The 144179-nt window shown below is 39.5% G+C and overlaps 1 protein-coding gene across 6 annotated transcripts; it reads left to right on the top strand.

Annotated features, from left to right (window-relative positions):
- The first annotated feature begins 50198 nt into the window (after nt 1-50198).
- On the top strand, nt 50199-140055 carry LRRC3B (leucine rich repeat containing 3B). Of its 6 annotated transcripts, none has more exons than XM_015132267.3 (3): nt 50199-50628; nt 59515-59671; nt 138793-140055. In XM_015132267.3, exon 3 carries the CDS (start codon nt 138953-138955, stop codon nt 139730-139732), a length of 780 nt encoding a protein of 259 aa, XP_014987753.1. In that variant the 5' UTR covers nt 50199-50628; nt 59515-59671; nt 138793-138952; the 3' UTR covers nt 139733-140055.
- The last annotated feature ends 4124 nt before the right edge of the window (nt 140056-144179 follow it).

Below are 144179 nucleotides of genomic sequence, written 5' to 3'. Positions count from 1 at the left end.
AAAGATTTGCACATGAATCTTTGTCTCAGATTTTGATTCTGGAAAATCTGACCTAAGAGAAACTATATGCTTATAGCCACAAGGAATGGAAAATTCAACTCAAACAGGTTTAAACAATAAGGGAGGTTTATTGGCCCAGATAGCTAGATATTTTTGTGACAGGGAAAGTCTCAATGATCAGTGATGACGTGAAGTACACGTTGTCTTTATGTCTTTCTTCCCTCCCTAATGTTTCATCTTTAAGCTGCCTTCCCACATGGTGGAAAAATGGCTGCAGTACTACCAGCCTTTACATCAGCAAAACATCATCCCTAAGAGGAGAAGCCATCTCTTAGGATAGCTTCTTTACAAAAGCAAGAATGATTTTTCCCAGTTTTCTGAAAAAAAAAAAAAAAAAAAAAAACCACCTTGTATCTTTTTTTGTCTTGATTTGGGTCATGTGTCTAATACTTTACCAGTCTCTGTGAACCAACGGATGACCTGGTCTGGGTGGTCACTATGACAAAGGAAATAGAGATAAATGATTGGATTGGTCCCACCAGCGCCCACTTCTGACTTAAGGGTAGGGTCATCTTATCCACAAAAACAGACGACTGAATGTCAACCTGGGTTCTGTTAGAAAGTCAGAATTGGGGGCTAGATGCTAAACAGGCAAGAAATAAATATTCTATCTACTCCACTCTGGTAGAGTCTTAGGAAGAGTTTCATGACATTGGCTTTGGAATGGAAAGAAAAACCAAGACCTCAACTCTCTGGAAGAGCACATGGACCCTGTATTAGACCGTTCTGACACTGCAATAAGGCACTACCTGAGCCTGGGTAATTTATGAAGAAAAGGTGTTTAATTGACTCACAGTTCCACAGGCTGTGGAGGAAGTATGGCTACAGAAGTGTCAGGAAAATTACAATCATGGCAAAAGGCGAAGGAGAAGCAGGCACATCTTCACATGGCAGAGCAGGAGAGAGAGAGAGAGTGCAGTGGGGAGTGCTACACACTTTTAAACAACCAGATCTCCTGAGAACTGACTCACTATCACAAGAGAAGCAATGGAGAAGTTTACTCCCATGATCCAGTCACCTCTCACCAGGCCCCTCCTTCAACACTGAGAATCACAATTGGCATGAGATTTGGGTGGGAACACAGAACCAAACGACATCAGACCCTCTTTCTAAAGTTCTACCGCCTTAACATTTCTCAGGACCAATCAGTTTTGCTCTCGGTTTCTTCATCCAAATATTAAAATTCCTCAGAGCACAACTTTGATTGGCACAGCTTTGTTCAATCATTATGACCAAAGGGATAGGATCATCCAGTAAAGGCATTGCTACCTCAGGTCCACTCTTACATGCTGAGGCCATTCCCAGAAAAGGAAACATGGCTGTTGGAAAGGCATCTCCTCCTGGAGGTGGTTATAACCATGCAATGCCCTTAGGGATAGGAAGCTAATTAGCCTCTGATTGGATTCATCTTCTTTCTCAGGACTACATTAACACCATTGGAAGCCCTGAGGTCTGATTACCACACCTCCCAAATCACCACTTATAATTCAAAGTGGAAACAATTCTTACCATAACATCAATGTGGAGATTTGATAAAATTGTGTGATTTTGCATGTTCAGAGTTTCAATGCTTTTTTTTCTTATTTTCTTAAAGCGCCATTAGTACTCTAAGCCTTAGTTTACTGTTCTTTTTTAGTGATCCAACATGGATTGCTCTCATAAAGTATGCTAAATAATTCAGAATCAAACTCAATGAATACAGTAAGTACATAGTGAAGCATGAGTAGGGGTACAGGAAATGCAAGAGTGCTGTCTCTTATGCTGCCATTATTAAAGAACACTGTACCAGGCCCTGCTGATGACCCTCCCAATTTTGTCAGTGCTCACTATGTCCAACACTCCAAGGGTTTCCTCCTGCTTGCACCTGCAACTTGACATCTGAGTATTTTCTCTGACCAAAGAAGTATGCTTAGCCTAGGCAGAGTCCTGTGGAGTTAATGTCCCTGGAAACAATTTTTGGCCAATAAGGAATGTGATGAAAGTTAAATAGTCTACTTCTCACGTGGGACAACTGTGGCAATTCACAACCATCTCCCAGAGTCTCCCGGCAACACTGAGCCTCATTTGATTACATTGGATTTTTCCCTTCCTGGACTCCCTTCTATTCTTTTTGGGTGATCCTCAGGATTATCTTTCAAATAAACTTCTTGTAGTCAAATCATTAAGTCAGAAGTCTGTGGGAACTCGACCAAAGACAGACTCCAGGGAGAGGCTATAACCAAGGGATGGCTGTGGCCTGGCCACTTAGAACTCACTTAAGTTCTATTTTCTAGATGAGGTGATAAATTCAGACTAGGACACAACCTCACAGGAAGAGAAACTAGACTCTCTCCATACACTGTCATGATCAGTGTTTTAGTGTTAAACTCTTATCTAAGTATACATTACTACTGATATGCCAGAAATTCAATGAGTCATTTTATAGTGAGACAGGGTTTGTTCTAGGACGCAGTATACTTTTCTGTCTATGGTGCCCCATCAAAGTGCCTGAAGCCCAGTGAGTAATCGTGAAGTTGCTACACTGACATTGATATAGAACAAAAGGAAATAGGTATTTGTAACATCATTTATCTGGGCCATGATGATGTCTGATGAACCTCCCCTGCCCTGCAGTAGAGACCTCTCTTGGCGAAATTCTTGTGATCCCCAGGTTTCGAGGCTCTCTCTGCAACAACGGTAAACTGTTGAGTTGGTATCTCAGAGTACAGCAGATTACCGCTTTTAACCGAAATATTCCTTCTCCACGTGGAACAACCAATCTATAATCATATTCCCTGGCATGCAGTCTCCTCTGCATAGTGTGGGCTCTTTCTCATTTTCACTCCTTAAGGACAAGTATTTTCATTCCATCTTTCCAAGTATTGAGTAGAGACCTCACTATTGCCTACGTACTATTTTTTTAAAACGTTTTCATACTTCATTCTCTTCCAAAAATAACTTAAGATAGCTCAAAATAATGCATGCAACACCATGAGAAAACATAAATTAGAAAAAGGTGATGGAAAATATAGGTAAAATCAAGGGATATGTCAAAAAATGGTGCTAAAATGATATCAAACCAATATGACAGGGCATTTTTGACTCTTAAGTTTTCTTAACACTGTTTAAGAGATTAAATCTACAAATATAAACTCACTTGTAGAAGTTCCAGTGTTCCTATCTCCTGGAAACCAACGTTTGTTCTCTATCTGGGACACAAGATCTTTTGCTCATCCACACAGGAGCCTCCACTGAATTGAAGGTAGTGTATGTCCAAAGCACTTACAAGTGTCCTTGCCACCTTCAATCAAAACAGTCATAACCAAAGTTATTGTTCTCCTCCCCTTTTTGGATCCTCTCCACCAAGAAGAAACAGAATCAGAGAAGTGCCATGAAAGTAAATAGAGCTAGTGTTATGTATTTATTTCCAAGGCCTTTACTTCTGACAAACAGTAGCTGAAGCCTTTTATCATTTGAAGATAATTAAGCTGAAATTATGAATGGCTTTGCTATTATTCAAATAATGCAGGCACTTTCACCTCCCTCCCTTTCTATACCCTCTTCCCCATTTATATTCATGGTGACAATTTCTAGAGCTTTTCTCTTTGATTTCCTTACAATGAAATTCACTAAGAGGAGAGCAGAGAGGTTTTTAAGGGGAACTGGAAGCTTGACAGATTACGATGATTTAAACTATTTTAATTAAGTCCTAAATGCTTTCAGAGTACACAGCAAACCAACAATAATAACAAAGAAACAGGAAAAGGGCCTCAGCTTTATGGTCAGCAAAATAAATAAAATGAAGTAAACCTATTCTGTTTAATACAATGTTTTTTTTTCTCATGCTGTGCTCACATGAACGTGTCCTGGAATTTTTGTTCTTGTTGTTATGTGTACTGCAATAGAGCTGTCCAAGCAGCAGCCTTCTCTTCAAATCTTGTCTCTCAGATATGAGGTCGTGGCACGCTGAAATGCCTATCTTCAGCTTTCATTTGTTGTAAGAAAAGATAACTGCATTTCAGAGATGCATACAAATCTCACCTTTCAGGCCAAGCTGAAAGCTGCCTGAGTCCATCTGATTTCCACACACAACCTGATCACAAACTGAAGTGACCAAGGAGCTACTCTTTGACATTTCATTTTAACAATTTTTCTGTTAACATAGCAGTTATCAAAACGGTATCAATCTCCGAGGCATTTTTTTTAAGTAAAGGAATACATGCCATTCTGAATCATTTATTTAAAAGTGCCAAAGCCATTCTGAGGGGTTTTAAGATATAGAAAAGTGTTTCCAAAAATAAACCAAAACTTCCTTAATAATTCTCAGTTTCCTACCTCTCTATAATGGTGGTAAGGCCAATAGCTACCACGTAAGACTGATGTGAGAATTAAAAAAGAAAATAAACATAAAGTGCTTTGTACAGGATCTGACAAATAGTAACGACTCATCTAATTAGTTATTTTTATTAGCAGCATCTTCTTTTTTATAATGACCATATGTTGAGCACACATTCTGTCATGTGCTATAAAAGCACTTTTTTGTATTAATATAACTATCTATTACCTTTACAAGAGCCCTGGAAAACAAGTTCTATAAAATTTGCCTTTTTCTGATTATGGAATAGTATATACCCTTTGTAGAAAATATAGAAAATGGAAAAAAAAAACTGTGCATAAGAAAATAAAATAATCTATTATCCAGAATTAATCACTTTTAATCTCTTAGTATATTTTTTCCCAATTATAGCCTTTACATATATATTTATACATATACTTCACATAATTGGAGCCATGCTGCAAACAAATGTGATCTCTCTTACTGACTTCCTTTATAGCATGAGACATTTCCTAGAACACTGCATATTTTAAAATAATATTAGCTATTACCCACGCCATTGAAATAATGCATAATAATGTATTTAACGTGCTGCAAGGTAGCTACTGTTGTTCCCAATTGGCAGCTGGAGATACTGAAGCTAAGAAAGCTGAGTGATGTGCTGAGACAGAATAGCTTATGGGGAGGAGACCCAGGATTCAAAACCAAGTCTGTCTGACTCTAAAACAGATGCTCGGATGCCCTTTTTAAATGTCATTGACCTATCCTGGAGGTCACCAGCAGACATTTCTGTACATCCCCATGGCTTTTTGTCACTCTACAGGAAGCTTGCTTGGCTCCTATACGTCACAGCCTGGAAGTGCCTAGGAGCTAAGGTTCTAGGAGTACCCCTCCCAGGATGCAATGGAAGTTGGTACCTAAGTACCTAACATTCCTCACCCCCTAGTGGAAAATTTCAAGGAGTGTCCCAAATAGTACCCAGTGGGATGGAGCATCTGCTGCTCACAGTAGTAACCTCATTTGTACACGCTTTATGGTTCTACTCCCTCCCTGTTTTCCTTTCTCACTCCCTTACAGTGCTTCCCAAGTAAACAATGTGAGCAAAAATCCTTGCCTGAGTGCTTCCTTTTGAGGGATAGTCAAAATAAGAGAATCTCAGTAACACTCTCACTCAGAATCCCTCAGAGTTGCTTGGGATCTGCCCCACAAACACTCCTTTGCTTATCTTACCATTTCACTATTAGATGAATCTTTTTCTGGTGACCACAGCATTTGCAATATAATGATTTTCATGCTTATCGGCTTCATGGCTTAGAAAGTATATTAGTCCATTCTCATGCTGCTATAAAGGACTGCCTGAGACTGGGTAATTTATAAAGAAAAGAGGTTCAATTGACTCACAGTTCCACGTGGCTGGGGAGGCCTCAGGAAACTTAGAATCATGGCAGAATGGGGAAGCAAACATGTCCTTCTTCACAGGATGGCAGGAAGGAGAAAAATGAGTGAAGGGGAGAAAAGCTCCTAATAAAACCATGAGATCTCATGAGAACTCACTATCACAATAATAGGATAGGAGAAACTGCCCCCATGATTCAACTCTCTCAACCTGGTTCCTCCCATGACACGTGGGGATTATGGGAACTACAATTCAAGATGAGATTTGGGTGGGGACATAGTGAAACCATATGAGGAAGTTATTCCATTTTTTTAGTTTTATTCTTCATAGCAAACCTATTAGGTGAGCATGCTAGTTCTTATTAGGCCCATTTTATAGATGAGGTAAAATTGGCCCAGATAGGTTAGTGATATCATTTAAAGTCTAAAAGAAAGTTTGTGACTATTTTCTGTTGAATCCCATTACATAGATTCTCTATTATGCACCTTGGCTTGCTCTATATTTCACAGTCTGGAATAATATGGAGAACTATGACTGAATGATAATCAGAGAATGAATAATGATCTATTGATTAAAAATAAATAAGATTGTTATAGTGCTTAATACTGTTAAGTTTTAATGTTTTTCCCACAAATTCAATAAATTAGTAATACAGTTGGAACAGCAAGGTGTTTAACCTTATCTGCTAAAAAAAAGATAAATAAAATATGAAAAATAAAGGTCACAGTTTAAAAATGTAACTGCCTCTCCCCTTTTTGTATACATTTCTCCCCTTTAGAAAACTTCCTGTTAGAGCTAATTAATTGGTCAACATAAGATCATGTGCAAAAGGTACTGTATTCTCTGTGGAAAATTTTGAATTGATAGCATAAGATGGAGTTGCTTTGGGCAAAAGTCTGAGATTTCAATCACACCAAAACTACAGAGGAGTTATTAACATGTATAAATAACAACCAGCACATCTCTCACGAACATGCAAAACTTATTGATTATCTCTTCTCTTGAGGCTGTTCCCCAGATTGCAACTCTGTGTTCTGTTTTACTTAGGTTCTCAATCTTAAAGAATCCCATCAGTCCTCCCATTTCAGACTATACTCCTTGTGGATCTTTCTTAATCTAAAACTGAAGATCTCTTATTTTGTTTGGACTCCAGCCTCTTATCTGTAACTACCAGCTGGAAATTTTAATTTAAATATCCTAGTATGGCTTAAAACTCAGTATGTGTAAAAGCAGACTTTTGAGTTCTTTCCCAACATGACTGTCTATATCTATACACTCATGTACTCTAAAAATCTTGTGTCTCCTTTGACTCATTCTTCTTTGTTCTCCCCTCCCAAAGACTAATTCTATCATTTTTTCCTATTCAAAATGGAATACCATTGCCACAACATCATATAATTACCTCTGCCTGAGTCACATCAACAGCCTTCCTTACCCACTGAGCCCTTCCCTGTCCTCCAGTTTCATGCTCCTTCGTGTATCATTGGGGCATTGGACCAAATCCCCCACTGACTCCATGCAGCAAGTGTAACTTCTTCTGTTGGATTCTCAAGATCCTTTCTAATATGTCCCCATTTTGGTCCAACTCTATTCTTTTCATTCTGCTATATGTACTTTCAGATTTGATCAGTGTCCAAAGTCCCAGAGATCTCTGGTCACTGATCAGAGTTCCGCTCACTTTTTTTTCCATTATTTTACACAGGTGCATAATATAGAGGTTCCCTGAAGTCGGGGTTTAATTCCTATTCTCTGTTCATAAATGTGCCTATCACAGTGTTAAGCACAAGTAGAAGTTCAATAATTATTCATTATCTCATTAAGTTAATGTCTACAACATGATTTTTGAGAGTTAAGGAGTGCATATTTCAGGTGCCAATAAAAAAAAATCCACTATACTGGATATGCATTACAGTTGGTGCAATGCTTCAGGGTTTATAGGCTGGGAGGGACTCTGTGGCCCACTCCTCAGGCAGAAGTACATTGTTGCTCAAGCCAATGATTTGGTTGTCAGAAGGCACAAAGTCCAGGCTCAGGATCTAGTGGGTCAACTCTCTAGTTTCTGATCATATTCCATATCAAGATGTTACTGATTTACCCTGGAACAGAGAGGGAAAGGATAGTATTGGGGGTGTCTTGCCTCTTATCCTCTCTGTCCACTCAACCAAGACCTCATTCTTGCTGAGTCCAATTCTGTTCTCCTAGCTGTAGAAAAAAGAACAAAAAATCATCTTGTACCTGAAAACAGGAAAACAAATACTGCATATGGGCTCATATTATAAGTTGTATCTTTTATATATGAGTCGCATTGCTTGAACCTGACTACTTAGAAACAGGGTTGAATTCAGAGTCAGTGGTCCCCAATCCTGGCTGTTGATCAGTGTCTTGGAGGGAGAGAGGTTGGATTCAAAAACACTGATGCCTGGGCTCCAACAACCACAGATAAGGATTTGGTAGCTCAGCAGTGGAGCCCAGGCATATCCAATTTTTAAAAGCTCCCCTGGTAATTGTGAGCATCTGGAGTTGGAAACTGTTGTTCTAGATGTAGCAGCATGAGGTGAGTGAACATTAAAATTCCTCTTCTGTGTTAAGAGCCTACAATTTGAATGAAGAAACCCATTGCTGTATCAAAGAAAGTGCTTCTGGGCTAGGAAACATGGCTTGATGGAGGAAGATTATGTTCTATATCCCATATCACTCATTTTGATTATCCAACATCGTAGGCTGTAATACAGCTATATGCTTAAACTACTCTCCTTTAGAAAGTTAAAGGAAATAGACCTGTTGGCTTATATTGACTGAGGATTTTGAATGACTATAACTTGCAAAACCTATTGACCTCATACATTGTAGCTAAGAAGTATTTTAAGCCTAATCAGAAACATCCTTTTAAATCTTTTCAAGTCAATAAGGTTCAACATTAAATCAACAAGTAGAAGAGGTTCAAGTAGAAATTTGTCAAACAAGGACAAATTCAAATGATGTTCACTTAAAGGAAATTGATGTACAAAGAGGGAAAGAGAAAACTCTACTTTCTCAAAATAGTGAACGTCATAATTTCCCTATAATTCCTGGAATGCCTATCATCTTCTCCTGTGTTCCCTTCCATTTTCCTATTCAGATAATATGTTTGTATTTCCATATGAAATGTCAGATTACATCACTCGGCCACCCATTACGGAAGTTACCTGGAAATATTTTGATCTTCCACAGAAAGTCTTTATGCATTCTTGCCACCACCATTAGTGTGTTCTCAACTTAAAGTATCATCAAATGAGTTTTCACTTTGAAATAAACATAATCGTTCTTAGAAATGGAAGAAAGTGTTGTTTCAGAAAAGAGCTGACTCTGTGGCTGGGCTCCTGGGAGTGTCCTTTATAGACCATTGGTACTTACCCAATCAAAGGACTTCACAACCGTGGAGACTGTTCATTTCAAGGAGCCTTATGGGAAAGTTCATTTTCCACTTCAAAATAAAGCCCAAAGGATTTGAAACTTTACTAGGTATTCATTCATTTGGGTTAATTTATTGCTAGATTTTATTTAGTTAACCTGTTCACAGTCATTTGTACCATAGTCTGAGCTAGTTCATTAACCACTTTCTGCTGTGACCTCCAGCTGTTATTTTCGTCTGGATCAGGGAGAATAAGATGGGTGGAGTCATTTCAGGATGTATCAAATTGATGTGATAACTATGGGACCCTCAATAAAAGGGCAGGAATTCTACTATAGCAATTGAAGATATCTGTCTGAGCAGTGAAGTAGGACCACGTGAGGTCAAGAAAATTGTTTCTCCAGGAGGTCTAACACATTATATAATGTGCAAATACATACACTTAGCCTCTAACTTTCTCTACCTCACTTAGTCACAGACTGGAAAAAGAAAACTGATAAGCTCTTGGACTCTACATGCCTCCATCTGGATTCTTGGGGATTTTCTGAGTGAATTGTGAAGGTCTTGTTTACCATGTATTTGACCATCCTTTCAAAAGTTTTCAACTGGAGCCCAGCATGGTGGCTCACGTCTGAAATCCCAGCACTTTGGGAGGTCAAGGAGGGTGGATCATTTGATGTCAGGAGTTCAAGACCAGTCTGGCCAACATGGTGAAATCCCATCTCTACTAAAAATACAACAATTAGCCAGGTGTAGTTGTGGACGCCTGTAATTTCAGTTACTTGGGAGGCTGAGACACAAGAATCTCTTGAACCCAGGAGGCAGAGGTTGCAGTAAGCTGAGATCACACCACTGCACTCCAACCTGGGTGACAGAGCAAGACACCATCTCAAAAAAAAAAAGAAAAGAAAAAGAAAAGAAAAGAAGAAGAAAAACGTTTTCCACTGTACAATAGCACTAAAATGGAGAGAGAGAAATGTAGTGTGATTTTTCTTCAGCCTTCCCCCCTACCTTGAGATAGTCCTAGGCAGGATGACGGGTCTGCAGTGTGAACTCTTCCCCAGGTCTGACTGGGCAACCCAGAGGTCTGACCAACTCGAAACAGCAGAAGGGATGTAGAAGCCTAGGAGAAGGTTACAAGACAAGTTTGCAGAAAAGTTGGAATATCACCTGCCGTGTTCTCCAGCTCACTAGGGCATCATTATCTTTCAACTCATCCAAGGTGACCCCTTGGACATATTAGATCCTTTACACAGTCAATCATCAAGCACAATCCATGTTCCACTAATGTTCCATCAATGACTTCTCTCCTCCATACACTATAGCACTTCCACTTATTCAGACCTTCATTGTCCCTGGGATACAGCAGCTTCATTCTACCTGATCTCTCTGTGACCAGTCTCCATCCCTATAAATCCACACCCCACAATATGGCCAAAAATATGTCCTAAGAACATAAATTTTCTTTCCTGAAACTTCAAAGATTTTCTCATCACCCCAGGAGGATTTTCCTAATAATGGGACACTTGGCACTGGTAGCTCTGAGAATGCTTTTAGAGGCCCATGATGACAGCGTTACCTCATGTTAAATCCACAGCAGCAACTTCTCAGATCCCTCTCCATTCTTCTATGGGAAAATTTCACTGTAGGAGTGCTTTATGACTGTCATACTCTTCAAAAACCTGCTCATTTCCCTTTTTAGCCAAGAGATAGTAGGCTTGGGCTCAGAGTTGTCTTTAGGCAAAAGTATCTAGAAAGAGCGTAATAATATAGTTTGGTTTTACTTTATGGGTTTCATTTTCTTATATTTATGACAAATGGTATGGGTTATTATTTACAATGGTAGTAGAATTTTCTTATAGAGTAAGTTTATTTAGTTTAAAAGAAGGTGAGTCCATTTAAAGACCAATTAAGTAAATGGTTAAAGAAGAGATACTGCAGTACTCAGATCTGGCAAAAATTGTGAAGTTGATACTGAATGACTGACGTTTGGAAAGCCCTGACTTTAGGGGTTACAGTCTATGCTACTCAACATGGTATTTGAGGACTTCAGCGTACGTTCCCACTTCTCCCTCTGGTGACATTGATGACCACCTTGTCCTCTCACTGTATCGTGTCACTGTGCTGAGTGGCACATGCTAGAGGGAATGACTAGAGTCCTTCCCTCCTCTTCACCTACCTGTGACTTCCAATTCTTCGAGTCTCAATTTTTTGTCATTGTTGTTGCTCGAAGAAATCTCCTGACATCCCATCTCCATTGCCTATGACAGTTGGCTTTTCTGGATTCACTTATTCTTACTCTACTATATGTCAAATCCACCCACAGCTCTCACCGTGCTCCCATGGAGCATTTAGTTTAGTATGGCTGCAACCCCTGTAAAGGAATGATGTGCCATTCTCCACATATATAATATCTAAGTAATCTCCATAATAATAATACTAGAAAGGAGAACTGTGATGCTAATATCACAGATATGAGAATACCAAGACACAGAGATTAACTTTCTCAAGGTCATAGAACTACAAATGGATAGTACCCAACTATGCCAAGGGAGAAGACAGGGGAGCAGGATACTTTTTGGATAGGTGCTGTTGGTTCAAGGCACACTCAAATGTAAATACATCTGGATATCACCATCTTGACTATTTGCCACCATAGAGAGGAATGCAAAGGCATCAGAGACTGTGCCTGCAGCCAGTAGTGCCGAAACTCTTCTCCCTTCTGCCTGTGAGGCAGAGATGAAACAGTCTCTGAGTGCACATGGTCCCAGTCCCTGAAAGGAAGCAACTGTGATACTGTGGGAGACTCAACAGCAAAGACATTGACTAGTGCCTATGAACATTGCTGCTGGATACTGTAGGAGGCAGGATGGGAGAAGCAGATTACATTTCCTTCATACTTTAAAATAATTTAATTTTTTCTCATGCAGTCTAAATGCTCACTGCTTTAGACTAGCAGTGTGTTTTCATTTCATTTCATTTGCACTATCTAATTTCTGCTCACATCCACCCTGAGATAGCTAGCCTTTTCATATAAAGTCAGGCATGCTTTCTTAGTCTACAGTTAAGAAAACTGAAGTTCAGAGAAGCTAAATTTTGTCCAAGATCGCACAACTGCTTAATTCTGAGAGCTGAGGGTTGAATCTGAACTGCTGGTCCCGAAACCAATGCTTTTTCTATAATGCCATGTGTGTTCCCATAAGGAAGAGGTCAGAGTTGTGTTGTTTTGTATTCACATTACCTCTGAAAGTGTCATACCAGCTGGCTGGGGATTATTTCTAGTCTAAAATGGTATGGGAAAAGAAAAGGATCACTTACAACAAATCCTAGACTTGATGTCTTCATGAACCACAGTTCAGCAAAACATTCTGCAGAATGGTTGTGTCCAGATTGGCATTGCTGTGAGAAATCATCAGTGCTGCCACTGGGAGCCAGAAAAAAAATCCTTCCTGGTATGGCCAGACACCCTCTCTGCTTTGTGACCCATCAGTAGGGTCTAAAGTTCAACTCCTTCCTAATTTCTCTTCTGCTGCTCATTTCCCACTAACAAATTCAATCTCAACAGCTAGGGCACTAGCAATCTCGAGTCTCAGCAGCTGGGCTCTGTGCCACTTTCTTCAGACAGTGATGCAGAAACTAAGCATCAACCATGGCAAAAGGCTGGTAGAGATATAATATCTACTGTTTATGATGAAGTGTAGAACATGGAGCCATTCCCTCAGCCCCTTCTGCCCTCTGCCTCAAAGATGGACTTCCATTTCCATTTGATTGAGGGAACAGATTACCTTCCTTGAATGTGTCCATATCCAACTTTATCTTCTACCACACACCCATGCTTTACTCTCACCAGACTCTTCTACATTCTTCCAGGGGGCTCACGACACTCATGCCCTCATGACCTTTAACAATTTCTTCATCTAGAACGACCTGCCCTATCTTTTCCATGTCTAAAAACTCTGCTTATCTTTAACACTCAACTCAAATACCACCTCTCTGGGGACATTCTCACTGTTTCCTCCTCTATTCCTCTTCTGAAACTCTATAACTCCTTAGTTCTTACACCTCATATCATAGAAGTTACGAGCACTTGCTTTAGAGTCATAGAGTTAGGCTCAAAACCAGTACCTCCAATTACTGATAATAACACTAAGAAGCCCATCAATTGCTCAGAATACTTCTTCACTCATCTTAGAATAGGAATAATAATAAGATCCTCTTCAGGAGACTGGTTAGGAGCTAAATGGCATGGAATAATAATATACATTTATCATAATGCCACAATGTAGATAAAACACTATAATAATTCGTTTTACTTCTTTTGCTACAAATAAGATTTCCCACTCCATACTTTGCAGAGCAGTTACTTGGATACATGCCATACACTCATTGCAGTGGGTTCAGTCTCTAGGCCTCCCAAAAGGATTGAGTGGGGAAGGGAAGAAATGATAAGGATATGAAGATTGAAGCAAGTACAGATTTTTATTTGCCATTTTCTGCACATCAGAAAACTACTGTAGACTCAACAATGTGCTCCTGCTCTTCCAGTTGCAGTCATTTAAGCCAGAATATCTATGAGTTTATGAGTACAACCGCTTCCTCCTCAAGGTCCCTGATACTGTGAAGAATCTGGAATTCCTGATTCTTGCCAAAAAAAGAATACTGCCTGCCAAAGAGGTTGCAACTCTGGATTTTCCCAGTGGGAAGCCATAAAGATTCCTCACCTCATTTCTTAGAGCACTCTCAAGACTAGCGTCTTAAGGCTTTCCTGTTCATAGGTCCTAATTTTAATTCCCAAGACCCAGAAACATACCTGAGAAGTGTTGTCTAGGAGACATTCCAGTGGAAAATGTTAGTCTCTCTGTGAAGATAGCTAATACTTACACAGAACTCACTCTGTACTAGGTACTTTTTTTTTTTAAAGGGCTTTAAAGAGTCTAACTCATTTAATTCTCATAGTGATCATAAAGGGTAATCACTATTATTATCCTCATTTTACAAATGAGGAAACTGAGGCATGAAGAAGCTAACTTACAAAGACTGCACAGCTAAAAAGCAGTCGAGCTGGGACTCAAACTATAATCGCACCTCCAAGCCATGCCCCATTAAAAAAATAGGCAGACAGCTGGAAAGTCACTTATACAGATGCAAATTTAAATACTGATTTAAACTCTCTCCTTGAGACTCTGATACACTACCACTTTCCCTAGTACCTGTTCCACCCTCTTCCCCAAACTACCTTAGGTGCCACTTATTTATTTTTCTCTTATCATTCTGCATCCACCTCAATCCTGGATCTCCCCACCCCTACCCAAGACTGTGGACCCTGAAGAACAGATAACATTTTTATTCATCTTTGCCACACCATTGTCTAGCAAAATGCCTGACACAGCAATATTTCGTGAATAAATGAATAAATGATGGAGGCTATATATCTGTCTATTAAATCTATGGGAATCAATCTATGCTATTTCATTTCTAGAGAGTAGGGACGGTCCTTTTTATATCTTCATACCCCCCTAAATGATTAGTAGCTATCTCATAATAAAGGCTCCTTGACTGCTAGTTGAAAGAATAAATGAATAAACAACCCTTTTCTGGAAGTCCTGGTAAATCTTGCCCCTGCCTCTTTCTCTGTTCTGTGTCTCTCTAATGCTTTAGCCCTCACAGGCTTCATCTGTGTAGCTTATTCATGTTTAAAAATTAAGATGACACTCTACGGTCTTAGAAATATTCTAGACTCCAACTGCTATTTTTAAAAGGGACAAGTGCAATTGTGGTTACAGATCTATGTGAGGAACAGCAGGAGTTTATCATTTGTTGGTGCTGTGGAATAATTCCAACATTTATGGTTCATTTCTCCCTTTCTCCTTCATCGTGTTTTCTCAGTTCCCAAGCTTGATAATGTCCTGCCATGTTACGAGAAAAATAGTACTAAATCTGATGGCAAGTCTGTGTTTAGGGAGTCCGGAAACACATTCTCTCTCTCTCTCTCTCTCTCTCTGTGTGTGTGTGTGTATGTCTCTCTTTCTCTCTCCTCTCCTCTCTCTCTGTCTTCTCATCAAAAATGGCAGAGGTGGGGGCCAGGGTGTCCTGAGAGTAGTTAACTACCCTCACCATATTGTATCATTAGGGACACTGTAGAGGATCTAAAAATAAATAATTTAATGTAGCTTTTCTCTTCCTCTTTTTCCTGGTCTCTGAATTGAGGAGAAGATGACTAGAAATGTCATCCTCTACACTCTACATGCCAATATTTAGCTGGTAGGGAAACCTGGAGCCAAGGGGTCTATTGAGTCCCTTTTAAGTGATAGTATAAAATTCTAATAGGTAATAGTAGCCAACCTGCAAGGTGGCCCACAGTCATCTCTGCCTCCTGGTATGCATGCCTTCATACAGTTCCCTCCCATATCATACTAGGGTTGGTCTCTGTGACCAATAACCCAATAACACATGACAGGAGTGATGACATGTCACTTCCAAGGTTAAATTCTATATCTGCTGTGACTGTGACTTCCATGTGGGTCTTGCTCTTTCTCTCTCTCAGGTCATTCACTGTGGTGAAGCTAGCTCTGTGTCTGTAAGCAGCCCTATGAGCATGCCTGCATGGTGAAAAACTGAAGTTAATTACCAACATCCACGTGAGTGGACTTGGCTCTTTGAGCTCATCAAAGCATTGGGATGACTGTAGCCCTAGTAAACATCTTGACTGTAATTTCACAAGAGATTGTCAACCAGAACTATCCATCTAAAATGTTCTGATTCCTGATCTCAGAAGCTGGGTAAGATCATCAATATTTATTGTTATAAGCTGTTAAGTTTTGGAATAACTTGTTTTGCAGCAATAGTCAACTAATGCAGCCTTGTGGTTAATGTAAGGAATTGAAATCAGACTGGGGTTGACATTGCCACATTTCAGCTGTGTGAATTCTGTGGGTTCCTTATTTCTCTGAATTCTGAATTTATCATTTAAAAACAGCAACCTCATCTCATAATACCTACCTCATACAGATATGATTCAATGGGGAAAATACATGTAAACACACTTAGCACTGTGATTGCCACATAGTTCAGTGCTCATCAACTCAACAGTAATTTAAAGAAACTCTCAAAATAAATATAAATATTTCAAAACCCTCTTTTATTGCCATTTGGAGTACAGCTAGTTCTAATGTAAAGCAGTGGAGAAAACATATTTACTAGTAAGAATTCAATGAGCAGTACAGATGAGATGGGCAGGAAGTAGGTGAAAATGTTGGTTGTCTGGTAGTCTAGAAGGGAGCTCAAAGCTTGATTCATTTGCATATTAATGTAAATTCCCACAGAGAGATTTTTAGCTATCCAGTAGGACCTGAACACTGTTTGCACAAAGGCCCAAACCCTGATGAGATGTCCTGCTTGTATAGATTTGAATCTTTTCTCCTTTATTTATGGTTTAGCCTCAGGAAAATCCCCATTAAACATGAAGACATAGTTTCTCATTACACAAATGGAGACACGGAAATGCAGAGAATTTAGCCTCTTGCATCAGGTTCCCAGATAGACGTGCATAGGATTAGAACCCTGGTCTTGTGCTCTGCCTCCGAGTCTCCTACGTCATCTGTGAGTTGCAAGGAGCCATCCCAGAGCAGCTGAGACACATTCAATCCCTTATGCTTGCTTTGCTAAAAGGAGAGTGACTATGAAGCCAAGCATAGCAACTTATGTCTAACACATGTTAAGTACGACTCAGGCCAAATGTATTGCCTGGGAATTCTGTTCAGTGCTCTGATTCTCACTCTCTACATGTCAAAAGTAGTTTCTGCAGAGCATTAGCAGTGACAAACCCTTTAAATCTAATTGCTCCTCAGGTGGTCTGGATGTGGTCTGAGGCTACCGTTAGGCTCATTTCATCATACTGGGGTCACCACTGACCTTTTAATGCTTCGATGCTATTGGAGATACTGTGATTTTGGTGCTGGGATGCTGCTGACCTCTTCACAGTTCTGTGATGCTGAGGTTGCTGCTGAATGTGTCAAGGTTTGGTTCTACAGGGCCAGGAATGTTACTGATTTTCTCATGGTCAGAGGCAGCTTGCTGAAAAGAAAAGCTTTCCTGTGCAGATATTAATGGGAAGGATTTGCCAGCTCCATACTCACCTTGCATGTGAAGGCTCTCTCATGATTACAGCCCAAATTGAAACTCAAGAGTCTGCAATGGTTGCTGGCTTTGTAGAATAATTCTCCCAAGCTGATGGTTTTACACAAACTTTTTGGGCTATTTTCCCAGGTTTCTCAAACTGGAGCTCCAGATACAAGAATTTGTTAGATACACATAGTTTACAACAGCATGCTCAGAATGAGGACCAGCTAAAGTCACTTTTCTCTGTGCTGATTTGGGGCATGCTCTGCTTGTTTCAAAGGCCATAGCCATGGAATGCTAGAGAGTGTGGTAAGATTGGCTAGTCACCAGGGTAGTGCTTACCAAAGTGTCTCAGACATGTTTATGTTATTCCTTTATGATCTGCATGCTCACCACTTTAAGTCTTTCCCCCTCCCAACTTTATTGAGGTGTGATTGGCAAGCACTGTATGTATGTAAGATGTACAACATGATGTTTTGATATGTGAATACATTGTACAATGATTCCTCCAATCAAGTTAACCTGTCCATCACCTCACACACTTTAGTGAGAACACTTAAGATCTATTCTTTTAGAAAATTCTAGTATATAATACATTATTATTAACTAGTCACCATGCTGTATATTGTATCTCCAGAACATACTCATTTAACAATTCTGACACATAGTCCCCAATTTCCCCACCTCCTGCCCCTGGTAACCACTGTTATACTCTCTATTTCTAATGATCAACTTCTGTAGATTCCACACATAAGTAAGATCATGGGGTATTTGTCTTTCTGTGTCTGCCTTATTTCACCTAGCATAATGTTCTCCAGGTTCATCCATGTTGTCACAAATGGCAGAATTCGCCTTCTTTTTAAGCCAAAATAATATTTCCTGTAATGCATCCACACATATACATACACATACATTTTATCTATCCTTGCACCTATTGACAGACACTAAGGATGTTTCCATATCTTGCCCATTGTGAATAATGCTGCAATGAATATGGAGTGCAAATATCTTTTGGACATGCTGCTTTTATTTCTTTTAAGTGCCTACTCAGCAGAGGGATTACTGAATCATATGGTGGTTCTATTTTTAATTTTTTAGGAACCTCTATACTATTCTATATAAGGCTTGTACTAATTTACATTTCCTCCAACAGTGTACAGCGATTCTCTTTTATCCACATCCTCACCAACACTTGTTATTTTTTGCCTTTTTGATAACAGCTATCCTAACAAGTGTGAGATAATATCTTGTTGTGGTTTTCATTTGCATTTCCCTGATGGTTAGTGATGGCAAGCACCACTTCATGTACCTATTGGTCATTTGTATGCATTCTTTGGAAAAACATCTGTTCAGATCCTTTCCTGATTTTTTAATTGGGTTATTTGATTGACTGGTTGGTTTTGCTGTTGAGTTGTGTGAGTTCCTTACAGATCTTGAATATCAGCCCCCTATCAGATATACAGTTTCCCAATATTTTTTCCCATTCAGTTGGTTGCCTTTTCATTTACTGATTGTTTTATTTCCTGCAGAAGAACTTTTCTGGTTTGATGTGGTGCCACTTATTTATCTTTCCTTTTGTTGCCTGTACTTTTGGTGTCAATATTCATTACCAAAACTAATGTCAAGGACCATTCCCCTTATGTTCTCTTTTAAGATTTTTACAGTTTCAGGTCTTATGTTTTAGTATTTAATCTATTTTGAGTTTATCATCTCTCTTTCCAAATGTTGCTTACTTAATGAGACCTTTCCTGGACCACTCTATGTGAAAGTGCAGCTCTTCCTCCAATACTTCCTCTGCCCTTCCTTGCTGATCTGTTACTCTTCGGACTTATCACCTTCTAACAAACTAAATAGTTTATTTTGTTTACACTAAAATGTGTGGCAAAATATTTCATTTGTTTATTTACTCTGGGTTCTCAGAACCTAGAGCAGTGTCTGAGAACTCAAATATACTAAGTAAATAGTGATTACATTAATTAATATTGACAAAATTAAGAGAAGGAACACATACTTTGCTTTGCAATCTTTTAACATCACTAGTATATTATATCTTCTTAATATCCATGCCTTCTTAATATTCCCTATGCCTTGCCCCATTTTGATCCTCACCTCAGATTGGCATAGTCAGCACTATTATTATTCTCACTTTGATAGAAGTCAGGCTCGGAGTGGTGACATAATTTTGCTAAATTCACACAGCTAAGAAGTGACATAGCTCTGGTGTGAACAGGCATCTGACTGCAATGAGCTGTGACTCTCGAGTGTTTTCTTCTTACTGATGTCATTAGTGACTTAGAGGTGATCCACAGAAGAATTCTGGAAATCAAAGTCTTAGATGCTTTGATGCCCAAACCTTAGTCGTTTTCCCCTTTCTTTTGAAGAACAATACATTAATCAAGTACTAACCATTTTACTAGAAAGAAAGATCAGGAGCACATAGAGAACAAAATCTTCTTTGCTTTTCTTATTAAGCAATTTCACATCTTGGAAAACATCCAGGTGGAAGCATTGGGTAACTTCAGGCTACTTGGTGGCTTGTGGGGATCCCTCCTACAGTACCCCAGCTGGCTTTGTTTCCCTCTCAGCACAATAATGTGGGGTGTAGTGAGCCAGGCTACCACTGGATGGGGCTCCACATGTCCAGGCCTGTTGCTCCAGAGAACCAGAGATCCATTCAGGGACCTCGGGAAAATGTTTGTTAATAACAGCAGGGAAAGTTCATTGACTCAGACAGATATGGGTTCTGATCTCAGTCTTGTTGCTTGTCATCATGGGACCTTTGTCAAGTTAATTAATGTTTCTAAGTCTTGGTTCCTTAAATAAAAAATAGGGTCAATTCTGGTGCCAGACTGCCTGACCTAGAACTCTGGCTCCTCTACTAGCCAGTTGTGCAACTATAGGCCATACTGTTAATGCTTTGTGCCTTGCTGTCCTCATCATACACAGGTATAATTTATTATGGCGATGTGAGAATTAAACTAGTTAACATGTGTAAAGTACTTGGAAGAGTGAGTAGGCGTTACCATTATTATATTATCTGACTCCATTGTTTATTATTAGCACCAAATGAGATACATATGTTGTCTTATGTTTTGGCCTCCTCCCGAAGTAGGCCCTGTGATAAAGATTTGAATGCAAGTGGTTTGTCTGGGAGAAGGTCTCAGGAAGCACTGATAGGGGGCTCAAGAAGGAAGAGAGAAAAGAGGAGGCAGGTCACAAAGTATGCTAATGGTCAGGGTCCTATTGCGGACATTAGAGACTCTATTCTGCCGGGGACCCCTGGGAAATAGGGAATCTGTGCCTGAGAGCTACCTCTCCCAAGCGGTGAGGAACGTGCTTATTCACCTAGTCATTGCCATCCATCACTGATTGAGAGTTGCCTTAGCAATATTCATTCCACCTCAGTTCTGAGTTCAGTTTGCAGACAGAGTATGTGCTTGAGGCCAGAAAGGCTATGTGGTGAGCAGCTTCAATATGCACAGATGAGTGCTGAGGGGAGGTGGGGGGACTACAGTCCTGCTACAGGACAAGTGTCAGATAGAGAACCTGGCTTACAATCGGTTTTCAATAAATGTCTGTAACATTCAATCTAGTCTTTTTAAAAAAATCTCCTGTGTCCAGGTTCTATTCTTTATGTCTTTTCTGGCTATACAAGGTGATTCCTCCAAAAGGGGTGAGTCAGAGATTTGAGGGCAAGTGGTTTATTTGGGAGATGACACCAGAAGGCAACAATTGGTAAGGGGGAAGTGAGGCAGGGAAGAAGAGGCAGCCAGTAGAAGGTATGTTATAGATCAGAGTTCTGCTGTGGGTGACTGAGGCTCAATCCCTCAGGGGGACCCTGGGACAGTGCAGGGCATACCTCAGAATCAATCATCTGTGCAAAGGAGCAAGGATGCTGTAGGATGTTTGTCCACCAAGTCCCTGTCAGTCACCGGATGACGGCTGCTTCGAAGCATTATCTCTCCAGTGTGAGGAAGAAACTCTGCTAATCTCTCTCCTTGCCATCATGTTTCAGTGCGTGCTTAACCCAAATTGAGAGCTGTTAAAGCCCTGGTCTACCCAGATTAGGAATTAGAAGTTAGTGATTTTTGCCCAGCTCCTAAGTACATATTCTCTTGTATCAGAAAGCAATGTAATCAAGTTCTGGAAAAGCACAATACATCTGAGCTATTACTGCTCCACCTTTGGCCTCCTCTTCCCCGTTAAGACACCACAACACTAGGCCTGTCCTTCCTGATCTGCCAAAGGCGACATGTTTGCCAGACCCTGCCTGACTATGCAGACACCTATGTCATCCCGACAGAGCCTCCAGCAGACTCTCAGGATGAAAACCCTGTTCATCTCAGTATAAATATCCTCTGCCATGTGTTGTTCACAAGCCACATCCACAGGGCAAGCACATCCCAGAGAACTGAAATTCTAGTTGCTGATGCCAAATGCATTTTCAGGAATGCTTTAAAGTTGAACCATATTGAATCAAACTCAGGGCTCACATTTCTGGTGAGCTCACCCCATCCTGGTTGGGTTATGTTAACTTTGTAGTAGTGTAAACACATGGAACCAAGATGAAACAGAGACGGCTCTGCCAGCAGCAGGCTGCTTTAGAGGTGGGGGCGCACTCACTGGGAAAAGGTTAGTTGCCTGTGGGATCAGTCCAATGCCATCACCTTCTGGGAACTCGTTATCACAGAATAGCCCTAATGCAATTGGCTTGGGAAGAGGTATGTATGACATCACCTTTGCATGTGCTCTTCCTTCTAAGAACATGTAAAATATGTTTTAAATTAATTCCTATTCTCAGCTATTCTTTTTCTACGTCTGCACCCTTTGCTCAAGCCACTCTAGTTTATAGGCTATTCACAGAGTCATCAGCACATTCACACCACAGAATTTTGGCCCGTACCATTCTTCCAAATGGAATGCCTTGTCCCCAGGCAATGCTGCACATCCTGCCCATGGTCCCAACTCAGTTGAGTTTCTAATCTTTTTCACTTCTGATGAAATCAGTTGATCTTTCATTCATGGTCTCATTGCAGTCAGCACAAACTTATGTACTAGCGCTTTAATTATTACGTTTGATATATGCACTTGCTTTTCCTAGGTGAATCATGGAATACCTGAGTGCAAAGACTGTACCATTCTCATCTTTATATGCCACAGAACACAGCACACTCTAGGCACACAATAAATATGTGTTGAATTGAGGACAATTCACACAATGAAATTGAAAGAATATTAATTATCTTAAAAATAACCAGAGAGCACACAAGAAACTTCTGGGGGCACCTCAGACCTATAAGAGACATGGCAAGAACCACAGGGCATAGGTCATACATGACATTCTTAAAATATTCAGAAGTCTTTTTGGAAAGATAAATTTAGACAGATGGAAAAATACCAAGTAACTCTTTGCAGCATATGATTAGTGCCAAAAACAACATAAATAATATTTATTTAAAAGCCAAGGATGCAAAGGAGAGAAAAAGAGAGAGTATTTACAGACGTGACCAAGGATAATCACTGTTGTAAGGTGGAGCCTGAGTTGAGCCATGACGAACGAGTGGAGACTTAGGTAGGTGGAGAAGAAGCTGAGAAGGAGGAGAAAACACATCCACTCACAAAATCTCTACTGTCACAGAGAAAAACCTAAATTCCGCAGTCTGTCATTCAGGGCCTTTCCTATCCAACTGTATAGCTGTACCTACCTATAGTCATGTGTCCATTGAACCAGAACTTCTCAGCACTTAATATGCAAAGGCATGGTTTTATGCACTACAGATACAATGTTGAGCCAGAACAGTTACTGAGCTTGTGTCTTGGTGGAATTGATAGGTGATAAATAAATAATATGTCATCTATGGTGATGCTATAGAGAGTGACAAGGGTGGTCTATTTTGAATAGGATTGTTAAGAAAGTTTTCTCTGAAGAAGAGATACTTGTGCTGAAACTTGAATGGTGAGAATAAGTTAGTCATCCAAAGAAAAGGGGAAGAACTTCAGGTAGAGGAGCAGGAAGAGTCAAAGTCTGAAGATGGTAACAGACCTGTCTTCTTCAAGGGTCATAAGAAAACCATCATGACTGAGATAAGGGGTGTGGTGAATGCAGGTGTATTATAGCAAAATCAAGACAGCACAAAGCTCTGCAGGCCAGAGAAAGGGATTTGGATAGGAAAGCTCTGCAGTATTCCATGTGAGTAAAGGCCATGTCCTGGGTTAGAGCCACAATAGTGGGGATGAAGATGAATGAATGGATTCAGAGTTCACTTCAAAGTAGAATGAACCAGACCTGCTGAACCCTCACCTTGACCCAGTTCATCAGTAACCCATGTTTCATTCCAGCTCCTTTCATCCTGCATACCACACTCCAGCCACAATAGACATAGTTGTCATTTTTTAAACTCTCCTTCTTCCACCCACATACAAACCACATCATGTTTCTAAGATAGAGATTATCATTCATAGATGGTTCTCAGGGCCATCCAATCTTTTTGACCATTGAAATATTATTTTCTCCCCAAAGGCCTCCAAAATCCTCCATTAGAATTTATCTCCTTTCCTATACTCCCTTTTTACTTTATTTATAGCCATCATGACAATCTGCTTTAAGGTGGAAATATTAATACATAATTTTTGTCAGTCTTGGTAGTTAGATTCAACTGAGTGTCTCCCTTGGTACTGCTTTGGATGCAGTAAGCATTCAATATGTGACATATATATATTGAATTTAAATAAATGAAATAAAAGCTAAAAAGTCTGGTTTTTCAGCTTGAAGAACTTAATTCCAGCTTTCCTAGAATAATGATATCCTTATGGTAACAATGATATGATGATGACAATGTTAATCATAATCATAATAATGATACTGGTTATAACTGTTATTCATTTAACACATATGCTGGACACTGTGTTAAGCTGTTTAAAGGTCTCATCCCCACAACAAACCTGTGACACAAGATTTATTATTATTTCCTTTTTCTCAATGAGGAAGCCGAGGTATAAAGAGGTTAAGTAAATTACCTAAAATCATACAGATAATAGGGCAGGACATGGAGTTAAACTCAGTGCCTTTACTCTCAGAAAACTTGCTCTGAGAAAGATCATCATGATGGCTGTTTAAAATGTCAGGTGTTGGGAGATAAAAATTGAGCCAGAAAACAAAGTAGGAGGCTCTTGCAAGAGCTCTGGCAAGAGATGGTAAGTTTGAATCAGTACAATTCCCACAATGGAGAAGAGAAGATGAACTTTAGACGCATTTATGAGGTGGAATTGACAGTAGTTGATGACTAATTGGATGTAATGAGTGACAGAGAGGTAGATGAAGACCATGTCAAGGTTTCTGTTTAAGGCAGTTGGCTATTTGTTGATGGCATCAACAGACTTTGTGGAGGAAGAAAGACACTGCAGAAAAAAAAAATAGTTGGACATATCATGATTTGATGTGTTGAGACTGAGATACCTGGGAGGCATCAGTTCTGGCATAACACTTGTAAAACCTTGAATGTGTTGCAATGATATTAATATATTAGGAGATAATTTGAGCATAACAAGAATTTTGCATTTGCTTATGTGTGATTTCATCCACAAAAAAACACTAGGTGAATGCAGAAAACTGCCCACCAGTGAATCAAACTACACAGGAATACCAAAACTTGCACACATGCCTACCTCAAACATCTACCCACTATCCCAGTTTGCAGCATTTGTTTGTTATGAGCCACACCCATCCATATCTGGTTTCACAACTTTCCAACTGATTTTACATAGCCCTCTTTCTACCACTTCAGGGTAACACAGAGTACAATGATTTCAAATCACATTTCTACAAGCAAACTTCAAGCCCTCTTTAAGGTAAAGTGCCATATTTGTGATAGTATTTGTGCATTTATTAACCATTTAATATGTGCAAAATTGTGACATTGCTTTTCTTAGGTTTCTGTCTTTTTCTCTGTGTCATTGTCTTAAGTGTATTCGGCTGCTGTAACAAAATACCATAAATCCGGTGGCTGGCTTATAAACAACAGAAACATATTTCTCATAGTTCTAGAGGCTGGTAAGTTCAAGATCAAGGCATCAGCAGATTCAGAGTCAGGTGAGGATTCACTGCCTCATAGATAACCATCTTCTTATTTGTAACTCCCATGGTGGAAGGGGCAAGAGACCTCTCTGGGGTCTCTTTTATAATCCCATGTATGAGAGCTCTAGCCTCATGATTCAATCACTTCCCAAAGGCTTCACCTCAGAATACCACCACGTTAGGGGCTAGGATTTCAAGATAAAAATTGGGGGGAAGATACAAACATTCAGTCCACTAGAGTTACTGGCTGACTGTTCTTCTAACTCTGATTTTCCACAAGTCCTACTGTTTTTGTTGCATGATTTTGCATAATGTTGGAATTCATAAGTCACGTTATAGCAGAACTGACTGTGTTTGGTTGAAAATGGAAATATGGATCTCAGAAAAGGAACAAGATATAGATTTTGCAAGATTTAGCAGGTCAACGGTAGTCAAGGACATGGAAATGGATAAGAGATCTCTGAGAGAATTACGGAAAAATAAAAAGACTGAGGGCAAGACTGTGGAGAACACTAGCATTTACATGGACAAAGAGCCAGTAAAAGAAATTTAAAATGAAGTACTGTGAGAGGAAAAAGAACCTTGAGAAACAATGCTGGGAAACCATAAGGGAAGGAAATTTCTAGAAAGAAAATACAGTTGTGAAAAGAAAAGTTTGTGCAAATCGAAACTACAATAAGATACCATCTCACATCAGTTAGAATGGCAATCATTAAAAAGTCAGGAAACAACAGGTGCTGGAGAGGATGTGGAGAAATAGGAACACTTTTACACTGTTGGTGGGACTGTAAACTACTTCAACCATTATGGAAAACAGTGTGGCAATTCCTTATGGATCTAGAACTAGAAATACCATTTGACCCAGCCATCCCATTACTGGGTATATATCCAAAGGATTATAAATCATGCTACTATAAAGGCACATGTACACGTATGTTTATTGCGGCACTATTCACAATAGCAAAGACTTGGAATCAACCCAAATGGCCATCAATGAGAGACTGGATTAAGAAAATGTGACACATATATACCATGGAATACTATGCAGCCATAAAAAAGGATGAGTTTGTGTCCTTTGTAGGGACATGGATGCAGCTGGAAACCACCATTCTCAGCAAACTATTGCAAGAACAGAAAACCAAAAACCGCATGTTCTCACTCATAGGTGGGAACTGAACAATGGATCACTTGGACACAGGAAGGGGAACATCACACACTGGGTCCTATTGTGGGGTGGGGGGAGAGGGGAGGTATAGCATTAGGAGATACACCTAATGTAAATGACAAGTTAATGGGTGCAACACACCAACATGGCACATGTATACATATGTAACAAACCTGCACATTGTGTACATGTACCCTAGAACATAAAGTATAATAATAAAATAAAATAAAAAAGAAAAGGTCAAATGAAGTATGTTGGTCAAGGAGAGTGAGAGTTAAGAAATAGCCACTGGACTTTGTCACTCAATCATTGGTTCCCCTTTTTAGCCACAACCAGGTGAAGAGAACCTTTACCTAAAAGAGCATAGACATCAGAGCCCTTTAACATTAAATTCAGAGACATAGAGTAGATGAGAAGTGTTTTTTTCAAAAAACAGGGTAAGCAGGATTGGAGGAAAGACGTAAAACGTACCAGACTGAGGCTCAGGAGCTCTGCTCTACTCTTGCATCTGTCACTTACTAGTGGCACGATTGCAAGCATTTCCTCTAGGCAACATTCTCCAGAAATACTTCCTTTAATTATGATGTATCTGTATTAATGGTGTAATTTATAAATCTATCTGGAGCATTTATTGTATTTTTTCCATTTTTATAAAGAGTTGTTTATTTAGCATAAATGATGGGGTAACCACTTCTAGGGAAACCAGGTCTTCTGGATCATAAGGCCAAAAGTGAATCATCACCTACTTGGCAGCAATATAATATAATTGTAGGCAAAACACTGCATTGAAAGCATGAAGAATTGATGGGTAAGGAAGTATACACAGAAAACAGGACCCTTGATCAGAGGTTGGCATACTGTGGCTCGCAGGCCAAATCTTGCCTGCTGCTTGTTTTTGTAAATAAAATATTATTGAACACAGCTATATCAATTTATTCATATATTGTCAATAACTGCTTTGAACTACAATGGCAGAATTGAGTGGCTGCAGCAGAGACCCCAAGATTCACAAAGCCTGAGGCATTTACTATCTGGCCCTTTACAGAAAAAGTCTGCTGGTGTTTGCCCTAGATCAAAATGAACATGAGAGCTAAATGAGGCTGTCCAACCAAGGTTAGATGAGTGAACCAAGTTTACCAATCCAAAGTCATGAACTCTTCATTCCACAGCCAAGGTCAAGATCATAAATTCCATAGCCATAGGTTTGCAGGAGCATGAAGAAACTCTGAGTTATTAGTACTGAATATCCAATAAACAAGCTAAACATCATAAAATATTTTTAAAATTCAATATTCAATGTTTCAAAAAGCATTAATATATTCATCATAGGAAAAAATAAAACTTTATTGGAATTTCAAAAATTTATTTTATTTTTTATTGCTTTAATTTAAACTGCATATGACAGGTGAGGGCAGAGACAGGCAACTCCAATTTTTCCATGCTTAGGGCCTCTAAGGTCTTAAATCAATGCAAGGTCTTAATTGTGTCTCGAGGACTAGATGTTAGAGGCAGACCAACAAAATGCCATCAGCAGTCATTGTAGCTACTTTTCTTGTTGTATTTCTATTCCCAAACCACCAACTGTCTTTTAAGGTTTTGTCATAGCTCTTCCACTTTCCAATAGGCTACCTCAGTATAAATTCAAACTCTATTGTATTTGTCTGTTTTCATGCTGCTATTTAAAAAAAAAAAAAAAAAAGAGGTTTAGTGGACTCACGGTTCCACATGGCTGGGCCTCACAGTCATGGTGAAGGTAAAAGTCACGTCTTACATGGCAGCAGACAAGACAGAATTGAGAACCAAGCAAAAGGGATTTCTCCTTATAAAACCATCAGATCTCATCATTCACTATGATGAGAAAAGTATGGGGGAAACTGCCCCCATGATTCAATTATCTCCCACCAGGTCATTCCCACAACACATGTAAATTATGGGAGCTACAACTCAAAATGAGATTTGGGTGGGGACACAGTCAACCCATATCATTCTGCCCCTGGCCCCTCCCAAATCTCATGTCCTCACATTTCAAAACCAATCATGCCTTCCCAACAGTCCCCCAAAGTCTTAAATCGTTTCAGGATTAACTCAGAAGTCCACAGTCCAAAGCCTCATCTGAGACAAGTAAAGTCCCTTCCACCTATAAGCCTGTAAAATCAAAAGCAAGTTAGTTACTTCCTAGATACAATGGGGGTACAGACATTGGGTAAATACACCCATTCCAAATGGGAGAAATTGGCCAAAATGAAGAGACTACAGGCCTCATGTAAGCCCAAAATCCAGCAGGACAGTCAAATCTTAAAGCTCCAAAAGGATCTCCTTTGACTCTATATCTCACATCCAGGTTACACTGATGTAAGAGGTGCGTTCCCATGGACTTGGGCAGCTCCAACCCTGTGGCTTTACAGGGTACACCCTCCCTCCCAGCTGCTTTCACGGGCTGGCATTGAATGCCTGTGGCTTTTCCAGATGCACAGTGCAAGCTGTCAATGGATCTACCATTCTGGGGTCTGGAAAATGGTGGCCCTCTTCTCATAGCTCTACTAGGCAGTACCCCAGTGGGGACTTTGCTCTATGTGGGGGCTTCAACCCCACGTTTCCTTTCTGCACTGCCCTAGCAGAGACTCTCCAGGAGGGCCTTGCCCTTGCAGCAAATTTCTGCCTGGACATCTAGGCATTTCCATACGTCATCTGACATCTAGGCAGAGATTCCCAAACCTCAATTCTTGACTTCTATGCACTGGCAGGCTCAATACCACATGGAAGCTGCCAAGGCTTGAGGCTTGCACCCTCTGAAGCCATGACCCGAGCTATACGTTTGGCCCCTTTTAGCCATGGCTAGAACAACTGGGATACAGGGCACCAAGTCCCTAGGCTGCACACAGCAGAGGGGCTCTGGGCCTAGCTCATGGAACCATTTTTTTCCTCCTAGGCCTCCAGGCCTGTGATAAGAGGGGCTGGCATAAAGATCTCTGACATGCCCTGGGGACATTTTCCCTACTGTTTTGGCAATTAACATTTGGCTCATTAATTATGCAAATTTCTGCAGCCAGCTTGAATTTCTTCTCAGAAAATGAGATTTTCTTTTCTATGGTATCATCGGTCTGCAAATTTTCTGAACTTTTATGTCTGTTTCCTTTTTAAAACTGAAAGTCACCTCTTGAATGCTTTGCTGCTTAGAAATTTCTTCTACCAGATACCCTAAATCATCTCCCTCAAGTTCAAAGTTCCACAAATCTCTAGGGCAGGGGCAAAATACCACCAGTCTCTTTGCTAAAACATAGCAAGAGTCACCTTTACATCAGTTCCCAACAAGTTCCTCATCTCCATCTGAGACCACCCCAGCCTGGATTTCATTGTCTATATCATTATCAGCATTTTTGTCAAAGTCATTCAATAAGTCTCAAGGAAGTTCCAAACTTTTCCACATCTTCCTGTCTTCTTCTCAGCCCTCAAAACTGTTCCAGCCTTTCCCTGTTACCCAGTTCCAAAGTCACTTCCAGATTTTTGTGTATCTTTTCAGCAGCACCCTACTCTACTGGTACCAATTTACTGTATTAGTCTGTTTTCACACTGCTGATAAACACATACTCAAGACTGGGAAGAGAAATGATTTTAATGGACTTAAGAGTTCCACGTGGCTGAGGAGGCCTCACAATCATGGCAGGTGAAAGGCACATCTTACATAGCAGCAGACAAGAGAATTGAGAGCCAAGCAAAAGGTGTTTCCCCTTATAAAACCATCAGATCTCGAGACATTCACTATAATGAGAACAGTATGGGAGAAACCACCCCCACGATACAGTTGTCTCCCATTCGGTCCCTCCCACAACACATGAGAATTATGGGAGCTACAATTCAAGATGATATTTGGGTGGGGACACAGCCAAACCATATCAGTCATCATTTTCTGTTACTTTGGGTGAAAAACTTAACCTGTTTCTGCCTTCTGTTTATCATCTATAAAATGGGGATAGTTGTATTTACTCAGGAGATAATCAATTAAAGTGCTTAGAACAGAATCTGGCACTTATCCAAGCATTCAGAAAATGTTAGTTGTTATAAATGCCTATTTAAATTCCCAATATACTTTCTTCAAAGAATATTTAATAAAAACTGAAAAGGGACAGTTGGGATAAATTAGTTTTTTTCTCTATCAATGTTGGATCTTTGTAGTAAAACCATGTATCATGTTCTAATTTGTATAAAATGGTCTTTTATATCCACTATTCTGTTCATAAGAATACAAACCACTTTTGAAAATATTTCAGTCCAGAAGGAAAGGAAGAGAAGAAACACTGACTAATATTTCAAGTGGTATGCTATATAATATTATCTACTTACATCATTAGAATAAGCCTGTATTATTCCCATTTCACAAATGAGAAAACCAAGGCTTAGAGTTACTTTTTAGCTTGCTCAAAACACATAGTGGATAGCCCTGCCATGACTTCAAAGATTGTCCTGGTTTCCTTTGGCTTTATCAATGTTACTCAACAAGGAATCATTTTACCTTCCAGAGGACATTTGGCACTATGAGGTTGAAGAGGTGGAGCAGGCATGCCGTTGACATCTAGTAGGTAGAGGCCAGGGTGCTGCTAAATACAGGTATTTAACCTGCATTCGTTTGTTCTCACACTGCTAACAAAGACATACCCGAGACTGGGTAATTTATAAAGGAAAGAGGTTTAATGGACTCACAGTTTTATGTGGCTGGGGAAGCCTCACAATCATGGCAGAAGGCAAAGGCACATCTTACATGGCAGCAGGCAAGAGAGCATGTGCAGGGGAACTCCCCTTTGTAAAACCATCAGATCTCATAAGACTTATTCACTATCACGAGAACAGCACAGAAAAACCCGCCCCTTTGATTGAATTACCTCCCACTGGGTCCCTCCCACAACATGTGGGGATTATTACAATTCAAGGTGAGACACAGCCAAACTGTATCAGTACCCTACAATGCACAGGACGGCTCCAAATTATCTGGCCCAAAATGTGCGTAGTGCTGAGGCTGGGAAACCTTAAGCTGCATTAGAGAATTATTTTAAAAAGAACATTAGTAAAACAAAATACCTGCAAATAAGATTTCTAAAGGACTTGCTGAAATGGTTTCAGTTGATCGTTATTCAAAGTTATTGGTAAATAGACTCTTTTTAACTTTTAAATTTGATGTTTAACATCTTTTCTTAGTTTTGTCCACTATTCTCTGAGACTTGTTAGTACCACTCTTTGTAAAAGGCTTGGAGAATTTCAAGGAGAGAAGAAGATGTTATTTGGCTTTACAAATACCATGTGGACATTGCCCTATATTAGCAGAATTCCCTCAGAAAACCCTCAGGATGCCAGACATGATTCCCAAGGCCACTGTGAATAATGCTGTGCCAAGCAGTGATACTTAGGGTAATTTGGGGTATTTTTTTTCTAACTAATTGTATTTGTGATTCACGTCTCTTTGAGCCACTGGCAGACAGGCAAATGCTGTTGCTCCCTCATCCAAGTGCCCTTCAAAGTATAGGGGCACTTCTTCCCCAACAGCTGTCATGATTGTTGGTTGCTCCAGTCTCATAGCTGCCTCCTTCTTAGAGAATTGTCTTCCATGGAATGGGAGCTCTTCACCAGGGAGGTGACATCCCATCCTATTGAGCAGCCAAAGGCCAAGGACTGCCAAAGGGCATGAAAGGCTGGTTTCCTTGCTTTTAGGAGGACCAATTCTGCAGTATACTTCATATTCCAGAGCTCTGCATAAGGTCAGACTAAGGCTAGATTCCTGTTAAGACTACATCCTAGTTTAGATTCTTCTTCTGACCCTATTCTGCTTTCTCTCCTCCCCTTCTCTGGACAGTAGCTCCTAATAAAACACTTTCACCAAAATACCCACCACAGGCTCTCATATTATGGAACCTGACCCAAAACACACGGGGTCCCTATATCCAAATGATGAGTATTACAGGTGCTTCTTTCTCCATAACAACATTCTCCTTGCTCTGCTACACCTCTGTGGTTCTTTAGCCAGGGGCTTAAAGATGATGTATGGGGACAATCAGAGCTAAGAAAAGTTTGATTAGAGATGACAGCATATTTTGCTTGCTAATCAGAGGACTTCTGGGAGCCAGTCTCTCCAAACTCAAACTTTCCTCTGAAAGAAGTTTGTCTCCTTGGCCTGAAACCAGACCCCAAGGCAATTGCAGTTTTGTCAGACTCCCAGCTCCCATCAAAGTTAATGAAGAGGAATTTTCCTTACTTCACCATTCCTACCGAGTTTACACATTTAATATTGTCAGCACAAAATAGTCCATAAAATTTGGTATCCCTTAATAAGGGTATTAATTATATCTTCTGTGAATAGATCAAATTGAATGTTTCCCCTTTTGTCCATGATACCTGAAGTATTAGAAAAATATCCTGACCTATTTGTAATACTCAGTCCACAAAGGTATGTTCACCAAATAATAAACAGAACAATTAGTACTATTTCTTAAGTATAATTTTGAAAGCAATACTTGATGAGTGTGGGATTTTCTTTTTGGTAATGTTAGGCTTTTAAAATGCACCACCACCAGGGTAAGAGGAAATTTATGATTTTTCTCTCCACTCTGACCACACGCACATTTCTAGCGGGATTTTCTTTTGTCTAAGTGAAAGTATGCATTCATTTGTTCACTCCTTGCACATTATTCTAATTTTTCTGTCCAGGCACTGTTTTAGGCACAAAGAGACAAAGATGAGTAGACAAAACCCCTGCCCTCTTGGAGCTCACTTTCTCATAGGAAAACAGATAATAAACAGAATACACGAACAAAATAATATTAGCTATTGATAAGTGAAATGAAGGAACATTCAGCAGACTAACCCCTCACTTTAATGAAGGGGATAATAATTTAATAATTTAGTTAAATTCTTAACTAATATTTAACACTTTGGTTAAGATTGTGACTTAATGTTTCTCTAATGAGATGACAATTTAAGTGAGATACGTGAATGAAGAGAGGAAGTAAGATATTTGGGTAATTGGGGAAGAGGTTTTTAGGTAGGCATCAACTAGTATCAACGCCTTGATATTAAAACATAATTGGCAGGTCCAAGGACCATGGGAGAAGGTCAATGGCTGGAGCACAGAGAGCAACATGGAGAGTGGGGTAGGCAATGAACTACTGCATCCTACCAGAGGTGCTAACAAGCTTGGTCAAGTCAGTTCTCCATAACCTCCCCCATGGCAGGAAAATTAGCTTTCTTTGGCCCCAGGTACTAAATGCCAGTAGCACCGAGCTTATCATGACAGCCAAAAATATGCCCCACATATTTGCAATAGTACACTGGGATATAGTGTTAGTCTGAGTGGAGAACTAAGCTTTATAACAAGGAAGTGACATGATCAGGTTTTCATTGTTAAAGTTATTGTGGCTGCTGAGTTGAAAACTGGCTGAATAGGTACAGAGCTGAAGAAGATATACCACTTAGGATGCTAATGCATCGGTCCATACTAAAGATAATGATGACCAGAGCTAGGAGTCATCAGTGAAGGTGACGAGAAGCAGCTGATTTGGGGATCTAGTTTGAAAGTAGAGATGACAAGATATGCTGACATTGGAAGTCAAGTATGAGTGAAAGAGAAGAGTCATAGAAAACTCTAAGGCTTGCTGTTGTTATTACTATTCTTGATTTTGCTTATAAACAAGTGTTAGAAATAATTTAGATAGCTATTTTATCCTCTTTTTGTCATCTTTGCATTTATTGGCACGTTTGTGTGTGTATGTGTGCACACATGCGTGCACATACTTTTACATTTGAAAGTGACTCTATCGCTGGGTTTCTCAGCCTTGGCACCACTTTGTTGGACAGCTATTTTGTGTGTTTTAGGATGTTTAGCAGCATCCCTGACCTCTACCTGCTAGAAACAATTAGTGCCTTCCTGCTTGTTGTGACAATGAAAAATATGTGCAGACATTGCCCAATGTTCCCTGGGGGACAAAATTGCCACTAGTTGAGAATCACAGCTCTAAGCAAAAGTGACAATGAGTCTGTGGCCCTGGTTCTGCCTCTAACTGTGTGTGCTTGGGCAAGCCACTGCACCTCTTGGGGCTCTCTTGCTTCCTGTGTGTTTATCATAAATCTCAGTAAGACGTCTGTTAATCCAAGTTAGAAGCTCTATAAATTGGTTAACCAAGTTCTTTCTGGGGAATTAACTTTCAATGAATTTCAAATGAATAGAACCTCAAAACTATCTTATTAATATAAACATAAAATTAGTTCCTTCTGTGAGAAAAAAAAAATGCCCTTACCAATTAGAGGATTGATTTTGTCAATTTAAACTGTAATCTAAACAGATATAATTTGCTATTGGGCATTCTCAGATCCTTAAATAGCTTCTGTAATTTGCCTATTTTCAAAGGACAGTTGAGGACTTATAGCCACAGCTGTCCGTGTGTGTGTGTGTGTGTGTGTGTCTGTGTGTTTTGTGGGCTTTATCAGGCACTTTGGTGCAATAAAGTTTAGCTTTTGGTTGAAAATGTTGATTATAGGCACTGCTGAGAATTATTTTGCTACATCACATTTGTTTCTTTGCCCAATTAGAGCTGTCCATAAATGGACAGATAAAATTGTCAAAACAGACAGAAAGATTTAGTGACAACCTCTTCTAAATTATTTTACAAAACTCCTAAGAAATTTTTGAAACTACTTCCTCTAAGTAATTGTATGATTTTTCTCATCCACTCCAAACTTTGAAGTTGAAGAGTGTTCATCATCTAAAGAAATACTGATATAAATATACTGAGGCTCAGGATACAAAATTAATGTGCAAAAATCACAAGCATTCTTATACACCAGTAACAGACAAACAGAGAGCCAAATCATGAATGAACTTCCATTCACAATTGCTTCAAAGACAATAAAATACCTAGGAATCCAACTTACTAGGGATGTAAAGGACCTCTTCAAGGAGAACTACAAGCCACTGCTCAGTGAAATAAAAGAGGACACAAACAAATGGAAGAACATACCATGCTCATGGATAAGAAGAATCAATATCGTGAAAATGGCCATACTGCCCAAGGTAATTTATAGATTCAATGCCATCCCCATCAAGCTACCAATGAGTTTCTTCACAGAATTGGAAAAAACTGCTTTAAAGTTCATATGGAACCAAAAAAGAGCCCGCATTGCCAAGACAATCCTAAGTCAAAAGAACAAAGCTGGAGGCATCACACTACCTGACTTCAAACTATACTACGAGGCTACAGTAACCAAAACAGCATGGTCCTGGTACCAAAATAGAGATATAGACCAATGGAACAGAACAGAGTCCTCAGAAATAATACCACACATCTACAGCCATTTGATCTTTGACAAACCTCAGAAAAACAAGAAATGGGGAAAGGATTCCCTATTTAATAAATGGTGCTGGGAAAATTGGCTAGCCATAAGTAGAAAGCTGAAACTGGATCCTTTCCTTACTCCTTATATGAAAATTAATTCAAGATGGATTAGAGACTTAAATGTTAGACCTAATACCGTAAAAACCCTAGAAGAAAACCTAGGTAATACCATTCAGGACATAGGCATGGGCAAGGACTTCATGTCTAAAACACCAAAAGCAATGACAACAAAAGCCAAAATTGACAAATGGGATCTAATTAAACTAAAGAGCTTCTGCACAGCAAAAGAAACTACCATCAGAGTGAACAGGCAACCTACAGAATGGGAGAAAATTTTTGCAATCTACTCATCAGACAAAGGGCTAATATCCAGAACCTACAAAGAACTCAAACAAATTTACAAGAAAAAAACAAACAACCCCATCAAAAACTGGGCAAAGGATATGAACAGACAGTTCTCAAAAGAAGACATTCATACAGCCAACAGACACATGAAAAAATGCTCATCATCACTGGCCATCAGAGAAATGCAAATCAAAACCACAAGAGATACCATCTCACACCAGTTAGAATGGCAATCATTAAAAAGTCAGGAAACAACAGGTGCTGGAGAGGATGTGAGAAATAGGAACACTTTTACACTGTTGGTGGGATTGTAAACTAGTTCAACCATTATGGAAAATAGTATGGCGATTCCTCAAGGATCTAGAACTAGAAGTACCATATGACCCAGCCATCCCATTACTGGGTATATACCCAAAGGATTATAAATCATGCTGCTATAAAGACACATGCACATGTATGCTTATTGCGGCACTATTCACAATAGCAAAGACTTGGAATCAACCCAAATGGCCATCAGTGACAGACTGGATTAAGAAAATGTGGCACATATACACCATGGAATACTATGCAGCCATCAAAAAGGATGAGTTTGTGTCCTTTGTAGGGACATGGATGCAGCTGGAAACCATCATTCTCAGCAAACTGTCGCAAGAACAGAAAACCAAACACCGCATGTTCTCACTCATAGGTGGGAACTGAACAATGAGATCACTTGGACTCGGGAAGGGGAACATCACACACTGGGGCCTATCATGGGGAGGGGGAAGAGGGGAGGGATTGCATTGGGAGTTATACCTGATGTAAATGACGAGTTGATGGGTGCTGATGAGTTGATGGGTGCAGCACGCCAACACGGCACAAGTATACATATGTAACAAACCTGCACATTATCCACATGTACCCTAGAACTTAAAGTATAATAAAAAATAAATAAAAAATAAAAATAAATTAAAAAAATATATATATATATATATATACTGAGGCTGATATAGGTCCACTTCTAACCTCTCATCAGAATGGAGCTGGAACCGTAGCTTAGAACTCTTCTTCTTTAGGTCTTGAGCTTTGATCACCATAACTGCAATGTCTATTGCTTTGCCAGATGCTGAGGAAGCAGACAAGCACACAGATTTATGGGATGGGCTATAAAAGTATATTTACAAATAATGGATAGAGCAGAAAGTCAAATGACATGGCTACATATGTGTGCATGTGATGTAAGATAGCTTAGAGCTATTCTCTCTCTCCCTCCGTCTGTCTCTCTCTCTCTCTCTCTCCATCTTTCTGTGTGTGTGTGTCTCTGTCTCTGTGTGTGTGTGTGTTCTTTATTTGGATGAGCTATATGCAGAGTTTCTTCTTTATGAAATCTATAGATGCTTTTTTATTAAATGAAAAAGATAAATCAATTTGCTATATTTAACCTTGCATTCTAGCTTCTCTAAGTTTGACCCCTGCCAGAGCCATTTAAGGGAAGCAGAGTCATCTGAATGGAATGTGTCTGCCCCTTTTAGGCTTTTCCTGAATTCTAGGAAGCCAGGGATTTCTTTCCTGACCTTATTCAGTGTTCAATTCTTGATGCTAAATGGTGGATTGATTTGTGGCATTGATTACTTTAAATTAAGAATCTATGTGTTTAGAGTGGTACCAATGGGGCTGGATTTGGTGATTTTGACAGGCATAACCTTGAGATGATGTTCATTATTCCAGTAACAACCAAGCTTCAGGAAAATGGCAGTGATGTGGCCCACCTCAAAGAAGATCCAAGATTTATGGAGCATCTTGACTCTGAAGAGCTCTGTGGAACAGGGCTGTATCTGGAAAGTTGTTTGCATAAGAAAACGGAATACATTCACAGCCTAAGGCAGATCATCAGCATACCTTAGAATCCATTGTACCTAATTATCAGAAGTTCTAAAATTCTCATTGGCCAGACGAATTTCAAAGAAACGATTACTCTTTATTCTTTCATTCAACAAATATTTCAATGACTAATTTTCACGAAGCTCAATGGTAGGTAGCAAGGGAAATATAAAAGTGAATAGGATATACAGCCTACCCTTAAAGAATGTGTAAATTGCATAGGTCAGATGATCATAGATAGTTTTAACCATATTACATATACATGACAAAATAAAATGTGTTTTATGATAGAGGAGGTGGTCAAACATTGTAGAATAACAAAAAATGCAATCAATTCTAGTTACAAAAGGAACTGTGTGTGGATTCCTCCAACTCCAAACAACTAAATACCCAATTAAAAGTGGCTTAAACCTATTCTGGAAATCTTGTTAAAATGCATGTTATAATTTAGTATTTCTGGAATACTGCCCAGGCTTCTTCAGTTTTAACAAGTTCCAGGTGATATTGATACATCTGGTCCACTGACCTCACTCTTTGAGTAGTAAGAACTTTTAAAATAAGATTTTGTATTATCTCATGTAACCAAAGTTTGGATGTAGGTGGTGGCCTCAGTAAGGACACAGGGTCTTTCCATTGTTCCACTCCCCTATACTGGCTTTTCCCTTAAGGTCTCAAGATGGCTGCATTGATTCTAACCAGCACATATAGACATGGCAAAGCTCATGATTAGTAGGAGAAGAAGGATACTGCTTCTCTTGTGATCTTTTTATAAGGAAAAATGTCTTTGCTAAAAATCTCCCAGCAAGCTTCTTCTTAGGTTTCCTTGACTGGAATCGTGTCTGTTTCCCATTCTTCACTGCAAGGGCATCTGAGAAAGTAGATTTTCAGCCTCTGTAAAGAGAAATCGGCTCTCCTATGGAAGAATGGTGGACAAGATGATGGTCCTTGGGTGAAAAACCAACCATGTCTGCCACCGTGAGTCTGGGGCTCTGTTAGTCATGGCAATTCTGAAGGGCTAGAAATGCCTCATTAAGTTAGTACAAGGAAGGGATGACTGGACTCCATTGTATCATGGGTCACTTAGATAACGCCATATACCTTAATTTACCTCAGAATCTTCTTCTCTTATTGGTCTATGCTTCCCCATACCCTCTTGTCTTCTTGATTCAGAGCAGCAACTTTTCTTGCCTGGAGTGTTCATATGGATTGGCTGTGTCCCCAGCCAAATCTCAACTTGAATTTTTCCTCCCAGAATTCCCACATGTTGCGGGAGGGACCCAGGGGGAGGTTATCAAATTACAGGGACCAGTCTTTCCTGTGCTATTCTTGTGATAGTGAATAAGTCTCTCCAGATCTGATGGTTTTATCAGGGGTTTCCACTTTTGCTTTTTCTTCATTTTCTCTTGCTGCCACCCTGTAAGAAGTGTCTTTCACCTCCCGCCATAATTCTGAGGCTTTCCCAGCCATGTGGAACTCTAAGTCCAGTTAAACCTCTCTTTCTTCCCAGTCTCATGTATGTCTTTATCAGCAGTGTGAAAATGGACTAATACAAGTACTGTGATAGAGTCCTAAATGGTCTCACTATTCCCATCCCTTTTATACATTCCCACTATGTTGAATACAGCTGTCAAGAGATTTCTAGCTTGAAAATGTGCTTGTGATACAATTTGCTCAAAATTATATTATGGCCCCCATATCTTTTATGTTAAAATGTTAACTCTGTATTACAGTCTTCAAGTCTCATTATAATTTCCTCTCTGCTGCTTCTCTAGCCTCACCTCTCAATACTCCCCACTAAAAGTCAAAGTCTTTGATGTTTAAGATGATAAGAGAAAAATTCTGCTGTAACCTATGATTAAATTCTGTGGGTAAACAGTTTTGTAGTAAAAACTTTCTTTTAATATCTCTGCAGGTTATGAAAAGTGATGATTGAACTTCCCTTTACTTGGAACATTGACACTTACCAATCCATCCTGCATGCTAATGCTTCATCATCAAGGCCATCCTTAAATATGGTAGGAGTCTTTAATAGTGAGAACTCCAGAGCCTTTTTACTGCCTGTAGGGGGAAAGTCACTTGGAGTCGAAGTTTTTATTTCCTTAATATTATGCTTAGGTTGCCTTCCCTTTCATGATTTATTAATTTTTCTTTCTGGTTTGTTCCTTTTCAAAATACATGATTTTTATTATTATCTTTCCCTCCTCTTATTACTTTTATCATTCTGCTAGATATAACTCATAAAATATGCACTGTTTCCCTCCCTGTTCCCCACCTTCCAAATATCATAGCTTTAGTAAAAATTACAAGTATGCATATGACATATTTCAGGTGCTTAGTAAATGTTCTTTCCATTCTCTTCCTTAGGCATGTATTGAGCACCTTGTATCTGGTTTGGTGGTAAGGAGATGAAGACCCAATACATGGTCTCAACCTTTAGATGATCACACTTGAGTTTACCAGGACAATGCTAGTTTGATTATAGACATGTTGGAAGAATGTAGATTGAGCATTGAGAATGAGAAGGAAATAGTCCTTAGGTCTGCCTGGAGAATCAGGAAAGAGAGCTCAAGAGGGTGTTAGTGAGAGACACACAAAAGATGAGAAGCTGGCTGAATGAATTGGACATTCCAGGCTGCATTTCAATGAGAGGCACAAGAATGTGGTGAATTTTGGGGAACTGTGAGCATCTAAGCTCAGTTGTACCACAGAAGAAAGAAGAATGACAGGGGGTAAGGCTAGTGAAATAGGCAGACAGGAGATTATAATGAGACTTGTGGGCTGTGTAATGAAGTTAAAATGTTATCATGAACCATTGAAAAATTTTGAGCAAGGCATGTCAGTCACATTAGCAGACTAAAAGGATCACTCCAACTGCTATGCAGAGAATGGAAGGGAGGTAAGGGGAGAACTAGGGATGGTGAGACCTTTTAGGAGAATATTGAAGTACTCAGATGAGAAACAATAATGTTATGATTCAAGACAGCAGGTGGGAAGAGGGGAGAGAGATGGTGTGCTGTGGGCCATTAGATAGTTATTTAGGAGGTACATTTAGTTGCATTTGGTGGTGCACATGGAGGGTAAGGGTGACCTAAAAGTGAATATGTGGTGTGTGAAGAGAAGAATATAGCTTTCATGTGTACTCATTTTGGAAAGATCTCTGCTTGCTGAAATCGTTAATGGCTCCTTGTATACATAGTTGTGTGCCAAACAAACCCAACAACCTGTAAATACAACTCAACCTTGATTCCTGTTAAAACTCCAGCAAGCACCTCTCTCCGTTTAACTCTTGAGGAACTGAGTACCATGGTTCATAGAAGTGGGGCATTGGCTGCGAGTAAATATTGTGCTTTTTCTCTAGGGTATGATCTCTATTTTTATTGAGCAACTGTCAGTAGGCCATGCAATACTGCCAACACCACACTGAAAATAGAATGAAGGCAATTACCTCAGCAAAGATTAACGCAGAAAGTAAAATTGCACTTATGTAATACTCATCTTTCAGCCACTGAGACTAGCCTTCGGTTGGTTTCTCTGTGTCTGTGTGAACATCATAACAGAGCAACAGCATCCGTGCCCATGTTGGAGGAATCTGCCCTCTGTATCACTCCCTCTTCCTGTGTTCTCTAAAGCTTTCCTCAGAGCAGACATCAGAACACTGAACCGCTCCCACTGATGATCTCCCAGCAAAATGCTGCGAACAGATGAGAGATAATATTAGCTAGCAACATATCAGCACTCTTCTAGTGTTTGGCAACTGCTTGTCAGTAAACTTCAGGAAAATGCTTGCATTTTGAGAGAATGTCAGGCCTGAGTGAAACTTTAGAGACATTCAAGCCAATCCTCTCATTTTACGGAAGAAAACACTGAAGCCTGCAGGGATTAGATGGCTTGTCTGTGGTTTCCTTAGTCCCTTTTAAGTTTAGATAAAGGACTGAAATCCCCGCCTCCACTCCCGCAAGGGCATTTCCTCCATACCCTTGGCTTCTTATGATGAAATCAGGACCACAGGGAAAGCTTCCCTGTCAAATCCCTGAAACACCCCCAGTGGGTGGAGAAAACTTTACAACAAAAGAAGAAAATAAACCCCATAATTAGAAACAGAACTGACTCCAGACCAACTAACAGAAATATTGTGCTGGCTTTCACGAGTTCTACGGAAGAAGGAAAAGAAAGCCTGCATCAGCACCTCGAGGCTTACATGTGGGTCTGGTGGAATGCTACCATTTTCATAAAACACACACAAATAACAAAAATGGCCATGATGGGGTGCAAAAGAAACAAGAAAAAACAATTCCTGAGGAGGGCCACATTGGCATCAATTATTGATATCACCTTGCTTTATTGTTTTGCCCAAATCTCTGGCATTGAAAACTGAATTGGCTTAATATGTCTATTAAATTGTAGTAATAGGGATATTAACTACACCTTATCGGGCCAAATCTTACACCTGTAAAGTATATATATATAATATATAATGTATATAAAATATATATTAATATATAAAGTATATATAATATATAAATATATACTATATATAATATATATACTCTTTACATTATATATATAATGTGTACATATAATATATATCTCTCTCTCCACATGGGCCCCTGTTTTAGTTAGAGGGAGAAGGATGAGGGGGAAAGAGAATATTTGCCAGATACAGTGGTGTCATATATAATATCTCAATTGATTATTACAACCTTAAGAGATAACTATTTTATATTTACAGAGGAGTCACAAAGATAGTACAGAGCTCTCATATATCTTTCACACAACGTTAACATTTTGCATAACCATGTGGGGCTAACTTTCACCAGTTTTTTGAGATATAATTCACCTACTTAAAGAATATACCTCAATGGCTTTTATTCACAGATATGGGACAACCAACAGTTCAGTCAATGCTAAAACATTTTTATCACCTCAAAAGGAAACCTCACACCCTTTAGGTATCATGTTTTTCATCTCCAACTCACACCACAGCCCTAAGCAACCACTAATCTACTTTCTGTCTCTGTACATTTCTCTGCCCCAGACATTTCATGTGAATAGAATCATACAATATGTGATCTTTTGTGACTGGCTTCTTCTTCTACTTACCATAGTATCATGGCCCATCCAAGCTATAGCATGTATCAATACTTCATCCCTTCTTATGGCCAAGTAATATTTCATTATATGGTTATAATATATTTTATCTTTCCATTTGTCAGTTGATGGAGGCATTTGGGTTGTTTCTACCTTTTGGCTATTATGAATCATGTGAAGCTAATTTTGATGGAAATTAAAATGTCCACTGTATTGCAAATAAAGTTGATTGGAAACATGATTTTAGATCTATAAGGACTTTGATATGTCCTAATACCTTACTTTTGAAGTAAACTGATTAGTTCATTCAGTCACTAACTAAGACCTTCCCCAAAGGGCAAGTCCTTAAGCGCATGCAGAGTGCAGTCTGAACACGTATGTTCTATGAACTTGACATCTTCAAAAGAGATAAATGTAAGGATAATTTTCAGTGTCTTCTTTTAAACTCTCAGTCAGGTAATTTGACCCTCTCTTTCAGAGTTCAAGAGTGAATGGGCCAGAGAGATACCTTAGTTTGGGTTATCCCAGATACAAACCTTTGGGATAAGTGTGTGAATTCAAGAAATTTATTTGGAAAATTCTGGTAGAGGTGTAGGGCAGTGAGAGAGGGATGGGAAAGAAGCCTATAAAGAGTTCGTTTTGGGGCAAGCTAGTGTTGTGTGTAATGAGTGCTTAATCATATAGAGGACTTCTGGGGCACAGTGTACAACGTGCCTTAGAGACAGCCCAAAAGAGGAGTTGTGTGTGGGATATTTATCCATCAATTCTCATCAGTTATTGTTAATGGAGCAGTAAGTCCCCTAGCACTCCTCAAAAAACCAGGCATAGAGAAGCAGGTGCTTCCTTGCAGTTGGAAGCTGTGGGATTGAGGACGGAGACACAAAGGTGATGTGCTAGAGCAGCAACAACTACAAGAGAGTGAGGCATTATGAAGTCTCCTCATGGGAAGGCAAGAGGAGCAACAGTAGAGCTTCCATCCTGATAATGAGACTTTCAAAGAAGACATTGATGAATACTGAGGCAACACCATAGACCTCCACTTACTTGTCTATAAAATGGGAACTAATTCTTTATTCATAAAACCCTTGATATTTAAAGCTGCAATTATATATGAAGCAAAATACCAGTCTAGCTCTACCCATTACAGCTTAATACCTCGGGAAAGATTTCTATAAACACATTAATATGTGACTGTGGGATGGTAGATAAAACACATATTTTGGAGACAGATGATCCTGGGTTTAACCCCTAGCCTCAATATACAGAACCTCTGTGCCCTTAAGCAAACCGTTTTTATCTATGAGAACAAGTCCTGTCAGTCCACAGTTCCCCTCCATCCACACTCCAACTTCTGGTAAAAAATGAAATGAAATTATGACAACATTTTAGCACGATGGCTGTTGTATAGCATGAGTTCAATAAGTGAGAGTTTTTCATATTTCTACTGGGATTCAGAAAGACATGCAACAAGTAAATACATTAACTCATTCAACAAATATTAATATCCTACCCTATGTAGAATTCTATTCCAGTTGTTGGAATATAGTGGCAAAGGATCCAAATCTCTGCCTTCATGAAGTCTACATTCCAGTAAATCACAAACACTGGGATCACGTTTTCATATTTAAGTTCCTATTTTTATTGTCTGGAAAAGTAGGTTCAGTTTATGTTGCTTTTGGGCTTTTAACTTTGAAAAATATAAGCCTTCCATCAAAGCATCCCAAAGTACTTCTCTCCAACTTTTAATTAAACATTTTCTGAGAGTCATTCCTCAAATCTTTCTTTGATGTTGCATTAGTTGAAAGTTTTAGGTCCTAAATGATGGAATGAAAAGTTGAATGACTTTAAGTAAAAAGGGAAACTTATTGAAATGAGTGTATATAAAAAAGTTATAGGAAAAACAGAGACATGGCTGGACCTTTGAATAGCTGTATCCAGGGGCATAGAAGCTATAGGGAATTTCCCTGTCTCTCACATCTGTACCTGTGTGGCAGCTTTATCACTCATACTGCAGTGTGGCTTTCTCCACATGGCAGACAATATACCTGCTCATTGCACCTATGATTTATATCTTGCAGCTTTAGCTACCAGAGATGTTAACCCAACCCTCCTAGTTTTCTTATACAAAATTTCCAGAGAAGAGACAGTTCCACCTTGGGGCAAGGATTCTCTATTAGATCATGCAGCTTTGTAGTTACATCACAGTAATTATGTGGCTGGGGCACTCCTAGAATCATTTAGGTACCCATACTATCTGTTAAGACATAGAACCCCAAGAAGGTAGATTCTCATGTCACGGTCGCCTTTCTGGCAAGAAGAATGTATAAATAGCAGCTCTGAAAGTTGGAGAAATAAACAAATAATAGAGCTAGAAGATATCACATCTTATTCAGTCCACACAGGTGTCCATTAGTAGAAATGAGTCAACAGTACATTACTTTCTGCAAATTTGTCCAGTACCTCCAAAACAAACACATTAAAAAGGGATTATTTACCATTTATGTGTCAGGGAAGTAATAATAATGTGTGTATTACACATATTAATGTTCCTGTGTGCTTCTAAAATACTGTGGAACTTCAAAACATTTTCCAGTTTCAGGGATTAATTAGCTTCCCTGTGAAGTAGCTCATGACCAATATTGCCATTTTGGAAAATGAATGATTGAATTAGAAAGCCAAGGGATGTTGAATTATTCATTTTTTTCAATAGGGTATATCAAGCACATGCTTCATGCATGTCTCAAGGCTGAGGGTTGTGGGGACATAAACTGAAAAAATCTCTGCTCTCAAGGAACTTAGAGTCTAGTAAGAGAGGGAGACTTCTCAACATTGAGCCCTAATACAAGTCAAAACAAGGCTCAGGTAAGATGGATAAATATGAGAGACTAGAGGAGGTGATGAGATAGGACTGGGAAGAGAGTTAAATTGCAGAGGCCTTTAAAAACACCATGAGAAATTTAGTTTCCCTATGTGAAGACATAATTAATTTTTTGATATAGAAAATATTATGAATTCATTTATTGACTAAGACTCCAATTGTTGATGAAATTATCTCAATAAATGAAAGAAAAATTTATCCATTTGCCTAAGTCATTCAAATGATCCATTAGTCCACTGGTTCAGTTTGCCTGGTGTGTTCTGGGCTAAAATTTATGATATTGTTTGAAGACTGGATGAATTTGTACAATTGATACTGCTAAACTGTTCAGGTTTTCATTATCTGGAAAGGGTCTGACCCCTGTTGGAGCTCTCCTGGTGAACCCAACCGCTATGCGGTGAGGAAGTCTTTGAGAACCTATGGTGTGATGCACATGGAGAGCCCCGCATGGAGAGAAACTAAGGTCCCTGGCTCTCAGCTCCTGTCGGATGCTCAACCAATAGCCAACAGCCAACACAGCCTATCAGGTATGTGGCGAGCCACGTGGGAAGTGGATCAGAGGTGCGTCTTCTTCAGTGAGCCTTGTCCAAATTCTAGATTCAGGTTAAATAAATGATGGCTGTTATTTTAAGCCAAGAAGTTTAAGGATGGCTTGTTATTAGTAGTTAACTGGAACACCTTGTACAAAGGATTCATGATAATCATATCTTCACATTTTGATCCCATTCATCCATTAGACAGCAGAGTTTCAGGCACCCCAACGATTCAGATTTCAGAAAATCAATTCCTGGGCTCAGAGAAATGCATTTTCATTTCTGTAAAGAGTTTCAGAGAGGGAATACAATTTAAAATTCAAAGAATTTCTTTTACATGAAATATGTTCTGGAACATACTGATTTTTCAATCGTATGTCCCTATTTCTAAAGAAAGTTAAACTGAAAACACCAATAAATCATATTCCCCTCTGTATTTCTATAACATTTGTAATATACACAGACAACTTGTACAAACCATCCATCTCTGACCCACAGGGGCCACTAAAGTAGACGTGAAGGTCATGGCCCTGCAGCATTAGGCTTCCTTCTCTAGTTCACTAATCAAAAGTTACAAATATAGCTTCTGATCCCTCCTTTTCCTCTCTCCTTCTCTCTGTATTGGCTGTCAAGACAAGGCAAGGGTAGCAACCAATCAGCTCTTTATATTAAACAGCATATTTTGCTGAGCTGGACTTGACTTCTGGTTGCTACAAAACAAATCTAAGTTTATATCAGAGGTGACAAACTCCATGCCCTGTCGTTTATCCTTTTTATAGCATGGGTGACACCAACAGTCAACAAGTAATGTTGATGACTTGTTGATGAATCAACAAAAACAGAGAACTTCCAAATCGAGAGGTTTCCTGTGTCCATAGTTAGTAGTATTTTAATTAAAAGACAATTAAATTAAAAACAAATTCTGCTGTTATTTACTATATAATTTTACTTTATGATTACTACAGGATTATTTTTTTAAAAAGACACCCCAAATCCCAGTGCCAGCAGAGATAGCCACTGGTAATTTTGAAGTATATCTTACTGTAGAAATGAGTCTATATATGTATATATTTTTACCAGAAAATATATCATACCTTAACCTCATGTTTATACATTTGTTTGCCAAATAAATCCATTTAATGTATTGAGATTTTCTGTGTATTAGGCACCATGCTAAGTGCTTCATAAATGCTATTTCACTTAATTGCAACAATACTACAATGTAAATCAACCCAATTATACAGTCTATGTATTGGAGGTTCAGGTCCATAATCACAAAGTCAGCAAGTAGAAATGCCTGGTTTCAAACCCAGATTTGTCAACTCCAGATTTTATTTTTTACTATTCTACATCTCACTTTGTGCACCTGAAATTTTTGACTAAAATTATATTACAACCATAAATCATGATAATATTCACCTATTCACCTACAACATTTTAGTGTCTGACTGATATTCCATTGGATAGATTTACAAAATATTTTACCATTCCTCTCTTGGTAGACTTTTGAGTTTAGTTTTGTTTCTTTTCAATTTTCCACTAATATAAACAACACTGCAATGAATACCCAGGTAGATAAATCTTGTTGCTCAACCTCAGTTATTTCCTGAGGATGAATTTAAAGAATTAGAGTCACTGGAAAAATGAAGTGTAAAAATGTTATGCTTTCAACAGCAATGCCAAATTTTCCTTCAGAAAAACTACACCAAATTACATACCTGCTATCCAAATGTATCTGTGTTTGTGTTCTAAAATGTCTTTTAAAAAACAAAAATTAAAAAAAAAAAAACTTTAAACCACAATCTTTCAAATCACAGTATCATAATGTCTCAGAGACAGAAGATAGCTTAAGAGTCATTTAGTCTAATCTCCTGCATTATGGACCTACTTTTTCATGGAGCATTCCTGATCTGAGGTATCTATCTTGTAATTTGTAGAAGGTGGGACAGAAAAGAAACAAGCAAATTTAAATATCCTTAAACTACAAAGCAATTTTCTTCACCTCTCAGCGATGTAACACTGTTCAAACTGTTGTAAAATGCATCCAGAATAAGAGTGCCTCAATAGAAATGAGGAAACTGGCAGGCTTTCAACATACTCGACACGGGTCATGAAATAATCAAGATTTTTTGGTCATTCTCCACTTGGAATGGGTTTGCTCTAGGTGCTGGCAGCTGAAAATATATGCCTTGCTGTATTCAGTTGCTCAGCAGCTTGGTTTTCTTCTGCTTTTGGGAATTCAGGAAGCAGAGGTGGTCAGTGGAAGAAGACTGATTGTCTAGAGACCAACATGAATTAAATATATATATATTTTTACCTTTCCAGTAAAGGGACTGTGAGCCTAGCTGGATGTGTGGCTCCCTCCACCACACCCTAAATCAAAAGTTTCATCCCTGGAGTCTCTTTAATTCTAGAGACAGTGAGATTTAGCTCATATTGAAGGAGAAAATGACCTTCAACTGGATAAGCTTTCCTTGAGTACCCATTAGATACAAAACACTGCTGGATGTTGCAGTGAGAACAAACAAACAAAAAGCACAGGGAATACTCATATGTGAGTGAAGAGATAAATCTATAAATATATAAGTTCCGCAAGTTATTGGCAAATACAATTCTGAGAGGGCAAAGAAAGGGGAAAGATTTCTTCCTCTCTGTCAGAGGACTGGGGTAGTGGAAAAAAGCTTTAGAGAAAAGGTGGTATTTGTAGAGTCTGGAGAGCCGGGTTCCTCTGCCCCAAATTGGTGTCTAGTGCAGATATGGTAAATAATTAAAATCATGAAATAAGAACATCACTAAAATCAGTAATTTGACTTACTCTTAAAACACACGCGCAAACGCGAGCGCGCTCACACTCGCGCGCGCACACACACACACACACACACACGCACAATGGCGTGCGCGCGCTTTTTAAGCGGCCTAGAGACTCCATTTCGGCTGCACATTAAAGTCATCCCAGGAAGGAGAAGGGAAAATTGAATTTCACCTTCTTCTGCTTTAGAAAGCTAGATGGGTTGAGGGTAGGGATCAGGGACCACAACTCAACCCCGAAACTTTGGGCTTCCAGAACTGCAGGGGAAACTGATTCTGAGATCTGACAATGGAACCTGGGGCGGGAGGGGGGTACCTTATTCATAATCCTCCCTCACAATAGAGGAGCACAGTACTCGGCACCCAGTAAACACTCATTTGTCGAATTGATTTTAAGCCTCCGCTTTTCCCCCAAGGAGGGCAATCAATCCATTGCACGTTTTGCTCCTTTCACCAGTTTAATTCAGCTCTGATCTCAGTAGTTAGAAAAATGGGGGAAGGAATGGGGCCATAGACTGCTGCAAGTAGAGCTGTGTAAGAGGGTGCGAGGAAGGAAGGCGAGAGCAGCGGAGGGAGTTAATACTCCTACCTCAGCTGGTCTCCTGCAGCCAACGCTCAGCCCCCGCCCCCTCTCTCCTTTCCGGACCCCCCAACGGCGAGGCGAGAGAGCAGCGCCGGCGAGGCGCTGGCTGGACTCTGACTGTCACGTTAATTCCCTGCTGCTTTTCTAGTCCCCAGCCGCCTCGCCCCTCCTCCCTCATCCCCAGGCTGGGTTTGGAGGCGATTTCCCTCTAGTGACTGAGCCGACTGCATCTGGGCAAGCGGCGCTTTGCCTCTCTCGCGTCTTTGTCTGCTCTTCCTGCAAGGCTACGGCGCCTGGAGCAGGGTCTGCAGCGGCCGCCGCAGCAACGCGAGCCAAGTCGTGCCCCGCACGGCAGCCCGGGGCCGCACCCTCGCTCGGTGGCGGCGCCCGAAAACGCCAGCCGCGCCACGCACTGCCTGCGTCCCGCGACCCAGCCGCCACGCACCAACCCCGCCGCCTTCGCCCGGAGCCAAGCCCGCCGGGCCAGCCCGGTCCCAGGTGGGCAGCTCGGCTTGCAGCTGGTTGGAGGTGGCGGCCGCTGCAGCCCTGGCAGCGCGCACACCCCTAAGCATACGCACCCAACGCCTCCTCCCTGAGCCACGAGGATGGAGCAGCCACCCCGGCCCGGGACTGGCGCAAGGTAAGGTGCAGCCGCCTGTTGCTTTTCGCAGCGCGCGGGATCATCCCTCTCCCCGGGTACCTAGGCCGTCCCTCCAAGGAACAAGTAGAGAACTATTACCTCAGTTCTAAGCCATGCCTTTCTAAGCCCCCCGATCCCTTTTGCGCAGACCCTGGGAGAGACCTCCTCCTGGAGAGATACAGTCGACCCTCTGCTCCTGTTCAGCCGGCTGCTATACAATAGTCTGCAAACTTTTGTGACCCTTCCCTGCGCGGTGCTCACCCCGTGCTGTGCAAGTTGCAGGTTTAGTTCTTGCATTCGCCCTTCCCCCAGCCCCTCTTGCCATATGCATCTGCCCATTTCTCTCTGTGTGTTTTTGCCAGTCGACTTTTCACTCCCCGCAGCTCTGGCTCCTGAGGCGAGGGTTTGGGACCCAGCAGTGCTCTAGGAGCTCTAGGAGCCTCTAGGAGCTCGGTAGGGACAGGGAAGGTGAAATAAGAGAGGTGGGACGTGGAGGATGGCTGCGGCCACCCCTGAAGCTTCGTCCAGCGCGATGGGAGTCAGTCCATCCTTGCACACGCCACCCCCAACTCGGCAATGAAACCTTTGGAGTGGCTTGCGGCTGTGCGCCGTGGGAACTGCAAGTGCAGATATGGGTGGGTGAAGTAAGTGGCTCAGGGAGGGAAAGGCTGCTCGTGCGGTGGAGGAGGAAGCTGAGGGTCGGGTAGATCTGCCCACGGTTGAGGGAAATGAAAAGGTACTGCTAATGTGGACGAGGGGCCAGCCCTGAGAGGCCATCTGACGAAGAGGAAAAGGGATTTGAGTCCGGAGGGCGCTGGCCTGGGTATGTAAATACAGATGGGGGAGGGGCTTGGGTACCTGGGGGCGCGTGGAGACAAGGAATGGAGCCCTGGAATGCCGGGCCCTTGGGTACTTGGGAAGGCAGGCTGCTCAGTGCCTGGGATGGGGCGATCTCCCTCCCCATAAGCAAACAAACCTCCCCGCGAGAATCTGAATGCGTTGGCATCTTGGGTGGTGACTGAATGGTCAGATCGCGGACCAGGGATGCTTCTCCATGCTCTAAGAGGACCATAGTCTGCTCTCTTCTCTGGCACCCGCTTGCTTCTACGTTCCTTCACCTCCGCACCCAGGTCGGTAGACCCACGCCCACCTTCTCTGCCAGGCGCTCGGGAGTCAAGGATGTTTCCGCAGCCGCAGTGTAGGAAGGGGACTCCTGCCTCCCAGGGGTAGACGTGTGTGGTGTGTGCGGGGTAGAGGGGAGTCCCCAGCGCCCGGCGAGTAAACAGGGGTCCAAAGTGGTTGGAGGAGAGCGCAGGAGCGGAGGCTGCGGTGGGAGCCACTTTCCCCCGCCCCTCCACAAATCGCACCTGGGCGGAGCGAGGGAGTGGGGGGAACCCTGTGCTGCGCCCGGGAGGCTGGGGAGCGCAGAGCTGAGGGCGCGCAGGGAAACGCAGAGCTAGGAGGTGTGGGCCTCGGGTGAGGGGAGACCCAGCTCTTAGACCTGGGAGCCCAGGCAGAGGTGGATCTGCCCACCTTGCAGTTTCTAGGTAGATCCTTCTGGTGGTTCCAGATGCTCTGGCAAATGCAGGAAGGGGAGGTTCTTTTCTCCTGTGCACCCCAGCAATCTGGAGTGCAAGACCGTTTGCGGGAGGGGGCTTAGTCAGCTGTTTCGAAGAGGCAGCCTCCCCTCCCTTTTATCCACCTAGCCCCCTATTTCCGGGTGGGGGCACAGTGACTACCAAGGACAGTAAGCACCTCACTTAACCCTTCTCTCCCTGAGGAGGTGCATGCTCCTCTCCCAGAGGTGCCTTTGGCTGAGAGTGGATCCCTGGTTCCTAGTAGCCCTATAGGGAAACATTTGGTTGGGTGGGTTTGGAACCCTGTACAACCTTTAGGTCCTCCCTGTTCAGACCTTCCACGTGCAGGCTTTTCTTACTTTCTCCGCGGGTGCCCTACAGAGGACTCCTGCTCCTTTGTACCAGTTGGGAAAAAGCAAAATTCAGAGCAGTTCCTTTTTCTGGGTCCTTCGCCTTGGCCACATCGAAGGAAACATCGACTCGCCAGGGCTCCCGGGAGAAATCCCGAGGTCAGTCCCTCCCATTCCGGGGCACCCCTGGAGCAGGTAGCTCCCTGCCTTAGCGGTGGCAAACTCCAGAGCCCCAAGGAGCAGAACGGGGATTCCCTGCGCTCAGGCTCCTGGTGCAGTTCCTGAGCACAAAGGCCACACCCTCACAGGCCAGGCCTGGTGAGAGAGCCCGGCTTCTTCACAAGCACCTGGATACCTGAGGTAGGATCCTAGACTTAAAACTCACACTCCACGAGATTTAGCTCTGACCCCAGCCCCCCCTCGCTGGGCTCATTTCTTTCTGAATGCTTATCTGTCGCCTGAATTTGTGCTCTGGCCACTTCTTTTTGCATGTCGAAACAAGTTAGAATATGTCCCTTGGTAACTTGAGGAAAGACTCCAGATCCACATCAAGGTGGGTTTATTTCAGGTTGCTGAACCGTGCTGGGGAGACAAATAGTAATGTAACAATCAGCGCTAGCTAGCGGGTGTGGAGTTCTTACTCTATTCCAGACACTATATGTGATATTGTATATGCTTGTGTTAGATTTAACCCTCACAACAGTCCTGAAAGATGGGTAGAGATACTTATCTCGTGTTATAGATGGGGAAACCCAGTATTGAATAAATCAAGTTATCTGCTTATTGGCATTCAGCCAGGAAATGGTGGGGCTGATTGGTCTGGTGAGCAGAGAACACTGAGTATGTCCCATACTCCCAGCCCTATTTGGTACTGAAAACCCTTTGTCTAGAAGGAAGCATGAGTGAGGCCCCTAACCCTTTACTCCAAACTGCAGGGGCATCCTATGAGTGCCAGTCCTGGCCTGTGAGCCCCTGTGACCAGAGTATTGGGAAGACTGATGTTGCATATCGCCTGTCTCAAAGTTTGGTGGGGTACATCTTGGTATAGTGGAATACTAGTACTGTAAATCGATTTACAAAACTGGCTACTGGTACTGGACTTCTCTTCTGAACCTTTCGTAGACATTCTTTTTTTAAATAGGAAGATAAATGGAAGGAGGGATCCAAATATGAACAGGGATTTGCTCTGTGGTCAAGAACTAGAGGCAGTTTTATGTAGCAATTGTATTCGGCAAATGAAAGCCTCTCTCTGAATTGAGTCACAGAATTAGAGCTAAGAGGAATCTCAGATATCATCCCACCCAATCCAGACTCAGGGAGGAGATTCAATGCTGAGCTCAAGGCTGCTTGGTGCATTTGTAGCGTAACTAATGCTAGAACCACTGCCTTTTGACTGTTGCTCAAATATGGTACCATTATACATAAATAAGTTATGCTCACTTCCGCTATTTTTTTAGCATCTTAAAATTAATTAGGAAAATAATTTTTATTTTAAAAAGAGTGTTTTGCTTATTTTCCCATAAATGCTTCTCAATCAGCATAACCAGAAAAAACTCTATATCATATATAATGAATAAGCTACCACAAATTTGACTCTTTTTGCAGAAATAAAAATTTGCAGAATATTTATAAGTCTTCAGATCAACAAAAATTAACTATGCAAGCCTCCTCTGGATGATTCTAAATAAGATTAAATGATTTCTAATGATTTTAGCAAAGTCTTCTGTTAGATTGAGTTGCTTCATCCTTCCATACTTCCAAGTATTTGTGAAAATAATACGGAATTTTTCCTATCACAGGAAACATTCTTTTGAATACAATGGCATGAATTATTGGATTTCTCGTGGATTTTTGACTTTTCATTAAAGTTTATGCTGATGTAAAGCTAAGGCAAAACAATATATTTCTGTACTTGAGGCTCAGAAAGAGGAAAAATAGTTCTTTGTCACTTCCAATAATATTTGTCACTTCCTTGCCTACCTAGCCCCTTCAACAAAGGGGGCTTTCTCCAGTCACTTGAGGATTTCATACACCTTTAAGCATTTCATGAGACAAAGCTCTAGTTTCCAAGAACACCTCATGTCTTTATAGTACCAGGATGTCCTCTCTTTGGAGACAAACTAACACAAAGTCAATAGTAATATTGACTATGACTACAGTAATAGTCATAATCAATAGGGGGGATAGAAGAATCCTGTTTTTCAGAATCACATCAGCAGGGCAAGAGTCATAGACAGATGGTGGAAACCTGGTGCCTTTTATGTCACCTGGAATAGGATTTCTATCTCTAATGCTGTGGCACACTAGGACCTAGGTCATCCTATAGTGAGGGAGGTGGAAGAAGAAAAGAAGAGAGTGAGTCAACATTATTGTCAGAGGTGGGATGGGTGGAGGAAGATGGAGGTGAGGCTTGGCTGCTGAGGGACCCAGGTGTGACCAAAATGCCCACAGAGATCCAGCATGCACTAAGAGCTGCTCCCTCTTCTTCCTTTTTTTCCTACCCCCAACCTCAGTCTGCCTTTTGTGTCAGGTCGACTGTTCTGAATCCCCAAGACCCCAGTTATCTCAAGGGGAAGCATTCATTTTCCAGAGAATTCATTAGAAACCAATTTTGTTTTTATGCAAGTAGGAAAAACTTGCACAGCTGCCCCACTCTTCAGGAAGAGCCATTCAAAACCAGATCACCCAGAAGGGTGACCTTCTGGAGGTGGGGATACCAGCTTAGTTGAGTTGCAGCAGTGTTAAAGAAAAGAGATGTAACACTGAAATTAAGTGTGACAATATCCGAAAGAAATGGTTTCTGTCCCAGGGACCACAGGAAGGGGAATCCTTTGGAACCTGGGCAGATATTCTGCTGTCCAGTTCCTAGTTTATTCATGGGAGCTGTATCCTTACCTTACTTATGTGGTCCAATCCCCTCTACTTATTTTATTGTGGCTTCTATGTGGTGCAGTATCAAAAGTCCCACATCACACATCTTCTGGGGAAATTCTTTGGGGTGTGCCTTTATCTTAAATCATATAAATATGAGTTTGTTGACATTTAGAATAACAATTACTATTAAGCAATATGCTCTGAGACAAAGGATATGAAAAAATAAAAACTTTCATTCAGAACACAATGAATAGATATGCTTATACAATACACAGTATGAGTTAAAAGTCTTGGGTTAGATATTTGAAAATAAAAAATAATCAAGATTTAGAATATCTGATCTTGACTATTTTTAATAGCAAGAGAAGCTAAATAATAAGGTTCTGTAGAAAGAGTTTGAAGAAGATACTAAAAAAAAAAAAGCTGAGAGTAGGACCTGAGAAGCTTTACCCTTATTGATTCTATTTTAAACAAATATAAAATATCTTAATCTATATTTAGATTTGAATAATCCATAAGATTAATAAATTTTGTATTTATTTTATTATCTGCCGATTGTGACTTTGTGAACTTTATTTGATAAGTGGTTTGGAGTCATGATGGAAGCTCTTATACCTTAGATGTTAGTATATATCTACATATACTTTATAAAAACTTAGTGAGTTAATACATCTCAACATGACAATGACAAACGAAATGGTCATTTCATATGAGAATGAAATCTGGAATCTTCTCAAAAGCTGATAGGTTTGAACATACTATTTCTCCACCACAGCTGGTAAGTTAATAGTAAGAGCCATATAGTTCTTTCAAAATAGATAAAGGAGTAAATACTTAAAAAAAAAAAATCCTCCCCAAATAAAACCAGATTTTATTCTTTAGGAGAATAAATGAACAGATTAGGAAAGGTTATGAAATTTACAGTTCCATTTTATCCTAAGCTCTCTCAGCTACCTTTTATGTTAATACTTGTCCAGTGCAAATGTCACTGCATTTTCAGACAGTTTAAAAAAATGCTTTAGATGCCTTTCATTAGAAATAAAATGGAAACAAATATTACAAATATGTGAAGCTATCCTCAACCATGGAGTAATATTTGACAAAGTGGTGAGTATGTTTCCAAATACAGATTAGTTTCCTTTTATTCTCTTTTCCTCCTCTACCACCCACCCCCCCCAACCCCGTCTCCTTCCTTCCTTCCCTCCCTCACTCCCTCCTTTGCTCCCTCCCTCCCACCCTTCCTTCCTTCCTTCCCTCCCTCACTCCCTCCTTTGCTCCCTCCCTCCCACCCTTCCTTCCTTCCTTCCTTCCTTCCTTCCTTCCTTCCTTCCTTCCTTCCTTCCTTCCTTCCTTCCTTCCTTCCTTCCCTTCTTCCTTCCAATTTTAGGTCATTGATAGAAGAAATATTCAGTAACTTACTGGGAGAGACTGCTATAATAATTCAGGACAAATATGTCCTCTGGTGAGGGCCGTGCTGAAGGCACAGTGCATAGTTCTCTAAAGCTAAAGCACAAAGGTCATGAGGTCTCATGGCTTTCCCCTGAGTCTTCTAACCTGAGCTCTGATTTGGAGAAATAATCATTGTATAGGCCTGCTACAGAGGGCTCCCCCTGTTAGCAGTGACTAAGCAGTATGCTTTTCCTATGCTGCACTGGGAATTTATGCACTGAGAAGAGTCCTGGTCCAGGCTGCTGATCTTCCCTAGATGTCTGGCCATCACGGATTATTAAGTGGAATACTTTTCACCCTTTCCACAATTATATTTAAGCTTAGGGTTTCAAAGCTTTTATTTTCCTGCTACTATGTGTTGTGCGGTCATTTATTGGAGTGGCCAGTTTGTTATTTTAACTGTGGCTCAGAAACAGTGTCTGCTAGTAAACTGAAAATGATTCCCAAAGGGAAGATGTACTGTGGACTGTTGATACCCAATGCTTCCACTACAAAACCTGTGAAAGGGGTATGGTGTGTGGCCAGCCAAGTCAGGAGGGCCAAGCTAGAGGCAGCAGACAACAGCACAGAAAGGTGGGAAAGGTGGGGGCAAGAGAGAAAGAGGAGTAAGAGAAGCATGGCAAAACAAAAACAAAAACAGCAACCACAAAAAACCTACCCAAAGGAAGAGAACCCGATACTTAGCACAGTAAGACTAAGAAATACCTGATAGTAAACCAAAACCAAAGGATAAGGGGGGAAAAAAACAAAACAAAACAATAAGAATAAGAGAAGGCAAAAAAAGAGAATGGGAGTAATAAAGACTGAAAGAAGAGCCTTACAAGGAAAAGGAATGCACTAAATAACACGGCATAGCGTAGATAATTCACAGGCAGCCTAGCTCCCCAGCCAGAGGACAAGGTCTCTTTCTCACATATCAGAGTGCCACATTAGTGTGGCTTTATCAATCTCCAGGCCAAGGTCTTCTCTGATTTACTCCATGGTGCACTTCGACAGTCTGACAAAGCCTAGGGGCCCTGGAATGGTATGTTTAAATGCATAAAATATAATACATATGATTATAGCACAAACCAATTTTATTGAAATATCTGTTTATCAACTTATAAAAGAAACCACTGTTACTAATGTATGTGCTTCTTACATAATGCCTCTATAACAAGATCTTGTAGTGGGACTAGTGGCTAGTATTGTTTCGAAGTAGGAATGGGCATACATGCTCCTATGAGATAACTATGGCAGCTGTATTGTGATATGAAAATATTTATATTGGTGACTTAATCACTAGTACTGCTACTATTGAGGTTTATGGCCTGTGTTTAAAATGGAATGAGATGGTACATTGCCGTTTAAGCTTCACAAAGTTGCGATTTTTTTTTCCATGCAGGTTCATGAATGCGTTGAATTCTATTGGTAGATGCCTTGGAGGTCTCTGACCCCAAGAACTCCAGACAATGGCAACCATATAATTTATCATTTCCCACTGGGACACTTTGGCAAATGAAAGGGCTCTTAGTTGTTTTTCCAAGACAGTAGGTATAAATTGGGACAGGCCCAGGCAAATGATAATACAGCTGCTTTAGCACTCTGGGATCTTCTAGCGGCGTTAGCACTTTGGGACCTTCCTCCCCAGATCAGTTTTCACTTCTCTGACTCGGGAAAGTGGCTTTTTCTGCTCTGTTCTTAGGGATCAAGACTGTGGATAGTGGTATTGGAAAGTAGAGAAGACCTTCAGCTGGAAAATGATCCTTTATCAGGGCCACAACCAAGATATGGGATGCCTTTGTGAGAAATGAAAAATGGGCTTCCTTGGAGCAAAAATAGCCTCCTGGATCCTGGCCCAATGAACCCTGGCTTGTGTTTTAGCTCCCAGTGGCCCCCTTGGCTAGGTTCACTGTAGCCTTGGCCAATATCACCTGAAATGAGGGTGAATTATCAGAGTCCATTGCATTTCAGCCAAAAGTTTCAACTCCCCCTCCAACAATTTCTCTCGAGTAGACTTGCCAAAATAGTTTTTAAAGATTCACTTCGTTTCCCTTCCCACTTCCCAGTTATCAGGAAATGGCTTTGGCCCAGGCAGGTAGATGGAGAACCATGGGAAGAGGTCAGGATCTGAAGAATTTTTAGAGTAGATAATAAGGCCTTGAGTGATAAAGAGGGAACTGTGGTCCTGGAGTGTTTGCTAAACAGATGGCTCATGTTGTCCAGTGTTGGAAGAAGATAACAGAATGTCCCTGCTCCTGGAAATTAGCAAGTTTTTGTTTGTTCTGTTTGATGAAATAGAACCTGCTTAGTAGAAGAAAAAAACTCTTCTAAGAAAGCTTTTGACTTTGCAGGGGTGGCGACATCTCAGAAAATGCCCTCTTTATGTGCGTATAGACTATTTGGGAACCAGGCAACCTAGTTCTAGTTCCAGTTCCAGCTTTGACTCTAACCATCTCTGTAGCACTGGGCTGGTTACGTCAAATGTTCTGGGCTCTACTTCCCCAGTAAGAGGAAAGTTAGGAATTAAATGATTTCTAAAGTCCTTTTCAGTTATATGTGTGTATAATGTCAAAGATGTGTCTGACATTGTTTTATTTTTACTCCATATGATGTCTTCTCTGTTTAAGTTAATTCAGACTCATTTCTTTGCTTAGGTCTTCCAGCCCTTACATGTTACAGATCCAACAATGATAGATGGACACTCTACAGTCCTGAGGGTCTGTTACACCTGGAGCACTTCTGGGAACCTACAATAAAAGGATGAGGGGGAGTGACACAGAGAGAGAAATAGCTGACCGGTAAAGGGACAAGGTACGAAGGGGTGAAACAATTGATAACTTTTCTTGCGGCAATAATTGTCATGTAGGCAAGATATAGGAAGATGAAGAAGGGTTCCTTAGATTTTGACTATGTGCTTGTGTCCAACTCTTTATAAGCATACGATCATATCACTCTCTGCTAAAATCCTTTAAATTACTCCTGCTTGCATATAAGAGGATTGCATCCTTAGTATGGTTTAACAGGTCCTTGTTTAGCAATGGGCAGGTCTACGCAAACCTATCCCAAAGTTCAAGGAAGCTGAGAGGCTGAAGAGAGAGGCTGACAAATCTAGTTTATCAGAAAGAAACCTACAATTGGGACTTAGGAACAGAAGTCATGTCTGTATGTCAGGCGATAGCGAGACAAGATAATTGTCATGTAGGCAAGATATAGGAAGATGAAGAAGGGTTCCTTAGATTTTTGACTATGTGCCCATCTTGGTGGATCCCTGAGCCATTACCCACTAGACCCAGGGTTTACATATTATAGGAAAGGGATGATTCCAAAAGGATTTGTAGAACTATTGAATATGGTAACATCAAATTTGTTTGACCTAAGGGCAGGATTTATAGTAAGTAAGTACCCGCTCTTACACAAGGAACACTAGATAAGTGGAAAATCTTAGAGGCCTTCCAGGAACTGAAGTTAATCAGAAGTCAACATGGTGGATTAGCATCCAAGATGGAGTTGCTTTGGCCTCCACAGTCCTTTGTCACCTGGCTGTTACCTGTCACTTTATGTGCCATTTTCCTTGGCATACCCTGTGCCCTGGTATGTTCAAACTGGCCCTCTCCAACTCTGTAATCAGATATCACGTTGGCATCATGAAATCAGCCATGGTAGGAGGATTTGCACCACTGTTTATACTACAAAGCAAGCATTTTCCCTTAGAAAGCTGGTTGTAGAGTTTACAAGCACATACTGCTGCCCCTACCCCACCAAAAGACTCGATGCCCCTGCAACAGAAAGCACTTTTTCACATCTGCTTCCGCCGCCATTCCCTATTGCTGACAGTTTATCTGTCCTCCCCTCTCTTCTTCCTTTCTCTTCTTCTCTCTCTCCCTTTCTTCTATCTAATTATTCATCCACCTACACACCCACTCATTCATCCAAAGGTAGCCCGACTACATTCTAATTAATCTGCCATTTAATAGCTGAGTGAGTGACTGTGGGAAATTTTTCTAACCTTTAGTATGTCTCAGTTTTCTCTATGTGAAATGGGTATAATAATAGGTAGTTGTGAGGCTTAAATGAATTAACATGAACAAGGTGCTTTTTAACAGTATCTGGCACATGAGAAGTACTACTTAAGTCATTGTTATTATTATTGAACAAAATATTATTGATTGCTTACTGTTTACTCAGCACTGAATGTAAACAGATGAAAGCAGGTTTGTAAAACAAGCATAAGAAAATGTTCAAGAACCCTGAACAAAGCCTGATTATCCCAGGGGTATCAGAATTGACTTCATGGTCAATTCTTCGTGGAGCCAGGTCCATTTGAACCGAATCCTGGAAGATTATGTATACCCACCAAATTGATAAGACAGATGGGGTTATCCCAGGAGGAGGGAAAGCACACACACAGGAAAAGGGAACAGAATAATGACTTGTTAGGGTTTTGTGTAGCTGAGCATGAGGTCACAGACAGAGGAGATCTTTGATCAGCTCTGGGTTATGGCAAGATCTTCCAGGAAGTGAGCTGCAGTCTCCTTTTAGTCCTTTTTTTTTTCTCCTGTTGCCTGCACCAGTGTAGGTCTGAACTTTGAGTTTTCCAAAAGGTGTCAGAAGTCCATATTTTCATGTGTAAGATCCTAATGTTTGGTAGAACCAATTCATTTAAAACATAGTAGAACTAATTAAATTAAAAACAAAATAAAACAAAACAAAACACATATGCAGGCTATACTCAGCTTTCCACAGAAAAGTGGAGCCCTGGGTTTCCAGGCTTGGTTAAGGATGATAAGCTCTGCAATTGAAATTTCTGATTTTGAATATGATTCTGCCATTAGCCGTGTGACCACAGGTGAGAGTTTCTTAAGCTCTCTGAGCCTTGGTTTTCTGCCAAATGGCTATATTTCTTGTCTTTCATACCTTGCTATGAGGAGTTTTTTGGATGATGGAGATAAAAGTCCTTGCAAAGAATCAGACAAGTGTTAGAATTCTTCCTGGGTCCTAGCATGCTGTGGCAGAGCCATATACTCAGTACAGCCCTCAGCATGGTTTAAGTCACCCAAAGATACCTGAATGTCCTCACCTGCCTTGTTAATTTTAACAATAGATGGGGGAAGAAAAACGTAGGTGTATTTTTCCCCTTTATTCTGTTAAAAACATCACAAGGAGCTTGACATTCCATTTTGAAAGTCTGTGTGTCAAAGATCCAGCTAAGAGTTATTTATTGATTCTGCATAGATTCAGGGTGACAGAGAAAAAATTTCACCTCGACATGGTGTGTGTTTGTTGTTTCCTTGAGATGGGGGGGGCATTCTCTGAAAAGGCATCTGCTGCACTACTTGTTAATGGGGGTTATGTCAAAATCTGCACTTGCATTTGTGTAATTTCCCATCTTTTGATCCCTTTCCATTCCAGGCTGGCTTTGATCATAAAGGCTTTTAAGGAAATGATCAAACCCTATAAAAGTCAAATTATTTCTGGTTGAGGGGCTGAGCTTGGTGAATGTTGGCTTTGACACTGCTGAGAGTTGGATATGTACCCAGCTTGCTTCATTGGGGCTGGCTAAAAGCTCTGTGTAATTGCAGCTTTGCAAAAACTCCAGGCTATTATAATACATTGAATGTTGGTGTTGTCTGATTTGTGTTATCTTTATTTGTTTTGTTGTATTGCCTGATTGAACATGATCATAAGAAGCTTCAAAGATACAGGCAGACCTTGAAATAAGGATACCTAACTTTCAGAAGAACATTCATTATGAGTTTTGGCTCCACTGCAAAAATTTTACTACCTCTGCTTCTGGAACTGACCTGAGCCTCAGAGTCTGTTTTAGTCTCCTCTGAGCCTCAAGCCACCTGGACCTCAGGACTGCAGTGTCTGATGCCTCTATAGCTCCCGTTTCCTGCCAGTTTCTGGAGCCCTGTTCCCCGAACCACTGCAGGAGTCCCAGAGGGGCCAAGGTTCCTCTCCTCTGAGGTGGATTTGAGACACCTTGTTCCACTGAACTAATATTATAGATGAAATAGCACATTTGCTATTAAGGAAGTATCAAAGTCCTAACCCCCAATGAGATGGTATTTAGAGACAGGGCCTTTGGGAAGTAATTAGATCTAGATGAAGTCATGAAGGTGGGGTCCTCAGCATGAGATTAGTGTTTTTACAAGAAAAGACACCAGAAAGCGTGCTTCCTCTCTCTCTCCGCCTGCACGCACCAAGGAAAGGCCATGTGAGGACACAGTGAGAAGGCGGCTGTCTGCAACCCAAGGAAAGAGCCTACACCATCTGCATCAGGTATCAACCCTGCTGGTATCTTCTCCAGAACTGTGAGAAATGAATTCCTGTTGTTTAAGCTACCCAGTCTATGGCAATTTGTTAAGGCAGCCCTAACTAAGATAAGAAATTAATGTAGGTTAGCCTGGGCATCTCATCACCTTGTAAGCATCTCTTGGGATAAAAATGGACCTTGCTTTTGCATCTGTGTATATCACAAGCCTGGCCCATAATTGGCACTCAGTAACTATCTGTTGAATGAATCAATGAACACTAATGATTTAAGTGAAAAAATCCAATTTATAAATCAACATTTAGCGAACAGTTTATTCTAGTGTTGGGGACTTCCTGCAATCATGGAATAATGGTTTGAGATGAAGAAAAAAATAAATTATTTTAGGATGCACACACACACCCCCCCAAAATGTTAGCAACCTCTACTTTTTTTACTAGCTCACCCCACAGTGACATAATGATAGGAAAATAAATACAGTCAGCATGCTTTCCTATTTACCCAGCATGCAAGCAAATGACTGTTTCTAAGCATTTGCAATTTCATCAAGATCTCTTAGAACCATTCTCTATAAAGAGATGCTGAATTGAGCTGCTGACCTGCCAAAACCTAATTAACTTGAGTTTAGTAAAATAAAGAAGTCCTTTAAAAAAAAAGAGAGAGAGAGAGAGAGAGAGAGAATTACAGGAAGGGAATTCTAAGGTCCCTTTTAATTTGAAATCCCCAGTGGGCAGGTTGCCATAGAAGGACGTGATTTTTCTTACAAAATAGTGACTTTAGGATTTTTTCTTGTTGCTCTTAGAAATTCCTCAGACACTATGAGGAGTATACTCCATGGCTTTTGCCATTTGAGAATGGAGAAGCAATTTCCTCAAGATGCTATTCATCTTTATTCATATCTGGATGCAGATGAGTTCAGAATGTGTGGGTGTGGGATTTGAAGAGTCTGAAGTGCTTAGGTAACAGTTGGCATGCCAGTTGTGTAATGAAGAATATGTATTGACAATATTAAATTGTGGGCTAAATCTCATTTTTTAGTGTTAAAAAAAAAACACACACACAACAAAATTTCTAAAAGCTACAGTGTTGTTTTTATGCCAGGGATGTTTCTAAATGTTGGGACAACAGTGCTGAAAAATACGGGCCTCCAATATGCATCACTTTCTTCTGCCCAGCCTGGGTTTAGTGTGGAAAGCCCATATAGCTTTCTTTTTAACTAGAGAGTGCCGTAGTCTTTCTTTTCCTTCCTTCCTTCCTTCCTTCTTTCTTTTTCTTTCTTTCTCTCTTTCTTTCCTATCTTCCTTCTGTCTCTCTCTCTTTCTTCTCTTTCTTTCTCTCTTTCTTGTCTTTCTTTCTTTCTTTACTTCTTTCTCTCTCTTTCTTCTCTCTCTCTCTCTTTCCTTCTTTCTTTCTTTCTTTCCCTTGCTTCCTTCCTTCCTTCCTTCCTTCCTTCCTTTCTTCCTTCCTTTCTTTCTTTTCTTTCTTTCTTTTCTTTCTTTCTTTCTTTCTTTCTTTCTTTCTTTCTTTCTTTCTTTCTTTCTCTCTCTCTCTCTCTCTCTCTCTCTCTCTCCTTCCTTCCTTCCTTCCTTCCTTCCTTCTTTCTTTCTTTCTTTCTTTCTTTCTTTCTTTCTTTCTTGACAGAGTCTAACTCTGTCACCCAGGCTGGAGTGCAGTGGTGCAATCTCAGCTCACTGCAACCTCCACCTCTTGACTTCAAGCAATCCTCCTGCCTTAGCCTCCTGAATAGCTGTGATTACAGGTGCCTGCTACCACACCCAGCTAATTTTTGTATTTTTAGTAGAGACAGGGATTCACTGTGTTGGCCAGGATGTGTTTCTAAATGTACATTCATATTATATTCAGCTGAGTGAAGCAAATGGCATCAGTAATAACAGGTAAGAATAATTCACTTTTCATATTGAAGAAGAGCCTACCGGTTTCTAGAAAAATTAGTGGTAATTTATTGAGTTACCATGAAGTTGTTGTTTGCTTCTCAGCCTCTACCACCTCAAATTCACCATCAACTTCTAGGGCTTTATCAGGTGAAACTTTGTGCCATTACTTCTTTTATAAAGTCATGTTCTTTTCTCTACCTTACCTTTCCTTTGTGTGGATGGCAATGAAGAGGTCTTCTTTCTACTCAGTTGTAAATTGACTGGGAAGTCTGGGCACACTGTGTCCAGGGCTAGGAAACGTTTGCGGATTCTGTGGATAGCAGGCATCTCTAGTAATACGTGGATATTCAGGGTCCTAGATTAGTCATGGAATGCCTAGAGCAGGAGATTTAGCCATTTTTCCTGCTATAGATCCCTTTGGCAGTCTGGTGAAACCTATGTACCCTTTTTCAGAATGATATTTTTAAATTTTAAGAAAGTACATAGGATTACTAAGAGCAAGACAAATAACACAAAGTACACTGAATCTCACAGAATTTACAACATTATGGATGACTAATATCATCACCCAATGTGTCATCAATAATAATCTTAAACTTACTTTAAATAACACATTTCAACATTTTGTTTAACCATCAGATGTGTTTGAACTTGCCTGGTCTAGACTTGTAGCCTACATGTATATCATATTCCAAACAGCAATAGTAACTTTCGAAGAATCAAAAATTCTCATTTGAACTTTCCAATTTTGCAAAATTGTAATGACTAATTTAAATGCCTGACTTCTTTCCATTGATGAAGAACAAACAAGTATGAATAAGGAATTCCACAAAGCATTGTAGATGTCTAAATATCTAGGGTGGGATAATGCATCTTCCACATTTCATGACTGAATGACTGCCAAGTGAAGAATTGACCAATACTTGTCTCTATATATTATGAGGTGCTATGATCAGGAGAAATTAACTATCATGACTTTAATGTCATGATGTAAAAAAATAAATTTTCAGGATTTGTGGAAGAATTGTATTGTCATATAAAAAGAACATTGTGACTTTTACTGGTGATGTCCCAGATATATAATGGTAGTGTAATCTGTTGCCTGCCTTTTAAATGGAAGGAAATGCCAAATTTCAATTAAGGGTCAATGGAAAGAAATGAGAAGAGATCCTACACAGTTTTAGATCCCTTACATTCTAGCCACGGCCTCATCATGGACCTGTCGGACCCTGAAGTTAAAAACTTCTGTCTCAAAGTGTGAACCAATACCTGATGATGTGGAAAATAACAGCTAAAACAGTTCTCAGAAAAATAAGACCTACAGATGGGATTATAAAAAGAATGTCATTTACTGTTTGTTAACTTATTTAACAAACACACCATAGTTCAACCTAAAGTTTGCAATTGACTTCATAATTGGTCCCTTTGGAGAGAGATACTGTTGCCTTTATTCAAAATAGTATTGAGTCTTCTCTGAGAAGCAGTGGTATAATATTTTGAATATTGTCATCAATGTTCATTCTTAAATGGTTTTGGGGTGGTTCTGGTGTTTTGAAATAAGCCAAAGTCAATTGAAGTAAGGCTACTGAATGAAGAAGGTAATCAAGGTGTGTGAACACCAGACTGGGACTTGAAAATCCTAAGGATTTTTTTGGAAGGGGCTCATCAGCTACCCTGAAGGTTGCTTTGTAGCAGGTGGAGACGAGGTAGGGATGAGATTCAGAAAGGACTGCATTTCCAAAATGATAGCATCCTTGGAGTCAGCTTATAATTCCCTGGAATGACTACCTTATAGAGGAACACTCATTTCCCTCATTAAATAGTCCCATTCTATATAGTCTTGAATAGAGCTGCACTGTTCAATAGAAATATCATGCTAGCCACTTGGGTAATTTAAAATTTTTTTCAGTAATTGCATTAAACATGTAAAAAGAAAAATGTGTACTTAATTTCAGTAATATACTTAATCCAGTATATTCAAAATTATCGTTTTGACTTGTAATCAAATAAAATGTATTAAATTTTACACACTAAGTCTTTGAGATCTGGTGTTATATTTTATACTCACACCATGTTGCACTTTGGACACTAAGTTTTCATCAGAAATACTTGACCTATATTTAGATTTTATAAAATTTACAGTTGAAAAAAAAAAGTTCATATGTCTAAGTTGTTTTCAAACATACTTAAACATTTTCCAATGACTGAATTGGATATTAGTCTTTAAATTTAAATTAATCACAGTTAATAAACTTAAATAATTAGCTCCTCAGTTACACTAGCTACATTTCAAGTGCTCAGTAGCCACATGTGGCCAGTGGTTACTGCATGGGACAGGACAGGTGCAAACTATATGAAGAAACAATTGGAGAGGAATTCATAGGCACCGCATGGGCTTTAAACTCACTGGAACCATTAGAATCATGCTTGTCTTTCCAGTTTTTTGTTGTCTTTTCTATGAATCACTTTGTTTAGTCTTTTTGTTAATCTGATATTTTTCCAAAAGTCTCCCCACCTTCTCTTTAGAATCCTTTTGTGTGACCCCTCCCAAAGGCCTTTCCTTATGAGTATTTATTATTTATATCCAGGGACACCACATGGTCTCTGCTTCATAGACAGAAGGTTCAAGGGTGAGTTTAGGTGACTAGATGAAGACAGGAAGTTAATGTCCCTACACCAAGTCAGGATGGATAAACAGCTAAACCACAGGAGTAAAAGTTCCTTGCTCAGAGCCCCACAAGGCAGCCATCACTTTTGAAGTACCTCTACTTCTGATTATGAAGATTTGGTGGATTTGGTGTGGGATGTAGGAAACTGCATTTTTGTTAAGTTTCTCTTACTCTCCCTACTCTCCCCACTAAGTGATTCAAAGAGCCTAATTTAAGAATTGTTACCCTAAACCCCTCTCCTCCCACTATATTCTTTTTAGCAGTGGTCCTCAAGCTGTGTTCTTCTCTCTTTGTGAGATCACCGTGTCTTGTTAAATTGAAGAGTTCTAGGCTCTGCCCCAAGTCTGCAAATCAAAATATCTGAAAGCATGGCACTAGGAATCTACTTAAAACAAAACAAAACAAACATACCCCCAAAACTCCCTAAATAATTGTTATGCCTTATTAAAACAAACAAACAAACAAAACACTGCTTTATGCAGACCCCAGCTTAGACATAAAGAATTTGCTAATCCCAGCCTTTCTCATTCATCCTCTTTTCCAGTAACTGGCATTTAAAAACCCATGTCATATTTATTCTGCCTCCCCTCTGTCAAGGTTATTTTTAAAATATGGGACTGGGATACAAAGATATAGATCATGAGGTCCTGTTTCTGATCTCAGAGAGCTTGCAGATGTAGGAGGAAGAGATAGAGACCTGTGGAAAACTGTTTATAAAGCACTACAAGTGGAGTACTGCATGGCATGCTGAGTGTAGAGCACATAAAGAGCACAAGAATCATATCCATTGGACTGTGAGCTGGTGAAATGGCTTAGAAAGGACTTTGGGCGGGCGCGGTGGCTCAAGCCTGTAATCCCAGCACTTTGGGAGGCCAAGGCGGGTGGATCACGAGGTCAGGAGATTGAGACTATCCTGGCTAACATGGTGAAACCCCGTCTCTACTAAAAATACAAAAAACTAGCCGGGCGTGGTGGCGGGCGCCTGTAGTCCCAGCTACTTGGGAGGCTGAGGCACAGAATGGCGTAAACCCGGGAGGCAGAGTTTGCAGTGAGCCGAGATTGCGCCACTGCACTCCAGCCTGGGAGACACAGCGAGACTCCATCTCAAAAAAAAAAAAAAAAAAAAAAAAAAAAAAAAGGACTTTGGGAATCCTGAGTTGATCCAGGAAAGGTCAAATTGGTGTTCTGCCGGACAGCTAGAGGCAGGGAAGGACACCTGGAGATTTGATATGAATTAAGGTGTGAACAGGGAAGCAGGGCCCCTGTGAATGACATGGAATAATAGATTTATTACTAGAATAAACAGATCTTCCACAGTTGTGGGAGATACTTGGAATGCAAAGGTCTTGCAGGGCACAAAAAGTCACTCAGTAGGGACCATGAAGGAAGCTGGTGAAGAAATCTATGGCAGGTATTGCCTCTACTGCTGGTGGTGGGACTGAAGTTGCTCTAGGTCAGCAGGGCTCAGGGAAGAAGAAATTGGGACTGGTGTGAGGAGAAGCAAGGGCAAACTAGAACTTATAAGGATGAACAAGGACCTGTGCCCCAGTAGCATAGGTGGCCTAAGGAGAAAGCAGACACTCTTTGCCCTGGAGCTGCACACCCAGACTGGGAAACTGGGGGTGGAGACCCAGGGGGATGCAGAAGAACTGTGGGCTACTTGTGCTCTCCCCAACACTGCCAGCCAGGAGATCAGCAGCAATGTGTGTTAGCTGAGATAGTGCCTTCCAAGGGTAATTCTGCATAGCATGTCTGCCTTCCAGATCTCAGGATGACTTTTCTCATGGCCAGCCTCAACTGGATTCCCACAGGAAAGGGAAATCTGGGAAACATGGTCCTACATAGCTAAGTCAACACGATAGAAAACCACTGCAGTTGGCTTAGGAAACCTGAGCTGGCAGTGGCGAGATGGAACGTGGGCATGTTGGGGCAGGGGACTGAGGTGGGATGGCAGGGTATTAGCCTATGTACAGTGGTAAAGCAGCAATGATGACCTTGAGGAGTTTTATCCTCTATATATTAATGGATTTAAATGGAGGAGTAACTTGATAAAATAGATTTTCTTTAAAAAAAAAATACATTTTAAAAAATCAAATTTTTTAAAAAATCAAAAAATTTTAAATGTCAGAACAGTTTTCAAACTTTTTGGTATCAGTATCCTTTTAGACACTCAGCAATTACAGAGGATGTTAAAGAGGTCTTGTTCATGTGGGTTATATTTATCCATATTCACTATATTAAAACTTAAAACTGATAACATTTTTAAATGTTTACTAACTAATTGAAAAAAGTAAACCTATCACATGTTAACATGAAAACACATTTTGATGAAAAAATTATGTTTTGCAAAGCAAAAAGTATTTCCTGAGAAGAGTGGTATTATTGTATAGTTCTACACATCTCCTTCATGTCTCGCTTAATAGAAAACCGTTGGATTCTCATATCTGCTTCTACATTCACTCTGTTGTGATATTCTATGTCAGGAGCCTTCAGAAAACTCCACTGTATGTTGTGAGCGAGAGAGACAGAGAGTAAAAAAGGCATATCACACCTTAATCACATTGTAGAAATAGTCTCATCTTCAGGAATCCCCTGCAAGGATCTTAGGGACCTCCTGGAGTCCCTGGACCAAACTTTGAGAGCCACTGGTGTGGTGGAGAAGATGGCTCTACCAGCAAGTGGGGATACCAGCAGGCCTTGTAATAACTTAGGGGAGAAAGATGAAGGCCTGCACCAAGGTGTATCTTCAGGAAAGGAGAAGAAGATGAATGGGAGAGAAGCTAAGGAGACATAAGCCATAGAACTTAACAACTCATAGGATGTGGGGATGGAGAAGAGGGCAGAGTCTCTGAGAATGATTTGGCGAAATGAATAGCTGGATGTCAGCAGGCTGCTGGTACAGGTATAGGGCGTTACTCAGCCACCTCGGCCCCACACAAGTCAGTTTCTCTACAGGCTTTGACCCAGTGAAAAGGAAGCAGGAGGTCCAGCCCTAGGTCAATGACTGGATTTTAAGAATATCACTACACACCAGCAGGAATTAAGATGGGCAGAGTTGGCTGGGCACAGTGGCTCATGCCTGTAATCCCAGCACTTTGGGAGGCCGAGGTAGGCAGATCGCAAGATCAGGATATTGAGGCCATCCTGGGTAACATGGTGAAAGCCTGTCTCTACTAAAAATACAAAAATTAGTCAGAATTCCTGACACTTCACACCTGCTGTATATCCCAGACAATGAGACAGAGGCCTAGAGACCCTTGTGAGTTGTCCAAGATCACACATCTAGTGGGTGGCAAACTGGGAGCTGACTCTAAATGCCCAGGCCAGCTCATTCCACCACTCCATGTTGAGTCCTGGGCTGACATAGCCATTTATATATAAAACCATCTATACAGGTGTAGTTCTGTTCCTGTAATCTCAGCTCTTCGGGAGGCTGAGGCAGGAGAATCACTTGAACCCAGGAGGTGGAGTTTGCAGTGAGCCGAGATCACACCACTGCACGCAAGCCTGGCGACAGAGCGAGACTCCATCTCAAAAAAAAAAAAAGGAGGGAGAATTTCCAGAAGCATTCAAGTGTAGGCTGGTTTAGTCTGCGATGTTCGCATATGCAGCGACACAGGGAAAAATAATTGGTTGGTGAGTGACAAAGACGAGGGATGAAGTTTGTAAAATGCCCTTCTCCTTGGGGTTGGACACATTCATGGTTGTAAGAGCACTTGGGAGGGACTCAGGAATCCAGAATGGTGACATGGTTTTGTATACACACATATATGTGTGTGTGTGTGTGTGTGTGTATGTATACATGTGTATGTGTATGTGTGTATATATATATATGGTTGTATGAAAACACATATATAAAACTGTATACACTAGACATGTATGTGTGTGTGTGTATATATATATGTCTGTGTTTATATGTGTGTGGTATACCTGTATAGATGGTTTTAAATATAAATGGCTATGTCAGCCCCAGGACTCAGCATGGAGTGGTGGAATGAGCTGACCTGGGCACTTAGAGTCAGCTCCCAGTTTGCCACCCACACACCCACTAGCTGTGTGATCTTGGACAACTCACAAGGGTCTCTGGGCCTCCGTCTCATTGTCTGGGATATACAGCAGATGTGAAGTGTCAGGAATTCTGTGATACGATGTGCCTTTTTTACAGGCCACAAAGAGTGATCTTCTGGAGGACACAAGGATTCCGTCACTGTCAGAGTTTGGCTAAGTAGCATTTTCCTGAGCCCCTTCTCAATCTTGTCTGTTGAATGATTTGGAAATGAATAAGGACGCAGTCAGTCTGATGTCAGGGGACTATATATAGCAGCTGCATGTCTCAGGAGTTGCAGGTCTTGTCATTTGTTTGGATATGGTCCCCAGTTTGGCCGGGCAACCTTGGCATTTTCTTGTCTTCTTAGTTCTTGAGAAGCCTTTTCTTACCAGGTAATTCTGCATAGACACACATTCATGCACAAGTATGCACACACATATACACACACAGAGCAGTTTGACCATGCTCTGCTCAGCATTTCCAAGTACACCACTGTGGTGTGAAAGGTGGTTTAGATGTGTACGAATTGTTTTTTGATATTTACATATGCTTTGATAAGTATTAGAAAAATAAAACAAGCATAACAAAGCCATCTATGCAGACGTTATTTCTTAGGATAAGGAATCATTTAAATAAGTAAGTTGACTTCAAGAAGAAGATTACATAAGTATGAACACAGGTAGAGCTTAGATATAGCAGAAATCTTGAAGGTAGTATTTGAGTGACTAATATGTGGGAAGTACTAACTTAATTGTGTTGATGAGGCTTTTGTTCTCCAATTCAGAAGAGGAGAGTGCCTTACCAGGTAATACCTGGTACCTATGTCAGAAGTGTTTTTATTCATTGATTTGATAACTCAGCCTAAAAATTCCTTGGAGAATCTGAGTTATTTCACGTCTACTTCATATTGGTCATATCTGGTACTTAGAATGTTAGACTTTAACCTGGATACAATTAGGGGGAACAATCTGACACATTTAAATGAGGAAAAATTATGCAAAGCAACTGACCCTGGAATCTACGAAAATGTCAATGTTACCAAGGACAGGGGAAAAAAACCATGCTGGGGAACAGTTCTAAATTAAAGTAAACTAAAGAGATATGACAATGAAATATAATGTGTGATTCATAATGGAACCCTGGATTAAAAATAAAATGTTATTAAGGGCATTTTGGGACATTTACGGAAATTTGAAAACCCACTGCTCATTAGATATCAATTTTGACCTAGGTATCAATTTTGGACCTCCTAAGTGTGACAATTGCAGAATAGGACCATATTCTTGGTCTTAAGACATTCATATTGAAGTATTTAAGGGTAAGTACATCAATGTCTACAACTAACTCTCAAATGGTTCAGCCAAAATACACACACATAAACATATACTCACACATATAATGCCCATATATACATAGATAATATACACATATACACATATACACATGCATATCAAAACATAGACCTGCAGACACATACACATACAGACATACGCACATGCATAGATACAGACAAAGACACAGACATCCATCCATACATATATCTATACATGGAGAGGGAAAGCAAACATGACAGAACATTAACAATTGGTCAACCCAGAGTGTTTATTTGCAATTCTTGCAACCTTTCAGTAGACTTAGACTTAAATTTTCCAAATTAATAGTTGCAGAAAAAAAAATTAGACTTTTTGAGTTAAAGAAATCTTAGAGATAAATCTAAGATGTTTGTCATGTGGATTAAGTAGCAGGTGTTGAGAACTTGGATAAAATTTTTGAGCCTACTAAAGAGGATGTTTACATTGTGCAGAGACCTGTAGTTGCTTCCCAACTATTCCACAGACAAGAGTCCCTCCACAAAGTAACTATGAGACATAAAGATGGTCTCTGGTAAGCAAAGAAATCATTTAAGTAAGTAAATTGACTTGCTCAGACGAACTCAGCAAAGATGGTTCATAGTGACTGCCTGGATTCTAGCTTGCATAGACTTTACTGTAACAGCTGATCTAACAATACTATTACACACAGAATGGCCTCTGCTATTATATATGTATATATATGTGTGTGTGCATAATTTTCATTCAATAAATATTTTTGAATGCCTACTATGCTTCAGGCATTGCTTCCAGGGTCTGGAGGTAAGAAAATTAAGATCCTACTTCTCAAACACATTACTTTCTGGAGTGTGAGGGATAGAAAATAGCCAAACAAGCAATTAAAGCAATGGAGGTATTTCAAAAATTGCAATCTTGTAATGGAAAAACAATTATGAGGGTAACTAAAGAGCTTCTGCACAGCAAAAGAAACTACCATCAGAGTGAACAGGCAACCTACAGAATGGGAGAAAATTTTTGCAATCTACTCATCTGACAAAGGGCTAATATCCAGAACCTACAAAGAACTCAAACAAATTTACAAGAAAAAAACAAACAACCCCATCAAAAAGTGGGCAAAGGATATGAACAGACATTTCTCAAAAGAAGACATTCATACAGCCAACAGACACATGAAAAAATGCTCATCATCACTGGCCATCAGAGAAATGCAAATCAAAACCACAATGAGATACCATCTCACACCAGTTAGAATGGCGATCATTAAAAAGTCAGGAAACAACAGGTGCTGGAGAGGATGTGGAGAAATAGGAACACTTTTACACTGTTGGTGGGATTGTAAACTAGTTCAACCATTATGGAAAACAGTATGGCGATTCCTCAAGGATCTAGAACTAGATGTACCATATGACCCAGCCATCCCATTACTGGGTATATACCCAAAGGATTATAAATCATGCTGCTATAAAGACACATGCACACGTATGTTTATTGCGGCACTATTCACAATAGCAAAGACTTGGAATCAACCCAAATGTCCATCAGTGACAGATTGGATTAAGAAAATGTGGCACATATACACCATGGAATACTATGCAGCCATCAAAAAGGATGAGTTTGTGTCCTTTGTAGGGACATGGATGCAGCTGGAAACCATCATTCTTAGCAAACTATCACAAGAACAGAAAACCAAACACCGCATGTTCTCACTCATAGGTGGGAACTGAACAATGAGATCACTTGGACTCGGGAAGGGGAATATCACACACCGGGGCCTATCATGGGGAGGGGGGAGGGGGGAGGGATTGCATTAGGAGTTATACCTGATGTAAATGACGAGTTGATGGGTGCAGCACACCAACATGGCACAAGTATACATATGTAACAAACCTGCACGTTATGCACATGTACCCTAGAACTTAAAGTATAATAATAATAAATAAATTAAAAAAAAAAAAAGAAAGTGATTGAGGATGGGTTCTCTGAGGAGATGGCCAACCGTTAAGATTAGAAGGAAGAGTATTTTATTTTCCATGTCTCTGCTATTTATTCCTAATTCCCCCAGCCTTTGAGTTTGCCCTAATATCAAGGTCAAAGGCCTTCTGAAACCTGACCATTCTGCTGGACTATCCCAAGATCTGTTTCTGACTATGGTCCCTTCCAAGTGACCATACAATGTGGCCAACCCGAGGGTGTGCGCTTGTTTCCTTGTTCTCTTGTTGACGAATGCAGATGTTCTCTATACACTTATTCACAATGTAGGCCACCTCATCTTTATGATAAACTTTTAAAGAAACTTAATCCAAAAAAAACCACAGAAATCTCATTTGTTCATTCTGATACATGGTGATGAAAGTGAGTTATAATCCCTGAATAATGCAGCAGGAAGCCTTCCAACCAGCGACTTTCAATAATGCCACATTGGCACCCCTCTGAATTATTATCTGCTTTTACTAATTCAATATGACAGGTTTCTAAAGCAATTTGAGTTCATGTAAAAGCAGTGAGAGAGTATTCAAACTTGCTTGAAGGAGAGTGAGGATAAAGAACTTATATTGCATTCTCCTTGCAACACCGATCAAGATCCATTTGGATTCATTTCCTGGAGGCATTAAGTATGTTTTATCTTTCTTTTGCAGTCACCTTTTCAGTTTCCTCTGATAATTACATTCTATCTGCAGTGCTTGAATTTACCCCAGAGTGTAGAACCAGTGAGCTGATTCTTCAGCCCAGAGGCCACTAAGGATAGGAGGCTAAAAACAAACAAACAAACAAACCAAAAAAAAACAAAAACAACAAAAAAAACCTGATTTTAACATGCAGGCCAAAAAATATGCCCCTCATGCAAAAATCACTCAAGAGATAGGCCAGCAGGTGAAGAGGATCCTATGGAGGATTCAAAATATCAATGTTTTCTCTATTTCCCCTGTTTCCACCTGGGTGAACCAAAGCTAGCCTCCAGACGGTAGGGTGTGAGTGAGGCAGTGTGGTGTAGTGTCAGATATACAGGATTTGGACTCAGGGAACCTAATTTGAGTTCCAGTCCCACCACTTATGGCTGTGAATTTGGCTCAAGGCCTGGCCCATAGTAAGTACTCAGCAAATATGAGCCCCACATCTTCTTTCTCCATCTTGATTCTTTTTACTAAAGTGGGTAGCTCCTTCTCACCTTTCCAACTCATCTCTTTCCATCCGCTCCCTCAGCTACAGCCATACTGGCCTTCTTTCTGTTTGTAGAACATACCAAGAATCTTCCTGTTTCCAAGCTGCTGAACTTACGCTTCCTTCTGCTTGATGCCTTCCTGCCTCCAATCACCCCATGGCATGCTACTCACTTTTTTCAGTTCTCAGCTCAAATGTCACCCCTAAGAGTAGCCTTTCCTCCCTTGGTCACCCTCCAACACATGTTACCCTAAGGTTTTTCTTCATGGCGTCTCTCACTATCTTAACTGTTTTGATGACTCATTTGTGTTTTGTGCATATTGTCAGACTCTCTCAACCCAGAGCTCCTGGGAGCAGAGACCATGGCTTTTGTGCTTTCAACCCTGTATGCCACCACCTGGCACATACTAGTTGCTCAACAAATATTTGTTGGATGGAAGTTACTTGGAACTCTAAAAGAAATGGAACAGCCTTGAAGGGCTGTTCTGAAAATCAGATAACACAAGGCTGCTGGGAGTGCCTTAGAAATTATAAAACATTATGTGAATAAAATGTATGATTAAGCCTTCCCTACCTGTCCATGAAGAAACCCTTCCATTGCCCCAGCCCAAATTATCCTCTTCATATTCTTACAGCGTTATGCATCACTCTAAAGATACAGCATTTCTGACACATGATTTAACGCCTGATATGGCTCATTGGCAGGAGTTTCAAATGAAACTTGGAGGAATTTGAAGCAAGAGAAAAAAATCTCCTAGCTTGGAAATTGCCACTAGGCAAAGAATTTACAGGTGTAAACTTCAATCCCATGGAGTACACAGAGCATGCCATGTTCACACAATATCCAGCTTCGGAGGGAAGCTATTAAGAATTTAAGCTACATATAGCTTCCCCGCACCAAGCTTTGCTTAAAGAAAATGTCATATGCCTGTGTTTTGGGGATGAGGAGGCAGAAATCTCTGCAGAGGAGAGTTCAGCTTGGAGCAAGCACAGGGGTACCATGGCCCATTTTTGTTCATTGTGTTCCTTGACTACAACGGTGCCTTGATGAAGGACAGGACTGATGAGGAAGGAGTACATCTTGCCCATGTATGGTATAAGAAGTTTGGGTTATTTATTTATTTATTTTTTCATCTACTTACCTTTGTGGAAAATTTTCAACCTTTACTATTTATAACCTTTTCAGGCTTCAACCAAGATGTATTATGTTGGCTTTGAAAGAGCTTGATTTAAATTGTGGAGGGAAAGAAAGGGGATTTCAGAAATCTCAATCAGTTATTCCTGATGTTTAGAAAGATGCATTTTTTTTAGAAGTGTGGAAATCGTCCTAATAAAGACTAAATCAGACAGCGATTGGCACTGATTTCAGAAGGTAGAAACCCCTCCTTCCCTGTCGCCTTGTAGATACAGTGCAGAATAGTGCTGTGCTTTTTTGTACCCACATTCCATTTTTACACGAAATGAAAAGAGCTTTTTTGTTTGTTTGTTTCAGTAAAAATTAAAATCTCCAGTTTTCAAGAAAATGAAACAAAATCCTGAACCTAGTAGAAATCATTTTACTTGGGGCTTTCAAAATGAATACTCTCCATTTTTCTTAAAATATCAATAAAAGGATTTTGAATCCAGTCTGTGTTTCTCCTATCCCTTCCCTAGAGAACCAGAATCCTGCCCACATCTCCTTCCATATGGGCTCTCTTTGTTTGATTCCTAAGAGGACCCCTCACACAAATGCCCATGTCTACTGGGAAAAATGTGTATAGCACACAAAGATTTTGATGCTTGATTTGTAATGTTTAAGCTGTAGCATTTTAATTTTTAATTTGAGTGCTTTGAAGAATGGGCAGTTGCAACACCGAACTTGTAATATGGACTCTGCCTTAACATCAGCAAATGATCTGTAATAAAGACAATGAATATACTGGCTCTCTTAAACCCTCCAACCTTCCATTCCTCCCTCGAGGCAACTCAAAAATAAGAATGGGGCATTTTTCTCCACTTGAAAGCTGAAAGTTTCTTTTAGGGAGCTTTGTTTGAAGAAAGAGGTGGATTAAGTAGCACAGAATAAATCACATATTAAGTGCAGCCCTGAAATACAGCTCATTTAGAGGATTAAAACACAACCTTTCAAAAAGTGTTTATAAAACAGGCTACTTATGTTCTTGAGAAAAGAATTAGAAATTGAGTATAGATCTGATGCCTAAAGGGTTCCAAGGGTTTCATCATTTGACTTAGGACCAGGCTGTCCCAAGACAGCAAAACACTGAAAAGGATTTTGCTGTTCACACAAAACATCACACAGGTAATCCACTTGTTTGCTTGTTTTCAAGGATGGGAAGCCTCTACTGGTCTTCGTGGAGGAACTACCATTGGGGTTCTAAGATTAAAAAAGAATTATTTGCCTCTCTGATTTCTCCTCTATTTTGTTTCTTTGGGAATATTTAGTTGAGAATATTTAACATGAAATACTTTATCAAGGAAGTGAAGAGAACATTCCTAGATCCCAACTGTGTGATTATTTTTCCCCAGATCCCTCTTTTCATACCCTCAAATTAAAAATAAAATCAAACTCTGAGTTTTAATTTCATGGTGTTGCCTAATGTCCTGCATTTTCATCACATTTGAAGGTACAATGTCTCAACTCAGACCTTAACACTTCGTGCCTGTGTCCAAATTCATTCCTCCTTCTCCTTCTCCCTCTACCTCATACTTCACATCACTGACAGATTCATCATGTTAAAATACCACTTTAATTTGGTTACTTCCTTGTTTAAGGCATTTGGTGACCTTAAACTATCTATAATGCCAAATGCTTTAGTCTGGCATCTAAGGCCACCCTATGGGCCTGTTCTCCTTCTCCTGAGATGTTGCATGGTGCTATTCTGCACTCATGTTGAACATCATCCAAAATGTTTCTTTACTTCTTAACACACTCTGCCTTTTGTACCTCCCTGATGGAGCCCCCACTTGGAACTGGCTCCCTCTTTCCCTCTACTTTTCCAGTGCAATTTCATCTTCTTAAGACCCAGTACAAACGCAAATACAGAAGTTTTCATTGACCACCTGTGATGAAAATAATTCCTCTTTTAAAATAAACTTCTATTTCTTTAATTTATTTGTTCCATGTCTTCTGCCTATATTTCTATGTTTTCTCTCTCAAATTTGATTGTAAAACACTTAAAGTCTGAGACCGTGTCTCATAGCTTTGTGTGTCTCCACTTACTGCTTACCTTGTCATCTTACACATTGTGGATACTCAGTAAATATCTGTTACCTGCTCTCAAAAGTAAAGTTATGTTCTTTCTAAAAAACATGAAGGTTGTATGGCTCCCATTTCTGTGAGTATTAAATAAGTTTTTCTGTTCAGCCTCAGCGATTGTGTCAGGTTTTGTTTTTTGTTTTTTTTTTTTTTTTACTTCCAGGATATATATGGGTTGCTGGATTCAGAGTTTGAAAGGTCCAAGAGGGAGAGTGTGTAAAACACATTTGGAAGAAAAGATCATGCTAGATCTGGAAGTGAGGAGAGAGGAGTCACGCAGCTCCCCCACCAGTGGCAGACTGAGGTCAGGCCAGTGGGAACAGCACACCCTGGATACAGGCAATAAGCAAGTACAGAGAGAATTTGAAAATATTGTAAAACCAACTCGGAGGTGTTTTGATTTTTATTTTCACCAAACACTAGCATTTCCAAATAATGTTAGTGATAAAATATCCTTTCTTGTCCAAAATATTTTGTTGTAGTATTTACTATTAAATTTTAATAATGTATGTTAGCTCCAAGTAGCTCATTATTATTATTTCTGCTATTATTAGTTAGTAAACACTGTATCCTATAAGAAAATTAATTCAGAGAAGCCCCAGTTATGCCCACTGACACAGGATGTTTGGTGAGTGCACATTTTTTTATACGTAAAATATATTTGTTCCATTTCATGATTATCATTGAAAATCATTTGGTCATATAGAGAATGGGTGTAATTAAAAATGAGTTACTCTGAGACTTGTAAGTACTAGGAATCCCTGTGTATCCAATGTGCTTTTGTTTTACTGAAGAAGAGTTTTCTGGGAGGTCATCAGAGAAGGTTATATCCAAACATTACCTCATCAGAGAGGGTTTCTGTGACCAACTGTATGAAATATGTAATCACTCCCTTTTATTCTCTGCCTTTTTCTCTGTCATTTTTACCTCAGTTTGTTTTTCTTCCCATGCTTGTCACCACCTGAACTATTATAAATGAGCACGTGTGGTGTGTACCTGTGTGTATCTGTGTGTATATTTACTTGTTTAGTATTTGTCTCCTCTGTTACTCTCTAAGTTTCATGTGGTCAGAAAATTTACTTTATCAGTGCTGTATTCTAGACACCGGTGAGACATAAAGTCAATACTCAATAAATATCTGTTGAATGAATGAATGAATGAATGAATGAGAGAAGTGTAGTAACGTATTCTGAAGAGACAATTCATCTCCTCTCTCTGGGGCTCATTGAAGTAAAAAGAAGCTGAACTTTCAATGGGTTACAGAAATACCCTTTTGCCTTTTTCCTAGCCTTATGAATATGGTCTTCTTGAAGTAGATGGAAATTGACTCAACTTTCCTACCTGTCAGTTCAGCCTGTAAGCCTAATTCAGGAGGTTACCTTATAATAAAAATGGACATATATTGAGAGTTTACTAGCGTTAGACCCTTTAGTACATATTATCTCAATGAATTCTCAAGAATAACCACTTTACAGATGAGAAATGACATCATATCTCATTAGAACTTGCCCAGGATCCTGGAGCTATCAAAAATTGGATTTGAACCCAGGTCTAACTGCAGAAGCAGCTCTTAAGTGTCACATTCTCTTGATGCTTTGCTGCCCCTACTACAATTTTACTGGGCAATGTTGGGAGTGCAAGTACAAAGTGGGTGAATCCACAGCACTTCCCATGAAATGGGAGAAAAGTCAGAGTGTTTTCAACCAGCTGAGGTAATGTTTGGCTTTCTGCAAACCCTACAGAACACTGTATATATGTGGAATAACACCTGCATGATCAACTGGGACTGCTCTGTCCCTGAGACTGGGAGGGAAGGACAGCTGGGGCCTGCTAAGCAGAGCCCAACCCTTTATGGGATCCTTTCCCGTTCTCACAGTCTCTGCTGCCTTGGCACCTGTTCCTGCCAGCATATGCTGCCGGGAAGTGTTAGATGTCACCGCACAGCTGTGAAGTGGGGCGGAAGAAAGAAGCCAAAGGAATCTCACAGGAGAGCTGGGAACTAAACGCAAGCCTGCAGAGGGGTAGTAGAACAGAGTGTGAGCTCAAATCCTGCAAGAAGAAAGGAGAGTCCAGTGGGGGGGAAATGTGTAGGAATCCTTTAGCCTGCAATCAATGGTACATAAAGACAGTGAGACAGTTTCCTACGTCCATGTACTAAGTATGTCTCTGCAAAGGCACACATTATTTTCTATCTCATTCCTTGGATTACTCACTTCCAAAACCCCTTTTTTTCTTTTTTGAAAAATCACAGATGTTTTAGAGATTTCAAATCAACTTTTTTAAAAGTACATAATTTTTTATTTAAAAGTGTAAAATTCTAACAGTTATAACAGCACTAATGAAAGTAAACAAAGCATCTCCCCAGATTTTATTATGCTAAAAAATATTTTTGTTTCATTCTGCATTCTTCCCTTTCTAGTTCTTGTCCATATCCATACATATTTTTATTATGGCATAATCTCATATCTCCTATGTGCTGAAATCTATTTCTGGAGATAATTGTCATTTCCACCAGTTCCAGGCATTGCTGGGTCAACAAGAAGGGGATGGGGATGACAGTGTCCCCTAGCAGATTCATACTGAAGGAGAAGTGGCCTCAAAACCTTAGGCCTAGCTTTGGGATTAAAAAAAAATGAATGAGATATCAGGTAAGGTGCTAAAGATGATGAAACAAAAATGACTAAAAGACTGGATGAAAAAATTCAATAGACATAAGCGGGGAAAGAGGAAAATGAAAGAAGAAAATATTAGTAGGAATTAATGAAAGGAGAATGACTTGCATCTCCTTGATATTCAGTTCAGCTGGTTTGTGTTAGTCAGAACCTGTACCTGAACAGTTCCTCCATGAAATCTAGAATTTCTGTCATTTTTTTTTACAGACAGGAACAAAGACTTCAAAAAGCTGATTTGAAATATTCTCAAAGATGAGCTTGGATATACATGTGAGTTCAGATGTTGCAGAAATTGATCTGTCATTAATAATGGTTTAGGAGAAGCTGACATGTCATTTCTCACTGACTTAAGCCTCTGGGAGGCTGAGAGAGATGAAGTATAAAACAAAACATGTAAACTGTCAAAAGGAAGAACTCACAGAAAAAAAAAAATAAGCTGACAGTGTCCTTTAAACAACAGTAAGATAACCTGAAGTCTAGCTGAGATTTTTGAGAACTCTTGATCATGCTGGAGGTTTTAGGCCTAAGTCATTTCTCTGAGTACGGCTCAGGACCAGGTGTCAGATTTTCACTATGAATTATCATGTCACCCATGTAAACTCACTGTGAACTGTTTGTTTTTGAGAGCAGACTGTACCCATATGTGTGTCCTGAAGTAGATAGCATGACCACATGGAAAGATACTGTATTGAAAACAATAGTTCACCTAATAAGTGACATTTAGTTTATTAAGAAGTGAATTATACTATATGGATACTGGAGAAAAAGTTTATCATGCCCATACCTGGTGGCACCAGATGGCTATTTTTTTCCATGTCTAATTAACAGCCTAAAATAGCCTGTGTGATACATTTCCTAGATGGGGAAACAGTCCAAAGCCTGACTGAATTGCTGTGATGTTTTCCTGTTCCTGGTGATCTGTTTCTAATAACCTGCAAAATAATGGAATAGAATCATGATTTAAAATCTGTCAGAGAGTTGGGTGTCCTGGAACAAGACCAGGATGGACTTAAAAAATGCTGAAGTGGCTGTTTAAGTATTTCTTGAATGCTGTTCAAGTATTTCTTGCTATTCCATCTATACTAAGGCAAGCAGACATAAGAAGCCGGCTGTCCAATAGTGGGGCTTTGAGAAGATTGTGAGTGTGTGTAACATTTCTTCTCAAGTTTTGCTGCATGCTAGAATCTCTTAGAGAGCTCTGGAAAACATCCTAGGTTCAGATTGCACTATATATAAATTAAACCAGAATTTCTAAGGCTGGAACTAAGGCACCAGTAGCTTTAAACTTTTCCCAGGTGGTTCTGATATACAGCCATAAAACAAGGCATGGTATGATAAATGCAAATGAGGATTACCTGTATGCTCTAGGAGTACTTCAGAGAAAAGAGAAATCAGAAAGACTTCGTTGGTGGGGAATAAGGAGGATGTTATAGGCAGAGAGAACAGCATAAGCAAAAATAGAGATGAGAAAGCATGTAGTGGGACAGTGCAAAGTTCTTTTTGGCTATAGCCTGGAGACATAAAGGAACAGCAGGGGAGAATATCAGAACATCAGAATATTCTGTAGAAGTGCTTGGATACCAGGCTGATTCAATCTTATTTGCCATTTCATAGGCAAAAATAATCATTGGAGAAAGAAGGTTTTGTTTGTTGGTTTGTTAATGAACATAGTGCCAGTGAGTAAAAAGTGCCTGGAAAAAAGCAAAAATTATAAACCTGTGTCGTATTAGTGGGCTGTTATTGCTTTAAAGTGGCATTTCCTAACTTGAGTCATTGCCTTAGCATATTCATAATTTTTGAATATAATTGTCTAATATATTTTTAAAATTACTTAGTTTTACTTAAAATATATCTATAAAGGATATCTACCTCTTCATTTATTGATCAATCTATCTATTTAGCTATCATCTATCGATCCATGAACATTTATATTACTCCCTCAATGGAAAACTAATATCGCTTTTCATAAGTTGAAGTTTAACCTTAAAAATCAATACCATAAAAATAAAAATGGTTTCTTCTTAGATATTCCCATTTGCTGCAGTGAATTAAACAGTGAAGAATTTCTTTATCTAGTAAAGAAATTAGTAGGTATTACAAGAAAGAAATAAGCCTGCAGTCATAGACCAAACATTATGACCCTATCGTTAAAGTCAACGACCAACTAAAAAGGAAATACATTTCTCTCTTACCCTCTGAGGCTCTGTTAAAGCCTGTGAGAGGCACCATAATGTCTCTATGTTGAGTTACTTGCTGTTTGTTCATGTAGACTATTCGTAAAAGCCAAATTCGAGCCTTCTTACAATGGACATGACTAAGGCATCTAGTCAAATGACTGATGATAAGTAGATCTTACTTGATAAATTGGCCTAGGATTATTAGTAAAACCTGGTAGTACTGAAGACAAATATTCTTTTTTTCATTTTCACTAACTCATCTATCCTGTTTTCGTTAACAGTACTTACCTTTATCTTTTTAGTTATCTTTCATAGATGTGCCCTTTTTATAATACTAAGTGAAGCAGAGCTCATATCTCCCATTCGTCATTATTAACCACCCTATTACCTTCAGCTGCAATTCTAGCTGTGTCATGGTGACAGAAATGCTCAGTAGTGCATTATATTAATAATATCTACTGGTTACTAAGTTTCTGTCATATGCCAGGGACTGGGCCAAGGTCTGTGCCAAGCATATCACACACATTGTGATATGGTTTAAAATTATCCATGACCTTATTGCTATTTATTATCACCTTTTTACAGACAAGGAAACCACGACTCACAGACTAAAGGACTAGTCAAAATGTTCATACTAATAAATGATAGTGCTGAACCTCAGACTAAGGTTCATTTGACTGCAAAGCTTGACCTTATCTACTTCTCTATTCTGCCTCCAACTGACTATGCCTGGTTGTTCAGCTTATTTTAGCTCAATGATTTATGAAAGCCCTGAAGAATCACTGCAAGGATGGATTTGATAGTCTCTGTAAGGCAGAACAAGAGGTATATCGGTGCTGCTGCTGCTGCCACTGCCACTGCCACTGCCACTGCTGCTGTCCCAAATGAGCTGACATGCAGGATGGTTGTGAACTGCAGCTAAGATCGTCTAATCACTATAGCAAATTGATCCAAATATGTAATGATTCACCACAACAAAAGTTCATTTCTTGATTACATGATTGTCCAGGGCAGTTTGAGGTTGGTGGTAAAGTGGGACGGGAAGGTAAGTTTACTCCATGTAGTCATTCAGGGAGATAAGTTGACTCTAGCTCTATTATTGTGTATACATGGCTATACAGATACAGAGTAACTGTTATCTCTGTTACTGTTAGCCAGAAGGCAACTAAGAAGAGCATGCATAGGACGATTATATGGACCAAGTTTCAGAAAAGACATGAATTTCTTGCACTTCCATTCCACTGACCAGAATTCTGTTACATGGCTACACCTAATTGCAAGAGAGGCAGTGGAATATTGTCAAGCCAGGTATCCAAGAAGAAATGAATTTTAGAGAGCACCTGTATTAGGGAAGCAGAGGAAAGCACTTAAGACTAGAAATCCACAGACTGGGATTTGAATCCTGACAACCATTGCTAGAGTCACTTGACAAGTTACTCATCTGAAAATCAGAATCAATGGCTCCTGTTGCTTTCTACTCCACAGGGTAATTTAAAATCAAAATTAGAATGAAATAAGATGTGTGGGTATGCTTTGTAAAGCAAGTTAAGATTTAACATGGGACAATAGACAAAGACCTAGATTTTGGAATAGAATCTAAGCTCAGATTCTTTTTTCTGCCACTTTGTAGCTATGCAAGCACAACTTGGCTCTCTGAGATGCAAAAACTTTTTCTCTTATTTAGGAGGAAAAACACTTGCCTCGCCTTTTTTATAGGATCCAGAGTATACAACCCAGTAGCACATGATACAGTGTTTAAATATCATTAAATATCAGAGGGATATAAAATATTTGTTTTTAATATAATCAGGGCCTTCTGCTTAAGAGCTTATTGCTTAGAGAATGCTTTCCAAACCACGCACTCCCAGCTTTTCCCTCCCATCCTGAATGAAATAAAAATAGTAAATTTTATCAAAGAACTGAAATAGATGCTCACTCTCAACTCTCACCTTTAATGCCTATGAACTCTGTGAGAGAAAAGCTTGAATCACCTCCATGTTTGAAATTCTTAGCATTCCAGGTATGTAGTGCATACCTGATCAATTGAACCATACTTATTGAATTATATTCAATTTCAAAATTTACTTCGGGTCAATGACAAAAGTGTCCAGTAGTCTGACACAACAGTAATGACTAAGTCTCCTGGGATGCAACATGGAACTCTTACAACTCCCATGTCTCTCTCTGAGGGTAAAATTTATCCTAAGTGATCACATTCTAACTTTATTTGCTAAGTCACTTCTCTGAGTTGATGGTATTAGTCATTTAAAAAGATTCATGCCTGCTGTCATGCTTTGAGTCGCTCCAGAATTAGTGATTCATTAAGTTATTTTCCTTTTCCTCCTTTTTTTTTTTCTTGTTGAAGTCCCTTGAAACTTCTTAATTCCAGCCAAGGCGCTCATTACCTTCGAGGCTGCCCTCTGAGCTGCATTTGACAGAGGGATGATTGTCTGGCTTGGCTTTTCATTCATTTTTGGGCTCACCCAACTATGAATCGACAGGCATAGCCTGTTCTTCTAAATGCGAAATGAGATGACTCACTCTTATTTTTCTGAGTTGTTGCAGGTGAGGCCGAATCTGCCTTTTCAAACTTTGATAAGTAAATACCAGGAGATATAAGAGGAAATCAGTGAGAGACTGGATGCCTTTAGTGACAGAATAATTGCTGCATTATATCATAGTACCGACTATCAAATTTGGATAATCTTGACTTTACCCAAGCTACTGAACACCTAGCAGAGTGTCATTCTTTTAGTCAGCTTTTTGTTTTTTTTATTTTTATTTTTTGAGATGGAGTCTCGCTCTGTTGCCCAGGCTGGAGTGCAGTGGCATGATGTCAGTTCACTGCAAGCTCCGCCCCCCTGGTTCATGCCATTCTCCTGCCTCCTCCTTCTGAGTAGCTGGGACTATAGGCACCCGCCACCATGCCCGGCTAATTTTTTGTATTTTTTAGTAGAGACGGGGTTTCACCGTGTTAGCCAGGAAGGTCTCAATCTCCTGACCTTGTGATCCCCCTGCCTTGGCCTCCCAGAGTGCTAGGATTACAGGCGTGAGTCACCGCACTCAGCCAAGTCAGCTTTTCAATGAAACATAATTTGCAAATAAAGTGTCTGCAGAGAGATAGCCCAATGCTTCTCAAATTTTCATGTGCACAGTAATTATCTGGGAACTTCTTAAAATGTGTTTTGATGCAGTGGATCTAGGATGGGGCCAGGGATTTGGCATTTCTAACAAGTTCTCCAGGGATGCTACCAGTACCACACATTGAAGAGGAGAGTTGAGGAGACAGGTCCTATTCTTATCAAAGCCTCATTCTTTATACAAAACACTTTCAAATGATGTGCTCTCTTTGACAAAGAGTAATAACCAGGCTGTACCTATGAAAATAGATGAAAAAATTGCAATCAGGGGAAAGTGTGATCTGTTGTGTGTTTTTCAATCTACAGTATTTTTACAAAGTGCCACCTCTAGGTCATTGTGAGTTTGCATACTTTAGGCAGCTTGAAGTCTGAGATTGCATCTACACTGACAATAAAGAGGAAAATAATAGATTGTATTGCGTTTGAGGGGTGACATGGACATGACTGCAACAAATTACCTGAAAGAAGGATGGTTAACTGTAAGAGGACGGCTGTATGTGGATCTGCAGACAATTTAAGTATCTGGACTGGAATCAGGTGCTGACTTCCTAATGATTTTGCACAATGCATTGGGAGTTTCAGGAAATGCTGATGCAGATATTGGAAACTTAACTTTACAAATATATTCTTATGTTAAAAATGGGAGGTGGAAGTAAATATGTATGTGTGTATCAACTAATAATAACCATAACCATATGTATGCTGCCAAACACTTTGCAAATACTAACTTATTTTATCTTCACAACAATCCTATGAAGTAGGTACTATTACTGTCTTCACTGAATAAAGAAACTGAATCGCAAAAAGGTTAAGTATGCTGCCTAAATCAGCAGAGCTCAGATTTTGAATCAGGGCAGGCTGGTTGCCTGGCCCATTCTTACCATGCTCACATATGGAACTCACACACTCAAATACTCATGTGATTTAAGTTCAGATTCTTCCATTTGCATTTGTCCTTGAATAAGTCCTTTCATCTCTCCATCCCAGTTCCACCATCTGCAAGGTGGGCCTAAGATGCCCTGGCAACCTCTCAGGATTTTTGGAAAGTTAAAATAAGATAATACATACGAAAGTTTATAAGTGATATACAGATATTAAGACAGATTTAAGAATTCAATGGAAACTGATAAATAGTGCATTCAATTACCATGGAGATAATTTGAATAGTAGTTTGTAAATATCCACTTTATGTTTCTTTAGTCTCTATTTCTATATTTTCTACTTCTTTAGGAAGAACCGGTTTTGCCTGGACACACATGTGAAAAACAATACAAAAAAAAACCTCTCTTCTTGGATTTACTTTGTTTAGATTTTCTGAAAATAGAATGTTCTACAGAGGCTAAAAACCAATGGAAGATCCATCAGCTGATTTCATTCATTCCTACGTTGTGAAAGATTATCCCCTGTAGAGTCTTCTCTGAAGTGTTAGCCCATCTGGGTTGAAATTATTCTCTAATGCCTCCTGTATTTAGCTCTTTCTTTTGGAAAGGTGTTTCATGATGAAAGCAATTTCACCATAGAATTGTGCTCTCAGATGTAGCCCATAATTTTTCTTGTTGCCTTGCCTTATTTCCAACAAATTTCTCATTCTGCAAAAACCCTCACTTTGCTTAGAGTTTTAATCTTCCAGCTGCACACATTTTTCTCCCTCCAAGTTTTAGTAGGAGAAATATACGGCTCCCCTCATAATTATATTACTCCATCCCTACTAAGTCTAAGATTTCAGAGGACCCAATGACACAGAATTGTGATTGGGAAGGACTATAGGGAGTTTGTTTGCGTTGCTGTGTCTGGTTCCTGGATGCAGGTAGTATAATTGCCCCTTGATTACAGATTCTCTTTTCTCTTTGTCAGAAAGGCATGGTAGAAAAGCAAGTAAATTTTAAGCCAGAACTTCATTCTATTTCATTTCATTTAGCCAGATCAAAATTTGTTTCCTTTTAGGCTGCACACGATGGTAAGTCTTTTAGAGTAAAGGTTAGGGTTAGATATCATTAAGTCTCTTAAATAAATTATGAAATGCAAAATAGAACAAAGATTAAGTGATTTTTTCTGTGTAAACAGGTAACATTTTAAAGCTGATTTAATAAAAGGAGAACCATCAAACATCATCATTTTCCTTCAACTGTGGCTTCTAAGATAGGGTTCATTTAGGTTTTTGAAGTGGCCAGTATAAGATACTTGAGTAGTCAGTACGTGCCTGAGTCTTCCAGAGCATTGCTTGCTTGGAGTATTGTTCTAGAGCAAATGTTGACAAAGGAAGATGGTCTTTTGACATATCTAGATGTATATTACTGATGTAAAAAAAATCCAGACACTATAGAATAATGGTCAAAGATGTAGACCTTGAAGTCAGAGATCACTCAGTCCAAATTCTGCTTTTATCATTTCTGAGCTGCATGACTGAGTTACCTATGTTGCCCAGACCTATTTTCTTATTTTTACAATGGAGATAATAAGAATATATACTATGGGATTGTGGTGGGAATTATATAATCATAGTGTGTGGCATATGGTAAATATATTTTAAAGTAATAAAAATTATCCATATAAGAGTTACTTTTTAGATAATTTTACCCTTGAGCATTATTAATGTGTGATCATAATAGCTTCAAACATTTTTCTTAGATATTTGAACAATTTGAAAAACATCCTGAATAGACTGTGAGTGTCAAATCAGTCAATAGAAGTGCTGACCCCAGGGGTATGTACGTCAATGACTGAAATCTCCCCTAACACTTGCACACACAGATATTAGCTTCTGTTTAGGGGAAGGTCTTGTTCAAAGGGAATACAAAGTGTTATGGCTCCCAATGTGCCGTCAAAAGGCTGATTCCTCTCTTAAGTCTTGCACTGCATACAGAAATGAAGTCTATAGAGCAAGTGCTCATACTTTATCCAAAGTTCACTGTGGTTTTCAGTTCATCTTGTTCCTTCATGCTTAAATTGGGAGAATGCTGATAAATCAGAGGATGACAAATGCCACTCAAAATCTTCTTCCTCACATCCAAACATTCTTAATATTTTGGTGTTTTTTATGTCTTTACGTATGTAGTTGCTGTTAATTGTGATCATACTATATGGGTAATTATGTATCTTCCCTTTTTACCCTATTTTTAAAAATGTTTCCAAGCATTATTACTAAGTCTTTATAAACGTCATTTTAATGGCTGTATAACATCACATCAAATGGATATATCATAGTTACTGTAGTCAACTTTATAGAGTAAAATATTTATGTCTTCCCAGTTCTTTCCTGTTATAAACACTGCTGCCATGAACATCTTTGTGCATGCTAATGCTGCAGTGTTTATAGTAGTGGTCACACTGTCCTGAATATGACAAATTTATAAAAATCATTACAGTTAGAACTTGGTCGATGCAGCTTCCATTGATTTCCTACACTGCTTTTCCATGTTTGCTTGGATTCTTCCAGCTCAGGATCAACACCCAAAGTTGTTTTCTAACATTTCTGTGCCTTTTAAGGACTGGGAGTCAGGAATTGCAGAAAGGACCAGAATAAAGAGATGTTTTCTCAGAGTTATAGGTTCTGACCTCTGTGACTCCTCAAAAATTAGCAATCCCCTGAGTATTCTGGGGTTCCTCTGAGAAATCTTGTTGTCCTTAACATATCACCCCAGCGTTTACTTCTCTGTTCCAAAATCCAGTCATACCATTAAAGAAATATGAATTTCCTATCTTTCTTTTTTCTTTTTCTTTTTTTGAGACAGAGTCTCGCTCTGTTGCCCAGGCTGGAGTGCAGTGGTGCCATTTCAGCTCACTGCAAGCTCCGCCTCCCGGGTTCACACCATTCTCCTGCCTCAGCCTCTCGAGTAGCTGGGACTACAGGCACACACGCCACGCCTGGCTAATTTTTTATATTTTTAGTAGAGACAGGTTTTCACCGTATTAGCCAGGATGGTCTCGATCTCCTGACCTTGTGATCCACCCGCCTCGGCCTCCCAAAGTTCTGGGATTACAGGCATGAGCCACCATGCCTGGCCGCATTTCCTATCTTTTAATGAAAGTCCTCCTTTACTCCTCTTGAGTTTGATAATTGAGTCATTTTTTCTGGCTATTAATGCTAGCTGGTTCTATCTTATTTTTTCCTGGACCATTATAGTCAATTAAATTTATTTACTGTTCTTAGACTCTCTGCCATGCCCAACTTGTGCTCCACATTCTGGGATTTGGACAGTTTAATGCAAGAAAAATATTCTTGTTTGCTAGGACTGATATTCATCTGATATGCATGAGTATTGTTGAAATATTGAAATGCATTGCTACTGATTAAAGACTTTTGCCACTCTGTTCCCTTAAAGTGCCCCCATTCACCCTTTAACTTCCTCCTACTCCTACCATACCCTGGCAGCCCCAGCCCCTCCTCTGAAATCTCTCTACCGCTAAAGCTACAACATTGTCCATTCTGATTGGTTGCTGTCTAAGTCATTAGATAGATAGGTAGGTAGGTAGGTAGGTAGGTAGGTAGGTAGATAGATAGATAGATAGATAGATAGATAGATAGATAGATAGATAGATAGAGAGATAGATAGATAGATAAACAGGCATGTATGTGGGATGTTTGTATGAGTGAGTTTTAACATTACCCTTGCTTTATCCAAACTGGGATTTGAGTATGTAACAAAATTTCTTGAAGAGAATGTGGCTACTATGGTGGTGGGAATGTCTCTTGAGTCCTACCACTGCTTCTTCTTGTCACCAACTCAGCCCACTTGTTTAGTGAACAGTCTTTTCTCAGGTTGGTGGTGGGATGATAAGGCCAATAGACATCATTGTTTTTAGGAAGGCCTGAAACTGGTTTGTTTCTTTTCCTGTTGCTAATTCTTTTATTTTATGTCATGAGGATTTGAAGTCAAATGGAGCATGAGGAAGGAGGGACATGAGAGTTTGCAGCTGTAAGGAGGTGCCTTCCTGGGAATCAAGAGATTGAACCCTTAGGCAGAAGGGGAACCAAGTTCCTGTGCCGGTTCTGCCACCCTTTCACATTGATTCCCAGTGCATCAGACTCTAGAGGCTAGAGCTAGATTGAGTTGGGCTTTAGGCCCTCTCATGCATGATTCCAGTAAAAAATTCTTCCAAAGCATTTCCATAGGTTTCTCCTTTTTTGTAGCCAGCTTTTAGCTTGACTGAGTTCTGTCTCTGGCAATATTTTTGTGCCAGAGTTAGGTATTGTGTTTGCTTTTGTTCATATAGTGATTTGGGGAATTCGTTTTGCAGCTTGTTCTGTTGAAAGCTCACGTTAATCATGATTTCACTCCCCCCACCCCAATACACACATGCATCTTCATTTTACTATCTGCTCTTCTAGTAAACTTTTGCATATCTCTATGTCTAATTCTCTTAAGAGTTAGAATTTTGTTAATTACTAAAGAAACACTGAAAAATTGTATAAACTCTCCATTGAATGTAATCATGCCTAAATTGTATTTAACTGAAAGGGCATGTTTATTAATTGTACCTGGTGTTTTTGTTGATTAGGCAATTCTATATCAGTACTAATCAGAGGTGCCTTGCATTTTTCAGCACTGATGAAACTTTCCATTGACTGTGTTGATTTTGAATATTAATTGTATCTAGCTTTCCCAAGGTAAGGGGCGATTCTCAGTGTGGCCGTTTTAGTCCTCACTCTGAACTGGCAAGATGAAAATGGTTATGACCAAGTTAATTGCATCACTCAAGCCAGAAACCTGGATTTGTCCTTGCCTTATTCCTCCCTGTCAATCAGTACTACATGTATTCAGTTACCATCATGCCAGTTTGGGCTCCTACATATTTCCTGGGTTCCATATTCTCCTCCAGTTCAGAACCTTGCCATATCTTGCATTTTCACTATAGCTTTTGATTGGTCTCCCTGCTGATAAAATTGGATTTTCACTGTAGCCTTTGATTGGTCTTCCTGCTGATAAAATTGCCCCTTTTTAATTCAACCAGAGGATTTTTCTGTGAACACATTTGAACATGTATTTTCATGCTTAAAACCTACCAACACATACCCATCACCCACCAAATAAAGGCCACACTACTTAGAAGGACACAGAAGTCTTCCTATGCTACAGAACTTCCCAATTTTTTCACTTTATCATCTGCCCCTCTCTAATTTGAACTAGACACCACATGAACACCAAATTATGCATGGTTCTTCTCTGTCTCTTACTCCCATGTTTTGGTCCATGAGTTTTGCTGGAATACTTCATTCACTTTTCATACCCTGAAAAGTCTTCATCCACATTTAGGAGTGAGCTTGGCCCATTGCTTCTTCTAGGAGTTTTGGGTAAAATTTTTTTCCTACCACTGTTGAGAATTTCAGTGTTGTTATATATACAATATCCTTTAAAGTGTCTGTCCCCCCAGCCCCACCACTACTGCTACTACCCCTAGCTTTCTAGGGGCAGAGAAAGTCCTATTGATCTGGTTATCCCCAGCCTCTAGTGCCATGTGTGGAGTCTACGATTATTGCTAATGTGATGCCAGATCACCAGACTGTAAACAATAAAGTTGAGGTTTTCATGAAAGAAGGTATTTTTGGTTTAGTTCCCTAGAAGAAGATCCTATGCTGAAGATTCATATGAAATTGAATTAGTAGGAAGTGGTCCTGTGAAACACTAGTTGGGTGGTGGGGAAGTGAAGAGAAGGCCAAGAAAGGCTATGCTATGAAGAGAGACCCACAGAGATTAATTTTGGGTCAGTTCTGTCATGGAGTTCTAGGAGATAGTTTAGATTTCACCCCTGATTTGTTCCCACAAGGAGTGAGGCAGCTCTCACGTCTATCAGCATTGGTTAAGAGATGCTTCCCTCAAAATGTAAACTCCAAGCCACTTGACTCTCCATGTGTCAGTGGGTCTGAAAATTGAGCATGTATCAGAATTACTAGAGGGCTTAATAAAATGCAGACTGATGGGCCCCTCTTCTACAGTTTCTGATCTACTGGGTCTGGGACAGGGTACGAGAATTTACATTTTCAGCACATTCCTAGGTGATATGGATACTGCTGGTCTGTAGATTATACTTTGAGAAGTACTAGTTTAAGCAAAATGGGCTGCAGCAGCCTAAGGGCCATCCTACCATAAAGGTACAGTCAGGCTTTTGGGAGTGAAAGCAGCACTATAGAATCTGCTGTATTTGGAGATCATTAAGAAATCTAAGGGAATGTGGGCAGAGCATCCACAGCATCTCCTTCTGAAGACTGGGCCATGACTAATGCCCGGGAGGCTCTGAACTACCCAGAGCAGAGTTCTGTGGCCTCATTTCTAATCCAAGGCCAGATCCCAGTTTGAAGGACTGGTTTATCTCAGGATTTAACTTCTAAATCAAACTTCACTTTGCTTGATTGAAAAATCACTATTTCTTCCTATCGTTTTTGTTTTCTTCTTGTCCTTCTTATTGTGTTCTGCTAAAAATACTTTCTGGAGGCACCATCGCTTTGTCTTGTTGATGTGTTTTTCTTTCCAGCTTACTTCCTTTTGTGTTCTCTTTTATTGTAATCACCAAAACAACTTCAAAACATTGCCATCTAATCAGAAAGGCATAGAGTTCGGTATTGACAAGTATAGAAAAGAGAGTTGAGGCAACAAGCTATAAAAATATAGTGTGAAAAATAAATAAACAGACACTAAGTTTGGCTAAATGACCAAGAAAAAACATGGAAAAATAAATTATTTTCTTGATTTGCCAGGCATTATTTGAAAGCCAGTGAGAAACCTTTTGGTAATTGTTGAAATTCCAGTCAAACCTTAGGTATGCTTTTTAAGCTAAAAGAAAGTTTTCTTCACTGTATTGATCTTGGTTCTTTGTAAGAGTTCATGGAACTCCCAAAGGCAAGTGATGTTCACCAGAGTAGCTCATGTCCTGGAAAATCTGTCTAACTAGGTGCTTTGAAATAAATATGAGAGAGCTAAAAGTTTAATGTTATAATTATATCTGACATCATGCTCAAATGTTTGCAAAGATAATAAATCATTCAAGGATTATGAAATAGTCCTTTGGCTATACACCATCTTCATTAATTCAAATCAATTTAACAGAAACATACTGAGAACGTATTCTGTGTAAAACCAGGGGAAAGAGTGAAGGAGAGAGAACCATGGAGAAAAGAGGATTTATATCCATAAGTTTATCGTGGGATGCCTTTGCAAGAGTACTGAGTATGATCTGGATCCTAAAATTAGTCAAATAAATTTAGAAAGACTACAGAGAAAAAAGACGTCAAAGAAGAAAGCAGAGTAACCACAAGGAAAAGGTGAAGACAGATTATTAATAGTGGAGAAGAAAAGGAAAGGAAAATATATGGCTGCCTTCAAATTTATAAAAGTCTATTATAAGACAATTATTTTTCAGTCATACCAAGACAGAAGAAGTACATGTCAAAGAATTTATCTGATAATAGAAAATGTTAAAGATTGGGGGGATTTTAAGGGTGTTCGTAGAAGGGAGGGTAATAATATTTATTAGATCTCTACTACAAGCTCAGGGCTTTGTACCTATCATCACAACCAATCCTGCCAACTACTTGGCAATAGATAGTGCTATTTTTAAATGAAATTAGAAATTTACAATGGTTTTAGTTGTACAGAAAAGTGGTAAATATAGAACAGGGAGTTCCTGTATACCCCCACCAAGTTTCCCCGTTGTTCACATCTTATATTATTCTGGTACATTTGCCACAATTAAGACTCCAAACTGGGTTACATCACTATCAATCAAACTCCAAACAATATTTGGAGGTTGCCAGTTTTCCCACTAATGTGCTTTTCTTTTCCAGGATCCATATTACATTTAGTCATCATACCACTCTTTTCTCCTCTGGTCTGTGACAGTGTCTCAATATTTCCTTGTTTTTTCATGACCTTGACAGTTGTGAAGAGTCAGATATTATGTAGAATAGAAATTGTTGTTTTTAATAGAAATGTGTCAACTACAACACTTTCATCAAATATAGGGATTTTAACTAAAAAGAGAGGTATTACTAACAACTTTTGCCAGCAACAACAATTATAACTAAAAATTAACTATTTTTTAGTGATGCCTGGGGTCCTTGAATTCTACTAAAATGTCCTTCTGTGGTTTGTTTTTTTTTTAAACCATTGTTAATAAAGTCTCACTTTCAAAAAAAAAAAAAAAAAAAAAAGCCCCAGTTGAGACTGGTATACCCAATCCCATGACCTTTCAGCCCCTGGGAGATTTGATGAGGATGCTAGCCTTCTAAGTGAATTTTGAGAATCACTAATACTTGATATCCACTAACTAGACTTAGTGCATTGCTAAGTTTGTTAAGGGTTCTCATTCTATATTCTGTTAATATGCCTGGGTTGTCATGCAAAGTTCCATACCTCCTTTAAGACTAGCTTTGGCTGCAAATACAGAGACCTGAAAAAAAAATTGGCCTGCATTTACAGAGACTTAAAGAAAGTAACAGTTTATTCTTTTCTCACCTAGCAACAATTTAGAGTAGGCAGTCCAGAGCTAGAAAGGGAGCTCCTGAAACTATTCAGGGACATAGGCTCCTTCCAGCTCACTGTTCTACCATCCCTAAAGTATGGCCCCCAACCAGTCTTCTGATCTAGAAGGGCTGGTGAAGCTCCTGTCATCACATCCACATTCCATGGAATTGGATAGAGCAAAAGAAGGGTGTGCCTTGTCTCTTTAAAAAAGATTTTCTGGAAATATCATATAATATTTTCTCTTTATATCTCATTGACCAAAACATGGTCACATGGGAACTTACTAAACGAACAGACTGAGAAATATAATCTTCATTGTAAGCAGTGCTGTGCCTGGCAAAAACAGGGTGTCTCTTGTCAAAGAAGAGGATGAGCCTGGGCGTTGGGAGACAAACAGTGGTCACTACCACATTTGGCAATGTTGTCCAACCCCGAACATATAAACACAGATCATTGGATTACCAGCAATTGTTAATGCACTGTCAATATTGAATTTTTGACTCAACAGTGTTTTGAACCTGCCATTAAATTTTGCATAAGTAGTGTTCGGACATATAATTTTCAGAGTACATGATGGGGCATTTCTGGGTTGCAGTTAGATACTATTATTAAAAAAAAAAATGAGTCTGCTCTCTTTGTAATCTTCATGGGGAATACATAGAGTAAGTTAGTTTTCTTTTTTCCCTGCATTAACAAGCCCTGTTGAAAGAATCTGAGAGCGTTTTTTTCATAGGATGTGCTCTGAGAAATGACTAGACTTTTCCAAAGAGTAGCAAGCAAGAAAGCTATGAGGGGCCATAACAGAGCCAGAGCTGGTGACTTAAGGGAGTGATTGGGCATGACATTAGAGAGCTTAGTGGTGCAGGATCAGAAAGATTTGGGGGCCATGAAATTGCCCAATAGGACAATGGGGGATCCATTGAAGGACTTCAAGGAGTGTGATAGGATAAATTTTGCAATGGAAATATAATTGTTCTGGCCAGAAACTCAGTTTTTGTGGAATGTACATTTAGTTTTAGAATGCACATTTAGGTTTCCATAGTTTTCTACATCACTGTAAAGAAATAGGTCCCCTAGGAACAAGGAGAATCAACTATTAGGGGTGTTTTCCAAGAATCTGGGTTTTTAAGTTTATAGAGGACTGCTAAGGCCTTTTTAATGTGGCAGCATTGAGAGCTTTTGTTAACTTGTTTGCTTTGCTTTTTTGTTGCTTACTTTTACTGCAAAAGGATAAATAATTATTGTTAAAATTTTGGAAAATACAGAAAAGCAAATAAAATTCCCTAAACCATTTTAGCCAGCAATGAACAGTTACCATTTCAGTATATGATCCTCTGGCTCTTTTTCAATGCATGTAGACTGCAAATTTTGCTGAATATCATGCTGGAATGCCTTCTATAAGTCTATTTTTATATTATGAGTATTTAATAGAAGAGAAGGGGTTCAGTAGTTCCTATTTGGCAGCTGAAGAACTCTGGGGAGCTATGGATTGCTTACAAGGGTCCTCAAATCCACATACTTATCAAGCATTGTCTATAGACTGAACAAATTAATATGTCATATACACTTGTTCAACCACTAGGTAAACATGCAAAGATGCTACTCATTAAGATTAATAAATGCAAGTTCACCCAAAAGTCCTACTGAATTTAGAATAGCTTGCTGTCCTTAGTTATTTATTTTAGTCAGTGAACATTAAGGAGCTCAACTATTTTATGGATGTTCCAATGTATTCTTGTGTTTGTGAAGCTGAAAGCAAAAATTTGATGGGAAGACGAGTGTCATGCAGAGCTATTGCTTTTTCCACTATGCCATTTCTGAGCTCATGCCAGTTGTGTGCTTCTAGAACAATTCCTTCTTCAGTTTTCTCTTTTCATTACTTTCATTAAGATGGAGTGAACTGATTGCATTGTTGGCTGGGCCTTCTTCCATAATTAGACTACAAAACTCAACTAGCTTTACTAGATCTAGTAAATGAAAGATTTAATTCTTCAAGCAAAAATATTGTCTAAATTTACAAGTATTTGTGAAATAAGGAGATGGTGAATATTATCTTTTTAATCCCATGATAACCCCAAGAATCATGTAGCTGAACTCCAATTTTCACTAACTGGTTTATTTTTATTTTCTGAGATTTACTCTGTTAGTAAAATCTGTCTTATTTGAAGACAGCAAACCAATAACTTGGAAAATAAAAGAAGTTTCCTATTTGCCATTTAAAGAAAAAGCTATTTTATACTTCATTTATTTTCTTTCCCCAAAGTTGAATCTTATTTAATGTCATATGGTTGCTGGTGAAAGATGATTTTTTTGGATTTCCATAAGTGGCATGTGCTAACAGATATCCCTCACAGGCTGATTATTTTATTTTAGTTTATGTTGGTTTGGTTTTGTTCAGTTCAATTAGATTCAGTTTGCTTCCTTGAGGATGGGGACTGGTTCCTAGGTGAGAGTCCTCCTTATCCACACCATTACATTCCAATGTTCATCACATTTTCTTGAGCTTAATACAATGCTCCTTCCCCTCCCTCCACCCTGCTCTGCTTTTTCAAGTTATTGGAATTAATATTCCTGATGTTTTCTGGACCTGACCGGGTCTACTATCAGTTTAGAGCTTCATGCTAATCACTTTTTTTCTTTTGTCTCACTCATTTTTGTCTTGTGTGTGCTGTTAATCCAGTTCTTTCATCACAGGAGAAGAAATGAGGGTGGTTTAGGAAAGGATGTGCATTTCCTGGTAGATGCTCAGTTTCAAAGAGAAGTCATTTCCTCACTTTGCCTTGCAGAAATGAGAGAGAGATAAAGCAGTCTCCTAGAATACAGACAGACACATTAGTAGTATGTTTCCAAAAATAACTGAAGGGATTTGGTTTTGTGTCCTGACCCCTTCTTCTTACCCATTGCACGCTAGAAGATCATAATAGATTATACAGTGTAATGTTCATTGTGTTATGATTCTGAAGGCTTGATTTCTTGTTCATTCTACCACCTATCTTTCAGCCAATTATTTCTTTCTGAGCACTGGGTTTTTTAATCTATAAAATGGAGCTAAGGATATTACTAGGTTGTTTGGGAATCCCATGAAATACCACATGCTCTATAAAAATATCAGTAATTATTACTATATCAAAGGTTTTATTAAGCTGGAGGCAAAAAACGTTTGTTTCATTATTGTGGCGAGAAGTAGTGAGTCCACATATGAATCTCATTTTACTAGTTAACTGTGTGACCTTGAGTAAGTTCCTTAACCTCTGTGTGTCTCAATTTCCCCAAGTATAATATAGAGATAACCATAGCTACTACTTTAATAGGTTAAGAAAATGGAAAGCAATAATCTACATGAAAAATTCAATCTGGTATTGAGGACATAGTAAAAGCTCAATAACCATTAATGGTTTTATCATCACATGCAAAGAACTATCAAGGAGAATTCTGGTGCCTTAGTTCTTTTATTTAATGTGCATTCATAGCATGCTATGGTATTTGCCTAATACTATACTCAGTATTGAGAGAGGTGGGCACAGTCTACCTTCTCATGTATCTTATAAATGTGTGTGTGTATATATGTGTGTGTGTATGTGTGTGCGTGTGTGTATATATATATATATACAGAGAGAGAGAGAGACGAAGTCTTACTCTGTCACCAGGCTGGAGTGCAGTGGCATGATCTCAGCTCACTGCAACCTCTCCCTCTCAGGTTCAAGAGATTCTCCTGCCTCAGCCTCCCAAGTAGCTAGGACTACAGGTTCGTGCCACCACACCCAGCTAATTTTTTGTATTTTTAGTAGAGACGGGGTTTCATCATGTCGGCCAGGATGGTCTCAATCTCTTGACCTCATGATTTGCCTGCCTCGGCCTCCCAAAGTGCTGGGATTATAGGCGCGATCCACTGTGCCCGGCCATAAAAATAATTTGTATACTTGGAGTGATCAACACTAGCTCTTTTCTGCAAATGAAGAAAATAAGTCTTAGTATGTGAAGCTACTCAGGATTTGAAGCAAATTAATTTAACCAGAACCACACTTTGGGCCTTTAGATATCTGCCCTAGAATTCTTTCTCTTATATTTGCAAACTTGGGGTTGCCATCCTTCCTTGACAGAAAACTCCCAGAAAGGCCAAGAATTTAAATGTTGTTGCTTTTGAACACAAGATCTATTTAGGCAGTTGAAAATGGAAACTCTAGTAAACTAACAATGACTCATTGTTAAACGCATTTTAAACACATTTTAAAGACCTTACAATAACATGTTCTCTGCACCTCAACACCCCCAGCTCCAGGCTTTAGACAGTTAAAGAAGTTGTTGCTCAGTAACTGAGGTGTTCGTTTATCATTTTGTTTTATGTTTTAATTAACACAGTGAATTTTGAAGAAAATAGTTTTGATTTTTTCAAAAGGCAAAGCAGAAGATACTAAGAAAAAGAAAAGTGTCACAGCCTTTAGTTTAATATCCTAGAAATCACAGTCAGTACTTTGTTTTTGTTTTGTTTTGTTTGTTTGAGACAGTGTCTCGTTCTGTCGCCCAGACTGGAGTACAGTGGTGTGATCTCAGCTCACTGCAAGCTTCGCCACCCAGGTTCACGCCGTTCTCCTGCCTCAGCCTCCCGAATAGCTGGGACTACAGATGTGTGCCATCACGTCTGGCTAATTTTTTTGTATTTTTAGTAGAGACAGGGTTTCACTGTGTTAGCCAGGATGGTCTTGATCTCCTGACGTCATGATCCGCCCACCTCGGCTTCCCAAAGTGCTGGGATTACAGGCGTGAGCCACCGCACCTGGCCGTACTTTTTTTTTTTTTACAGGAGAAGGGTAGTGATTAATAGGTTGCAATAGGCCATGCACTTTTGCCAGTCTGATTTCTTATATTTATCCTTCAGTTGGTAGCTCAGTTCTTAATAGTTTAGTAAGACTTGGTTATGATGTGGAGATATGAAAATATCTCCTCATAATTTCATGTTAATTGTAAATAAACCAAAACAAGTGGCCCTTCACATGAGGGCCTGAGAAGACACGGGGAAGATCACTTTTCTTTTGAAATGGAGGATTAGTTCTATCATCCTGTTTCTGAACTGGCAGTTTATACTCAGTTTCTGCTCCCAGCCTCCAACCTAGTCAGCCTAATGGTAATAACCATTTTTATTGTTAAATGTAAAGTCTTAAATTTATTATCCAGTTTCTGTTAGCAAATGTAATCTCAGCCCCAAATCTATTGCTCCAATTACAGTGGCTATGTTATGTAGCTGCTTCAGATTTTTGGATTCAGTATATTTTATCTTTTCCTTTTTTCCCCCCTTTTCATGTCTTTGAAATACATTTCTAATAGAGTATATCTAAGTCTTTATGGAACATCTTAATTCAGAAATGACTCCATAGTACGCTTTGTTTAAGGGCCACTTTTTGGAGCAAGAATATTGTTAATACTCCACCAGATCAACTGTACAGAATGACTTTGAGGGAACAGCATTTCTCCTTCAAAATGTGAAATGAGGGTTCTGGTTGGCGATTTATTGTCCAAAAATTTTCCTCCCTAGTCCAGTCTCATAGCACTTGAGAATCAAATTTCTAGCCTCGGCACATGTCAGTGTTGCCATGTGAAATGAATCTTAGAAATTACTCTTAAATAAAACAAAGATCTGCTGCAGTGGCAAGCAATCGTTTTCTGCATAAATATAAAATCAAGAAAAATCAAAGTGGTCAGAGGTTGCTTTTATTTTTTTCTAGAAGTCATCCTTTAAAAAAAAATCAGAACATGCAGTATTGAAAACTGAGTTCATACAGTCTTTTATTTCTCTTATTTTAAGGTTTTCACGTCAAACCATACTGATTATAATGCTATGCCTTTAGATACACTTTGTGTGAGATGAAAATCCAACAATGCTGAAGAGGGTATTGGGAGATAGGTAGATGGGGAGAAAAAAATAGTACCAAGGTTGAGCTACAGAACAAAGAAAATGTACTTCATTTCATGTTAAGTTTTGTTCAACTGCTTGGAGAGGTTCTGAGAAGCAGTCTTAGAAAATTAGGCAGTGCAATAAGGTATGGTGGACACAAATACTTTCTGGTGCTTGCCTGTTTTATATGTCTTCTTTGCCTATAAAAGAGATGAGAATATTCCAGTGGTTTCAGTAGCCTGACATAGCATGGAGTGGAAGCAGTACCCTCCATCTTGCTTCCTGGCTCGGGTCTCTAAGCTGCTCTGCCTTCTTACTGTGTTGTATGCCCTGTGAGATCCCCCTCATATTATCCCCATCCTTACTCCGCCCACTGAAGAACAGCCTCCTCCACTCAAACAGGAAGTCTACACAAAATCAGTCAGCTCTAGGAGAGTTTTCTTAATGTAGTGCATTAATTGGTGAGTAACACTCACCCTGTCCACTTTTTGAGGTTCTTGTTCCTGAAATTGGTCCCTGGTTTGTGAACCACATTGGAAAGCCAGCCAGACTGTAGGAGACCCAATTTCATCTCCTAACCTAGTGTAGATTGTAAATAACAAATAATAAATACATAACAAAGAAACACATAGGCTTGTCGACGATGAGCTTTTGAACTAAGTCAACTTTGTGATTTAATAGAAATCATTTAAATCACTTGAATTTTTGGAACAAGCATACTCTACATTTTATAGACGAGGAGAGGTTTATGTTGAGTTAGTTTTTGGATTACTGATGCTGTACTATCAGAAATATGATGAGTTTCATCACTTCCAAAAGTTAATTAATGGAGAAGGTCCCTCTGAAGTCTGTGGGAGGTTGCACTATCTTCAATTCAACAGGTTAATTATGAATATTTGGTAAATATTTTTTGTCATGCTGTCATAGGACAGAAGCAAAACATTTACTTATGAATGTAAAAACATTAACATGAAACTAAGTGGACTAAAATAAAATTTAAGCTTTTGACTAATTTAGCCAGATCAAAATAAAGTAAAATATTGATATTATGCAAATGACTTAGTACTTGGCTTCTATTCTTGTTTTCTTATAAAAAGGAATGAAGGTTGCTTTTTAAAATTTCTAAATGAATTATATATTTCAAAACAAGTTTTCTCAAAGAATAAAAACATTCTATCTATTCTATTCCTGATGTTAAAATCTAGGTTATTCATGGAAGCAGGGCCTATATTCTCCCTTGTGCCTAGCACCACATACAGGATTTGATAGTAAATACATACATAAAATAAATATTTTAGATGACTAAATGAACTTGTAAGTACCCACTAGATATCACAACCAGGAAGCCCCACAAACAACTCAGATTGGGCATTTCTAAAAATGAACTCATCCTTGCTCCCTCCTTATTTGCTCCAACCTACATCCTTCTCCCTACTTCTTCTCCCACGTTTTCCTTCTCAGTGAAGTCACCTGGCCTAATACCTGAGTATCAGTGTAGACCAATGCCTGTCTATTGTTTTCCTGAAGATTTCCCAAATGGCATGGGCTTAAATATAATTTAAAAATGATTCCAAGTAGTTTTATGTTGGGCTATTTTATTGATATTCCATGACATGACTTGAAATAATTGGAAACACCCTGGGGTATCACAGGCAGAAAGAACAAGAAATCCTCCTCTCAACATGTTCTAGTCTTTGATCTTTGTTTTCTGTGTACTCTAGTAGTATGTCTTCCTGGTGTGGTTCTGCCTGCCTGATTCTATTGCATATAAGCAGATACCTATTTAAGCAGGTAGATACAGGTAGGAGCTTTTGTCATTTTCTTAAAATAAAATGGATACATTCAGGTATAGCATATAAACAAAGCCAGTGATTCTTAAAATCAAGTCTGCATGTGTCTGTGATACCCCAATCAGATGAATTCACCACTGACAAGGTTGAGGTTGTGAGTCAGGCCTATGCTATGAACTCTAGGTGCCACATGCCCCTTCCTGGAGTACTTGCTACCTTCAGCCAGACACACACTGTGCCAACTACCCACTGTCTTCCTGGCACTCCAAAGAGTGAGAATGTAGGAAAAGCGGTTGGTGGCATGGAAACAATTAATTCTCAACTTCTTTCAGTTTGCCCAGAATATTCCAAGCTGTGTGAAGAAGCCCCAGTGACTGTTTTTTCCATTTTTGCCAAACAGCACGTGAAACTGGAAGTTTGACAAAGGTATTGATAAAAAATAAGTTAATTGGAATAACTGTTTTTTTTTCTGGCATTGTTGAATATATATGCATATATTTGAATATATACTCAGGTTGGCAAACATGTGTCAGTTAAATAATTACAGCATAAAGGAAAATTGTTCTAATTTTAAATTTGAAAATATACAGTGTTTTTAAAAATAGGTTGATATGAAACACCTTAATTGTGGTTTCTTGGGAAAAACTCGCCCTTATTCTAGAATGTTTATCTTCTTATTCTAGAATGAGAATTCTAGAATGAGAATTCTTATCTAGAATGAGAATTCTTATCTAATAAGAAGAATAAGAATCTTCTTATTCTAGATAAACATTCTAGAATGTTTATCTTCTTTATGATGAAACATATCATTTCTTTTATTAAATAATGGTGGTAGTTGGTAAAATAGAATGTGGCAATCTGACATCATCCTTTGTTCATTTCATTTTTATATTTGCACATCCATGAACACTGATCTGGCAGTGTGATTTATAAGGAGGAGGTCCAGGCTTCACTGTAGACATGCTCTGGGTAGAAGTGTAGAATGGAGGTGATAGTGCTTCCAAACCACAATGTAAAGCGGGGTTGGGCAAGGTGTCATGCTGGAATAGAAATGACACTAGTCTAGGGGTCAAGAGCACACATTCTTATTCTAGCCCCATCACTGATGAGTCAAGAAGGTGAGTCATCAATCTCATTTGCAAAATGGAGACAAAAACCATACCTTCTTTCTTCGCAGGGACATTGAATAATCAAAGAAAATTGTGTGCATGAAGTACCTTGATAACTGTACAGGGCTATGCAAAAATAAGGCACTCATCATACAAGGAAGCCCTGTTTTTTTTGTTTTGTTTTGTTTTTTTTCTGGAGAGTGGGAATGTGAGGGGAGGGTTGATACTGAAAATAAACACCAGTATTCTGGTGTACTTCCCATAAGCTGTACTTCCCATAATCTTTCATACCAGGGTGAATCTAAGGGAGGTTCAGCTAGTGACTGGTAGTGGTCACAACCCTGGGCAGGAGGCACTGTGTGAGGTGTTCATTTGCCTGTGATCGACTTGCACTACTGCCAGGGAGTAGGCTGCTCACCAGCATCCTACCTGCATTAGAAAGGCTGACAGGTTTGTATGTGAGGAAGGGATGGCCTGTGTGAGTCAAAGCAGATTGGACGGTGGGCCAGCTTGTTGGGGGACACTGGGAGCATCCCTGTGCCAATGGCATAGACCTTTGAAGAATATTTAGAGCATGTAAGGACAATAATGCCACAAGACCAAAGAAACCAATGTATACATATGACACATTCTTATTGTCAGCCAAAATTGAATACAAATATGATAAATTGCCTTTTTTTGTTGTTTTGCCTTTTTTTGTTAGTTTTTTTGTGAGACAGGGTCTCACTCTGTCATCCAGGCTGGAGTGCTGTGGTGTGATCATGGCTCACTGCAGCCTTGACCTCCTGGGCTCAAGTGATCCTCCCACCTCAGTTCCCGAGTAGCTGGGACTACAGGCATGTGCCACCATGCTTGGCTAATTTTTATATTTTTCTTCTTTTTTGTTTTTTTTGTAGAGGCAGGATCTCGCCATGTTGTCCAGGCTGGTCTCAAACTCCTGGGCTCAAGTGACCAACCTGCCTTGGCCTCCCAAAGCGCTCGGTTTATACATATGAGCCACCATGCCCAGCCAAGATTGGTATTTTTAACTGTAGTTTTAGGTACATTTGAAAGTCCAAGAAGCATTCCTGTGAAATTTATCAACATATGGGAAAAGTAGTGGAATTCACTGGGTGAGGTGGATCACGCGTATAATCCCAGCACTTTGGGAAGCTGAAGTGGCTGGATCACTTGAGGCCAGGAGTTTGAGACTAGCCTGGTCAACATGATGAAACCCAGTCTCTACTAAACATACAAAAATTAGCTGGGTGTGGTGGCACACGCCTGTAATCCCAGTTACTCGGAAGGCTGAGGTAGGGGAATAGCTTGAGCCTGGGAGGCGAAGGTTACGGTGATCCAAGATCACACTCCTGCATTTCAGCTTGGGTAACAGAGTGAGACCCTGTCTCAAAAAATGGAAAAAAAAAAAAAAGTAGTGGGATTCCTGGTCAGTGCTGATGCCTGAAGAATCAGATTCTGAATCCTGAGTAGCATCTATACCCAAGGTTTGTACCTAAGAGCCAGGGGACCCTCAAAACCACATGAGAAGCATGATGCTGGTTCTTAAAGTTTACTCTGAAAGAAGGATTGGAAAAGCACCACAACAGGAGGATATTAAATCATAGATTCATAGAACCAGATATAAAAATGACTTTGGGGGTTATCCAATACCCAATTCATATTCTGTTAACAGTTAGCACAAAAGCCTTTAAGAATAAAGAGAGAATAAAGACTTTCTGGGAAGAGAATTATGAGTTGTTTCATAAGTTCTTTCAATGAGAAAGACGTGTACCTTTTCTCTTTCTCATTAAAAACAAAAAGTGAAAACTGAAATTCCTCTAACATCAGATCTTCCAGGAATATTTGGGTGGGCTCTGTTGACAACAGGTCTGCTATCATACAACAAATACAAATGGATTTGATGAGAAAAGATCTTATCAAATCCTATGCTCACGAATAAGACAGCATAGGATTGTTATGCATAACCATAACCTGGACAGCTAGAACCATTCATTCATCCATTCATCAGTTATTCATTCATTTATTCAAATATTTAAACAGAGTTGGACAAAATCCTCTAGGTTGCACAGTCTCTCATCCGGGTCCTTCTGCAAGAAAGATGATAGCAGGTAGTCTTGGTGTGACCACAACAGCCAGAGCGATCTTTTCAATATGTAAATCAGTTCATCTCACTTATGTGATCAAATCCCAGTGGCTTCTCATCATGCTTAGAATAAAATCCAAACCTTCTGGCACAGTATTTGAGATCTCCGTGGTCTCCCTGCTGGCCTCGCCAAGCCTGTCTCCACCACTGTGCCTCTGCCTGCTTAGCTGCAGTCACACTCAACTTTTCACTTTTCCTCAAAGAAGCTGAGGGTGGCTCAGGGTCTTGGCACATGGTGTTCCTTCTCCTGGAGCTCTGTACCTTTCACTGTCTTCACAGATTGTTTCCTCACTTCAGTCAGTTCTCTGTTCAAGTGTTACCTCCCTGGGGAGGCTTCTACTAACCTTCCTATTTAAAATAGCACCATCCACTGCAACATGTTCCGTGCTTTTATTCTGCTTTATTGTTTTTCTGCTTGGTAGTTATTATTTCTCCTGACATTACATCATGTATTTGTGTGTCACCTGTCCTCCCTGCCCTCCTCCACCAGAATGCAGAGCTTTATGAGTGCAGAAACCTTGTCTGTGGTGTTCTCTGCTATAGGCTCAACATCAAGAACAGTCCCTGGCATGTAGGAGGCTCATAAGAAAATATCTGTTAAATGAGCAAATAAATGAATGAGAGGGAGTGATTAAAGGATTTGGGTTAGGAGAACAAAAGTGTGTCACATAACAGAGAACACAGAATCCCTGAGCTTCATTTTCTCCGCTGGCCACTCTCCCATCCTCTACAGAGCTCACTTGCTTTTCTTCTTCAGCCTGCAGAGGAGGCCTAAGCAGAGCGATTCAACTTTCATGTGCAACAAATTTCCCAGATCTTGTGAAAATGCAGAATCTGACACAGTAAGTCTGAGGCAGGGCTTGAAATTCAGTACTTCTAGAACTCTCCCAGGTGACGCAGATGCTGCTGGTTCACAATCCAGGAAAGGGCAAGTATTACAAAGCCAGCCCTACAGGCACAGGTGCTTCCCAGCCTTTCCAATACCACCTCTCTGCCCCCACTTCCCAGTAAAAACACCCATTGAGGCGGGAAAAATTAAATGTACAAATTCTCTTCTTGAAGTTTCTGTGTTTAGGAATACTGTTAAGTTGTGCTTTTGGAATATTTATCTCATTAATCTATTTAGGAAATGGTTTGCATCTCTGTTTTAGAAATAAAGTAAAAGAACGCTCTTAGAGGATTTCTCCTATTTGAGGTCTAATGCCACGAGCAAAGATTGTAAACTTCCCCAAGGGGTCTGAGAAATAGAAGTTTATATTGCATCCATTTGTGGGTAGGGTAGCCCAGAAATGTCACACATATCACACCTCAGTAGTTCCCCAAAGCCTCTCCATCATTCCATGTCACAGTGTGCAATTCCTACTCTACATCCCAGTATTGTCCAAATAATTGACCTCCCATATCTTCACACAGAATGTCGTAAGCCTGTGCATAAAAATATGCCAAGATTATTCAGCATTGCATTTGGTAAAGGAAACTCTACAGCTGATTTTTCCCTCCTTGTCTCCAACAGCTTTGTTTCATTGTGACCAGAAGATACAAAGTATAGTCTAGCCCAGACAGGGGACTTATTTTGGCGCATCCTAAAATACAGAGTTCCAAATATTTCAGAAAAGCATCCTAATCTAGAAAGAAAGCGTTATCTTTCCTATTTCATTATTAATCATAGAATTTAGTTTTGGAAGCCAAAGACCAAAGTTAGCATTGGACAGAGAAGAGAAAATCTGTTATTTTGTTCTCTCGAATATTTATTTTTATCACTTATATACTACAAAAGACAACTGAATTATTGTGGTCTGGAGTAGGCTTCTTAAAAAAATAGCTTTTGAGGGAGGAAGAAGAAAGGAAGGATAGTTTGGAAGATAATATCTAGTTTCTGTTCTTATTGACATTGCTTTTACTTTTTTATTGTTCTTTTGATGTTTATGGAAGTGCTTTTAGACATAATTAACATAATGTGAATCCTTTGGGATCACACTGAATTGTATTAACGAACATAATTATAGGTGTAGATTTTGTGGCGAGAAAAATGTGTCCTATTTAATATGTAGTTTTAACAGGGAAATTGACTTGAAAACTAAGGCTAAATTAAATATACTTATGAGAACATATAGTAGCACATGTAACCTCTCTTCCTCACAGTCTACTAGGGAAGAACAGGCATAAACCTCATTGTGTCTGCTGAGCAAGAGACAATATTCCATAATGTTTATGAGCTCAGGTTCCAGAATTGGCAGATTTGGATTGAAATCAGGCTTTGCAATTATTAATAATTCATGCAAGCTTCTCTGAGACTTGATTTTTCTTATCTGTAAAAGGGGATCATAGTGATTCATATCTTTCAGGGTAGCTCTGGAGGTGAAATAGGATAACATGAAGTGTATAAAGCCTATAGTCCCAAATAAGGGCCAAATAAATGTCAGCCCCTACAATTATAGTAATTATTCTTATCAGTATATTATCATTAATGTCAATCACTGTCAGGCACTAGAGTAGCAACCAGATGGTTGATAGATCTGGTAAAAACAAAAGTATTTCTAAAATAAGCCAAAACCCTTTGAATTGAATATAGTAATCCTCACTTATCCTCAGGGGATACATTCCAAAACCCCCAGCAGATGCCTGAAGCCATGAATATTACTAAACCCTACATATACTATGTTTTTTCCTATACATACAAGTTTTTGTGTATATATTTCTTGTCATATTATATCCTATGATAAAGTTTAATTTATAAATTAGACACAGTAAGATATTAACAATAAATAATAAAATATAATGATTATAAAAATATTCTTAATAAAATTTATGTGAATGTGGTCTCTCCCTCTCTCTCTCGGAATAACTTATGGTACTGTATTCACCTATTTGGGGACTATGGTTGACCAGGGGTAACTGAAACCATGGAAAGCAAAACCGTGAATAAGAAGGTACTGTGGTTAACTCCCAATCCCTTCTCACACAAGACTTGCCAATAGCTTTGTAGCTGCCCTTTCCTCTTGTCCAACTGTTTTTCATGCTCCTTTTGTTTTTCTTACATGTTACCTAGGCTTGAGAACCCCTATACACATAGCCTGCCTCTCATTACTGCCGCCCTTTTCCTGGCAAACTCTCAAGTTCACTGCCTCTCCTTTGCTTCTCCTGCCACCTCTCCAACTTCAAACTTTCATGTGTATATACATTGTCACTTGCAGAAAAGAACTGCTTTGGTTGCTTTCTCCAGTCAACTTATTTACTGAATAACTGTAGTTATTCATTACTACATTTCCTTTTGCCTTTGTTCCTGGTGGGAAGACCTATTCATTTTCCCCCAGGAAGTCCTGTCATTGAGATGCAAAAGTATGTTTCCTGGCCAAGTGCCACCAGAAAGACAGTCCTCAGCCTGGAGAAAAACTAAATGCTCCTTTTGGTGGGGCTGTCATTCACTTTTAAGTACCACTGGGCCTCTGCACAGCTCCCCTCTCAGGGTTCTCACAAAGTGGCATTGCCTCAGTGGATAGCTTTCCCCTCCCTATTGCATATTGCATGTGGCATTCAGCTGCTGCACATTAAAAGTGTCAAAAAATTGCTGTGTTTCCTCTTCTACATCAATTAGCTCTGTATTTCCTGTTTCACTTTTCCATTTTGTTTACCCCAAACAATGTAAAATCTGAGAATTTCTAATTTATACCCTGTGTTTCTCTCACAGGCATTCTGCAGCCTGTAAGAATGATACACAAAAACAATCCTATCTATAGTTTTTATGCCAGTTTTTAAACCCCAGAAGCTCAGTTCTGATATCTTGTTTATTCCAGTCATGCTTACTTGGTTACAAGCTGTTCTGGGACTTCTAGGGCACCATTTGGGAATGGGAGGAGGTTAGGAAAGGTCAAGACCAAGGAAAGAGAAACTAAGAGGCTATGGTGCATCCCTTGTCCCATCAAGGAAGAGGGCAGCAGTTTAAAATCACACTACAGTCTAGGGGCATCCTTTGTCCCATCAAGGAAGGAGACAGCAGTTTAAACTACATTATAGGACCAGCTTACTGCACGATGGCATTTCAATACCACAACCATCTGATCTTTTGGGTAAATTGTGGCAGCAGCAGTTGAAATATCCAAATATTGGCAAAGCCAGATTTGAGTAGTTGTAGCATCATAGTTCTTTGGGGCCCATCAGTTTAGGCCAAACAGAAGCTCCAGCAAGGTCTGGAGAAATAAAGAAGGGGGTTGGAAAAGATATGCTATGAGTTGGATCCCCAGGAGGCAGAGGTTTATGGCAGGTCCTCACCAGCGAATGTTGAACTCCAATGAGGAATGAAAGCACAGCCATATTCAAAGTCCTTGTCCATGAGGTTAGGAAGGCTGTGGCTGGGTGGAACCATACGTGCATAAGGTTGCACCCTGTTGAAACAGTGAAACTAGAAATACTATCTTCTCAAAGCAGAACCAGTCCACCACTCTAATCAGCCCATTAGTTATCAATTCTTCTGGCCTAAGACAGCAGCCTTGCCAGCTTTTCATTTTCTGTCTGCCCCCCCCCCCCAACCTCATTTATTTGTGTAGAGGTAGGATGCACACTTTTCCTAAGATATCTGCAGCACAATTTCTCAGGAATAAGTCTCTGTTCTTACTTTAGAGCACTTTGTCAGACAAATCTTGGCACCAGCTCTTTGGGTTCCTTTTTGAGCATAAGTCATACTGATGTCTGACAAAAGCTGATCCTTTGTCCACAGGGCTTGTTTCTCTCAATATTTTCTCAGGATCCTTCTGGCTGAGTTGTCTGCTGTGGACTTGTCCCATTTCTCCTGGTGAATCAGCCAATTTAGATGATTTGCTCAAGTTATTCAGTCAGGATCACGGTTGGATGAACAATTCCTTGGAATCTTTATTCTCCACGTTTTTTGAAAACAAAGTTGGGAAAGTTCAAGCCCTCTCTATGCTTTCACAAAGCTTTGTGCTCTCTGATAGTATCCATAGTATCCAAGGAACCAAGGGTGAAAGTAGATTATATGTAACTGTCAATCCCACTGGTTCCCACTGAAATTAAGTCAGTCTTAATCTATATGGTATTTAAAGGACTCTGTGGTATTCAGAAATGGGCAGGTTGGCTGGAAAATTATGATACTATCCTTGCCTTGACCATGATATGTGCTGCATCTGTGCTTACTCTTTTCTATCTCCTTTCTGACAATTTCTGGTTCTTTACTTCAGCTCTCTTTCTGACTGCCTTAGTCCATTTTGTGCACTATGACAGAACACTGAGACTGGGTAACTTATAATGAACAGAAGCTCATTTTCTCACAGTTCTAGATACTGAGAAGTCCAAGATCTAGGTGCTGGCATCTGGCAAGGGCCCTCTTGCTGCACCACCACATGGCAGAAGGCGGAAGGGCAAAGAGACAAAAAGGGGGCCAAACTTGTCCTTTTTTAATGGCATTAATCCACCTAGGAGGGAAAGCCCTCATAGTTTAATCAACTCTCAAAGGTATCACCTCTTAATACTATGGATAGCACTTAAATTTCAACACGTGTTTTGGTAGGGACAAACATTCAGACCATAGCACTGACTTTCTATAAACATATGTAATATGTTCAGAGTGGAACTCATTATTCATTGAGATCCCTGAGTTCACCAGTAGCAGATCTTTGTTACTCCATTCTCACATACAATGGAGTGCTTGCAGTCACTCAAACACAGGGGTTTTTCTTCTTTTTTTCTTTTGCTTTTTTTTTTTTTTTTTTTTTGATGGAGTTTTGCACTTGTTGCCCAGGCTGGAGTGCAGTGGTGCAATCTCAGCTTCTGCAACCTCCACTTCCTGGCTTCAAGTGATTCTCCTGCCTCAGCCTCCCGAGTAGCTTGGATTACAGGCGTGCGCCACCACACCCAGCTAATTTTGTATTTTTATTAGAGATGGGGTTTCACCATGTTGGTCAGGCTGGTCTGTAACTCCTGACCTCAGGTGATCCACCCATGTTGGCCTCCCAAAGTGCTGGGATTGCAGGCATGAGCCACTGCACCTGGCCCACACAGGGGTTGTTGTTGTTGTTTTTTGGGGGGTTTCATGTTTGTTCATTTCTTTTTGCCTTCTTGATTTTACTTGACTTTCTTGTTTTCTAAAATGATCACCTCCCTTTAGTCTCTGCTTGTCAAAATGCTACCTGTCTTACTAGTATGTGACCAAGGACCAGTCATTATATTTCTCTGAATCTTAGTTTGTGTAAGGAGGATACCCAACTGTAACAGTGAACTTAGGCTCAATAATTCTGTGGTAAAAAATGAACCTCAAATCTCAGAAGCTTAAAAGGACAAAAGTTTATTTTCTCATTCATGTTGTGTGTCCAATATGGATCAGTGAGGAATATGGTCTTCCTATTTACTCATGGACCAAGGAATACTGGGGTTGGGGGTGGGGGGCTTGGGGAAGGCCTAAAACTCACACAAGTTCTGCTCAGACTCATCAGCCAAAGTGATTACATGGCCACACTTAACTTCAAAGAGATTGGAAGCTGGGCATGGTGGCACAGGCCTGCAGTCCCCACTACTCATGGGAGACTGAGTCAGGGGAATCCCTTGAGCCCAGGAGTTTTGGGCTGTAGTACACTGTGATCACACCACTGCACTCCAGCCTGGGTGACACAGTGAGACCCAATCTCTAATTAATAAATAAATAGAGAGAGTGGAGGGGGCAATCCTACCACTTCCCAAGGAAGAAGGACTGAAAATTTTGCAAAGCATAATAATGATGACTCCACTTCTGTAAAGGTACATTATAAACCCTAAGACACCATTCAGATGTAAGGTGATATCAGGATACTTCCTCTTTGCAAGAGCCAGCTTCAGTGTGGTGAGAGAGAGGGCAAGAGAGAGAACTTCAATTGACTTGATATGCTTTTTGTTTGCACAGCCATGATAATAGTGAGAGAAAGTCCGATGTAGTGGTTAGCATGGATTCTACATGGGTTCAAATTCTGGCTTAGTCACCTACCAGCTCTGTGACCTTGGAGGAACTAATTTCAGTGTGCCTCAGTACTTCTTTTTTTTCATCTGGAAAATGGGGATAATGATTGTAAATAACTCAAAAAATGGTTATGAGTATTAAATAAGTTAGTCATTGTGAAGATATCAGAGTAGTACATAATGCCATACATATATATATTTGCTAATTAAAATGGAATTATGCCACAACACAGTTTTGCAACTGGCATTTTTTTTCTTTTAATATTAAGACATAGTAGACTCCCCCTCTCTCTCTCTCTCGCTCTCTCTCTCTCTCTCTATATATATATTCACATATATACTTCAATTCTATACAAGCTTCACTCATATATATATGTGTATATATATCTATATACCTCATTTTTTAAAAAAACTATTTACTATTACTATTTTATGACTATACCTTAATTTACTTAGGCAGTGCAATTGATGGAAATTTCATATACAATAATTCAGAAGGATCTTAGTTTCATGAATCTCCATTAACTGAGCAAGTTGCCTGCTTTCCTCCTCTCGACTTGGGGTTTAAATACTGTGTCCCATTTAGTGGTTCAGTGGGGGGACATGCCCAGATATGCTCCACTGATAACTTAGTCCAGTCTCTCAGTTATGATATCTTTTTCTGGTGGCAAACATTCTCTAAGATTCTATTGGAAATAGCTCCCTCAGATAGAAAATACTAAGTTCTTAGGCTTAGTTAAAAAAGCTACTTGTTTATTAATAGACTTAGCTGTGGTATAGGGTTCACACAGACTATGCCCCTTGCTTTGCCTAGGTAAATGGTTATTTATTTATTTTCCTTTTTCTCCCCCCCCCCCTTTGAGACGGAGTCTCGCTCTGTCACCTAGACTGGAGTGCAGTGGCCAGATCTCAGCTCACTGCAAGCTCCGCCTCCCAGGTTCACGCCATTCTCTTGCCTCAGCCTCCCGAGTAGATGGGACTACAGGTGCCCGCCACCTCGCCCAGCTAATTTTTTGTATTTTTTAGTAGAGATGGGGTTTCATCATGTTAGCCAGGATGATCTCCATCTCCTGACCTCGTGATCTGCCCGCTTTGACCTCCCAAAGTGCTGGGATTACAGGCATGAGCCACCATGCCCGGCCAGTAAATGGTTATTTCTTAATTTTCCATGCTCCTTATGGTAACTTCAACCCTGCTTCTTTAAATATTTAATTTGAAGCCCAATCTTTTTATTCAGTTTCCATTTGGATCATTCATAGCCTTTTTCTCTTTGGCATCCCCCACCAGCCTACCTGCATTTCTTCTTTGATGTGTTACATAACTTAACTTCTTGGGATATATACCAACCTCATTCACAAAAGTACATATTCAGCTCAGAAAAAAAGTGTTAAGAAAAGAAAAAAGCCAGAGTGGGCAAAGATTAGTGACTATTAACTGTTGCCTGTTAAGATCCTAGGGAAGAAGACTGAGATGGGATTTGGCATGCAAGAGGTTTATTAAGGAGTACCCTTGCGATCAACATTTGTGAATGGGGTGGGAAGGAATGGCAAGAAGGAGAAGATGAGCTGTGATGCAGAACCAACGACAGCCTCAGCCAACCTCACAGCCAGCTCTGGCTCTAGAATGGTCCTTCAGGGCTGTCCCATATTAGGCTGAGGGAGCCAGACCTTCATCCTCCCCCACTGGTCAGTCATCGGATGTGGGCTGTTTCTGGAAGGCAAAGTGTCTCTCTGCCACAGAGACAATCCCTGAAGCGGTCACTAATTGAAAACTCTCTGCAACCTACACTCCCAGAAGCTGGGGCAAGCCCTTTGTTGCAGGGTCATCTAGGTGGTACCTCACAATGTCCACCATTGAGAGCAGGACAGGGCACTGGGGACTGTAGTCCAACCCTTTCTTATCTTTTAAGTGCAGGGAGAAAAAGACGATTCCATTTGCTCCAGGGTTCTATTCTCTCCCTGCCATTCTACCTGTGTTGGTAACAGTGGTTTTAAAGGTCTTAATGCGTTTTTCTTCTGGATTTTAATACAGCCTTTGCTTGCTTCTGCTTTTGCTGTCCTTAGCATAATCTTTTAAGGAAATGTCCTCTTTATTTAAAATGTTTGCTGCTATGACAATCAGTGTATCCTCTGCATTATAATTGCTCTAAATATGTTCTCAGCATTCCTTTCTCTCTAGTTCTGAGGGTATAGTATGCTTCCAAATATGAGTTTGTTTAATAAAATTTGGGCTTCTCTGTGTGGCATGCTGCCGCTGAGCATATAATTGCTTTTTCTTTTCTTTGAAGAAGCTACTGTTAGAGGGAGCTACCCCCACTTCTTTTTTCATCCCAGAGATCGTTTCCATACAGCCCACTCGATATTGCCTGGCAGCATGGGGTACAAGAATAGCAAGGAGAATTGAAACCCACAGAAGAGCTGCAGCCTCCTCCCTTGGTGTACTTGTGAGCTGAGCTGCTAACAAGTGGTAGAATCTATTCATTTGAATTTCAACTTCCTTCATTTCCTCTGTCTTCCCTCTGGTGCTGCTGATAATGAGCAATGAAAATGACCCAGGACTCAGGAGATAGATGGAATGGGAAGAGTATCAAGGGTTGAGATAATCCATAGTTTGAATAAGGAAGAATTAGCCTTGGCTCCTCTGCTTCCTGCAGCTTTATCTCATTCCACAGCAGCCACTGGATGGAACCACCAAACAAGGACATGCTTCACAAGTAGCCTCTGGGAAGACTTTTGTCAGATTCCTCCTTGCTTTGGTGATATAAAGACACCTCATTGAAGCTTCCATCTTGGTTACATCAGAAGAAGGCTCAGGTATCCTCGTGCACACAGGAGGACATAACATGGAAGTTTTATGATAACAGATTAATAGAAAAGGGATGAACCTACAAAGATATATCCAGATGTGGACCCATAAATTATGTTGAGTAAAAAATAATTAAAATACATCCACAGCTCTTTCTAGACATCTGGGCATCTTTACTTTTCTGGTCAGCAGAAAAGAATGCTCCCTTACACAGAAGAGCAGGCACACATTTTAAATAGAGAACCACAGAAAAAATAATATTTGCTGCTGCTTTGTGCCAAGGGTAAAAGCTTGACTTGGTCAGGGAATATTTGCCAGCACCAATAAAAAATAATGACTGTTTCCATCTGCATTAGCCTATTCCAGGATTGCTATAAAAAATACCCGAGACTGGGTAATTTATAATGAAAAGAAGTTTAATTTGTTCATGGTTCTTCAGGCTATACAGGAAGCATGATGCTGGCATCTGCTCAGCTTCTGGGGAGGCCTTGGGAAGCTTTCAATCATGGCACAAAGCAAAGGGGAATCAGGCACATCTTACATGGCCAGAGCAGGAAGAAAGAGAGGGAGATGCCACACACTTTTAAACAACCAGATATCGTGAGAACCCATCATGAGAGCAGCACCAAGAGGATGGTGCTAAACCATTCATGAAAGATCCTCCCCTGTGTTCCAATCACCTCCCACCAGGCCCCACCTCCAACACTGAGGATTACAGTTGAAAATGAGATTTAAGTGGGGACACAGATCCAAACCATATCACCATCTCACCCCCATAATCACTGCCTAGAGTACAATTTTTCACCACTTTCGTTTGTGGCTATAGAATGACAAGAACAGCATTTCCACGAATAATTGTTGGTCAGTTGTAAACAGATGTGCCTAAATCCCCAAACAGATAAGAATCTACTACCTGCAAAGTAGAAGAATCAACTTTTAACGTCATCAAGGCCTCAGTTATCCCATAATGGGATGAGTGCCACCTTCCACAGGTGGAGAGACCTCAGTGTCTGCAGACCTGTGATGTTTCCTAGACTCCAGGGAGTTCCAGCAGCTGAGCATGAGGAGCCCTTATAGACTCTCAGATGCTCCACCTCCCTAAGGGTTGATAATGATGTCTTTCCTTCTAAGTTGGAGACAAAGTAGGGGAAAAGAGAGAAATACTGGTACATTTAAAGTGAAATATTTACTTAGTACAGATTCAGTCTCTCCCTGACTCTCACTCCTTGTAAATATTTTACCTTCATGTTTTGACTAGATGTTTCTCAAACTTGTAGACCAGGCTAGCATCACAGGCTCAATAACGGCGCATCTGGGATGCCAAGACCAGTCCTGACATGTTAAACAATGCTGACCTTCTCATGGAATCTGACTTCCCTCTGACAGTGGCCATCCCTGGGTGGCTTTCTGGGAGAGTAGAGGTATCATCTTCTTGATCTTTCCAGTTTTTAGGTTTCATGAATTAGATACTGTTGTTTCCATTTCTCCAAAGTGAGAGGCTCTCTCCTTTTGTTTTGAACCTGATTGTGCAAGGAGGAGCTGGTAATTAGTGTCTCACTCTCTCTCCTGCTCTTTCTCCATTTCCATATGGACTTCCATAAAGAGGTGGCCAAATCTGCATTGTTAAGGGTACAGTGGCCCACCCCCGGGACTTTTAGTTTCTCGAGAGGCTTCCACCATCTTTTCAGCCATCCAGATCTTCATTGAGCAAACATGTTCTGAGCACAGACTGTATTATTTGCTCCAAGGTAGCTCTGGGATGCCCACAGCTGTAACAGTCAAATGGTCCACAGGCCCACCCACACTTGGGTGTTTTACTCTGCTCTGTCCAGTCCTCCCATCTGTGACTTTTGGTGTTGGTGAATTGGAAAGACAAAGAGGAGGAAATGCTCAGGGTGGATTGTGCCTCTGCTTAGACTGAATGTTACTAAATCAGGGAATTGAGGAGACCCCACTTGGTTCCCCACCACCTTCCTCCTCTTACATGCTATGACTCTGCACAAAGCAAAAGCCATAGGCATGGCAAAAATGTAAAACATGGGCATACCTGACCAAACACAGGTTTGTTGAGCTGAATATGGATAAAAATTGGTTTGATGTGGTAGCAATTTAGTTATGATTCCTGAAACCACCCCAGATGCAGTGAAATTTGTGACTTCATGTTAATATGATGATGTCTATTTTTAAAAGATTGTGCAAGTATCTAAAGAAGGCTAGATGAAGATTTACATTATCTTGTTCTGGAAATGGCTGTCTCCCCTCTGCTTGACTTTCTTAGTTTTGCCTGCATGGATTCCTCCTGTCTTTACTAATCTTACCTGCCAGCTGGTTCACCAAGAGAGAATAAATACTAGGTTGGAGAATGCCAATCTGGTTTTATTTAAATTGATGCATTACGTCTGAGCAAGGAGATAGGGAAAGTCTTACTGCATCATGCAGACAATTAAATGGGTTTGGAAAGTTTTATTTGGTTCATTGTTGACAAAAGCTAAGTCCCTAGGTAGCTGTTAATTTTTCCGGGTGCTTCCCAGAGGAAAATCAACTCAGAGCAACATTATTTCTCTGTGGAACTTCAACGAACTGCACAGTATAGAAAAGATGGGTGGTAATCTCAGTTCTGATTTTCTTTTTTGTTCTTGGGGGTTTCCTTACTATGAAAGGAAGATTTCTCTTGGTTGGAAAAAATCTATGTCTAACTGAGAAGATAAACTGTTCATGTGATAACAGAGAGGCAAGAACATTTCTAGGCTATATCCAAGTAATTGGTTTAAAAGGGTTGCCTAGTTATCTATTGGCATAATTAGGTAAACAGGAGGCAGCCTATCTGATTATCTTACTGTTAGAATTACATTTCCATTGGTAGTATTTAGGCAACTTTTTGTATGACTTCATTGTTCTACAAATATTACTTGGTTGGTTTTTCCATTCTGTTATTTTCTTTAAGGAATGAGGACTTAAGCTTTTATATACATACATATACATGTATGTATGTATATGAATGTGTGTGTTTATATATATGTATGACAGGATAAATTAAATGAGGAAAACTTGACCTTACATGATCCCCATGTGGTCACTGAGAAGATGAAATTTGAAAATTTACATTAGAATGCTTAAGAGAATGGAGAATCTAAATCTGAAATCAAGGGGAAATTATATGAAGGTTAAGGATAATTTATCCACCACTTTACTTCTACCAAGAAATTGGAGGGATAGTTATTCCATTTGATTTGATGCACAGTGGTTCTGGAAAAGAAAAATGATGAGATTCACAAGAGCAACTTTGTTTTGAGATGATTCTTGAAAATTTGGCTTTCTATTTTATGCTTCATGTGTGTAATCTATCTCAACTCCAAGCTGCTTACCCACCTCACTGACTCTGTAACCAGATTTTTGACTTCGTGATTAGGAAATAAAAATGGGAAGAAAGGATAAGTGTTGTGTGAAAATAATTTCTCCATCCATCTCTAATTGAAATCAGCATCCAGGTGTCGGTTTTAGGTCATTAGTCTGGATAATTCAGTGAGAATTTGCATGATGCCACAGTTCTGGACAAGGTTTGTTGGGGAATCAATGGCCAAAATGAAATGGGGGAGAGCACTCTTGATAGCCTACTCTTCAGTCATGGATAATGGAGAGTGGGCTCCATTTGATGGAAGCCTTTTGCAGACATAATATTGGGTGAGAACCTTATACTCTCCACATGCTGGTAATACTCCTGAATTAACAGAATGTTATTTATGTCAGTTCTGTTTTATCAGAATTACCGAGACATGTCATTTAAATTCTTCACTGAATCTCTAGAATCTTTGTTTCCTTTGTAGTTTTCTCTTTGATGTTTGTCTTTGTGTTTGCAAGAGAGCTTCTGAGAGCTGCAGAGAATCAACAGGTACTAGGATGGCTATCCACACATGTCCACTAAGATGACTATATGCCACACAGGCTCTATTTCCAAGAGTTTGTTTTTAAAAAAAATCACTCGACAAAGAGAAATAGCTAATATTTATTTTGCACTCACTCTGCCAGGTCTCATTCTAAGTATTTTGCCTAAAGAATATCACTTAGTCCTTTCTACCAATAGAAAAAATAAGTACTGCTGTTATACTCATTTTACAGATGGAGAAACTGAGGTAAGGCAAGGTTAATATGGAAACTGGGGTTTAGACTCAGATAGTCTGACTTCTGAGTCCCTGGTCTTAACCCCTGCACTACACTAATAGAGCACTAATTCCACACCCGGAACTGTGCTAGACACCGGGGATATGTGAACAAACAATATTTAAATTTTTTATTCAGATTAAACCTTAGAAGTGCATGGATAGCTTTCATCTGTGTATCAGTTTTTCTCAGCTGCTTGAAAGTTACCATAACAACTTAGAACATTATTGACTGTCATGGTCAGCAAATAGAATTAAACAATTTGGTATCTAATGACAATGGAACTGCTGTGTCCTTCAGCATTGAGCCATTACAATACTTTAAAATGATGTTTCTACTATGCTTTTATTAAAAAGCATACTATTCTATTAGTTGTTAGTGCGTATGTGTGAAACAAATATCAGGGTTTGTGATAAAAACATAAATATAAATATGTTAACTTACTTAATTGATAAAATAGCCATGTGTATCAGTTAGCTTTCTCCACATAACAAGTATTTACAAATTCAGTGGCATTTATTATTGCTCACAAATCCATGAGTAGCTTGGTGGTTCTTCTAGTCTTGGCTTATTAGCCTACGGTCAGCTGCAGATCAGGTAGCTGGCTCTAACGATCAGGCTGGTTTTCCTATATGTTTGGAGAGTGGCTGGCTCTAGGCTTGGGATACCTCAGCTAGAACAACAGGCTTCTCCTTTATATGATTTCTTAATATCCAGCAGGCTAGCCAGGGCTTGTTCACATGACGGCTGGGCAGGGTTCTCAGAGCAAGAGCAGGAACATGCAATACCTTTTGGAGAAGCCTAGGATCCGAACTGGCATAGTGTCACATCTGCCTCATCAATCTCACATCTGCCTCAACAGTCCCAATCTAGACTATATTTAAAGAATGGGAAAATAGGCTCCACCTGTCGATTTAAGGAGCTTTAAGGTCGCATTGCCAAAGACCATGGATAATACAAGATAAGGAATCATGGAATTCAGTTTTGGAAGCAATCTATCAAACCATGTGAAATAGATATCATCATGCCAATTTTATAGATGAAAACGTTGAGGTCCAGTGTTAAGTAACATGCCCTAAAAATCACGAAACTGATTAAGTTCAAATTACTAGCAGTAACTAGTAACTACTAAGAGGCTGAATGACAAAGTTAGACAAACTTAGGTATGCCTAATTACAAAGTCTTTTAAAAAACTACAGCTTTATAAGGTTTTCAAAGCCTTTAAGGGTAATAGTATCAAATAATCTTTTCAAAACGAAAAGTGGTATCTGAAGATGAGGGAACAGCAGAGGATAAAATTGAAACACAATAGTCCATTCATCTTCATTTACTTATAAGTATGTCTAGTTTAAGTCTAGGGACATTTCTTTAATAAAACAAAAAATAACCCTTGGTGATAACTATTGATTATTAATTTTTTCTTCTCTGCCTGCAATAGACATTAGTGGGTGGTGGGTGTTTCTCTATGGTAATATTATGCAACCTGACAGTGATCGAGTGCAACTAGAATCCTCATTTGCAAAACTTGTCACCTCATACTCTTCCAGAATATTTAGGTAAAGTGTGAGTGTATTAGTAGTAGTAATTGTAGTAGTAGAGGTAGTATTAAAAGTTATCCATTTAAATCTGAATGTATTAATTTGTTAATAGCAATGTTTTATTCTACTGGTGATTTCACTATAAAAATAAGACGACGTGGGGAGGCCTTCAGCAAGGAGCCAAACATATTTGGGAAAATCTGGGTTAATAAATACTTTACTGCAACTATCAGAACATTTAACAGGCTGGTATCCATTGTGAGTCTCAGAAAGAGCATTTTTCAGACTTACGACTTCATAATATTCATTTGTAGAATTCTCAGACAACTAACTATTTTCCATAGAACCCCTGGAAAATGTTAATGTGATTCTGATCCCTTTGAAGTTGTATTCAGAGCTAATAATATTTGCCAAGCATCTACTATGAGACAGTCATTATCAGAACCACATCAGAACTCCATGAAATAAGCATTATTCTTAGTTCTGGTTGAGGAAACTGAAACTCGGAACAATTAGTTGGCTTGTCCAAGACCTCCTAGCTGGTATCAGAAATGAAAGTTGAACTTGATTTTATCTAGCTTCAGGTTCCGGATGATTTCTGTACATTTTGTTGAGACTAAGAAAGTTTAAATGGTCCAGGGTGGCTCCACTGGTAAGAAGAGGTACTATGTCTCATATACTTTCATATCTACCATAGCACTTAACAGGAAATAGGTTGTCTGTCAATGCCTCCTGGCCAATCTCTTTGTTTGTTGCTTAGTTATTATTATGATTATGCACATGGTGAAAAACTATGACTATAGAAAATGGTATAAGGTAAAAAGTAAAAATTATCCTTAATAGTATCAACCTCCAGAACTGTCCCCTAAAGGTAAACTACTATCAATTTGTTCTTGTTTTTCCACAACTTTAAAAGCTTTTGTGTGTGTGTGTGTGTGTGTGTGTGTGTGTGTGTGTGTATGTGTGTAGATGCTTCTGTTCTGCCCTACACAGATGGGATTACACATTCAAATTTTTCTCTCAATGATGTGTATTTGACATCTTTTTATCAGGATTTGCAGATTGCTTCATTCATTTTGTTGATGTGCCATATTTATTTAATCAATCTCTTTATGACAAATATTTAAATTAATTCTATTTTTTAAAAAAATACTTCATTTTTCTTTTTTGCTGTAACAAAAAGACAGTTTGAAAAAAACCAGTTATATATATATGTCTTTGCACAGTTATGTTTTTAATAGAAAACACATAAAGGGCATTATGTTTCCCCAATGTCTCTTCTTAGGAAACATAGTGGACCATTTCTAAGAAACGTTATAGTGTCTGTAGATAAACATGTGTGTTTAAATATATATTTTTGACCAAAAAATTGGACCCTGACTTTCTGGTCTGCTCTGTTCTAACAAGGGAGCAAAAGGACTGAGACAATGGTTCTCATCAGATGCCTGTATGTCCAAAATCTACAATGGCCAAAACCAGGAGAGGGCATTTCAGCCTCCTCAGGCTGTTATCTTCCCATGGAACAGCTCTGCATAGTTTAACTTTGATGCCAAGGACACAGATGTAACCAAACTTTTGTCATTTTAAAGGTATTCCCATTTTGTTATCAGCTGGCTCTTTCAATGATGTAGACCAGGAATGGAATAATTTTATTCCACATTATTTGTGATAGCAAATCATAGGAGACAACCTAAATATCTAACAAAAGAATAATGTGTAAATAGATCTAACATATAACCCCATTCACTGGGGTACCGTGTAGGCATTAAAATGATGAAGGTCATGACAATTTACAACCCTGAAAAAGACAGAAACACAAAATTTTTACCTATGCTAACATGGCAACTGTAAAATGATGTGTGTATACACGTATAAGGCGTGGAAGAACAAAGTATTTGATGGGTTACATGTATGAATTATGCATTTTTTTAAAGTTCAAATGTTTTTTAACGCTATTTGTAAAATTTTAAATTAATAGCCTATAGGGGCTAATCTCTGTGGATGTCTAGGAAGACTGTGAGCTGTGTATGGGGATTTGTTTTAGTCTCGGGGATTGACATATTCTTTTAAAATGGCATTCTGTAAATTTGATCAAACTGTCTCCTAACTCTTAAGAATGCTGTTTTTAAGTGAGGTGACTACATGTTCCATTTTGCCTGGGACTGTTCCTTCTTGAACCTGTTGTCCCAGCACAATTGTCACTAGCACTGCTTTTCACTGTTAGACGTGTCTTTGTACAATACATTCTGTGGGCCCCCCACTGTAAGGGACATACTTACTATCCTGTTCCACCACATTTCTATCTCATCCTAGTTTTATCCTTACCTCTAGTAAAAATCATCCCTAGATCATAATTTAACTTTCTATGGCTTAGAAAGTCTTGTACACATCAATGACTTCACTGTATGCCTAAGGTCAAAGAAGCATGTATCTGCATCATCAGTGAAATCTTAAAGACATTGTCCATTATGTTCTCTGGCAGCTCTTTCCTAGGATTTTTTGAAAATGATAAAATCTGAAAAAATTTTATCTCTGCTAATAACTAATCGTTTTGACTGTTTTAGATAATAACCATTTTGTAATTTGATGTTTTTGTTTTCTTTCTTTAGCTGCCAGAAAATTCAGTTAAGCGAGGTACTTAGTTGCAGCAAAAACTCGTAATGGGGAGTCAGATGGAATTGACTTCAAGTTCTATTCTCCATTTACTACTGTATTAGTTTCCTATAGCTTCTGTAGTAAATTGCCACAATCTCGGTGGCTAAAAATAACACACATCTATTTTCTTATAGTTCCGGAGGTAGAGTCTGAAATAAGTTTCAATGGACAAAAAAATCGATTTTTTGGGTAAGGCAACACTACCTGCAAAGGCTATAAAGGACAATACATTGCTTGCAACTTTTAGCTTCTGGTAGCTTGTCAGCACTTCTTGACTTGTGGCTATATCACTTCAATCCTTCCTTAGTTGTTACATTGCCTTTTCTTCTGGGTTAGATCTCCCTCTGCATCCTTTTGATAAGAACACTCAAAATTACATTTAGGGCTCATCCAGATAATCCAGGATAATCTCTCCATCTCAAGATCCTTAATTTAATCACATCTGCAAAGATTCTTTTTCCATAAAAGGTAGCATTCACAGGTTCCAATGATCAGGACTTAGATATTTTTGGACCATTTTTTTGGCTTATCACAATCTACCTTCTGGTTCCCAAAGATTTACCTCCATCCTCCATGCAAAATATATTAATCATATTCAGACATCCTCCAAAATTCTCAACTCATTACAGCATCAACTTAAAGTACAAAATCTCATCTAAATATCACCCCCAAACCCTCACATTTTAGCATTTAAATCAGATACTCAAAGACTCTAGGTATAAGCATCATGGGAGCAAAATTTCTTTCTATTTTTGAAGTAAAGCATTTGGCCCAGTGCCTTGTACATAGAAGGTGCCCACAAAATGTTAGCCACCATCAGAATTATGCCCTTCATCCTCTTCCCTCATTATGTGGTTCACTTTCTTTACCATTCTATGATTCTGATTTAGCTGTGTCTCTGAACGTAGATCCCTCTTGGAATAACATGAAAAAGTTGGTAAAATGAAATTATTGACTCTTTAGAAACATTGTCATAGCAGAGAGAAGACAAGGTGTAAGATGGTGAAGGCTCCGGCCGGGCGCGGTGGCTCACGCCTGTAATCCCAGCACTTTGGGAGGCCGAGGCGGGCGGATCATGAGGTCAGGAGATCGAGACCATCCTGGCTAACACGGTGAAACCCCGTCTCTACTAAAACTACAAAAACTTAGCCGGGCGTGGTGGCGGGCACCTGTAGTCCCAGCTACTCTGGAGGCTGAGGCAGGAGAATGGCGTGAACCCGGGAGGCGGAGCTTGCAGTGAGCTGAGATCAGGCCTCTGCACTCCAGCCTGGGTGACAGAGCCAGACTCCGTCTCAAAGAATTAAAAAAAAAAAAAAAAAAAGATGTTGAAGGCTCCACATTGTCATAGCATACATCAGTGTAAGATGATGATGGTGGTGGTGGTGGCAGTAGTACTAGGAGTGGTAGTAGTAACTCTGACTGAGAGTGTATCTTGTAACAACAGATCTTCTAAATGTTTTACATGTGTTATCTCATTTAATCCCCATCTCACCCTTGTGAGGTGGAACTTTTATTACCCTCATGTTCAGATGAGAAAACTAGGATAGAGAAACTATACAATGAGTTAGTGGCCATATTGGCCAATTAAAACCAAGTGCACCTTGCACATGTCTCATATGGCAGTGAAATGGAGCCCTGGAGTTCATGAAATGCAATTGCAGATGAGAATCACTGCTCATTTCACCTTGGGTTTCTATTTTGTGTCACTCTGAGGGGATAAGCCTTACTCTATCTAGGATTCCTTAGACTTTTTTGCATCACCAAATCTTCCCCTTGATTTTAAGGTGTGGAATCTCCCCTACCCCAAATTTTTATTTGAAAAATTTGAAACGTTAAGACAACTTGAAAAATTGGTACAATGAACACTTGTATATCCATCACTCTCCCTTTAAAAATTGTTAAATTTTTTCCACCACTGTTTATCACTCTGTATAGGCAGGTATATTTCGTTTTCACTGAATAATTTGACAGTTGCAGTTGTTAAGACACTTTACCCCAAAATACTTTAGTATGTGCCTCCTAAGAACAACTGCCTCCATTCTACTCATATCAGGATAAATTTCAAGATGTGTAAATTTGATGCAATAATACCTTACATACAGTGTGCATTCAAATTTCCCCCAGTTGTTCCAATAATGTCCCTTTCTAGGATTTCCTTTAAATCCAGAAGTTGATCTCTTGCATTGTCTTCAGTTTGCAACATCTCTTCTCTTTAATCTAGAACAGTTCTAAAGCCTGTGTTTTATTGTAATTTTTTTTATTTCTTTTTATTTTTGCTTTTTGTTTTTCTTGTTTTTCTTCAGTGAAATTTCAAAAAGTCCAGATTAGTAAAATACCTCAAGTTGTGAATTGGTCTGATGCCTTCCTCTTGATTAGATTTGGGTTAAATATATATTGGCATGAATATTGTATGTGATGTGAGAATCATTTCCTAATTGGTTATACTTAAGAAAAAGAAATGTGAAACCCTCAAAACAGAATGATCTTATATTTTAGGAAAATAATGAAAAGTTAAACCTAATCATCTTTGAATGGTCATTGACAGTTTTTGAAGCACATTTCACATATATTTTATTGTCTCCTTGTAACTGTGAGACCATTGAGGTGGATATTATCGATGATAGTCCTAGGGCAACTAAGGGATGGAAGTATGAATGTTGTGCTAAATTCCTGAAATTCCTTCCTTGGGAAGCTGAGGTTTGAAGCCAGTTTCTGAGTCTTCATTTTGGATCTCAATCCTGTGTTTTTCCCACCAACCCAGTGAATATTATTACAGCATCTTGTGTAAGAAGGATAATGCAGGGTTAAGCAGGATATGTTTTAAAAAAAAATTGTGACACTCATCCTACTCAGAAGTACAACTGAATTCAGCATAAGTAAGGGCTTTCTAAAGGAAGCTTTCAAGTTATCCTGGACTCTGGTGAATCTTGGAGAGCCTACATTTATGTAGATTAGATGTTAAAAGTTTGCAAAGCTCTCACGTTGTAAATGTCATAAGCACTTGCTGTGAAATAATAGTAGAGAAACAGAAAGAAACCAAGATGGATAGATTCCCACTCAATCTCCCTACAAACTTGCAGCATGTTGCATAATAAATATGGATGTTAGCAGAGACATCGTGGTATCTTTATGCTGTGCTCAGTACCCACAGAGGGATAAATGCTGGGTTCATAAAAAGTGGGTTTTAAAAAATGTATTTGTTTGTTTTTCCAGTGAATTCATTGGTAGGAAAAACTTTAAATCCACTCTGAAGATCTATAAGCACTAGATCTTGTAGGAAGGAGTTAATGTGTTCAGAAGAGTCAGTTCTTTCCCAATATACTGAGGGTTTGCTTGAAGATTTATCTTGTGAAATAGATTTCAAAAGTGGAAAAGCAGTGCCTTAATTGACTGAGATCTAGAACAAATGGATTTCGTGTGATTTTGATAAAAGTTTTATATCAGAGTGGCCTTTAAGAAATTCTAACAGGAGAAGGGGTTGTCTCCCTCTTTGATTTTCCCAACTTGGCAGAAAGAGGTCACAGAGGGCTGGTTAGGCATTTGAAACTCAGCATTTGTGTTTATAGACATTCATATAAAAAAGTAGCCAGGAAAAGAGATATAGAAACCAACGCATGTTAAATGAGACCTGTTCTGGGGGATATCTGAGATGCAGGTTCTTTCCTTCTGCTAACCAGCTGTGTGGCTTTGAGGAGTCTCCATTTTATGAGTTCCTCTACTGTATTAACATAGAGACTAATAATGTCCACTATGTGTATTTGACAGCGCTGTTTAGAGATAATCAAATGAGAGCATGCATGTGAACTTGCCCCACAAGCTTCTAAAGTAGTTCACAAATGTAAGGCAAATGGATAATTTTAGAGCTTTTGACTTGGAAGTATACTTCCTTTAATTTAAAAATCCATCTTGGTCCTTGTTTCCTATCTTAGTGGAGTCAGTTTGGAAGGAAAAAAGTATAGTTTAGCTGTAAAATGGTGTATGGTGCCATGTTTGATCACACGTGCTCTGGAAGCCAAAGGACTTCAGTTAAGCTCTTGCCTGTGTAATTTAGCACTTGTTACCATAAATGGGTTATATAACCTCTTTAAGCCTCAATTTGTTCATCTGTACAAGGGTTGCAATTGCTACCTTTTAGGGGTTTTGTGAGAATTGTGGTGAGGTGATACATGCGTAACCAGCATAAAATGAAACTTTCCTTCTTGCCTCTACTGTTCCTTTAATTTCTATCCTCTTGATCATTCTCTTCTAGTCTCTGAATGCAAATTAGTAAGCCCCATAATGTTGTACTTACCCCTAGATAATAGATTGTCCTAATATTATTTTAAGTTACAAACTCAGTTAATTTAAACCAAAATAAAAATTTAAAATGATCATTTAAATGTCTAGTTTAAGAGATTTTAAAAACCCTGAATTTCATTTATTATTTAACTGTTCTCCCCTTCCCTTTGTTTCAGGCTCAAAGGGAAAGAGGATTTAGTAAGTGGCTTGATTTCTCTTCTCTGCCTTCCATTCCACCCCACCCCGAGGTGAGCATGACTGGGTGGCAGCTGCTCAGGAGGTAGAATTAATAGGATGAGAGGATTCAGGTCTCTTTCTCCTGAGGCTTTCATGCTCTCCCGCCATGTGGCTACCCTGACTCTGACAGTGGATTCATTTCAGGTGGCCACTTGCTCAAAATCTAAGTGTCTACGCTACAGTTTTGTGTTGCTGGAGTCCTTCTGTTCTACGAAGGAATCTTATGGGACAGTGAAATAGGACTCTAGATGCTTGCTCCTTGAAAATCTCTTCCCCTCTAGTGACCTCATTTGACCTATAGGAAATAGTTTCCCATCCCTTATTGACAAACTCTGGGAGTGTAGGCTCACCCCAACATCGAAACATCACCCCACTGCATCTCCAAACAACAGGTTAACCTGGTTCTTTTTCCAAGACACTCTGCCTCCCAACTCCAGGGGTCATGTAATAAACTTTCTCCTTTCCTTGGGAAGGTGACAAGACAGGTACCTCTTGACCTTTTTACTTTCAAAGTGGGCAAGGACACGTTGACTCACAGAACATGTGTCAGCCAAGCTTTATATGGTAACTTAACCCCTTAATTCCAAAAAAAGTTATATGGTAACTTTTTAACTCGACATTCATTTAACCAAGAACCTTGTCAGAATTTCAGTTTTACCATCCTGCTAGATGAGTTCATCATTTAACAAATACCTGATGTGTAATAAATGTCAAGCAAATGATAGCTGTGTTACAATGAAATGAGAATGGATTATAATTCATTTCAATAAATGTTTATTAAATTCTTACCATGGGCAATGTGAGAATGTAAAATGGGTAAGACACTGACCCCACCTGTTGGAACCTCATGGTCTAGCAGTAGAGAAGGTAAAGTGATGTCTTTAATATGAAGTAGAAAACAGTAAATAATATAGTAGAGGCTGGGATATTAGAGAAGGGAGAGTTTGGAGATTGCAAGAGTTCCTCGCCTTAAACAGTTCTGGATCTGCTACCAGATTATCCTCCTTTTAAATGAAAATATTCTCTGTTCTTCATGCATCTGTCTGCCTTGTCAGTTCATATCCTTGACTAAATGATCACAGCTATTGTTATTAATGGGCCACCTAAATGACTCATGGGCCAGATCTTTATAATTGGATTTTAAATCAGGAAAGCTATTCTACAGTGTAGAGATCTTCAGTTGGATTGGTTTATGATAAATTTCGTATCTGTGGAATGAAGTGCCATTCATCATCAGTTTTCTCCTCATTGAGCTATTTGTTGAGTTCATGTTTCTGTGTCTGTGTAAGAAAACATGGCGGAAGATACAACTGTAAAAGGAGATTGTTATGAACCATCGGGGGTCATTAGGGCTTTTGTGACCTGCAGGATGATGTGGTTAAGAGTGTTACTTTAACCTGACGTTAGAAGAATGGAAGCAGAGAGACTGGACACCAACAATTCAGGAAGGAGACTTTTGCTCTTTCAGAACAGGATGTTGGAGATCTGAATTAGGAAAGAGGCCATGAGAATGCAAAGCAAGGGACAGGTGGAATGGAGAATGGAAATAAAAACTTCAAGAAATCGGGATGGAAGAAAATGTGGTCTACAGTGGAGGCAGAAGTTGTTGGGTAAAGCTGAGTGTAAAATTATGATTTTACTTTTGGGTATGCAAAGTTTGAGGCCCTGAGGAACTCTTCCTGTAGTAGACAGTTGAGAATGGAAATGGAGAACTAAAGTCCATGCCAGAACTCAGTGCTAAAGATGTGAATGAAGAAGTTATTATCTCCAAACATGATCCCAAAGACCAGCAGTGGAAAAATTACCTATGCAGTTTATTCGCTTGAATTAACCAGGTCCCAACTCTCTTTTCCTAATAATTTTAATCACAAATACACAGGAATTAGACGTATTGATGGTTTATGCAACCAATACTTATTTTGTAGATAACCTGATCATATAAATAAATCATATCTAAGCTCTATGATAGTCAATAAGACTAATTTTGGAAATACTGCATTAAAGATATCAAGTACTCAAACTTTAGGTTTTGTGAAAATAAACAAAAACCACCCAAATGAGAATAAGCAAATGCTATTCATTCAGAGCTTTCTATAGCAAAAGAGGCAACCACCATCCCTTGCATTTGGCGGAGAGACTCAAAGGCTGGCAGAGGAGTGTAAAAGCATTATAGTGAGAAAAAAGGAAGGCTTCACGTGAGTTCTGATTGAAGGCTGTTGACATGGGAAAGCTGGAGGTGGGCTAACTAGAAGCAGGGCAGCATATGTGATTGGTTAAGGGTGCATATCTAGTGTTCTTGAATTGGTCCTAAGTTGGAAGCAGGGTTAACATTTAGGAAAATTATCAGTTAATAATCAGCTTCTTGGCTGATTTGGGTTGTTTGCTACAGAGATTGTGGTTTGGTTTCCTGGTCTGGTTGCTGCAGATTGTGCATCAGAAATCTATTTTTGTACATGGTGTGGCTACTGTCCGTTTGTATATTCAGTCTCTCGTCATGAAACATGTACTACTTCTAATAATTCATTGTTCTTTCATTTGCCTTTGCCATCTTGGCCACCATTGTTCAACTCTTTCATGCACTGAATAGTTGCTTTCTGAGGCATTAAATTTGGGTTCATTTTTTGGCTAATCCTATTTTAGCCAAATTTTAGCCAATATTATATTTTAAATATTTACTATAAAATAAAATATACGTTTATACCATAAGGAATTAAAACCATACAAAAGAATATAAAATAAAAGGCAATTCCTCTTCTCCCCCTGGCAGCCCTTCAGTTCCACTAGTCACTTGGGGTTAACCATTACTAATAGTTTCTGGCATATCCTTTTGGAAGTGATCTATACATATGTAAACATATTAATTACATATTTATATTTGCATATTTATCTTCTTTAAAAAATCTACACAAATGTGATTATAAGTATTTGCTTTTTTATTGAGCTGCTCTTTAGGGTAATCTTTGGACATCTTTATATCATCAATAACTTATTCTTCAATTTTAGATTTTTGATAGATAGTCCCAAATTGCTTATATGACAAGAGTGCACCAATCTATCCTCTTGTCAAGTGTTTGAGAACGCTTTGTTCTTAACATGTTTATTGACACTAAATACTATGCCTAATTTTAATCTAGATGATAAGTACTTTAACCTGAATTTATTGTACTGTCAGTGAAATCAAGAATCTTTTCATACAGTTTATTTTGTATACGTCATATGCATTGCCATTTATATATATTATTTCCCATCATTTTTCTTTTCTGCCTTTTTTTCTTTCCTTTTTTAAATTTTTATATTTAGAGACAGGGTCTTGCTATGTTGCCCTGGCTGGACTCAAACTTCTGGGCTCAAATAATCCTTGCACCTCAACCTCATAAGTAGCAGGGACTATAAGTGTGTACTGTTGCACCCAGCTCAGCTCTCCATTTTTTAAATTAGATTAGTTTATTATTCTTTTGAAAGGATTTTTTGTGTATTAAAATAATCAACCTTTTGTTTTGTCATTTGTTCTTTGACTTTGTTTATAACCTTAACTTTTTGCCATGGAGAAGTTTTAAATTTAAAATAATTAAATGTATGAGGGTTTTTCCCCTTGATCTGAATTTTATGTTTTAAATTAAAAGCCCTTCCTGTTTTGCTATCTATTTCCTTTTTAATCAAATTCTCCTGTTTGGTAATAGAGTTGCATAGACTATAATTGGAAGAAACTGGTGTATCTGGCCTTTCTCTGTGAATTGATACACTTAGTTGTCTCAGAAGGGTTAATAAAAGCTTTTGTGTTAGAATCTCTGAATGTTCCTGTCATTTAATGATGAAAAGAAAGAAATAAGCAGCAAGACAGTTGTTAATCAGCCACTGAATGGCCTGTCTTCTCACTGAATGAACACCCTGTTAAATGCACTGTTTTTTTTTTTCTTCTGGAAATGGTATTTGATGGTTGCCACCCAATCCCAGAATTAACTGCTAATGCTCAGAAACCTGGGTGGCAAGAAAATACGAGCGAGATATGAGTCTGGATAAAATAATTCTCCTTTGGGGTGCAGTGAATACTTAAACACCACATCCAGAAATATTATGGAGTCCTGCTTGACCCAGACATAGTTAAAGGGAATGAGTAGATGGGGACAGGGTAGTCCAGTGAGTCAAGATTTGCAGAGGGGGAGTTAGGAGGGAGGAAAGATGCTGTTTAACTTGGTCCGTCCCTTTAATAGATCTTATTCTTATCAGAAAGACAGGCAGTAACTGCTGTTGTTGTTTTGCCATTACCAGTGTGACCCCAGGTCCTTCTTTATGTTCTAACCACTCATTCTGAAGTTAGTAGGAAGGCAGTCTTCTTGCCCAGCAGCATAGCTTGTTTACTGCTTGGGGTTTGTGTATAGATGTGATTCAGTCAGAGCAGGAGGGAGTTTTAGGCTTCCAAGCTTTTTAGCCCTGTATTCTGCTGGAGGATAACCAATGTCAGAAGAATATCCACCTCTTTTTCTCTGAGGCGTATAGCCTCATATCTTCTTTTTCCAACAGGCATTGTTGACCTATCTAGTAATATAAAGCAATGTCAAACTGACAATCCCTTTGGAAATTACAGAACCAGTATCATGGAGTGGAAAGCAGCTCTTCCATCCTCCCTGGTGAAGATGACCTTGACTTGGTGCCTTTGGCTTTGTTGTCTACATCCTGGACATCTGTCTAAGTCTATTTGCACTGCTAAAGCAATAGAAATTTATTTCTTACGGTTCTGGAGTCTGCAAAGCTCAAGATCAAGGTGCCAGAAGATTTGGTTTCTGGTGAGGTCCTGTTTGTTGGCTTATAGATGGCTCTCTTCTCTCTGTTTCCTCACATGGCAGAAGGGATGAAGGAATTCTCTGGGGCCTCTTTTATAAGGGCACTAGCTCCATTCATGATGGCTCTGCTTTCATGACCTAATCACTTCTCAAAGACCCCACCTCCAAATATCTTCACACTGGGGATTAGATTTAGACATCAGAAAATGTGAAGGACACACATACTCAAACCACTGCAGCATCCCAGGGCTCAGCTGTCTACATCCTGCATCTTTTGTCACTTTATTCTGGTTGGGGGTGATGGCTGTAGAGGCTGACTCACAGAGGCTCAGCAATATAGCCAATACCAGAAGACTTTATTCTCTTTTTATCAAACATAATAGAGAGAAAATGAAATACTCAGTTCAAGTCCAACTTCTTTGAAAGCAAGGGGTGCTCTGTATTTATACTCCTAACAAGCATTACATCCAGTTCACAGGTAGACCATTTGGGATATGATGGATTCCATCTCAAGAAAGATTGCAATCTGAGTAGAGAACTCAACCTGTGTCCTAAACATTTCTTATATGTGACCATGACCATTGGACTGATCCTTCTGGAGAAACCCTGAATAAGTGTAAAGAAGCCTGCTGAGGAAGAGTTCCATTCTTCTTTCCATCTCCTAGGAGCCTGAAACACATATGACTTTTCCTAAGTCCATTATGTTGCCGTGTAACACCAGTAGACATTTGATGAACCAATGTTTATGTTTAAAATATTTATAAAAATAATTGCCATGGAGAATAAAAAGCATAGCTAGACTCTTCAATATTTTGTTGCTTTATTCATATAAAAGATATTTATTTAGTCCTCACGATATGCCAAGCACTATGCTGGGTGTTGGGAATGTATCCGATAATAATAATAGTAACTATGGCTAAGAAGCATTGAACTTTTACTACCAATTTCATACTGTGCTAAGTGCTTTACATATATACTTCATATAACCCTCAAATCAACCTTGTAATTAGGTGCTTTTATCATCTTTATACAAAGATAAAGAAAATGAGATCCCCAAGAACACCACTACTAATAAGAATTAAAGTTGGGATACAGCCCCGATGCAGTGGCTCACACCTGTAATGCTAGCACACTGGGAGACCAAGGTAGGTGGATCACTTAAGGTCAGGGGTTCAAGATCAGCCTGGCCAACATGGTGAAACCCTGTCTCTACTAAAAATACAAAAAAAAAAAAAAAAAATAGCTGGACATGGTGGCATGTGCCTGTAGTTCCAGCTACTTGGGAGGCTGAGGCGGGAGAATTACTGGAACCCGGGAGGCGGAGATTTGCAGTAAGCCGAGATCACACCATTGCTTTCCAGCCTGGGCAACAGAGCAAGACTCCATCTCAAAATAAAATAAAATAACAAATAAAGCTGATATGCAAACTCAGTGTACTTTCTACTTTTTAATTGCTTACTGTTGTCTCTGCAAGAGGCAGAAACAAGTCTCTGTCCTCATGGAGCTTGTACTCTGAATAGAGAACACTTTACTACACCAAACTCCTTTAATGAATCCCAAGAGAAATATGAAGTGTCCTCCAGAAACGGCTTCTCATCTTTCAGCATGTTTTAGGCTGGTTGCACATACTCAGTGGAATCACTTGGTTGATGTGGACTCCCTTTATTTTCTTCAATTACATTAATTTCTTCTATCTCCTGTGTTTTTCTCATGCCCCTTTCCTAGAATTCATTGCCTTGTCCTTCTACTCCTCTGTCTTCTCTCTTCCCTTTCACACCTGTTTATTTTTTTTCTTTCCCATCTAGATTCCTATAGTCCCCAAGTGCTATGCAAGACAGTTTTGAAGGGAAACATGAAAGGGAGGATACTTTCATTGCCAATGAAATGCTCTGGTGATAGAGGGCTTAGTAAGCTTAGGGTCTCTCTTTAGCATTCTCTGGTACTTAAGGGACTCAGTTTTCCAAAAGCACATCCACTGCATTCTGCTGTTGCTAATCTCATTTTTTCCATGATTAACAATCCAGATCATTATGTTTTCAGCTCACATTAATCATTAATCTTCTCTTCTGTGAGTTCGGTAACATTTGGAGTCATTTCTCTCTGTATTTATCCATCTGGGATCTTCATAAAAGATAAGTTTTCAGAAAGTCATTAGTTGCTCATGCAGAAAGTTGTGTGTTGTTCACTGCTGTAAGAGGAGTGAATGCTCTTCTTGTTTCTCAGATCCTGGGAGGGAATCTTCTCAGTCAGGCATGGGTTCCCTTTGAAATGCAGAGGGACCCCTCACTTGAGCTCCGTGGGGTCCTCAACTTGGCACAGTATTCATAGCATAAAAGATAGGGCTGCAACATAACAGCATCATAAATCACAATAAGCAATGCTTGCTAAATACTTATAGAGCAGATGAGATTGGAAGAGAGTGTGTGGATAGTGGAAAGGGTTTTGATATTAATGAGTCAGAACAAAGACTTTGGCTTGAGTCCTGTCTCTACATCTCAATCTGTTTGACCTTGTGCAAGAAACCTCATCTCTCTGGGATCCACTTGTCTCCTCTGTGAACTGGTCCCAAAGATGTGTGCTTTCCTCTCTATATTAAAGGGTAATTTTGAGAGTTAACTTATATTCTTATCTCTGCTCTCTGCTGTCGAGTAAGTTTCATAACTTTGTTCATATCACTTAATTTTGCAATTTCTGTGGCCTCTGCCAACACTAACAGTATATATATGCAACACATAGAGAGTGAAGTTTATTGGGAAAGTTTTCAAAGCCAGTATTTCTTAATTCTCTTGTTATATAAAAAAGTCTTATAGGTGTGTGTCATATTTAAGCATTTATTGGGATGGGGATATGGTCCTTAGAAAAGAGAGAGAGGATCCTCTGGAAATTCAGTTAAAAGCATCCTCCCAGGTATAATGTAATTTTAAGAGGTCACAAGGAAGGCAACTATCCTGGAGGTTCTTGGTTGTCAGCCTCTAGCAATATTTTGTTGTGAAGGTTGGAATGCATTTATTCTTTTCTTAATTCAAGTAAGATGTTTCTTTAGAGACAATATTCCAAATTGGGCATCCATTCAAAAGCCATGACAGATATCCCTGTCTATAGTCATTAACCACGAAATACTGGTATTATATCTCATTGCTGCCCAAGTGCAGGACTAAATTGCATTAATGCATCTGTTGTCTCAGAAAGGGTGAGCGGCGTAATTAAATTTTATTTCTGTAGAATTAGGAGGGGTCCAAGATGTGGAGATCAGCAGAGAAATAGGGAGTGTTTGTTCTCATTCTATCCAACTGAAAACCAGGCAACAGAATTCAGAAGTATTTTCATATATTGACAGTTCTCTCCCCCAGCACTTGGGATTTGAACAGGAGACTCCCATTTCACAGAGAATTCCTAGTGGCATTGATGGAAATTACCTGCATAACCTAACCCCCTACCCACATAGAATGCCAGACACCTGAGAGCACCTTTAATTACAATGTACCTCCCTTTGCAAAGGAGCTAATTGCATCTGTTTCCCTTTCCTTTAGGTGCCCAAGCAAGGACAGAAATAATGAAGAGACACATGTGTTAGCTGCAGCCTTTTGAACCACGCAAGAAGGAAATCAATAGTGTGGACAGGGCTGGAACCATTACCACACTTGTTGGAGTAAATGAGGAATGGGCTCGTGATTATGCTGACATTCCAGCATGAATCTGGTAGACCTGTGGTTAACCCGTTCCCTCTCCATGTGTCTCCTCCTACAAAGTTTTGTTCTTATGATACTGTGCTTTCATTCTGCCAGTATGTGTCCCAAGGGCTGTCTTTGTTCTTCCTCTGGGGGTTTAAATGTCACCTGTAGCAATGCAAATCTCAAGGAAATACCTAGAGATCTTCCTCCTGAAACAGTCTTACTGTATCTGGACTCCAATCAGATCACATCTATTCCCAATGAAATTTTTAAGGACCTCCATCAACTGAGAGTTCTCAACCTGTCCAAAAATGGCATTGAGTTTATCGATGAGCATGCCTTCAAAGGAGTGGCTGAAACCTTGCAGACTCTGGACTTGTCCGACAATCGGATTCAAAGTGTGCACAAAAATGCCTTCAATAACCTGAAGGCCAGGGCCAGAATTGCCAACAACCCCTGGCACTGCGACTGTACTCTACAGCAAGTTCTGAGGAGCATGGCATCCAATCATGAGACAGCCCACAATGTGATATGTAAAACATCCGTGTTGGATGAACATGCTGGCAGACCATTCCTCAATGCTGCCAACGATGCTGACCTTTGTAACCTCCCTAAAAAAACTACCGATTATGCCATGCTGGTCACCATGTTTGGCTGGTTCACCATGGTGATCTCATATGTGGTATATTATGTGAGGCAAAATCAGGAGGATGCCCGGAGACACCTCGAATACTTGAAATCCCTGCCAAGCAGGCAAAAGAAAGCAGATGAACCTGATGATATTAGCACTGTGGTATAGTGTCCAAACTGACTGGCATTGAGAAAGAAAGTAGTTTGCGATTGCAGTAGAAATAAGTGGTTTACTTCTCCCATCCATTGTAAACATTTAAAACTTTGTATTTCAATTTCTTTTGAATTATGCCACTGCTGAACTTTTAACAAACACTACAACATAACAAATAATTTTAGTTTAGGTGATCCACCCCTTAACTGTACCCCCGGTGGTATATTTCTGAGTAAGCTACTATCTGAACATTAGTTAGATCCATCTCACTATTTAATAATGAAATTTATTTTTTTAATTTAAAACCAAATAAAAGCTTAACTTTGAACCATGGAAAACAGAGTGACTTATTGGTCAAGAAAACAGTATAGTCATTCTACTTGCTCTAAAGAAAAACAGACAACCTTTATGAACTCAAAGAACTATCACAATGAAAAAATGTGTTATTAAGCCCTACTGTACACTGGGGAGCCATAGCTGAATTATTGGCTGAGTTAAGTATCTGTCAGACTCTAAAATACTGAACTTTACTAGGTGGTTATACACAAGTGTGGCATCCTTTAGAGGCTTAAGTCAGGATGCCTTTTGGCATTTACTCTTCAAAAATAGATATAATTAGCTATTGAATCCAAATACTTATTGTACCTTTGCGCTATGCTGGACAAAATGGAAAAGAAAAAGACAGCACATAGCCTGTCCTCAAGACTACTTTCTGGTGGACTGGGGCATGTTTGACAAATGTAGAAATGCTTATGCTAGGGAAGAAGGTCCTTGTAATCATGTAGCATCAACTGGGTGCAAGCACTGTGAGAGGCATTTTTATGTTATTATTGTGTCTTTAAACTCCCCCAACAAGAGAAGAAAGTGACAACTGCTCTATTTACATAGGGAAAAACTTCAAGTAAGAGAGGTTCATTGATTTACCAGGTAGAAAGTCTTAGAACTTAAATTTGAATCAAATCTTTCTGTCTCCAAAGACAGGTCTTCACATTAAATTCCTACGGAGTTGGTTTATAGTTATAATTTTCTTAGATTAGGTACACAGTTCTATGAGTTTTAAAAAATATATACTCCTGGGCATCTGTCATACAATCAAGATATTGTGTCCTTGTCATTGGCCAGAGATAGGAGAAAGCACATTTGGTTCTTGGAAGTAGGGAATTGTGTGGAAGTTATTGGTTTTAAGGTACCATTACAGATAATCCTTAAAACTTGGGTGGGATCTCATAAGATGATGATGTAGACAAGGAAGATAGAAGAAGCAGAGCGAGCAGAGGGATATCATATAGGGAGGTGTTTGGGATGAAGGAGTCTGTGCAAAGAAGTGAGAAACAAGGCTGGAACTATATAGTAGAGATCTCAGTTGCAGACTAAGGAATAGTAGAACTGATGGCATTTATGGAACACTTACTATGCAACAAGTACTTTCTTTGGAGTATCTTAATGAATCCTTACAAACTCCCCTATGAGATAGTCTTTTGTGAATGAGAGTCAGAGACACAGGAGTTAAGTAATTAATACAGAGTTTGTAAGAATAGCAGGCATTGAAACCCAGTCTGTCAACTCCAGAAGCTATGAACCATTTATCCACTGTGCTGCCTTATGCTCATCAACTTTCCTACCTAAAGTTGCTGATTCCTCAGACCTATAGTTCTGCAGTCTTCTATGTGATGGTTTTATTTTTTTAATACCACAAAAATAGCCCTTTGTGAGATTTATGTAGGGAAGAGGGAACCTCTGCCATTTTGAGACACTTAGCCTTCTCCAACCCAAGTTAGGGTATCTTTGGGCCTAATATTTCTGCTCTCAGAAAGCCCTAGAGGTCCTAGGTAGCAATAGTATCTTTAAATGTTTATTTATTGTAAGGGACAATCAGGGTCAGCTAATCCAGGACCTGTGGCGAGGCATGCAGAGTACTGCGGCCAGGCTCTGCTCATAGTACACACCCCAGGGCCATGGGCTTTTCACCCCAACCCCACCAGACTTGCTAAAAGTGTTATATCTAGTCTAGAAACCTGGGGTAACTCCTCGATGTAAAATTCAGGATACAGGCCCGAGAATTCCTGCATCCCAGCAAGAAGGAAGCCAGAATGTCTGCTTTTACTAACTGAATTGAGAATTCACCTTCCCAGTGAGATTGAAGCTTTGTTGAAGATTTATCGCCCCCTGGAGGGCAATACTATAATATATCTCTGCAGGTACTCTAGAAAGATACCCAACTGAACTGAAATACACGTATTTTTTCCTATAGAATAGGAAAATCAAGCCTTTGCTAAGACAACCCTTTAAAAAAGTAAATTAACTGTATTTATTTGAGTATATGAGTCGCATTCATTTTAGAAAAGCTTTCACAAATCAGATAATCCATTCCAGGCTGCTTCTTCCAAAATAATCTTTGTGTCCTCACTAATGAGAGCTTATTTTCCCAATGGTCAATTGTATTATTCAAGTAAAAGCACTTGTGAAGCAAAAATCCCTGAAAAGGATTGTAAGTATAGTCATATCCTTGTTCAGATGCAGGAAAGTTAAATTTCCACATATTTACTTTGAAATTCTCCATATACATAGAGCTGAGAGATGTGTCATAGGTTAATAATTCCCCTGCCTGAATTATATGTGTAGATTTTTAGTTAATAGTGCCTCAAGTACTTTTTTGTTTTTGTTTAAAAAGAACCTTTAAGTTCGGTTGCCATGAATCAGGTATAAGCCACTGGAGGAGAAAATTAATTCTTTTGTTTGTTTCATTATTTTAAAATAAATACCAGGCTATGGCACCCATTTATGATCAGAATTGAGAGGAAATGCTCTTCCTGCCAGCTTGTGGGAATGCTCTGTCCCCCAAGGCCAACAGTATATGCTGCCAATGAGTGAAAGGAACTAAGACTCAAGTCTGCACAGAAAAAGGCCCAACATGTATGCTTCAGTTTTGATCCCAGCTTGACCCTTAATTTTCCAAACCTTTGCAGATGGAGAGCTACCTATTTGGGGACTGTAAGATTTTTGAAATTAACTATCAACTCAAGGCACGTAGTATCTTACCTATATCTTACCTTCTAAACATTTTAAATAACAGCTTTTATCAGCCTCCTGTTTTGGCATCTGTTTCTTAACCCCAACCTTTTAAATTCAGAAATACCTAGGAATTTTAGCCTAATCTTTGACAATGTGCTTATCTTTGAAGCAAGGAAAATCATAAAACATGCCAACCCAACTGGAACATTTTTAACAAAGTGATGAAAAGTTATGTAATGGAAGATTTAACTTTCAAGAACACTTTGGCAAATTGTAATGCAATGATATACAAAATCTGCCAGGTACGCATTGTTCTTTTTTACGTCCTTCTCTGATTCTTCACAATAATTCTTGTCCTGACATCAACAAACATAAGGCAGCCTCGGACGTGGGTAGGTTTTCCTTATTGGTTTAATACTTTCAATTCATATAGTAAGTTCTCTCATCTATCGGCAGAGTTAAGAAGTGGAAAATTCTGCTTAATTAAATGTCTTTGTTACTACAACTAGGTGAATGCCTAGATTGTTAGGGCTGGGAGAGTCTTAGGGATGAGCTTGCCTACTTAATTTACAGGTGTTGAAATTGAAACTCTTGCAGGCCTGCAGATTAGCACCGTGTCCTCATGTTCCCCAACCAGTGTCCCTTAAAGGACACTAATTTCCTCTCTTGATAAACAACACAACAACATACACCATGAAAATGTCACTGGCCATCAGCAAGTTTCCTTGAGGATTCGAAAGGCATGTAAGGCTCCCACACTGTCACAGAGTCACAGTAAAGATTATTTATGATTCCAAAAGCCCTCTTATTCTTTCAAGATAGGATGAGGAGATCAGTTTGCCTTTTAAAACAGCCCCCAGATAACATGTTCCATGTTGAGCATGACCTGGTTTCCCAGTGGAGAGGTGGAGAAAATGATCCTGGTGCAAGTTGCTGGAGAGGGAGAGTTGATTAGCATTTGTTTCCTTGAGTAACAACATAAACCACAAGTGATTGAGTGCATCCCTGCTTGGCATGAGGAGAATGACTGTCCATAAATGATGCCCTTCTCCATTTCCAGAGCCCTTGTTAGCTTGACTTCCCAAAGTGATATCACTCATCTGTCAAGCTGATTGGGTCTGACCCATACAGAGCAAACCAGAGGCAATCTCAATTACCACACATTTATAAATGTCCTGTCCAGCTCATTCCGAAGTCCAAATAGGTGAATCTGAATTCACACAAAAAGGAAGATCTGCATTCCTCATCCACATTTGCCCACACTCATGATACGGATGGTCCCAAATGTGCCATATGACTTAGTGGGCTACATATCCCCAGCCAGGGCCACTCCTCAAGGTCCAAGACTTCTTCATTCAACTCAGGGAAATTATGCGGTAGAGGCCACAAGGTGAACATAGAGTCTCATGGTTTCATTGGTGGAGGACAGTAAAAAGGAAAGTCACTAGTT

The sequence above is a fragment of the Macaca mulatta genome, chromosome 2 (assembly GCF_049350105.2).
Source record: "Macaca mulatta isolate MMU2019108-1 chromosome 2, T2T-MMU8v2.0, whole genome shotgun sequence".
NCBI lineage: Eukaryota > Metazoa > Chordata > Mammalia > Primates > Cercopithecidae > Macaca > Macaca mulatta.
Note: the sequence above shows the minus strand (reverse complement) of the source record. Positions and strands in the feature narration are given on the sequence as shown.

Excerpts from the sequence above, each read along its gene's own strand:
- LRRC3B (XM_001093813.5), top strand. The coding sequence starts at position 138,953 with ATGAATCTGGTAGACCTGTGGTTAACCCGTTCCCTCTCCATGTGTCTC.